Raw genomic sequence first — 111,578 nt, forward strand, 5'->3', positions numbered from 1 at the left:
ATAACACCAAATAAATATATATACTATAAAAATATGTCACGTAAAAGATCTAATAATATTTATTTGACATAATGAATATTATATATATATATATTATTATTAGTCAAACACACTCAAATTCAAGATATTTTTACTTGCCGACTCAATCTTTTGAAGGTGCTCATAAGAATAGAGTTTGCGTATATGTGTTCATAGTGATAAGTGTATGTATATGTTGTGGGCGTCTAAGTTGTACTGTGTAATTCTAAAAAAATGTATTCTTTCATCATAGATAAAGGATAGTATACTCCTATATAAAAGCAAGACTAATAAAGTAATACTGATAGAGCAAGTGTTTGGTTACAAGTCAATTTATAGTCAAACTATACAATAGTTGTCTCTTACTTTATCCATACACATAAAGAAAATTATTTAGGACAACAACAACAACAACACGGTCTCCAAAGCCTAACTTTGACTCCTTGTTTCTATAAAAATATTTATCAAAAAAATGGTATATGTATATTTTTACAAAAGTATTTTTGAAGACAAATCTATTCATATAGTTTTCATATTTTCAAACTTAACAACTTAAAGTTATTCATGATTTATATTCTCAATATTTGACTTAAACCTTGTCCAAAACGACTTTCTTTATGGGTATGAAGAGAGTATTTCTCTAAAAAAACTTTTTTATTATTATTAGTTATACCCACGTTCCACATTCTCTTTTCTAATCCTTCTCACATTCACTTGATGTTTGGGGCCACCACTGTATGGGATCCTTTGGTCAAATTGTTGCTTCCATGAGAGCAAGTACAATAATGGTCTTATATATAGTCAAGTAAATGATGATGTGAGGAGAACTTGACTTCCATACAAGCAACAAGATGCGCATATGTGAGCCTATGCAGTGGTTGGACTAGACATCAAATGAGTGTGAGGAGGCTCAAGAAAGAGAATGTAAGACATGAGTAAAAGTATAGCAATGAAAAAAATTAGACAAATGAAAGACTAATATTGTATAACTTGGCTCTTACAACTTGACTAATAACTAATAAACACTTGGCTCTATTATTGAGCTTGCTCTAAGAGAGTTAAGCTCATCTCTTATCTTTCTTTTCTCCTTCACATCAGTACTAGGATGATGAGTACTTCCTGTGTAAGCTCTCTAGTGCCAGCCGAGTTTTACTAGGATGAAACTCACTCTAACTTTTGTTGTTGCCGGCTCATACTTTTAATGACATATGTCATCATAGTACGAAACATCCACTGGTGGGATGGTTCTAGTTCTGACGCACTCGTCATATAGCCTCACAGTCATGGTGCATAGATGAGGCCTGAGCCCTGAGGAGACGAGCCTGATCACAGCGCTTACGATGACAAGCTACTCATCCAGGCACACAGACTAGACTAGCTGCAACTTCTTGACCTCCTTTCTCCTCCTCTTTTAGGAACAAACCAAGAAGAACCACCACACCTCTCTCTCTCAGCTGGGGCATCCACAGCAAGATCTATCCCAAGATATATCATCACCGATCAACACCATGACCAATAATACCATACCACACGATCATCGTCATCATCACCATCGGCTGCGGCCGCTTCATCAGGAGATGGATCAGCTGCAAGCACTGGCTGTGAAGCCGCAGGCGAAGAGGCAGGCGAGGAGGAGGACGCACACGAGCAGGCCCTACCAGGAGAGGCTGCTCAACATGGCGGAGGCGCGGCGGGAGATCGTCACCGCCCTCAAGATCCACCGGGCCAGCAGCACGAGGCATCAGCAGCAGCAGCAATCCACCTACTACCAGCAGCATCGTCAGGAGGAGCCACCGATTGCGCAGCAGCTCCAGCAACAGCAAGAAGACGAGCAGCAGCAGGCGCAGCAAGTGGCGTTTCAGGATCGTCGAAGCCAAGCGGCGATTGACGAAGAAGCATCATCTCTGGCGCATACGCCGTCGACGACGATGAGCTACGCCGCCGCCTCCTTCGCCAATCCGTTGCGCAACCCTCCACCTGCGCACTGGATTGCTGCCGGTAGTAGCTATAGCTACTGCTCACCGCCACCCATCCTTCGTCTTCCTTGTGATGATCTCACGCCACCTGAACTGCCACTACCCGTACCCGCTGCCGCCATGGGGGGATTATTGGTGGAGCTGGAGCACTACCAAGCCGGCTTGGAGCACTTGGTTCGCAGCCTGCCTGCACAGCCGCTAGGACTGAACCTTAGCTTCCAAGGTTTTGGTGTCTCTGTAGACGACGGTGCCAAAGACGACTGTGAAGATCTCTTTGGCAGCCTTCCATTGACCCAACCATCACCGGCTGCCTCGTACTCGTACTCACCTCCGGCAGTGGAGACGACGGCGACCGCCCAAGCCTATGGTCATGGATCACCAGTAGCAGCGGCGTTGGTCCCGGTGCTTCTGGACGGCGGGGAGATGATGGCGCAGCCATCGACCGGCGGCGGCGAGATGCAGGGCGCGGAGTGGAGCGAGGCGGCGGCCGCGGACGTGGCCGAATGGTGGAGCAAGATCCTCGAGAGCGGGCAACGCGCGCCCCCAAACGCGGAGGACGTGGCGGCGACGGCGGCCGGTTTGCCGGCAGAGTGGCGGTGGTTTTGTTGTGAAGACGGTGTTGGTGTCGCTGCCGCCGAGCAAGGAGCGGTCACGGGGGGAGTCCTGGCGACGAGGATGCACGTCGAAGACGGCGACTACACCTGCTGCTACGAGGGGGGTCGCTGCGACGACGGCGAACACGTTACCTTGCCGTGGTAAGACCTCCGTCCGGAGAGTTCATTCCTACTTCTCCGTTCGAAATTATAAATCATTCTAAGAATCATAGAGAGTTAAAAAATTTCAAATTTAACTAAAATTATAGAAAAATCAAAGATTTATGACATTAAATAGATATAATATAAAAATATAATTAATGAATAAAACCTAATAATACCTAGAATGTTATTATCTTATGATATAATTTTGATCAAACTTGAGGTAGTTTGACTTTTTAAAGTTTTTAGAATAACTTATAATTTAGGATGGAGGGAGCATTATACATGATGATGAATTGCGATATGCATTTCAGCTGCTTGTTATTTGAATTTTTTTTTCAGCATGGATGATGGCATCGGCGACGACGTTCAAGGGTGGGATGGGGAATGGTTCTCAACTTCTCATGCTCTTGATTAACTGCACGATCGCCATGTCTACGTCGACCGTGCATTTCTGTACACCTGACCCAACTCGAGGTGTTCATGTATGTGATTTGATTTCGATATAAAAACGTGATGCTCAAATGAATTAGATTGCTTGTACGTACGAGTAATTATATATTGGCATGAACTAGCGGGGCCAATTCCATCGTGATGCATCCTTTAAGTGACTTGTTCTTCACCTTGTTCATCATTTGTGCAATAAATAGTCTGCATACACATGGCACAGCCCAAATAAGAAAAAACAAGGCCCAGAATTGTTAATTTTCGGCAGCGAGGCAGGAAATCAGGAATCAAATACCAGATTCAACTGGGGTGAAGCTACAACTTTATCAATCTTATTTTACTATTATACTAATTAAAAGTCCAAACATAGCCTCCATGTTATAATTGTCATCAGGCACGCAAGAAAAAAATATAAACAATATAAATTTTTATAATAATCAGAAACATCTAATATTTGATTCGCTATACTCTAATCACCATTGCTGATATGAAAAATTGAATCTATTGTATTTTATAAAAAAAACGAACGTCTACATTATTTTTTTTAATGAACGTCTACATTATGAAAGATATATAAAATAACTCCCTATATTTACATCTAAATTATCCATGCCATTATGGAGATAATTTAAAATAATCCATAAATTTACAAAAATCCACGTTTAATGTTATGAAAGATAATGCAAAATAACTCCATATTTTCTATATAAACTACTTGATATTATATAATTTAAAACAACCAACCCAATTTGCATCTAAATTAAGATAATTTAAAATAACCACCTCAATTTGCATCTACATTACCCACATATACATTATGAAAGATAATGCAAAAATAGTCCTCAATTTAGATATAATTTACGCACATACATCATTATGGAATATAACTTGAAGTAATATCTTCAATTTGTATCTAAATTTTCCATCTACACCGTCATCAAAACAACCTAAAATACTCCTGAAACATACTTATAAAGACTAATACAAGCGCTGTTATGTAAAATATTTCGGTACATGCAACTTAATTTGTATAAAGTAAATTGTCTGCCTTTCCATGTTTGGTTCTGAACCAAGCATACTAGCACAGGCACTCATCTCAGGGGACTGATTTTGAACACCTGGGTCTGTAATTGATGCTTGAAGATGAATCTGTCTGGGAGGCTCTAAACCAAACAGGCCCTTAAATATATGGCTGATGAATTCATCTGTGTATGCCTACACAGAACACCCGAAATAGTCACAGAATGTGGAGTTCCCTCCGTGACACTCAAAATAGTCCTCCTCCTACTCCTACTCACCATACAGTACCTCTTCACTGACACCAATATGATCAGACATTGGAAATGGAGCTTGCTCAAAATTAGAGAAGTTTAACTTGGGACATATAAAGTAACTTAATGATTTGATACGGAATGAACAACTTAGAATGTACTTGATGCCTTGATGGAGATAATACATGGACTGTATGTCGAAGCACAAAAATTACAAGATGTCTTCTCGTCTCTTGCAGTGAACTCCAGTAGAATAGTTATTCAGGCAATACATAGCAGGCAGGAAGAACAGAGTCTTGGAAGCAAAGCACCAAAGGCTATTCAGAAATCAGAACACATTACGGATGATACTACCATTTTGCTGGCACTGTATAATTGCCACCATGCATAGCTGGTGTTACCTCTGATCGACGGCTGACAGTTGTATCGTCGTCGTCCATGGCAATAGTTTCCAAGAACCTTGCAATTGCAACACAGAACCTGCCGGAGCCAAAAAAAAAAAAAAAGGTGATGGGTAACCGCATTCCAGCCACCCCTCGGGCGGGTCAAATTCCTTGCAGTCCCCCTACGAGCTGTGGCGAGGATACTTCAATTCATCTTCATGTAAATTGAGAATTGAGATTCATGGGAGTTATTTTGTTGACTAAATAAGGGCACTCACAATGCAAGACTATATCACAAAGTCCAAGACACTTAATTACATATTATTTATGGTATTTTGCTGATGTAGCAGCATATTTATTAGAGAAAGAGGTAGAAAAAATAAGACTCCAAGTCTTATTTAGACTCCAAGTCCACATTGTTCGAGGTAATAAAAACTTTAGACTCTATGATAGAGTCTGTATTGTGAGTGCCCTAATGCAGTTGGTATATCGGTAGGCGTGTACAATGTACTTTCCGTAATAATAATAAATACGTGTGATTTTTTTTTCGCGACCGTGCTCAACTGAGCCTGTTTTTCATTAAGAGGGTATAAATACGCGCGATATGCTTCTGAATCTTATACTGTATTTGTTTGCAGGCAGAAATATGTAGTCAGTTGAACTGAAGCATGCAGATAAGATGGATCATGCATGCATATTATCCACCATGGAAAGGATGGTAAGAAGCTCCATCAAATCTCGAAAGCATCTTTTCCAGTCCAGTTGTCTTTAAAAAGAAGAGTTCGTCCCTAGTCGCCATCAGCGCCCATGAGCATCTGAAGTGATGGATCATGGGCTCATGGCCTTCATTATCCACCATGGAGAGCCAGGCATGTAGCTCTAAGGATATGCGTTCCAAAAAAAAACCCCCCTCTAAGGATATGCAATCGCTGTTGATAGATCTAGCACTGCAGCTGGTTCTAGACATCATCTATGGCCTTGCGCTTTATGTAATCAAGAGTTTCTCTTAGCCACAACACTGACGCACAAATTCTCCTTATCATGCATGGTTCATGAAAGCAGTTAAGCTCACTGGCATAGCATTATTGAATTGTCTTCAAGTTCCTTTGGAACATTTCATCACATTTTGTTTTGTGCTAAAGTGAATGCGCGTTTTTACGACTTATATTGGATTTTGATCATACATGGTCTTCAGCAACAATAAATTTCATCGATATATTGCCATAGCAACAGTAAATTGGCTGCTTGTACAGTAGTTATGTGAGAGGCATTCCAGCCGTAGCAGCGCTGAAAGCCAACCTTTATAAGCAGCCGAACAGGCTAGCAAAACGTACTATGCGTACTGCCAGAGCAGTAGCCTGATGCCTGGCTTCAGTAAACTCACAATGCGTACTGCCAGGCTAGCTGTCCTTATTTGCTGCTCCCGGGGGCAAGCTCATCCGCTCCTGGTACACACATGAGAGGCCGAACAGCGTGGCCATTTACAAATCTTTAACTCAGTTAGGACCAGCAGAAAAGCAACCAAAGCAAAAACGTCCAGCGATGTTTACAGTGGAACCAGCAATTCATGGCTAACAACATTGTTGACAACATCAATACAACATAAAATCCCATCACCTCCACAGGGAAGAGGATTAGCTACGGGACTACTCCAAATCTACGAAATAGTACTGACAATGGGCAGGTATGGTGATGGCGAAAACACTGGCCCAGGTACGGTAAGTCCTTTGATAGTTACCATATATTTGCAACTTTGTGATATAGATGAAACATGTAGGGGGGCTGATGTTTTGTTCGCTCAAGTGTATGGCATAGTATAACCTCGGTTTGGACCTCCATGTAGTATGTGTGGAACGGAGGAAGTTGCAGAGTCCACTTGTCTTCTATGTGGAGTCCCAGATATATTAAGCCATTTGGACGATGAGGAAGATGGCAGTTCGTCGGTCATGTTCACTTAAAGGGGGCAAATAGAATTGATGAGTTGTGCCCACCAAATCCAAATGAGTTGGATAACGCCACCTTCACTTCACATCTCTCCTTCTGTGATCCTACCAAGACGCCCACATCCTGTATCAAAATCAGCATTAAAACATCATTCAACATATAGATTTTGCTCTTTCATTCATATCTAGCTTATTTAGTAGAAGTAGAAAGAAGGGAAAAATGACATTGAATCATGCATCACAAAAGGAACTTACCACAGTATCCTCTGGATTTTCTAAATTCAAATTTGGATGGACCCAACCAGTTCTTATAGCCTGCAATGAACAACAAAGAAGAACTTCCCAGGATGAGCCGATTTTGCAGTGAAACCGATAGCAAAACACATGCTCTGGTAACAACAAAGAATGAGATAGTTCATGACTACATGAGAATGAAACCCAAATGCCAATGTTCATTGCGAAAGAATAACTGTCTGCAATATCACTGTTGCTTGAAGATAAAGAAATGAAAGCAAGATAAAGATACATGTATCTGTACATAATTTCAGCCAGAGGACCACAACATAATCTAGAAAAAAGGCAGACGTAGGTAAATTTCATTTTAGAATAACTTAGCTCTAGTGCCACTATGTTCAACAAATATTTCAGTGAGACATTAAAGGGTAATACTGTGTGATGTGATTATTTTTCAAAAGAAAAGTAATAGGTTATGTGCCGAAACTTTCACTTACAGAGTTCATGTCCTCCAATAAATTACTAATTGCACTGAAATTCACTATATTGGACATACAGAAAGATACAATGAACATGAAGAATTCAATGCTATAAATGCATAGTTCATATTCAGTGAAGTAAAATTTGTATTATTAATAGAATAATGCCAAGTAAATATGTTCCCTGTAAGGCTTTGTTTGGCTGCACACAAATCCACCCCAATCCACCTGGTTTAGGAGGGATTGAGGTGGAATTTAGTTTAAGTCCCACCTCAATCCCTCCCAAACCATGTGGATTGGGGTGGATTTGTGTGCAGCCAAACAAGCCCTAAGGGTACTAAGAATTCCTTACTTGTACAGAAGCAACTGCTTCTATTCCACCAGCTGCTCCTATAAGATGCCCGGTCATTGATTTGGTCGAGTTCACCCTCAGCTTCATAACAGAAAAAAGGGATTTAGATGGTTCACAATATGATGGTTTGCAATATAAATTTGCTGTAGAATTGCTTCCATCAGGTGGCATACTTGAGGGTTCTGGCGAAAACAGCGCACGATAGCCTCGTACTCCTTCAAGTCACCTGCTTGTGTAGACGTTGCATGGGCATTCACGTAGTTGATTTCTTCCCTTGCTACCCCTGCATCAGCTAGTGCCTTTTCGATGCAGAGAGTAATCCCTCTTCCTGATATTTAATTAGTGAAGACAAGTGAAGAAAAGAACAGAAAATGGCAAGGCAGTGTCAAGATATACACTTCACCTTCAGGATGTGGCTCAGTCATGTGGTAAGCATCACATGTGAAGCTTCCACCAAGAAATTCAGCATATATTGTTGCACCTCTTTCCTGGAGACGGTGCACAGATCTCAGGAGGAAGTAATGTTTGAACATAATCACAGATTCACAGGCCATTAAACTGGAAACAAGCAGCTGAAAGATCTATAAAGAGGGGCAACTGAAATTGCATGTTTAAAACCTTGGCGTGCTCAAGTTCTTCCAATACGAGGACACCAGCCCCTTCCCCCATAACAAAACCATCACGACCCTGTAACGTAAAGATCAAATATCTCACTCTAGCACAACAAATGGGTCAAGCTAGTAAGTTAATTAAACCAACAAGGTGCTGATGTGCTTGTACTAGATGATGATGATGATTACTTATCCAGAAAAATGTTGTTTTGCACAATAAAAGATACTAACCATGTCCCAAGGGCGAGAAGCTTTCGTTGGGTCACTGTTCCTCTGTGAAAGTGCTCTGCAGGCCACAAAACCTCCCAATCCTGCATGTCATGGTCAAGACACTTAGACTGCAAAGACCAAGACAAACTGTGGTAAACTGGAGGCAGAAGAACGAGGAATTGGGGCCACAAACCGATTGGGATAAGAGGTGCATCAGAACCACCACAGAGCATAACGTCCTGAAAGATTATGAATAAGGTCACAAATAAAAAGTTACTTTTCAAAGAGAACATGGAAGGTTGGAGTTACTTACAGCTTCACCTCTTCTGATGTGGTTTGCTGCATTAAGAATACAGAAGTTACTGGTAGCACAAGCTGTGGAAATAGAATAGTTTGGTCCCATCCATCCCTGTAAGTCACAGAAAGTATGAGCTGTGGTAATCACTGTTATCTAAATAGAAAATTATAAAAAAAGAATCAGATCATGTCACACCAGATCCATTGCAAGGATTGCAGAGCCCATATTCGTAGTTGCAAAAGGAACACAAAATGGGTTCATTTTCTTGTAAGAGACCCTCAGTGCTTCAATTGCATCATTAAAAACCTGCTTGACAGTCCATCATAACTTGTATCAGGATAAGGGAAACAGGTTCCATGGATAGTTGTAATTCATCAAGATATACAACTAAATGTTAGTATACTGTGAGAATACAAACCTTCATGCCGCCCATTGCAGAACCAATGAGAACCCCACACCTGGTTTTGTCCAACTCATTCCTCAGTTCCTCGGTGAGTCCACCATTTTCTAATGCCTTCTTTCCAGCAGTTATCAGATATAGCATAAACTTGTCCATCCGCTTTGCAAGTTTAGGTGCAACCCAACCATCAGTTGAAAATGATTTTATCTCTCCTGCAATTCTCTGTATTAAAGTCCAATATCAATCACTGCATGGTAACATTTGACCAAATTGCAAAACCAGCCCAAGCACCACTCCCAAAAAAAATTGAAGGTAAATCATATGCTCTGTATTACCGTGGGGAAGTTGGAACAGTCAAACCTCTCAATCTCACTTATTCCGCTAACACCATCAAGAAGATTGTTGTAAAACACGTCAGGATCATGGCCCAATGGTGTCACTACACCCATGCCAGTGACAACCACCCTCCTTTGTTTGATATCGGGTTTCTTCTTTTCGATGACACTTCTTTCAGCTTGTAAGGCAACAGCCATAGCCATTCCTGCAAACCACAACCAATTTGTTGAGACCCTTGTCAGCTTGAGTGACAAACAAAATGCAGCCTGGAGAGGGTGAACAAACATGCACACTGGACAAAACTAAAGAAATTGTTTGTTTGATGCAAGATGGGCCATGACAAATGTGACCCCTAATTCTTTGATTTATTTTGGGCGTTATGGAGTCTTCCAAAACCACCCTTAATATTTTATATTAGGAATGAGAAAAACCCATTCTATCCGGATTCTCAAGTCAAACTGAAAGAAAATGATGTTGAAGACACCAGTTCAGCAGCAGCCAGAAGCGAATGCATCCCAAGCAGAAGCAGGGGAACCTAAAACCCACGCAGACTAAACTACTACAAGTCACTACACAAGATCCTCAGCACAATCCAGAGAATAGTCCTCGTCCTGCAGACGCATTACGCTTACGCATCGCAAACGCAGAATATGACAGCCGAAAACAGGATAAAAAATCGCACATTTACCCTGGGCGATACTACCGATGCTGAGAAACTACACTAGGATTACACACGTATGTGCATGCAAGGATCTAACAAAGCGAACAAAGGACATGAGACAACCAAATGCTGAGTGTATCTCGTCTCACCAGAGCGCGCCAAGCCGCGGCGCCGCGCGCCGAGGCGGCGGCGCTGGCCGAGCATGACGCCGCCCCCAGCGCCGCTTCCGCCGGGGCAGCAATGCTTCTGCTTGTACTCTTCGGCGTCGCATGCCGCAGATAAGCACGCGGCGACGAGCCACGTGCAGAGTGGGCCTGCCACGGCCGCCATTGCCCGTCCCCCCCGGTTGTGTGGACGCCGCCCCTCCCGCTCACGGCCTGATGGATCTCTCCCACCGTACGGAGCGGCACGAGGGAGTCGGATTCCGCGGAGTGGGCACCGGCGGCGCGCCCCTGTCCAAGAACGGCGGAGGCCAAGGACCTGGGTGGGAGCACGACGAGATGCGGGGGGCGGCCGCGCGATGGCTGGCTCGGGGCCGAAGAAACGAACGAGGAGCGGGAATGGAGCACGAGAGGAGGAGGTGCGTCGATCTCACGAGGAAAGGAGGTGGCTTGCGCGCATCGAAGGGGTGTGGGCGGGAGCCGCCATTGGCAGTGCCAAGTGCTCGACGGGAGGAGTGGAGGGACGGGGACGACTGGAGGAGGAGGGGGGTTGGGGGAGTTTAATATAGGAGGAGGAGAAAATTGGGAGATTTTTGCTGGATTTTTAAATTCAACGGAGTATTTTTGTTGTAAATCCTTTTTCCACTGTTCCTCTCAACATTTTTGTCCCTTTTGAGCCCTAATTGTTTTTTATACCAAAGATGGTGGGCCCCATTTGATTTTGGTTTTGAGATGTTTAGATTTAGAACCGGAGAGACCAGTTACTCAACACTCATCAAGCCAGTGGGGATCTCTCGACTAAATTTTTTATTTCATTGTCTTTTTTGTTTGGGTTTGGTTGGTGAGACTAGGGAGTGAATGTGTAGGGGAGAGAGAGAGAGAGAGATGGGAACCTTTTTGTTTTCTTTTGTTTTTTTTAAGTAGTCATTTTGGAGGGAGGGTGAATGAATGAGGACAGTTATTTTGGAATTTGTTACTATGGCATTTTGGCTAGTCTCACACAAGAGGAGGAGATTTGGGGCGAGAATGAGATTGGAATTCGAGGCAAGGAAAATAGAGGCACCAAATATGCTTGGGTCACCAGGTGGGACCGCAAAAACACTATGTAATAATTATATTTGTTTTGTGGACACCAGTTTATGTGAGCATAAAAAATGGAGGTCCATTTATATATATGTGTGTGCTGTGTGCATGTCCACGTCTGCACCAAATAAAGCTTTTACCTTTATACTAGTATATATACCTTTGCCGATTTGATATGAATAACCGAGTTAACCTTTTCAAACGCCAAAGTGTACTTGAGGTTGGTTTATACACGTGCTGACGTGCACGCATGTTTCCCTTTCGCTTCATCCTACGTACAGTCGTCGGACACGTTAAAAGTACTGTATGGCCTAGGCGGCTGCCTGCTACTGGAAATTATAGACTGCAGGTGTAGCTAGTATTTCTTTAACTTGTAATAGTTTTATCCTTTAAACAACGGCACGTCATTTTGTTTAGTTCACCCAAAAACTAAATTTTTTTTTAAGATTTCCCGTCACATCGAATCTTATGACACATGCACGGAGCATTAAATATAAATGAAAATAAAAATTAATTACACAGTTTGTCTGTAAATCGCGAGACGAATCTTTTAAGCCTAGTTACTCCATAATTAGATAATGTTTGCCAAATAAAAACGAAAGTGCTACAATGTTAAAATAAAAAAATGAAACTAAAAGGCCTGAGTTTCATGAATGAGAAGGGGTCAAACTTATAACAGAAAGTATTGTTGACTGATTTGTTATGAGAGAAAAAACACTAATGAAATGACTGACAGATTCAGGTGAGATCTCAGCGAACAAGCACCAATTGAGAAAAACAAAAAGGTGATAATCTTTTGTGAAATAAATCATACAAGATACAACCAAACGGAATCTATTTCTGTCCACTTGAACTTACGAGCATTCCTTTTAAACTATAAAATAATTTTTTCTCAAAATAAATCAATATCAGCCGAAAAACTAATCATCGAACAGGAGTAGTACCCAGTCATTGTTGCAAACTGGTAAATCATCATTCATACACACGATTGTTTTGCTCCGTTGCAAACAGGTGGTACATTGAGAGTCAGACACGTTCAAAGTCTTGTTTAGTTCAAAAAAAAAATGTAAAATTTTTCACATTCTCCGTCACATCAAATCTTACAGTACGTATATAAAGTATTAAATATAAAAAAAGAAATAATTAATTATACAGTTTACCTATAATTTGTGAGACGAACCTTTTGAGCCTAGTTAATTTATGATTAGATAATATTTATTAAATACAAACGAAAGTGATATAGTGTTTATTTTGCATTTTTTTTAACTAAACAAGGCATGGGCTACGCTACCAGTGGTGGAGCCAGAATTTTAAAATTGGGTATTCCTACTTTCACAAAGTTAATCTATAGGTTGAAAATATAGTCAATTGTACTGCAAGTTAGCAACTTTAAACTAATATTTGCTTTCTAGAATATAGACTTCTAATTGAAATGCTAGTTTTTTACATGTTTTGAGCTTAAATGTGCAAAATACTATATATTATAGCATTATACATTTATATATATAAGTGTATACATATATTTATATAAAAGTATACTAAAATAGTTAGGTATTTCCATGGAAATACCCCTAGATCGCCACTGTACGCTACGTACGGTCTTGTCCGTTTGCTGACGGGCTGGACGCCTGGTGGTGGGCTTGCTAAAGTCGTCTCTGCTCTGTCACTCTGTCATGGTCTTAATAATCTCTCATTATATTTGCACATCGCTGCGCACGGTGCTTGCCAGAACCCAGAACGTGTTGCGGCTGCTCATCAGCTCAGCGCTGTAGTACACGCCTGCTGTGAGGAGAGAAATCAGTGTAGAAAAGCTGACTCTCACAGCGCTGTACTTGCCATCAATGATCAAATCAACCGATTCAGTTTCAGTCCGATACGATAGTGTACGAGCTAGGCCGGCCGCACTCAGACAGGCCCCGGCATTCTCCCCACCGCTCGCGCTCGGCACGGGCCTCGGCTTTCAGCTTGCCGGCCTGTGTTGGCCTGTTGGGCCTGTAAGACTGCTGGTGAGCTGAGCCGTCCGCGGACACGTACGTGTACGTCGCCTCGCCTCTAGTCGGTACAAAGCCGCAACGCGGTTGAGTCGGATCACGTCAGCACCAGCAGCACGGGAGCCAAGGACCTTCGTTGACGATTGTCCAAGGACAATAATATCCTCATTGAATTCCCATGCGCAAGCGCAATATACTATATTTCGTCAGAGTTTAGGCCTTGTAAAGTTTGCAAAAAATTTTACAAAATAACTATGTAATACTTTCGTTTATATTTAACAATATTGTCCAATCATTGACTAAGGCCTTGTTTAGTTGCGAAAAAATTTCGGATTTCGCTACTGTAGCACTTTTGTTTTTATTTGACAAATATTGTCCAATCATGAACTAAATAGGATCAAAAGATTCGTCTCACGATTTACAGACAAACTGTGTAATTAGTTTTTGTTTTCGTCTATATTTAATGCTTGATGCATGTGCCACAAGATTTGATGTGACGGAGAATATTGAAAACTTTTTGGATTTCGGGGTGAACTAAACAAGGCCTAACTAGTCTCAAAAAATTTATCTCGCAAATTATAAACAAATTATGTAATTAGTTATTTTTTTATCTATATTTAATACTTCATGCATGTGTCGTAAAATTTGATGTGATGGAGAATCTTTAAAAGTTTCATAAATTTTTTGGGAACTAAACATCCTCTTAAAGGTGTGGTCACCGTACTTTCTTCCTCTGTCAGTGTATCCGCTTGTCTAAAAAGTCATAGCTATTGCTGATTTATTATGAAAAAAATACTGTTGGGAACTATTTCAGACATCAAAATCTTATATAAATACATTAATAAATGAATCCGAGCCGGGCGCGAGCGCACCCATCACACGCACGCCAGCACACCACAGGTCGCGTAAATAGACTTTGTGTTTGATTTATAGTGAACTGTAAAAGTGATAATATGGCCTTGTTTAGTTCCAAAAAATTTTACAAAATAGGAATAGTAGCACTTTCGTTTGTATTTGATATAAATATTATCCAATTATAGACTAACTAGGCTCAAAAGATTTGTCTCGTCAATTCCGACCAAACTGTGCAATTAGTTTTTATTTTTATATATATTTAATACTCCATGCATACGTCTAAAGATTCGATGTGACGGGGAATCTGAAAAAATTTGCAAATTTTTTTAACTAAACAAGACCTATGTTGTGATGTCGCTAATTAACCTAAGTCGCAGGACTTTGTAGTCTGGCTTGAGCTCGTTGGCCCGTTTCTGGGCAGCTGAACGAAAGAATAAGGCCTTATTCACTTCGCAAAATTTTTTGGATTTCGATATCGTAGTATTTTTGTTTTTATTTGACAAACATTGTTTAATTATGGAGTAATTAGGCTTAAAAGATTCGTTTCGCGATTTACAGATAAACTGTGCAATTAGTTTTTGTTTTATGTACATTTAATGTACCATGCATGCATGTATCGCAAGATTCGATGTGATGGGGAATCTTGAAATTTTTTGGAATTAAACAAAGCCTAAGTCAACAACTAACCATGAAGTAGCCGCTGTGTACGTCAACCATCAATCCCAAATATTATCGATCCCATCCATCAATCCCACTACATAAATGCGAGAAAAGTCATAAACTTGATCATGGGCAGGTTTTCGCCATCCATAGACCTTAGGTTACAGTACCACAATCAAATCGACAGGACCTGAAATGGATCATGCAAGCCAAATAAATCCCACAACCAAATCGACAGGACGGTAAAATGGATCGTGCAAGCCAAATAAATCCCACGGAAGACGGAATTACAGATGCCAAATATAGTTGGCATTTTGTTATGCTACTGGCTACTAGTAAAAGTAGGAGCGTGACTGAGTTTCCCTATCTAGCTAATGCCATCGATCACATTCACAACTCACATGGGGTACGGTGGTGGTCAACAAAGATACCGAATGAATATAGCTGGTATAATTTGCTATTCGTATTGGCAAATGAATCATGGCAGCAGCAGCAGCCAGTACTGTTGATTCTTCCAAAAGAAAGCAGCAATGTGCACTGTGCCCTGCATGTTGTGCCTACCTGGCTAACCTGTATGGACCATATAGATACCTAACAAAGCATTAAGAATCGCTTGTTTGCACAAGCAGCATTGATCGAGAGAGTGTGCGCCCATTTTTTATGGACCAAGCACTACAGTGCTCGAAAGATGGCAACAGCCATACTCCTATACAAGAGGGCTAGCTTTGGGCTTGATTGCGTACTGAGGGCACAAGGCTGTGCCACACAGCCATAGTAATTGCTGCTCATGAATGGCGATCGACATCCTCTCGCTTGCAGCAGACTCCAGCAGGCCACATGCTCCTGCGATGCAACGGTACCATCGCCATTGATGTGCGCCCGCCATATAATTGGGCTGCCCTCGTCAATGCGAGCGCAGAAGTTGTGTCGATCGATATCCACCCATGAGGATGTTTGTGATGCCGATGGGCTGTTTGTAATGCTGTAGGAGTATTTGTATCCATCGTCCATGCATCGATTGGATGTTGGATCGGATCAAACATGCTTAATTTTTTTTTTATCATTTGATGTTAAGCGTTGCGCACATGAGAGAACAATCAAAGAGACCAAGCGGGGAGTTAATACACTGTACTAGAACCCTGATCTGTTTGGTCTATACACCGTGTATGACAGACTTGCTACATTGTCCTTCTTGTTCTTCTTCTCCATTGTTCCTGAGCATAAGCCTAAGAGCGAACTCATCTGATAATTGAGTTGATGCTTACAAGCACGACGATTAAGTGGTAATAACAAAAGGTCAAAAGCTAAGGTTGTCGTAGATACTTGTAGAAGGGTTACAAAAGCTAAGGTTTGAAATGCAATATGAAAAGTAGATATAGATTGATTTTGATTGATCAGATTACCCTTTAAATTTATAGGGTAGGATAGTCTTATCTCGTTAGGAATCGTTTACAACTTGAACTCTACACTGTTACTATTATTATAGACTTAGGACCGGGCAAAACCGGCCTGTCCAATTTCACCAAAAGCCTCACAGCAAGCCCAGAACGGCTCTCAAAATGAAGGAAGCTAGAGCTTGATGAACCATGACGCTGCTGCAAAACATCATCCAATGGCAAGTACTAGCTTCATCAGAATCTTTTCTGGTCATTTCTTAGATCTGTTACATCTGTACAAGTTCAGCTAGAGTGTCTCAACTTCTGAGTTTCCAAGGTAGTTTGGTTTCGTTCGCATGTCAATTTTTCGCTGGACCGCAGATCAATACAGCTGCAGTCCCATAACATGATAATTTGTCAATGATAGGCACGTAGCTGATAGGATCATAGGAGTACAATCTGAATAGGAAAGGACCATGGTGTTTTAAATGCACTGCAGTTTAGTACTAATCCGTCTGTTCAAAGGACACATGTGTCTTAAAGTCCAAAGTAAGGCAGGGATACGAAATAATATGATCAGCTATTAGTTTCACAAGAATTTTGTCAACTAAACACATGATTCAGAGTTAAGACACATGTGTCCTTTGAACCACTCAGAAGTTAAGACCATCAATAATATGATCAGCTCCTTGTGTTGTTTCTTACCTAATGACACATTATAGTTACACACAATCTAGCCAAATGAAAATTGATGGTTGTTCAGCTAAACATGATTCAGAGTTAAAAAAAAAAACAGGCAACTTGGACATAACAAAACCAGTCACGGCACCTAAAAATATGATGACTTTGGATGAACAAGCAGGAGATTTGTTATTTTAATGGCCTGTTAGGGAAGTGGTAGGTGAAGCATTGCTGATCAGGATGTGGCCAGCACTTGCCTTTTGTCCTCTACCTGAGTTTCTGACATCACATCACACTGAGGCTGAGGAGGCAAGTACTAAAACCTCTGAAGCTGCTGCCTTTCACTCATCTTCCAGCCATCCTTGACTGCAGTGCTCCCTCCCTCCCAAGTCCCTAGAGGTATGGCGCTGCGGCTCACTGTTCCTTCTTCAATTCTCATGTAGTCATGTATGAGGATTTTCTCTCAGTTTTGTGTTCCAATCATGTGGCGAAAGCCTGTGTGCATCTTCTTGATTTCCGCCGAACCCTAGGTGGATGGCCATGTTAGATGCTGCTGCAAATCTTGAATGCTCCCCAACTGTAAGCAATAAAAGGGATTGCCATACTAGACGGCCTGCCAATTTTGTACAGTCCGCGTCTGTATCCGGCATTCCCCCAGATATGGGGGTTATCTTGAATTCAGTGGGGCACCCGTTCAGTTGTGTTTCTTCAGAAAAATATCTTTCAGTTGTGTTGGCCTTCTAAATAAGCGCCACTTCACTTCGGACCTGACTACTTTGATAGTTTGATGAGTGCTCAAGTAGGTCAATCTGTTTTTTGAGGCAAAGTAGGACAATCTGTTTTTTGAGGCAAAGTAGGACAATCTGTTGTAATAGGAGCTGCTCTTCTTTTTCGGTGTTAGGTGCTTGGTGCTAGGTGTTGGGTCGGTGGTAATCCTGGGATTACTGTTGGCCGGTTGTGTACTTTAAACTCTACTTCCTCTCAATCTGTTGACACGGTCGCGAAAAAAGTAGGACAATCTGGACTTCCCTGTGCTTTGTAGTCCTGCAGATTCTTAGTATTCTGAATATCTCAGTTTATTTAACCTTTGCAGCAGAAGATAGCAGTATGTTTGGTCCTAACTTAGATATACCCAATCTGAAAGCTTAAGTATTTTTTGAAGAGAAGATGTCTGAAAACTTCAGTGACGACATGGGTTTCAGCTATAGCAGTCTTACACGTCCTTAAAGACAGAGAAGATATTAATTCAATGTTTAGAAAGAATAGGTGCTATGGGCGCATCTTATCATTTATGTGGGGAGGGGAACATATATTGTGAAAATTGGAATATTCCCTTACTAATAAGTCTGTATGATTGTGACATATATGTAGTAGTATATAAATACATCAAAGGGCAGCATGCATTTACATGTATTTAGCATGCCAGCGCACTTCTGAAGAATGAAGTGTGATGAATGCTGAACAGATTGAGTTCTGTTTCAGTTGTGATGAGTAGGACCGAGACTAGATCTGAACAGTGATTTCAGAGTCATTTTAGTTTTCTCGTTTCCCCTTCATGGCCCACTGTTGATCACAGATCAAGAGACGAGTAGAAATCCAGTTTGCTGCCTTTTGTTGTCTGGGCATTGTTGTGTCTCGCTCTAGCCAGAGTCACTATGAAGGTATGATCTGCAGTAGTTATTTTTGCAATAACTACTACACTTAAAACTGCAAATTAGAACGCAATGTCTTCACTGAAAAGTGAAAACATGAGTAGATCAATTAGTCAGTATTTCCTTTAACTTCTAATGGTTGAAATTTTCAGTTGCAATACTAGAATCTGCTGGCTCCATCAAAACTGAATCATAAAGTTTGGGTTTCACTTCAATATGTAGATGCTAGTTTTGTCACATGGTACTTATTGTTGTATTCCGTGTACATCACGTAGTTTGGTTTTATCTTGCATTTGCATTTCTAGTAGGGCTCAATTGTTTTGGTTAAATGAACATGTCCTAGTGTTTCTCTTTCTTAAAAGGGTTGTGAGGGGGTATGGTTGGCAAAGATGAGGCAGCAGGAATTTTACATTTTATATCAAACATAGTAGTTTGGCCACACATGTTTGGTTATCTTAAATCTTCTTCTCATGCCCAGTATGTAGATATTCCTCCTTATCTATTGGGCACTCTTAGAGAAAATTTATATTGTAAAACTTCAGGTCAATCTATTTTGCTTAATTCTAGCATGTACTAGTTTTGGACTAGTTTGAACAATTGAGGAACAATGTAAAGTGGTAATCTTCCATTCCAAATAAAAGGATAGAAGCAAAAAGACTATATCACTCTAATTGTTATTTTCGAAGCATGCAAGTAACCTAAAGTTTTGTATATGTGTCCAAATTGAAATGTTTTAATGCCTGTACTGAAAAAGGCTAGTTTTCTAAAATTTTGAACCTAATGTATGACTGTAATAGATATATTTGCAACATAAGAGTGACCTATTCAACAATTTAATGAAGCAGAATGGAGGATAATCTACCAGTTAATGTCCGGGAATATCAAGAACTCGCCAAGAAAGCACTACCAAAGATGCACTATGATTATATCAACGGGGGAGCAGAGGATGAGTATACACTGAGGGAGAATATTGCAGCATATGGAAGAATTCTGTACTGTTCGCCTCACCAATACTTTTAAACCTCATTAAGCAGCGAGCCCTTACTCTTTGGCAACGATTACACAGGTTACGGCCACGAGTCCTTATAGATGTGAGCAAGATAGACATGTCAACAAGCTTATTAGGATATAATATGCCATCACCAATAATTGTCGCTCCTACAGGGTCACACAAATTTGCGAATCCAGAAGGTACAAAATCAAGTCATCCAAGTTTTAAATGATAAAACCTGCTATGTATCTCCATAACCCTTGGTTAAATGTTCATTTCAGGGGAGGTGGCCACAGCAAGAGCTGCCGCAGCATGTAACACCATAATGGTAACTGCTGAATTTGTTTTTGGGGGTTATCTGGTGATGTACTCGTCTTTAGGCCCTCTGTAGATTGTTACACGTGTTCATATATGTCATACAGGTGCTTTCCTTCTCGTCAAACTGCAGAATCGAGGAGGTTGCCTCCAGTTGCGATGCCATTCGCTTTTATCAGCTATATGTATGATGCATTGGCAGTAATCTTTTATTAGTAAATTCTTCTTTCTGCTGCTGCCTGATTTCTGAATTTTTTCGTTGTGTACCTTAGGTGTACAAGAGAAGGGATGTTTCGGCAACATTGGTACGGCGGGCTGAGAGTTTAGGATTCAGGGCAATTGTTTTGACAGTTGACACGCCTGTGCTTGGCAGGCGTGAAGCTGATATAAGAAATAAGTACAGTGCTTGTATCTTTGTTGAAATCTCCCAAAGTTCAGCGAAATTATGTTCTTTTACAATTCATAATTCCAGTTTCCTAACCCATTGCTACTGAAGGTTAAAATTTTAAGCTACTATCTTCTCATACCATCGTCAATACATTTATGCAGAGCATTGCAATAGCTTCAACATCACAATGTTGCAAAAATTTTCCCTTTTCTTTCATCTTGAGATGTTCTGTAACTGACCGGATTGTTCATGCAGGATGATTGCTCCACAGTTGTCAAACCTTGAAGGTTTAATGTCATTAGACGACTTTGATGGTGGTGTGAGTGAAACATTTGCTCAATAAACCACTTATTTAGAACTACAAAAATTTAGTGGATGAACTCCTTTCCTTTCTGAAAAACTGAAGCGTTATCGTGTTGCAATCTTTATCGTCTTGTTAGGAAGGCGGCTCCAAGCTGGAACGATTCTCACGGGAGACGCTGGATCCATCATTGTCATGGAAGGTACGTCCAGATAACACAGAGCAGCCGGTAGCCGTGCCATAAATTTTCTTGAATTCCATAGCATGTGGTCCGGCATCCACAGACTGGGCAAGCATATGGAACAGTTATGTGGGCATAAGGGCTGTACGCTGGATACTGAAAGACTGTTCTTTGAACAGCCGTATGGCACTTAATATGTATAACGACGGTGGCCTACGTACTGGCCTTGAATTGCATGCGTCGCAGTACGGCTACAGCGGCCTTGGATCATTGTACCGGCGACCATGCCTGGAAAGAAAAATCTGGCTTCATCCTCTTGGAAGAGGAATCAAGCGAGTGCATGGTTGATGATGGCCTGATGGGTGTTTTTTTTTTCCTTTTGCTGAATTTGTGTGTGCAGGACGTGGAGTGGCTCAAGTCCATCACCAGCCTGCCGATCCTGCTCAAGGGCATCGTCACTGCCGAAGACGGTAATGAATAATAACTGGTGTAATACTCTGTCAGCATTGAATTGCTAGCAATGCATGGTACTGAACCGGAGAACTGGTGTCTGTGTCACTGAACTCTGATGACTCTGTGGCGGCGTTGGGCAGCGAGGAAGGCCGTGGAGGTGGGGGTGGCCGGCGTGATCGTGTCCAACCATGGCGCCCGGCAGCTGGACTATGCGCCGCCCACCATCTCGGCGCTCGAAGAGGTAACTGGCCGCCGGCCGGCCGGCCGGCCGGCCACATTATCCTCCTGAGTCCTGACCCACGCCACACATGCAAACGCAACGGATCGGATGGGCTGGACTCGGACCCCGATCGCTAGCTGCATTGCATGTGCGGGACGGTGGGCGTGCTGTTATTGCGACGTGCGGCGGTATAGCGCCGGCCATAAACTGACAAAAGGACCGCCGGGGTCCGGGTGTCGTGTCGTGCGCTGCATTGCAGGTGGTTAAGGCGGTGGCGGGGGCCGTGCCGGTGCTGGTGGACGGCGGCGTCCGGCGGGGCACCGACGTGCTCAAGGCGCTGGCGCTGGGCGCCAAGGCAGTCATGGTACGTTGCGTACGCCGCTCCTCTCTCTCCTCTCGCCGAGACGAGCAAAGGACTTGGTGGGCATGCACGGGCTGTTCCGGAAGTTGCAGGTGACAGTTGGTTGGTTCGTTCTGACGAGGATGATCGCGCGTGCGTTTGCAGGTGGGGAGGCCGGTGTTCTACGGGCTGGCGGCGCGCGGGGAAGCCGGCGCGAGGCACGTGATCGAGATGCTGAACAAAGAGCTGGAGCTGGCCATGGCGCTCTGCGGCTGCCGGAGCGTTGCGGAGGTCACCAGGGCGCACGTCCAGACCGAGGGCGACAGGATCAGGGCCCTGCTGTGATCGAGTCTCTGAGTGAGGCTGCGACCCAGCAGCGACCATCGGGACGGACGAACTGAATCCATATATAACTAGGGGCCTTGTTTACTTTCAAAAAAATTTACAAAATATGAACAGTATTATTTATATTTGTATTTGATAAATATTATTCAATTCTGGACTAACTAGGCTCAAAATATTCATCTCGCAAATAACAGGTAAACTGTATAATTAATTATTTCTTTTATCTATATTTAGTACTACATGCATGTACCGTAAGATTTGATGTGACGAGGAATGTGAAAAATTTTACAAAATATTTTAAATACTGTAATATTTTCGTTTGTATTTGACAATTATTGTCCAACTATGAATTAACTAGGATCAAAAAATTTGACTCGCAAATTACAAATAAACTGTGTAATTAGTTATTTTTTATTTATATTTAATGCTAGTTTTTGGATTTTTGGTCTGAACTAAACAAGATCCTATAAGTTAAAAAAAAACGATTCCCGGGTAGCGAGCTACACAACGGATCCCTGATAAAATACCGCTGCCGCCGTGGCGCATGTCGTTTGGCCCCGCATCTACGCCACCGTTCGCTCACCACTGTAAAGGCCGCCCCAGCTGGACTCGTGCTCGCCGTCGCCGCCGCCACGCGCTCACCGGCCCGCGCGCCCCAGTCAGCCGTACCCGTGCTCGCCAACGCCGGCCGTCTCGCCTTTCCCGCGCTCGCCAGTCGCCACACGGCTGCAAGCTGGTCACCACCGCACGGGCAAGCCACCGCTGGCCGCCTCGCCCGTGCGGTGCCGCTCGGCCCTCGGCGCCTCGCCTCGGCCACGCCACGCACGGCCGGAACACGCCGCAGCGACCCTGGCGGACCAATGGGTTGGGCTGCGCCAGTGGGCTGTGCAGATCAATTTGTTCGCCCAAATCACCACCGTCCCTTCCTGATGCGGTGGGCCCCACGTCTCGTTCCTGATGGGTGGAGGCAGATTCGCAGATGGGTGTCGTTGGACGGCCCCACTACAGAGTCGCGGATGCTTCTGCTCTGCTTCGATTGAGGTTGCGCTATTGGCTGGTGACAAGATTTGGTTAAAATTTGTCCCCATTTTTTAGGCACAGAAGGTGTTTGCGGTTTGATACTAAGTGAGATTTAACGGTGTTCATTTGAGTTTAACGGCAAAGGGACAATAATGGCCCTAAGGGAACCAAAATTACAAACCAACGACAATGAAGGAAGTCTATAATTTTCATTCAATGGCACTAAGGCCTTGTTTAGATGCAAAAAGTTTTGGGATTTTGACACTGTAGCATTTTCGTTTTTATTTGACAAACATTGTCTAATTATGGAGTAACTAGGCTTAAAAGATTCATCTCGTGATTTACAAGTAAACTGTGCAATTAGTTATTATTTTTATCTATATTTAATACTTCATGCATGTGCCGTAAGATTCGATGTGATGGGGAATCTTGTAAAGTTTTGGATTTTTTTTGTGTATCTAAACAAGGCCTAAGAGAGAAGAATCAATGGCATTGAAGGAATTTTCTCGGTTCCTTAGATCTGGACAAGTTCAGCTAGAGTGTCCTAAATTTCCAAGGTAGTTTGGTTTCCTTCCCGTGTCAATGTTTTGCTGGTGCAGTCCCAGAACAGGAAGATAATTTGTCAATGATAGGCACGAGGAAATGACAGGCTTATTGTGTTTATACTTTTATTAGTTTCACAATAATTTTTGTCAACTAAACAAAATGAATTTATACTTTTATACCTTCTTGTGTTGTTTCATATATAATGACACATTATCTACTTAATAATTACACACAATCTAGCCCATTGAAATTGATGGTTCTTCAGCTAAACATGATTCAGAGTTAACAAAAATCAGGCAACTTGGACATAACGAAACCATATTCTTGGAGAGTGATGTTACCACCATCCAAGCACGGTACCTAAAAAAAGAAGAGGTTTTTTTATGAACAAGCAGGAGATTTATTAATCCTTCTGTCCTTAAAAGTTGCACCTTCTAAAGTTGTCCTAAGTCAAACTTTTAAAACTTTGACTGAATTTCTAGAAAAAAACACTAAAATTTATACCATTAGATTTATTATAGAATATATTTTCATAAGATACTCATTTTATGTTATAGATATTGATACTTTTTTCTATATATTAGTCAAACTTAAAAAAAGTTTACCGGCACAGGTTCTAGTAGTTGAAGCTTTCAGAGACAAAAGAAGTATTTTAGTTCACTGTAGCCTGTACGAAAAAGGGTAAGAGTGGTAGGTGGAGCATTATTGCCAATTTTGATTCCAGGATTAGGATGTGGCCAGCACCGGGAAGACAAGCGGGGAAGCAAGCACTAACCTCTGAACCTGCTGCCCTCCACTCATCTTTCTGCTAGCCATCCTTGATTGCAGTCCTTCCTCCCCCAAGGTATGGGGCTGCGGCTCACTGTTCCTTCTTTAATTCACTCATGTAGTCATGTATGGGGTTTTTTCTCTTTGTTTTTGTGTACCAATCATGTGGCAAAAGCCTGTGTGCATCTTCTTGGTTTTTGCCGAACCCTAGGTGGATGACCATGTTAGATGCTGCTGCAAATCTTGAATGCTCCCCAACTGTTAGCAATAAAAGGCATTGCCATACTAGTTACTAGACGACCTGCCAATTTTGTATCTGGCGTTCCCCCAGGTATAGGTTTTATCTTGAATTCAGTGGGACAACCGTTCGGTTGTGTTTCTTAGAAAAAATACTTTCAGTTGTGCTGGCCTTCTAATAAGTGCCACTTGATGTTTACCACTTGGACCTGACTACTTATTACGACGAGTGATCAAGTAGGAAAATCTGGATTTCCCTGTGCTTTGTAGTCCTGCAGATTCTTAGTATCCTAACTATCCCAGTTTTTTTAAACCTCTGCAGCAGAAGATAGCACTATGTTTGGTCCTCGCTTAGATATATGTGTCTGACAACTTTGGTATTTTCTGAAGCGTGGTCTGAATTAGCAGTCTTACTTGTAAAGATAGAGAAGATATTAATTCAAAGTTCAGAAAGAGTAGGTGTTATGGGTGTGTCTTATTATTTATATATGAGGAACATCCCTGGTCAAAATTGGAATATTCCCTTACTAAATCTGTATGATTGAGACATAGGAGTGGTAGACGTCAAAATATCGAAGGGCGGCATGCATTTACATGTATTTAGCATGTCAGCGCACTTCTGAAGAATGAACTGTGATGAATAGCTGAACAGATTGAGTTCTGTTTCAGGACAGGGACTAGATCTGAGCAGCAATTTCAGAGTCATTTTAATGTTCTCGTTTCCCCTTTATTGCCCAATGTTGATTACAGATCAAGAGTAGAAATCCATTTTTCTGTCTCTTGTTGTCTGTGCTTTGTTGTGTCTATCTCTATCCAGAGCTACTACAAAGGTATGATCTACAGTAATTATGTTTGCACTACACAAATATTACGCTTAAAACTGTAAATTGGAATGTAATGTATTCACTGAAAACATATGTGGATCAATTAGTCAGTGTGTCCTTTTACTTCTGATTGTTGAAATTTTCAGTTGAAATACTATAATCTTTTGACTTCATCGAAACTGATTCATAAATTATTTAGTTCACTACAATATGTAGATGCTAGTTTTGTAACTTGGTACTTTTCACTGCAGTGCTACGTATGCATCTGGTAGTTTGGTTTTATCCTACATTCGCATTTCTAGTAGGGTTCAATTGTTTTGGTTAAATGAACATGTCCTACTACTGTTTCTTAAAAGGGCTGTGAGGGGGTACAGTTGGCAAAGACGAGGAATTGGAAATTTTACATTTTATACCGAAAATAGTGTGGCCACACTTGTTTGGTCATCTTAAATCTTCTTCTGATGCCCAATATGTAGTGATTCCTCCTGATCTGTTGTGCTTGTGCACACTTAGAGAAAATTTGTATTTTGAACTTCAGATCAATCTACTTATGCTTAACTCTAGCATCTATTGGTTTTGGACTAGTTTGAAGAGTTGAGGAACAAGGTATTGTGGTAACGTCCAATCCAGATAAAAGACTAGAAGTGGAATGACTATACTAGAGTTTTTATTTTGGAAGCATGCAAGTATCCTAAAGTTTTGTATTGTCCAAATTGAAATGATTTAGTGCCTGCACTGAAAAGGGAACCTCTCGTTGGCTATTTTTCTGAATTTTCTAAACCAATGTATAAGTGTGATAGATATATTTGCAATATAAGAATGTCCTTTTTAACATGTTAATGTAGCCGAATGGAGGACAGTCTACCAGTTAATGTCCGAGAATATCAAAAGCTCGCCAAGAAAGCACTACCAAAGATGCACTATGATTATATCAATGGGGGAGCAGACGATGAATATACACTGAGGGAGAATATTGCAGCATATGGAAGAATTCTGTACGTTTCCACCAATAATTTGCAACCTCATTAAAACGTGGTTCCTTACTTTTCAGCGTGTATTACACAGGTTACGGCCACGGGTCCTTATAGATGTGAGCAAGATAGACATGTCAACAAGCTTGTTAGGATATAATATGCCATCGCCAATAATTGTCGCTCCTACAGGGGCACACAAATTAGCAAATCCAGAAGGTACAAAATCAAGTCATCCAAGTTTTAAATGATAAAACCTTATATTATCTCCACAACCCTTGGTTAAATGTTCATTTCATTTCAGGGGAGGTGGCCACTGCAAGAGCTGCCGCAGCATGTAACACCATAATGGTAACTGCTGAATTTGTTTTTGGGGTCATCTGGTGATGTACTCGTCTTTAGGCCCTATGTACACATGTTCATATATATGCCACACAGGTGCTTTCCTTCTCATCAAGCTGCAGAATCGAGGAGGTTGCCTCCAGCTGCGATGCCATTCGCTTTTATCAGCTATATGTATGACGCGTTGGCATTGATCTTTTTTTAGTAAATCCCCCTTTCTGCTGCTACCTGATTTCTGAAAAAAAAATCGTTGTGTACCTTAGATGTGCAAGAGAAGGGATGTTTCGGCAGCATTGGTACAGCGGGCTGAGAGTTTAGGATTCAAGGCACTTGTTTTGACAGTTGACAGGCCTGTGCTTGGTAGGCGTGAAGCTGATATCAGAAACAAGTACAGTGCTTATTATCTTTGTTGAAATCTCCTAAAGTTCCGTGAAAATATGTTATTTTACAAACCATAATTCCAGTTTCCTAACCCATTGCTACTGAAGGTTAAAATCTTCAACTACTCTGTCCGTTCCAAATTATTAGACGTTTTGGCTTTTCTAGATATACGCACTTAGATATACATTTTGTCTAGATACTTAATAAAAGCAATGTATGTAGAAAAACAAAAATGTCTTATAATTTGGAATCGAGGTAGATCGTCAGTACATTTATGCACAGCATTGCAACAGCTTCAACATCACTATGTTGCAAAATTTTCCCTTTTCTTTTTATTTTGGGATGTTCTGTAACTGAGCTGATTGTTCATGCAGGATGATTTCTCCACGGTTTGTAAACCTCGAAGGTTTAATGTCATTAGACAAGGACATAGACAGTGCTGTGAGTGAAACATTTCTCAATCGATCTCTGATTTAGAGCTACAAAAATTCGTTCGCAGTAGACGAACTCCTTTTGTTTCTGAAAAACTGTATCATTATCATGTTGCAATCTTGATCATGCTGTTAGGAAGGCGGCTCCAAGCTGGAACGATTCTCACGGGAGACGCTGGATCCATCGTTGTCGTGGAAGGTACATACAGATGACACAGAGCAGACCCATAAAATTTTCTTGAATTTTGAGTTCAATAGCATGTGGTCTAGCAACCACAGTACTGGGCACGCATATGGAACAGTTATGAGTGATTGAGTGGGATGTATGGACGCATCAACATCTGGATACTGAAAGCCTGATCCTGTCCAAAGGACACGTACTGCCCTTGAATTGCATGCATCGCCAGTTCGCTTATCTTATAAGCCGTAGTTTTTGTACAAGCTAACAGTGTTTTTCTCTCACAATAAATTAGCAAACAGTATTTTCAGCCATGACTTCTGTACATGCAAGTTGTGACGGGCTTTTTTTGCTGAATTTGTGCGTGCAGGACGTGGAGTGGCTCAAGTCCATCACCAGCCTGCCGATCCTGCTCAAGGGCATCATCACCGCCGAAGACGGTAATGAATAACTAGCATAATATATAATCTATATCAACGTTGGATCACTGGCATGCATGGTCAACCGGAGACCTGGTATGGTCACTGTCTGTGTGTACTGAACTCTGATGACTCTGCGGCGGTGTTGGGCAGCGAGGAAGGCCGTGGAGGCGGGGGTGTCCGGCGTGATCTTGTCCAACCACGGCGGCAGGCAGCTGGACTATGCGCCGGCCACCATCTCGGCGCTCGAAGAGGTAACTGGCCGCCGGCCGGCCGGCCACATTTATCCTCCTGAGCCGCGCGCCACGCATTTATCCGATCACTGTATGTGTTATTGCGACGTGCGGCGGTAGCAGCCGTAGACTGACGCCGGCCGGGGTCGGGTGTCGTGCGCTGCATTGCAGGTGGTTAAGGCGGTGGAGGGATCCGTGCCGGTGCTGGTGGACGGCGGCATCCGGCGGGGCACCGACGTGCTGAAGGCGCTGGCGCTCGGCGCCAAGGCAGTCATGGTACGTATGCCGCTCCTCTCTCCTCCGAGTCCGAGCAAGGATGTGAGCGTGTTTGTTGCAGGTGGGGAGGCCGGTGTTGTACGGGCTGGCGGCGCGCGGGGAGGCCGGCGCGAGGCACGTGATCGAGATGCTGAACAAAGAGCTGGAGCTGGCCATGGCGCTCTGCGGCTGCCGGAGCGTCGCGGAGGTCACCAGGGCGCACGTCCAGACTGAGGGCGACGGGATCAGGGCCCTGCTGTGACCCCGCGACCATCCGGACGGACGGACGGACGGACTACATGAGTACTACAGATCGAGACCGACCATTAATTGTGCTCGCTGTCAGGGTTGCGATGTGAATCTGAGGTTACGTGATTTGGCATTGATTGCTGCCTTCTGAAATAAGCTTTGTGCGTCGCCAATATAAGATCCAACTCACTGTTACCAGAATCTGAGCTGGATTAAGCTTTCGATGATTAACTGCCCAAAGTGCTCAACGTATCTTTTTTCGAAAGATCGTGCTCAACGTATCTTGGGAGCCCTGTCCCGAATAGTACATGAGAACATCGTCGTGGACAGCATACTGGCGTCAGCGCTCGGGGACAGAGAGGGAGTAATGAGAACGATTCGCGCGTTCCTCGAATGTTGACATGAGCACCATGAAATGTTGGGTCCTGTCATCCTGTGTGTCTCGCCCTCTACCTGAGCTTCTGACGGCAATGACTACCTTGTTTAGTCACGACAATAAGGCCTTGTTTAGGCCTTGTTTACTTCCCAGAAAATTTTGCAAAATTTTTCACATTCTCCGTCACATCAAATCTTTAGACGCATGCATGAAGTATTAAATATAGACGAAAATAAAAACTAATTGCACAGTTTGGTCGAAATTGACGAGACGAATCTTTTGAGTCTAGTTAGTCCATGATTGTACAATATTTGTCAAATACAAACAAAATGCTACAGTGTCCATTTCCCAAAATTTTTCGGAACTAAACAAGGCCTTAGTTTCCACCAAAAAGTTTTCAAGATTTCCTGTCACATCGAATCTTACGGGACATACATAAAACATTATATATAGATGGAAACAAAAACTAATTACACAGTTTGCCTGTAAATCACGAGACGAATCTTTTGATCCTAGTTAGTCTAGTTAGTCCATGATTGAATAATGTTTACCATAAACAAACGAAAGTACTACAGTAGCGAAATCCAAAAACATTTCACATCTAAACAAGACCTAAAACTTTCGGTTATTGTGTGTGCAGTCTGATTGACATGCTTGTGGATTGGCCGTAGCTTAGTTTTTTTTTTTTTGAAAGGCGGGATATATGGGATGTCTGAAAACCTTATAGTATTTAACGAACAATACATGCATGTCTGCAAACTTTTGATGTTGACGCTCCGGCAATAAAAAAGACCTTTAGAATTTTTGCATTGCCAGACTGCCACTATCAGTACTGCGCAGGCACAGCAAGCCTTATTAAGGCCTTGTTTAGTTCACTCCGAAATCCAAAAAGTTTTCAAGATTCTCTGTCATATCGAATCTTACGACACATGCATGAAACATTAAATATAGACAAAAACAAAAATTAATCACACAGTTTTACTAGAAATCATGAAATGAATCTTTTGAGCCTAGCTAGTTAGTCCATGATTGGATAATATTTGTCAAATAAAAATGAAAATGCTACAGTGCCGAAATCCGAATTTTTTCGGGAACTAAACAAGGCCTAACTCATCTTATTGTTTATGCATTGATATGTGCATGGTGTGCCAGTGAACTTTTATAAAACATCTCAACCACGCAGCGGAATTTGCAACATCAGAATGGCATCTTGATGGGAATGGAGGATAATCTACCAGTCAATGTCCGAGAATATCAAGAGCTCGCCATAGCCAAGAAAGCACTGCCAAAGATGCACTACGGCCTTGTTTAGTTCACCCAAAAAATAAAAAGTTTTTAAGATTCTCCGTCACATCGAATCTTGCGGCACATGCATTAAGCATTAAATATAGACAAAAACAAAAACTAATTACACAGTTTGACTGTAAATCGCGAGAGGAATCTTTTGACCCTAATTAGTCTATGATTGGACAATATTTGCTACAAACAAACGACAATGCTACAGTAATGAAATCCAAAAAGTTTTCACATCTAAACAAGGCCTATGATTATATCAATGGGGATGTGGAGGATGAGTACACGCTGAGGGACAATATTGCAGAAGTAGGACCTGACCTTTTGGCATGGATTCCACATCACCACCAATTCTGAACCTCATTCAGAAGTAAGACTTGACCTTTTGGCATGGATTCCACAGGTTAAGAGGAGTGTCCAGCCTAAGTTCTTAAATTAAGCCCTTAAACTTTTATTTATAGGCTATGATAAAAAAAGTAAGGGCTCAAATTAAGACCCAACTACAATAGAAAAAAACAGACCAAGTCCTTATTTCACATGGGACCCACAATCCTACATCAACTCCACTGTTTGTAATTCTTGTCTTGATTTATGGGTGGGGAGAGGAAAGTGGGTGGGACCGACTGGATAGGGGGATTCTGGATGTCAGAGGCTAAAACTATAATTTGGGAGGGCATGAAAAATGGGAGCCCAAGTAGGAGGTAGGTTGGAGTTGATTTTTTTAAATTAAATCTCTGGATTTAGAATAGGAACTTGTTTAGGCCAGGGGTCCTTGTGGATGTCAACAAGATAGACATGTCAACAAGCCTACTAGGATTTGATACATCACTAATAATTGCCCCTCCAATAGGGGCACAAAAATTACCAAAATATTATTAAGGAAGTGTTTGGGACTGCTTTGCTCCACGTTTTTCAGCTCCGCTCCATGTTTTTTAGCCAAATGGTTTCAGCTCCACGCACTCAGTTCGAGGAAAAATAGAGTTGTGAGAGCAGCTAAAGAGGTACTCCACAAACTCCATTTTTTTGTGGAGCTGCTCCACAGTGGAGTTTGTGGAGCAGTTCCAAACACCCCCTAAGTGTTCTTCATTAATTATATTCTCATAGTATATCTATTTGATGTCACAAAACTTTGTAATTTTTTTTTTATAATTTTGGTCGAACTTGAGATGCTTTGACTAATCGTGCCAGTGATGCTAATTTTTTCTAAGAGGAAAAACACTGTTCGTGGCTGAAAAGTAATTTGTGATTCTATGTTCCTGAGCTAGCTGGTTGTTCATCCAGGATGATCACTCTAGTGTCCTTAAAGGTCTGACGTCGTTCGACAACGATCTTGACGCTGCGAGTGAAACATTTTGCTCCATATATACAATAATACAAGCGGTTTCATCAGAAGCAGTACAAAAGCTTGTTCAATCATAGTGGCTCGTCTCTGTTTCCTTTCTGAAAGACTAGACCAACCAACCCAGGAGGAAGGCGCGCGCGGCTCCAAGCTGGAACGGCGGGCGCGCGAGACACTGGATCCCACGTCGTCGTGGAAAAGACGCGTAGAGCACAGCGCAGCCGGTGGCCGTGCCATAAATCTCGCCATGAAATGCCCTAGCATGTGCGTGCGGTGCGCCGCCCGCGGCCCGCCATTGGCAAGCATAGGGATCAGTTATGGGCGCCAACGACGCGTCCGCGTCAGGCACCAGGATCGCTACTCGCTACACCGGATACTGAGAGCCTGCTCTGCTCTGCTCTCAGAGACTGAGAGAGCAGCATATCATATGGCTCTTAATAATAACATAATAACATGCCTGCCATAAAAAACGGAGCTGCCACTGCCATTAGGTCAGGACACTGAGCTTGCATTGGCTGCCTGCTGCGGCCTTGAATCGCTGTACCGGTGGCCGGCCATGCGTCCATGCATGGCGTGATGGCCTGATGGGCCGGGTGCAGTAGTCTTGCCGGCCGGGCAATTATGTGGCGAGTATGATGGTGGTTGATGGCGTTTGTTAGTTTGTGTCCCTGAATACTGAATTTGTGTGTGGGTTGGTTGCTCTGGACGTGGCCATCCTGCTCAAGGGCATCCTCGCCGAGGACGGTAATGAATTGCTCACCGACTCACCATAGTATCGATCGGCGTTCAATTGCTGGTGTTCAATCGGAGCACTGGAGTGCCACAGACGCAAACACAACGCCGGAAGCTGACAAAGGTGGGCGTTGCTTTGCAGGTGGTTAAGGCGGTGGCGGGGGCCGTGCCGGTGCTGGTGGACGCCGGCGTCCGGAGGGGGACCGACGTGTTCAAGGCGCTGGCGCTCGGCGCCACCGCAGCATGGTAAAGCAACAACTCCAGGTCACGGCCAGCTCCGGAGATGGAACCGTGGCAAATTCTGAGCAGATTTTTGGAGGTGGGAAGGCCGGTGTTCCTCCGGCTGGCAGCGCACGGGGAGGCCGGCGAGGCACGTGGTCGAGATGCTCGACGAGGCCTTGTTTAGTTGAAACAAAAACCAAAAACTTTTCAAGATTTTTTTGCACATTAAATCTTCTCATACATGTATGAAATATTAAATATAAATGAAAAATAAAAACTAATTACACAGTTTGCCTGTAAATCGCGAGACGAATCTTTTAAGCCTAGTTACTCCATGATTGAATAATATTTGTCAAATAAAAACAAAAGTGCTACAGTATCAAAATTCAAAATCTTTTCGGATCTAAACAAGGCGAGTTGAAAAGCTATGATTGAAAATACTATTCGCTAATTTGTAATACTAGCAAATATGTCCGTGCGTTACAATGGGAGAAAAACATCAAATGAATGCAATGTTCAGCTAGGCGGCGACTAGGCGCGAGTACACGGTAGGCGAGCCCCTTCGCCTGGCCTAGGGGGGTAGTCGGTGCTCTGGGCGCCGGGCGGCGCGTAGGAGATGCTAGGCGGCGAGGAGGCGCGCAAGGCGGCGTGGAGGCGGCGTGTAGGCGCGTGAGTTGGACGCGCGCGCGAGCCCGTGAAATTTTGGCACGGCGGCTCGGAGGCACGAAGCTTTCCCGCGCGGCTCGCGTGGCTAGGCGCGCGCGCGGCGCGGAATCCAGGCCGAAAGGATAAGGCAGAGGGCGCATGCCATTCTTATCCCCTGCTCCTCCCGCCGAACGAGGTCCAGCTGCTGGACGAGCTCCTCCCGCCGGTCCTGCTCCTCCCCTGCTTGTCCCCAACTCGCCCCTACTAGTCCTTCTCGGCGTCGACTCGCCGCCGTCGGTCCTGCTCGTCCTCGACTCACCACCACCGCCTGGAAGTTGCTCATCCCCGCCGGCCACCCCAAGTCCCCTAGGTGACTTCCCTTCCCTCCCTACTCCTATCCCGCTGGTCGTCTCCCCTGCTCTGTTCTTCTCCCCTCCTCTGTTTCTCTCCACTGCGTTGAATCTGAATGAGTTAACTGCATTGATTGGTTTGTTTGTACTTACCAGCTGCTGATATGGTGTGCTCATGGATAGGAATGGGAAGTTGCTGCAATGATTCAGATAAGTGACAAGACAACTTAGTGTTTTCTATTTTTTTTTATGAACAACTTGTTGTCTATTGACTTGTTAGTACTTACCAGCTGTCAAAATGTGTTGTAGGAGCTAGGAACATGGAAGAAATAGCCACCAAGGAATCAGGTATGTCTACTAGACCTCTTTTTATATTTACAGTAACCTATATATTCAGAATTATTGCTATATATATATATATATATATTGCCAAAACGCCTAGGAAAACGTCTAGGAGCGCCTAGGACCGTGTACTCCCGACTAGGCGCTAGGCAATGGGTCAGCGCCTAGATTCCGCCTAGCGCCTAGCTGAACCTTGAATGAATGTTGCATATCTATTTATATTTATCCTTTTTATAAAATTTAAAGTCTGTAATTTATTTTATTGATAACCATGACATCTATGGTATTAGATAGTTAGGCCTTGTTTAGTTCACTCCGAAAACCAAAAAGTTTTCAAGATTTCTCCTCACATCGAATCTTTCAACACATGCATAAAACATTAAATATAGACAAAAATAAAAACTAATTGCACAGTTTACCTGTAAATCGTGAGACGAATCTTTTGATCCTAGTTAGTCTATAATTGAACAATATTTGCCACAAACAAACGAAAGTGCTACAGTACCGAAATCCAAAAACTTTTCGGGACTAAACAAGGCCTTAATATTTACAACTATATGTAGCTCGGAGACATATTTATTTAATAATAATAATAGAAATTAGTAAAAGCTTATCTTACTCTAATATTACCTCTTAATATACCTTAGTATTATATTAAAACATGAGAAGTTTATTGCTAATTTTATTTTTTTATTTAGATTAGGGTTCCTATGAAATATGGTATATTAGTTAAATGTACGTAGATTATAAATACATGGGCTTATGAAGGATTAGGATTCCTATGAAATATGATATATCAGTTAAATGTATGTAGATTATGAACACATGGGCTTATGAAGTGTTCATATGACATAACAACACATATAAATTTAGGTAAATTAGTAAATCAGTGAGATATGCAGAAATGATGCTAAAACTTTTACCACGAATCAAGCATCACATTAAATAGGCTACCATAATTTTTTATAATAATTAGAGCAGATAACTACAATTTCAATTTTACACTAAAAAACATAGGCAAGCATCTCCAACAAAAAATATAGTAAAATTTATGATATTTTTTTGTTTACTATATAGATCTACATATGTGGAGCTGAACAAAATTTGTTTTGTAATTTTTAGATTTTTCTATAAATTATTACGCATTTATCAATTTTCAACCGATCAATTTACACTAAAATGCATATGCAAGCATCTCCAGAAAAAAAAAAAAACTAAAATTTGTGATATTTTTTGTTTACTGCATGGATCTACATATAGAGATGAATAAAATTTGTTTTATAATTTTTAGATTTTTGTATGAATTACTACGTATTTATCAATTTTTGAAGGACAGAATTTGGGGGACTGAAATTTTTATTTTTATGATTAAGTATTAGGGATGACAGATTTTGGGGGATTGAAATTTTATGATTAAGTATTAGGGAAAGATGAGAGAGAAACGGCTGACGTATTAACAGGTCACACGGACAGGCTGTAGAGCTGGCGATGGGGCCGCGAGAGAAAAACGGCTGACGGATTAACAGATAAGGTCGCGATGGGGCCGCGAGAGAAAAAAGGGCTGTCGGATTAACAGATAAGGTCACACGAACAGGCGATGGGGGCGCCGCGGCGTGCCGAAGATCACCAGGCGGCACGTCCAAACTAAGGTCGTCCAGATCAGAGCCCTGTTGAAAGCCTGTGGCTGGAAGTACCGTTGTACCAAAAACTTAACTAGTCAGCTTCATCAGCTTTCAGCTAAGCGATATACAAATCTTGGGTGCGATGTCCCACATTACAACATTGACAACCCAAGAGATTTAGATCCCACAACAAGCAAGAAGGGGTGGCATTTGCTGCAACGAAGAGATATAGTTCACAAAATACGCTTAAAACATAGCTATCCGTTTGAGAAGAAAACAAAAAGGGGGCCCGGTGCACTCGCAGTCTCAGCAGCGTCAATAACACAAAGTTGATTCTCATCTAGTATATAGCACATAAAAGTTCAAAGCTACTACTCAAGCAGTGTCTACCAACAAGTTCTGATGATGACTACTATAAGCCATCAACCATGCTGATTTACACCTTAAGCCCAGTTAGGGGTAGGAGCTGCCACGGGAGCAGCGCTTTCTTCCCATCCGGTGGCTGCTGGAGGAGCGGCAGCGGCATCCCAGACACCATCAGCAGGAGGAGCTGAAATTCACGTGCAGAATTGTAAGATACACAGGTGTAAGAAACTATACGAGCAGATAATAACCAGATAATAAAATTAAAAGAAACAAGCAAATGTGAACAAACATTATTGAGTATTACTATAGTGATCTAAAGCTTCAACACAGTTACCCATAAAATCCTATATGTCAAAAAGCAACTTTTGATACAAAAAAAATGTCCACAGAATTTTAAGCAATTGCTAGAAATCGTATCAAAGTTTCAGCTCAAATCACCTGCCAGCTTCACACACAATATCAAGCTAATTCTAGGCACACAAAAGGTGGAACAGAGCATCAATTATCAATCAATTAAAATTTAAACACTATACCCTAGACAAACCAAGAATGTGTAAACAAAATACTACTACAAAGATTAGAATGTTTCAGTCTTTATGCAAATCATGTATTATGTGAGGAGTATCTGGACCTGGAGCAGAAGCCCAGTCTGCACCAGCAGCTGGAATGCCAGCAGGAGGCGCTGCGGCTTCACCAGTTCCCCAGTCGGCACCACCCCAGTTCTCACCCACTGGAGCAGTATATTCTGCAACTGCGCCATAGTCAGGAGCAACCAGAGCCTCTTCTTCCTCCTGCTCCTTTGCTTCCTCCGGGTCTCTGTAGAAGAACAGATCAACCTGCAGAAGAGAAACAAGCATATCATTCAACAAGCGACAAAAGGTAAATATGTTGTTTATACAGGTCAGAAATTGATAGGAATGAAACTAGTTCAGATTATATCAGTTTACCATGATGTCCCACTTGTGTCCTGGAAGAATTGTACCACGCATCTGGAGGACCATTCTAGCAAGCAGCCAAAACAGACAACCAATGCTCTGTTTCCCCTTGTTATTGGCAGGAATGCCAATATCAACATAGCGCATAGGGGAGTCAGTGTCACAGAAGGCAATGGTGGGAATGTTTCCAAGTGCAGACTCCTTAATGGGCTGTAAAAAGTTTGATAAAGAAGATCTGTAAGTGCTCTGAATCAACAAAGTTTTTCTTTCAACAGATATAAGTCCATTTTACCTGATGATCGGTCCTAGGGTCAGTCAGGATAAGAAGGCGCGGCTCGCTGAATGAGGTTTGCAGCTGGTTGGTGAATGTACCAGGAGTGTGCCTGCCGGCGATGGCATGAGCCCCAGTGTACTGGGCAAACTTGAGTACAGCCCTCTGGCCATAGGGCCTAGCAGACTGTACTATAATATCTTGAGGATTTTCAATTGCAACAATGACCCTCGCAGCCAACTGTAGCTTCTCCCAGGTCTTCCCAAGGTTAATAATGTAGATACCTGAAGGATAACATACAACAGCACTATTGTTAATTCATCCACAGTTCAACGTGGTCAAATGACATATGGGATTGATCAGCATAAGCAACTTGAGACGTTCTTCACATTGATTTCATGAACAAACATAGCAACATAGACATAACATGTTCGATATCAGTCACTTGATCCTTTAATTTTGATAAAATCTAGTATGAACCAATCTGACAGCTCAACAGCTCATATTTATGGTATGACATTGAGACGAATAGCATTTGTAATGTTGCAGCTAGACCTTACACGTATGTTTATCACACCCACTCCAGAAACCACTCCAAATCTTCATGCTAGACCATACTGGAGAAATAATACTAAGAGTAGACGCCGCACATATGTGTATCACAGTGATACCAGAAACTACAACTAGAAATTACATACACATACGTGTATCACACTGATACCAGAAAACCTTAACTAGATATTACAGTATGAATCAATATCTGTCGACTGAAACTACGCGCCAATATTTCTCAATTGAAGGCCAATAATTCTCAATTGAACTACAGCCACAGCCTAATATCTGCATGCGCATAGCAAGATCCCCATAGAACTATAGCTAGATATCCAATACAAGACGCATCCGATGCAAACATTTGGTTACTCCTAAGAGAATTGGACTTATACCATCAGAGCGGCGCTTGTAAACGTAGCGCTCCATCTGGAAGTCGCAGTTCTTGGTGCCAAGGTGGACGTCGGCGGCGAGCATCATCTGGATGTCCTGCTCACGCTGCGACAGCGCCCGCGCGGCGCCGCCTGCCGGTGCCGCCGCCATCGTCGACGCCGAAGTTTAGGGTTTCTGATGGCTGCGCCGTGAGCTAGAGAGCCGGAACAAGTAGGTGGCGGCGCGAGGGAGAGCTCGCGAGGTAGATGGTGCTCTGAGGTTTTATATGGGCTGGCTCGTCACGGATGAAAACCCTAGGTCGTGATGTCCTGCGGTTTTGCTTTACAGGCCTTCTGTCTGGGCCTTTTGTGGGTGGGCGATGGACCTTGTAAAATGTAGGCCCACCATTCTTCTGGTTATAAAGCATGTTTTTCGTCCTTAACTCTCAAACCGAGAAAACCACCTCTGAAATTTTTAAAACCGTTCCAGCAACTCTAAGAGAAGAGCTATCCATATTGTGTATTTTATATTTGGCTATTTTGGGAGAGAAAAGAGAGTCCAACAGCTATTGTATTTGGTTTGCTAAAATAGCAAGTCATCTATCCCGGAGTTCTCGCATGGTAAATATAGCTTGCATGTCCCGCTAGCCATATGATTTGTCGTATAGAAAGACTGTTGGAGATTTTTGTTTTTTTTACATGATTTTCTATTTTAGATGTTGGCTAAATCTTGAATTTAGCCATCTATTTTTATCAACTCTCTTGGAGTTGCTCTTAACCAGTTATAAGCAGTTTTTGCCTTTTTTATTTCAAATTTTAAAAATTATAATAAATCACAGAACAATTATGAAATGAAAAAACTAATTTTACCGAACTCCACATGAATAAATCTATACAGTGAACATATAATAGATATGTTTTAGTATTATTTTTTTGTTGTAGCTTTAGATCTATGATTTTTGGTATGTTCACTATATAGATCTACCCATGTGAAGTCCAACAAAAATGGATTCTCCATTTTGTATGTTTTTCTGTGATACAATGACTTTTTTTCCAAAGATTTAGCTAAAACAAATAAAGAAGTAAAAGATAAAATCGTCTTCGAAAACCGCTTATAACCAATCATAAAGGTAAAGCGAATGGTTTTAAAAGTTCAGAGAGGTAGTTTATTCAATTTTAGAGTTTATAGAGGAAAAAAAGACTTTTATAAAAGTTAAGAGAGATAATATACTAATATGGACTTTTTCCATATGGTAATTACATATGGTCAATGACTGAACTATGACTCTGCAGTGATGGTCTTTGACAGCCAAGAGGCTAGGAAGCCAATGGAGGCAACCAACATGGTTGTGTCCAACCACGGTGCCTCGCAGTTGGACTACGCGTCGACCACCCTCTCGGTGCTCTACGAGGTAACACACAGAACGTACATTTGTACATGTAAAACAACGCATGGAGCGTTCGCAACATGCGGCGATCAGTTGTGTTAAGCGCCTCGAAAACTAACAATGGATTACCATCGCCGAGTGGTGCTGCATTGCAGATGGTCAAGGCGGTGGCGTGGCAGTGTTGGTGGGCAGCGGCATCCGGCAAGGCACAGACATGTTCAAGGCACTGAGCTCGATGCCACCGCAGTCATGGTAAAGCAATACTCTAGAGATTGAAGTGTGGCAAATCCTTATGAGGATGAGTGCGTAAGTGTGCCCTTGCATGGGGGAGGCCTAGGGATAAAAATGATCGGAAACAATCAATAAAAGGCCAAATCACTTTAAGTTTCACATTTTTGTGTCTAAAACAACATTGCTACGATATTGCCAAAACTGAAAGCAGCATCGATATTTTAGTAGTTTCAAAAACGGTTGTAGCCGATAAAAATATACACAATAACGATAAAAAATCATAAAAACAATATCCTAAAAAATAATAAACACGTCAAATAATAAAATATTAGAAGAGCCACGATCCACAACAATATACAACATGATACGTGACGGGACCACAGGCTAGACCACACCAGACATCATACAGTTCACACCTTGCTGCTCCTATTATACATATAAAGTACTTATCGTATACTCTCTCCGTCTCAAAATAGAAGGCGTAACTGTTTTTTTCTAATGTCCTAGCATATAAGGCGCAGATAGGACTGCTTAGATGTGGTTGTGGCCAACTACACCTAAAATTGTAGTCTACAAAAAAATTAGGATCCGTGGACGTTTGAATTGGTAACAAATTACGGAGTAAATATGGCAATCCTAAAAAATGATAAGAAAAGGCTAAAATCATTTTCCCTTTCATTTTTGATTATTTTTACCATTACCATTTTTGTTTTTTTATTACCGCTACCATTCTCGTCTAGGCTTGAAAATCAGAAAAAACACAAAAACAAATTTTCATCCCTAGGGAGGCCGGTGTTCTACGGGCTGGCAAAGCACGGTGAGGGTGGGGCTACGTACGCGATCGACATGCTGAACAAGCTAGAGCAGGCCATGGTAAGAAAGTGGCTCAAATCACCAGGCCGCACGTCCAAAACGAAGGCGACAAAATCAGAGCCCAGTTGTATAAGAGAACTTAAGCTTCATCAGCTTTCAGCGAACCTGAACAACAAATCTTTGGGGGGAGGTGTGCTACATTTACAACACCGACAACTCAGAGATTTAGATCCAACAACACAGAAGCAGGAGAGACAATTGCTGCAACGAAGAGCATACAATTCACATAATGCGCTTAAAACAGAGCTATCCATTAGAAATAGCAAAAAGGGGCCCGGTTCACTCACCGTCTCAGCAGAGTCAACAACACAAAATTGATTCCCATCTCGTAGCACGTAAAACGTAAAAAGTTCAAAGCTACTACTCAAGCAGTGTCTACCAACGAGTTCTGATGATGACTACTATGAACCATCAACCAGGCTGATTTACTCCTTAACCCCAGTTAGGGGTAGGAGCCGCGACAGGAGCAGCGCCTTCTTCCCATCCGGTGGCTGCTGGAGGAGCAGCGGCAGCATCCCAGACACCATCAACAGGAGGAGCTGAAATTCACATGCAGAATTGTAAGAGCCACAGGTGCAAGAAACTAAACGAGAAGATAATAACCAGATATTGAAGTTAAAATAAACAAGCAAATGTGAATAAACATTATTGAGTATATTCTATAGTGATCTAAAGCTTCAACACAGTTAACCCATAAAATCCTATCTCAAAGGGCAACTTGTGATAGAAAAAAAATGTCCACAGAACTTTAAGCAATTGCTAGAAAACATATCAAAGTTTCAGCTCAAATCACCTACCAGCTTCAGACACAATATCAAGCTAATTCTAGGCACACAAAAGGTGGAACAGAGCATCAACTATCAATCAATTAAACATTATACCATAGACAAACCAAGAATGTGTAAACAAAATACTACTACAAAGATTACAATATTTTGTCTTTATGCAAATCATGTATTATGTGAGGAGTATCTGGACCTGGAGCAGCAGCCCAGTCTGCACCAGCAGCTGGAATGCCAGCAGGCGGCGCTGCAGCTTCACCAGTTCCCCAGTCGGCACCACCCCAGTTCTCACCCCCTGGAGCAGTATATTCTGCAACTGCGCCATAGTCAGGAGCAACCAGAGCCTCTTCTTCCTCCTGCTCCTTTGCTTCCTCCGGGTCTCTGTAGAAGAACAGATCAACCTGCAGAAGAGAAACAAGCATATCATTCAACACGCGACAAAAGGTAAATGCTTTGTTTATACAGGTCAGAAATTGGTACGAATGAAACTAGTTCAGATTATATCAGTTTACCATGATGTCCCACTTGTGTCCTGGAAGAATTGTACCACGCATCTGAAGGACCATTCTGGCAAGCAGCCAGAACAGGCAACCAATGCTCTGTTTCCCCTTGTTATTGGCAGGAATGCCAATATCAACATAGCGCATAGGGGAGTCAGTGTCACAGAAGGCAATGGTGGGAATGTTTCCAAGTGCAGACTCCTTAATGGGCTGTAAAAAGTTTGATAAAGAAGATCTGTAGGTGCTCTGAATCAACAATGTTTTTCTTACAACAGATATAAGTTCATTTTACCTGATGATCAGTCCTAGGGTCAGTCAGGATAAGAAGGCGCGGCTCGCTGAATGAGGTTTGCAGCTGGTTGGTGAATGTACCAGGAGTGTGCCTGCCGGCGATGGCATGAGCCCCAGTGTACTGGGCAAACTTGAGTACAGCCCTCTGGCCATAGGGCCTAGCAGACTGTACTATAATATCTTGAGGATTTTCAATTGCAACAATGACCCTCGCAGCCAACTGTAGCTTCTCCCAGGTCTTCCCAAGGTTAATAATGTAGATACCTGAAGGATAGTAATATACAACAGCACTATTGTTAATTCACAGTTCGCCATGGTCGAATGACAATGGGGATTTATTAGCATAAGCAACTTGAGTTAGCAATGGACTACTAGGCGTTCTTCGCATTGATTCCAGTTAACAAACACAGCAACATAGACATAAGATGTTCGATATCAGTCAATTGATCTTTAATTTTGATAGAATATGTCTGAACCAATCCCACAGCTCATATTTATGGAATATTGCAGGTAGACCTTACACGTATGTGGATCACACCCACTTCAGAAACCCTCCAAATCTTCATGCTAGACAAATCCTCTATACTGGAGAAATAATACTAGCAGACAACGCACATATGTGTATCACATTGATAATCAACAACTACAAATTACATATACATGACATGTGGATCACGCTGATACAAGAAATCTTTGACTAGAAATTACATACGAGAATAAGACATGTCGACTGAAACTACGCGCCAATATTTCTCAATTGACCGAATCTGCATGTGCATAGCAAGATCACAATAGAGCTATAGCTATATCAAATACAAGACGTACCATCAGTGCGGCGCTTGTATACGTAACGCTCCATCTGGAAGTCGCAGTTCTTGGTGCCGAGGTGGACGTCGGCGGCGAGCATCATCTGGATGTCCTGCTCCCGCTGCGACAGCGCCCGCGCGCCGCCGCCTGCCGGTGCCGCCGCCATCGTCGCTGCCGAAGCTAGGTTTCTGACGGCTGCGCCGTGCGCTAGAGAGCTGGAGCAGGGAGGTGGCGGCGTAAGAGAGGTCGCGAGGTGGATGGTGCTCTGAGGTTTTATATGGGCTGGCTCGTCACGGATGAAAACCCTAGGTCTTGGGGTCCTGCGGTTTTGCTTTATGGGCCTTTTGTATGGGCCTTTTGGGCTGGGCAATGGACCTTGTAGAATGTAGGGCCACCGCTCTTCTGGCCCATGTACGCGTGACACTCTCATCTCCGGTCTCCGTTCCCCGTCGCCTCAGCCGCCCGTGGCCGTCAGACGCCAAGCCAAGCAATCGCACCGGAGGGAGGAGCTCTCGCCGTCGGCCGTCGGCAGTCACAAGGCGACTCCGGACGCACCGCTTGCCGTGCGATCAGCCCATCCGCCCGCCGTGCGGACTCGCGAGTTGCGACCCTAATAGCTGACTGGTTCTAGGCGTCATTTCAGGCCCACCAACGCCGCCGCCGCCATCATCCAGTTCATCCAGGTCAGGGGATTCACCGCACCTCTCATCCACAACCAACCGCGCCACCTGATTGACCTGACCTCGCTTCTTCTCATAGTCATGGCATCATATGCGTGGACATGCTTGTTCCAGCCAGGAATTGGTGTCTGTAGATCGGGTGTGTCACGGTCGACTAGTTTCGAGCTCCTCGTTGTTCACTTTTTGGAGGAAATTACAAAGGATTGGACCAACACTGTGTTGTGTTGCCTCTGTATGCACCTTCCTTTAAACTGGAATCGTGCCATAGTGATCCTCTTAAGATTGTCGATTTACTGACCTACCTAACCTAGTCATGCACTCAAGTTATGGAAACTGACATGTTGTCAATTCCAGTTACGAACTTACAAATTTGTAGGTGATCAGTGAATGAATACTTGAGGATTATGAAATGAGTTGTTTCTGAAGATGTTGTATCTGACATTTGTTCCTACATCCTAGATCTATCTCTATCTGCAAATGTGCTACTAGTTGCCACAGTATGCTCTGCTGACTGTCCCAAATTTTCTAGGATATTATTAGATTGTAGTAGGATCCAATTTTGAGACGGATGATGTGCCCTTGCTGACTGACATAACCTTTGTGCATACACAGCTTCCAAATGGCTAGTGAGGACTCGAAAGATATGCTGAAGAATGTGGACTGGAAGACTGTGGGCGGTGCAGTGACTACTGAATCTAGCCAACCAGTTGTCAAGAAGCGCCTTCCAAAGAAGATCAGACAAGTCCCTGAGTGTTATTTTCTGCCTCGGCGATCTTTGCCTTCTGCACTGGCAATCTATGGTGCCGTGTGTGCTGCTGGAGTTGGTGCAGGAATGCTTATTGAGGTGTGGATAAACAAAAAGATCAAAGGTACATGGCAGGGAAAATCATCAAATCACACACTCTGTTTTCTTAAGGATTTACCGTACCATCATGTCTACAAAACTTTCATTGCTTCTGTATTTCGCACAAACTCAAATTCTTAATAGTTGTGCTTCATTCGTGCAGAGGATAGTGCTATTATCTGGGAGATGGATAAATGATGTGCAGTCGTGCACCACACTATGATATGGTGGAACCATTTTCGACACTATGATATTTGCTAGCTCTGAAGCTAAGAATTTCATTTATAGGATTCCTTCGTCCATTTGTTTTATTTTGAGTGAGGTATTGCAAGGATGGATTTGAGAATGGTGTTCAGAACGACGCTTGTCTGCCTGCTTGTGAGTCGGTTCTGCCACACTTTGATGGTGAAGCAAAAAAATCTGAGCCCCGACTAATGATGTCATGTAGCAGTTCCTGCTTAAACTATAGAAATAATTCACTTTTCCAATGCAAACTGGTACATCCTTGTCTGTGTATCGCTGGTTTCGTTGTGCACACATACTCCAAGTATGAAATATATGATGTCTGTGCGCTCTACTTGAAGTATGAAATATATGATGCTTCAAGTAGAGCGTCGTTAGGCACATCAAATTTCATTTATCAGAATGACAGTGCAGTCTGATTCTAGAATCTAGAGTGACCATTTTGTAGGAATAGTCACAACAGCACTTGTAAGAATCAATTCAGAGTGTTTGCTTGATGATTGAGGTGCATTCTTGCCATGAAATCTGATTGATGCGTGCAAAAGCATTTGCTGTCTTGATTAGCTACAGCTCTGTTGGATTTCAGCTCCTTATGTGTCCTGCACTGCACTGGACCCCGCTTCAATAGTATCAGGCAGCATACGTATGCTGTCCTTTGTATTTGAGAACATCCGTTGGTGCCATTGCCATCCATCGTGGACTGTTTGTATCACCGGTCCTTCTACCAGACCTTGAGTAAAAGCTTTCCCTACTGGAAATGTAGCTCCACACAGTTCTGTACTTCTGTTCTCGTTCCGAATCAAATACCGTACACTCCAGTCTTCAGAGATGACTCCCTCGGTCCCTCCGAAATCCGAATGGCAAGGGAACTACCCCCCCAACCCCCCCGCCCGGGTTTTTTTTGGGTCTCATAGTCATAGCTCTCGGTGCACTTTTTGATTCGCGCTTTCCACACGTATATAGTCCGTAGCATTTCTTGACACAGGACACAGCCGATGCAAATTGAGTGTTTTTGTGTTACACTTTATATGCAGTGTGTTGCAAAAGGGAGGTACGAGTACGACTTTGCACCTATTTCGTGATGGATATGTGACCGTGCAGTGGTTTTTGTGCAACAGTACATTGGAAAAAAAAAACTTGTTCTCTTAGGTCATCCGCAATGGTTATCAAATAGCTAGCTAGAAGGAATTCTATTGGCTCTCAATAGCACTTTACAAATAGCTATCGAGATGATGTATAAAAATAATAAAAAAGTAGCATTCTCATTGGCTATCGAGGAGAGATCAAATAGCTAGCGACTTACTAATAGCTAGCGACTCATAAATTTCTAATCTAGCACAATCTTCTAGAAATAACTCTCTCACAATACTCTTCACAATAGCTAGTGACTTTCTAATAGCTAGCGACTTCTTAAGCTAGCTATTTGTAAATTACCAATGAGAGCCAATAACATTCTTTCTAGGATCAAATAGCTAGCGATTTAAACACCATTGCGGACGCCCTTATAGGACGTTTAGCTGCCCAAAATCTTCAAATAAATTTTTCCAGAGTGAATGAAAAATGAAAAAAAAAAATACTACTATCGTAGTCGTAGCGGATGTAAAAACATGAACAGTTGTAGGCAGAAGAGAAGAAGCCCAACGAGCACCGAATCGAGCCCAAATAAGGTAACCGCGTATAGTTAGCCCATCGCGGCAGCACGTACTCGCGGCCCATCACGTGCCTGCCACCGCGTCAGCGTCTGAGGTGGGCCCCCACCATAATCGTCAGGGCTGAGGCCGCGCGAGACGCCAGCTCGGACCCTACCCTCCTCGTTCCTCTCACGGTGGGAAAGGAGAGGAAAACCCAAAGCCCCCGATAACTTATCCCCAAATTAACCGGTAGCGGAAAGCCGGTCGATAACATCCTCCGAATCCCATCTTCTGTTTTCTTCTATTCTACTACTATCTTCCCCCGCTGCCGTTGCCGGCGGAAGAAGCCAATCGACGCGATCCCCGCCTCCGACGCCAAGCCCAACCCCGCAGCCCGGAGCCGCGTCCTCTCCTCTCCATCCCCGTACCACGAGGAGACGATCCCATAGGCGACGGCGCGGTCCCTCCGATCCAAGCACGCGGTAAGCCTCGCTGCTCGTCTCTCGCGCTTCTCCGGTGTGAAGGGGCGCTACCTAGCTCCCCTGCCGCTCCGTCCGATCGCTGATTCGCCGTCTCCGCGCTGCGCTAGAATTGATCGCTGTTCTGTTGGTTCGGTTGTTTCGCTTCACCGGGTGATCGGCCCGTCTGCTTGCCTGCCCATCCAATCTAATCTAGGGTTGGGGGAGCCTCAATCGCGCGCTTGTGTGTCGAGGTTAGGGTCCGCTGTCAGCACGTCCGCAATCATATCTTTTTGGGTAGCTATCTGGGTCATAGTTGATGCGGCTCGGTCGTGTCGTGCATCTGGGATTAGTTTCAGCTGGTTGGTGCTTTTGTTTTCCACATGGCATGGCACATAAATGTTGCATTGGTGGTTCATGGGTTGGTTCTGATGCTTAGTTTGGACTTGAAATACTGTTGCACTTGTCAAAAACGATTATTCTTGAATTGTGCACAATATATAATGTGATGGGGTAGAAAAACAAAAGAGATTTGCAGCAGTGCAACTCTTAGGATATGTTCGCTGAAAAAAAGATTAGTTCATGGGTGCACTAATTGATTAAAATACTCTAGAAGCAGGGTCCATGGTTTCAGCAATCCTATACTAACCATTGTGCTTCTGCAAATCTTCTCTCTCCCTATCACATTATATTGTGCATAATTCTAGAATAATCGTTTTTCGATAGCTCATAGGGTTGCACTGCTGCAAATCTTTTTTCTCTTTCCCCACTTTGCATCTCGTTATAACAACGTACCTGCAATTACTTACAGGTTTTGTTCCTACTATAACCTCTAGATGATTCCATGGGAACTCCAAATGAAATGATGGCATACTCTTCCCTGTCCAAAATGGACACCGGCCAGAAGGGAGCTGCTCTGTCCAATGTAGTTGCTGGAAACAACTATCCGGTTCAGGATTATCTTTATGAGCCAGCATATGAACCAGACTTCCCAGAGTATGATTCAAGAGATGACCCGTTTGCTCCAACACAAGCTAGTCCAAAAGTCAATCTGAAGACTGTTCTAGGTGGGCTGGTTTCGATTGTCACGGGTGTAAACAAGAGTGAGGATGACGCATCGCAGCAGGAAGGTTTCAGCACAGACATATCATTCCTTGGATCTGACAAGAATGGTGATGTCAATGTGCACCCTTCCGTCTGTGTTCCAAGTGCCCCACCACTACTTGAAGCGAATGCTTTACAATATAGTGCATACAGGGAGGTGTTGCTAGCAGATCCACCAGAATGGTTGCCAGATAGCTCTGCAAATGCGTGCCTGCATTGCAACTTGCCTTTCACGGCTCTGACTCGTGGTAGGCACCATTGTCGGTTCTGTGGAGGTATATTCTGCAAAAACTGTTCAAAGGGGAGATGTTTGATGCCCATGAAATTCAGGATTCGTGATCCTCAGAGAGTTTGTGATGCTTGCTATGAGAGGCTTGATCCACTTCAGGGCTTATTGATCAACTACAATAGTAACTGCATGCAGCAAGCAAAACACGATGTCATGGACTGGACAAGCACTAGAAGCTGGTTGAACATGCCTGTAGGTGTATCAATGGAGTACGAGATATACAAGGCTACAAACACAATGAAGAAATATTGTCAGGTGTGTATGTCGTTTTACCCATCAAAGATATGTAACCTTATCATCCAGAGCTAAGATTTTTTTTTCTCTTTTGGAATGTGTAGATTGCTAGATTAAACCCTGAGAAGTCCATACCATCATCTATTCTCAAGGGAGCGAAGGGACTTGCAATTCTAACAGTTGCCAAGGCAGGTGCAGTTCTTACATACAAAGTTGGCACTGGTCTTGTGGTTGCTCGCAGATCAGATGGATCATGGTCTGCTCCCTCTGCAATTTTATCTGTTGGCCTGGGATGGGGAGTGCAGGTATTTATCCACTAATCTTGTTATCTTAATATGTACTCAACATCTACAGACACATGGTTTGTTCTTCATGAGAAAATACAATAACTCTTGCGCTACTCAATAAAATATATATGCTTATAAGAAACCTACCTCTGTGGTTATGCAAAAATATTCATATAATTACTATGGGATCTAACTATCCACGTATTTTTCGAAAAAAAACTAGCATACCCATCCTGAACAACTTGTATGAAAAAAATACAATTAAGCATTGTGGCTTGTTATTTGGTTCAGTTGCAAGGTGTAGATGATAGTAGATATTGGGGCAATGTAAAGATGTGGATGCTTAAGTACAAGTCAGTAGGGGTCTTTAATCTCCATTTGATGGTGGCCTTTCTATATTCCAGATTGGAGGAGAGCTGACAGACTTTATCATTGTGCTTCATGACCGTAAAGCTGTCAAGGCTTTCAGCAGTCGCATTCATCTTTCACTTGGGGCAGGATTGAGTGCTGCAGCAGGACCCATTGGCAGAGCCTTTGAGGCAGACGTTCGGGCCAGTGACAAAGGTTCTGGGATATGCTACACTTACAGCTGCAGCAAAGGTAGAAATTTGAACATTGGCTCTTAACAGTGCCCCCCCCCCCCCCTCTAGTTTCCTTTTAAGATAGAAATTAGTAAATAATAATTTGATCATAAAAGGTAATGACGGTGTTCATTTTAGAGCGTGGAGTTAGGTTCCTACTTATCTTCTGGTAATAATTAAAAAAGCAATATGTACGTACATAGTGCATTTACCCATGAAAAAGAAACCCAAACAGACTGAATTGCCAATTCATACTACTCACATTGAGATATCACAAGGTCTTACTAACTTACGCTTGGTACAAGAGTCCTCGCTATACTTAAATGTCATCAAATTTTTATTACAGGTGCCTTTGTTGGGGTTTCACTGGAAGGGAATGTGGTGACAACCAGAATGGAGACCAATCTACGCTTCTACGGAGATGCATACCTGACGGCAACCGATATCCTGTTTGGGAGGGTGGAGCGGCCCCGAGCTGCCCAGCCCTTGTACTCAGCTCTAGATGATCTGTTCTCCAAAATGGTTAGGTAGGCCATTTAGATTGGTGTGGTACTATGCTGCATTGGTGGTATGCAGTCATGTATATAAACATAAAGTAGCAGCAAAAATTCTAACAAAAAAGGAAATATGGCAGGGAAAAAATGTACAGCTTTTGTTTGATGGTTTCAGTACTGATGTCAGTCTACACATGTAAATATTGGCAGAATATTTAGTACGCTGCAGTGTGCCGCTGGTGGACTCATTCATGCAATGGAAGATTGATACATTTATTGGTTACAGTTTGCGGCTAGATTATTTGATATTTTGATGGGGCCATTTGGCTGCAATCACGTGGTATTTCGCTGCAATCGCTTGCCGGCCCCTGCTTATTTACTAGTGAGTGGAAGACTGATAAAATTTGTTTCTAGCCGTACTGTTCTTTCGGAAAAGGAGTTTCTAGCTGTAGTCCTCTATACTATAAAAAACTTTCTAGCTGTAGTCCTCTATACTATACTAGGGGTTTTTAAGATATATCTTTTTATATGGTTTAACATTGTCCAACAATTTAAAAGTTATTTATAATCCATATTTTCAATATTTGATTCAACATTGTCCAACAAGGCTTTAGGGAAAGGAAATGGTTTTTTACTGTACTGTACACCTTAGCAACCTCTGGAGGGATGAGCTCAAAGCGGCGTCGCCCACCATCTTCCTCCACTTGCACGTTCCACCCAACCACCTGTCTGCGGCCTCCAAACACGACTGCATGCAGCGGCCCTGCCGCCCACGAGCGCACCGCGCATCCGTCCCATTCCCTCGTGGGCAGCGGCAGACGGCAGTCGGCAGAAGCATCGCAGCAACCGAAATATTGTCACGTTCAATCTAGCAAAGATTCCTTTGCTTTTCGTGTGGTTAACCGGAGTAAACGATTCCTCGGTCTCACCTTCCAAGGAGCAATTTGGCAGATAAACAAATAAGGTTATTAGTTCTTTCGTCAAGTAGGTTAACAGCTTGGCCTTTGCCTCTGCGCCACTTCCTCGACACAAAAGATTCAAAGTTTTGTATGGTATGGTGCGGTCAGGTATCTGCAAGCACTCAAATTTCACGCCAGGGTTTCCCAAGAACTCCTTTTTGAGAATTGGATCATTGAGACATTCATGTACAAGATGAACAGGTTCAGTTGGATTGAATTTAACCACCAATACTGGTGCTTCCATCAGATCAACAGTAGCAAGATACAACATCACCTGAAACGGTGATCATAGAACAACAATTAATTTGTCGAAAAGAGCATGATAACAGGAAAAAAGCCATAATTACACAGCAGTAAACATGTTTCTATTCTCGCAAATCTATCTTCAGCACCCATCACACTCAGGAACCCCAACAAGGATTACGAAATCATCTTGGAATAGCACCACACTTCCACAGGAATGTCAGTATGTCACTGCAATCATCATCGTCTGAATAAGCTCGGTCCTTCCCTCGCCCCCTGTATGAGTGCAAGAGAACAATAACTCTCAGGAAAAGAGCTCCTCTTGGCAACGACAACCAAAAAAAAAAGATAAAAGGAATAGCTCAATGCTTAATAAGGGCACTTACAACCTGAAACTATGATCCTTGAGCTGTTGCGTCTCAGTAAACACCGTGGTCCATTGGCACGTCGTCGAAACTCCACAGACCTCCAATGTTGACGCCCTCCTGAACGGTGTCGCCGTTGAAAAGCACGTCGATGTTTTCATATGAGTTACCTTCGAGGTAAGGTAACTGCACGAAGTCCGGGAAAGGATCATAATACACAAAATCATCGGCAGGCCTCACTTCGCCATTGCCAAAGACCGTATCTGTCACCCTAGTCTCACCAACAGTTTCTTCAACTTCAAGGTAGCTTAACTCATTGACCTGATTCAGCTCAAACGCATCAAGCCATGCGCTGGACATGGGTGGCGGAGAAGCCGACTCTGGCAACTCAAGCTTGACGGCAGTGGCATCATCAGTGCTGCTGCCTGCTGAGATGACATGATCATCAGAGGCGTCGTTGAGCTTCAGCGTCTCCTGGGATGCAATCTTCTTTCGTGGCCGAGCCACACGCCCCCGGCGGCGTTTCTCGGGATTTGTGATGGCGCTGGGGAAGTTCACCTTGGCTTTCTTGCCACGTATGCGCCAGGCTGCCGTGTCGTAGGCTCTTGCAGCCTCCTCAGCGGTGCTGTAGGTGCCAAGCCAGACTCGGACGCCCTTGCGTGGGTCTCTGATCTCAGCTGCCCATTTGCCCCAAGGGCGCCGCCGGATCCCACGATACTGTGTCCTTCTCTTCCTGCTGGCGACTTTGGCAGTATGAACATTGGACCCCACCACGAGATTCGAACTGTTCGTTTGGAACTCTGCATGAAGAAATAAAACAGGTTAACGAACAGAAATCCCGATTCTATCCCTTCTACTAGATCATAAGGATACATAACTAGAATACAGTAAATAGTCAGATTCTCCAAATATATATGCAGCTCTACTGATGCGTTGACAACTATATGTAAGGATAAGAAAGGATGGTAACCATGATACAGCACAAACATAAAAAATACAAGAGCAACATAATCAACAACTTAAGAGCAGAAAAAAGAACCTTGGCCCTCATGTACAAAATCCACATCTTCCTCGCTATCACCATCCTCAAATCCCTCGAAATCAGCCTCAAAGTCATCTTCACCAAACTCCCAAGAACTCTTCCTTTTCCAGTTCTTCCCACTCTTACTGCTGCCACTCTCTGTCCATAGGTGATTAGCAGTAACCTTCTGCCTTACTGGCGAGTAGAGATCACTGAGAATGGCCCCGCCGCACATGGCAAGAATTCTAGCCAAGAGTCTAACAATGGAGATGGGGGATACAAGGGTGGGTGGTAGCTTCGGCTAATGACTTGATGCAGTTAAGTTTGTGCTTGCATATTTGTACTACAATTGGGTTGTTCTAGGTGAGCTAATTTATTACAATAACAAGTTACTATAGTGCAAGTTGAGTTGGTGAGTGGACAAGTTGGATGCAAATGATGTTCTGCATTGGAATATATGTGGGTGCACGAACCAAATGGAGTACCTGGACAACACAACAATGCATAATAATATTCTGTGGACAAGTTGGCAACTTGTGATGAGTGCAATGTGAAATCCACAAGGTATAAAATATGTTTTCATTTGGCATTGCTTTGGTAATTACACACAAAGAACAGGTCGAGTTTTTGCTTTTCAGCAATTTGCATAATCGTGATTGGTTACTTTGTACTGTGAGCTATTGTATCACATAATAAGTATAATTATTTACTTTTTTAAGTATTAAACATGTAGAGTGTGTTGCTAGAAGGCAACTAATAGGTAAAATAATCTAAACAGTTTTTCCCTTAAAAAAGTAACACTAAGTTTTTATTTGAGTCAAATGCGGTTATTAAATTTGCTATGGACTGTAATCCAGGTCTATAAACTTTGAAACTGCACTTTGGGGTCTTAAAATTTCCAAAGTACCCAAAATGCCTCTAGGGTTTCTAATGTGGCATTGACAAGATGGAGATGTGTTCAGTTAAAATTTCTTATAAAAAGCTCTTTGGATTTGTATTTTGAGTTTTTTCTTGGATAAATTCTTTTCCTACCATTATGATTTTGCACTTGTTTTTGCCACTGCTAGTGACAGAGGTGTGAGACATTGATAGAAATAACAAATGGTAAAAGTTTGCAGCGACAAATAAGACACTTTATTCTTCTTTAGTCTGCTTCATGAGAGTTTGGCGGATACTTTTCCTTTTATTTTCTTCTTCGATTTTGATTTGTCAATAAAAAAATCTCCGCACTTGCATACCACATCAATAACAGTAGGGGTATTTTGGAAGTTTGGACATGGATCATACATTTAACAAGTCAATCCTGAAGTTTCAAAGTTTATGGGCCACAATGATACACCATGATAAGTTGAAGGGCCACTCGTGCATTTCACTCTTTTTTCTTACTTTTCTTCCTTTGGTCATCAGTTCATCACAAATGTCTTATAGTTCTTTGCAGGCCTATCTTTTATTCTTTGCTGTAGTACCTTTTATTAAGTACAAGAATGCACTACCGAATTGTCCTTGAATGCTAAATGTACATGACCCTTCCATGCAAATTGAAAGATTATGTCCTTGAATTGTTGTTCATGAACCTCACGTTGTGAAGTTCTAGAGACTCAAATAGAAAAATTGGACCATCCAAACACAAACAGTATAGATTATGTCGACACGTGATTTAATACCTCAAGACTCGTGCTCAACTAGAGCTGATTGCTTCTGCATCTATGTCCAAGATGTCATACTTGGCAGAGAGGATACAGTCAATTTAACATAACGATTAGGATTGACCTTACAAAACTATAACCAAACATACACCAGAGAAATGTACACGCTAAGCATATCAATTGGGCATAAAACACAAGTCTCCTTGACCAAGCAGATACGAGAGAGTACCTTTTTATTTCCATCAGCAATATCCAGAATAACACCTGGACCTGGTCAGAGTCCGATTCCACGAGCGCTGTAAATCAAATCATAACGGCAGTGGTCTCCGGACTCCTGTCATCGTCGACTATCCTTCTCAGAAGCTGTCAAACAGCAATCCATCACACAAATTTGTAGAACGCACGAATGAGGGAAAACATATGCGAAGAAGTAATCGCCAAATACAAAGTAAAATCACGGGCCCTCTTTTGACGCAACAACAGGGCACCGTGAGCAATTTCAGACATAGCTCGTTGTACTGAAAACAGATGGCAAAACTAATTTTGTAGGGTAGGAGGTACCAATCGTAGAGGAGCATGAGAAATACTAATACACCAACCTGCTGGGCTCGGTCTGCCACCTTCCTGGCTTCCGGCCAAGCTCCGCGCCTCTTCTTCTTCTCTTCGTGACTAAACCCTGGCAGGTGGCCAGGCCAGGTGGGGGCAAGGAGGCAACCACATCGCCACTTCGGGAGTCCTGGCAACGAAGGTGTCTGGCGGCGGCCCATGCGGAAGTGGTTGAATAGGCGTCAGGGTCAGGCCGACCGCCCACGTAGAGGCGGCGGTAGCGGTAGCGGTGGCGGAACACCGGCTTTGGGAAGAGGACCGGCCTCTGGTAACTGGTTGTTAGGAGACGAGTTGGACGGGTATGTCATAATCAGTAGTTCAAGGGCCTTTTATGAATTTTCTTCGAGTACTTTATGCCTTTCTCCGGACACCGGCCCAGAGGCGAGCAGCGCCGCGGCCGCTCACCGTCGATGAGCGTATGGAACTGGTTAGACTTCCAGCGACGAGAGCAAGCGAGCAGCTGCAGGACGAGGTCCCTTTTGGCCCTTTCAGTTTTCACCCGTTGAAGGATGAGCCCGTTGCGTCGTCGTCGTCGTCCTCATTCAGCGCTCCAACTCCAACGGGCGGTGCGGGGTGGCTCGACGGACGAGATACCATTCTCGTCCTCCGCCCGCCGCCCGTGCGTGCTCAGAGCCTGTCAGTCCGTGCTGACATGAACCAGGTACCGTGGTTTCTAGCCCCGTACTCTCGCATTCATGATCATGCGCTTCTGTAGGTTGCCTTCGCTTGGTCCCTGTGCTGCATCTGAGCTGTTTGATGTATTTCCTCGCTGGGTCGTGCCGCGCATTCAGTGACCGACATGGATTGGCAGGCACAAAATGTAGTGAGGTGCTTTGTTGTAGTAGGTTCTATTAGGGGAACGCTGTGTTTTTTTTTCTAGGTTGTACCTGTTGTGCTTGTTGTTCACAAGGATTTCTCTAGCGATAGTACTTATTTTCTTCATGCACTTTCGTTTCAATCTCATGTGCGGGTTGCTTAGATTCACTGCAAATTGGTTACTACGTGGTGGCAGTGATCAACGGATTCTGTTTGAGCTTAAGCTATTGCAGATGTATGTAACCTCATATGCATCTTAGCATGTCTGATGTTGAGAATTGACGTGCTAGAGTTTGAACCAAATCGAGTTGTGTATCTTGAACTGCACCTGAAGTAATGCTGGTTAACAATGCTATGCTCTCATTAGGAACCTCAGGCCCCAGTTAAGTAGACAGCTACAAAAAGCATGGTTGAATGTAGGGTAATTCCATAGGAAAATTACACCTACAATTACTAAAATTGTAAAATAGATAGGAAGGAAGTGAAAGTGACATTTATATTCCAACTATTTGTTTCATATAGCAGCACTGCACACCAGCCAACTAATCTAAGATACATTCTCCTTGTGTAAAAGCCCTAGTACAGATACCAACACACACAGACACAGTACATATCGAAGAACACTATGTAAAAGTATGATGTAGTTGAGGTACTGAGCAATATGAATATACATACAGGTGATGTATGCAAAATATGAACATACAAACAGGTGATGCTGAAGTTAGATTAGTGGCCTGCTCTGGTTGCCTTCTAGCATTGAACGGAGTTGGCTCACGACTTCCTTGAAGGATGGTCTTTTGTCAGGCTCATTTGACCAGCACTGTTCCATCAGTTCTTTCCATTGTGGGTCGCATGATGCTGGCACCGGTGGCCTCAATTTGTTGCTCAAAATTCCTCCTGCAATTTTTCAGTCAGTATTTGGGACCCACAGGTGATGTTATAGTATTAGGATACCGTTTATGATAACTTCATAAAATACCTATAACTCCTCCATGGTGCATGCCAGCATATGGTTCCTGGCCCGTGAGTATTTCCCACATTATGATTCCAAAAGAATACACATCAACCTGTTGCAGTATCAGATATATTGGTATAAGTATAGACAGTACAAATAAGTGAATAGCTAAATGAGAAGCATATATTTCTTCTTCATTTCAGCAACTTGAGTCTTCAGAAATAACTTTTCAACATTATATAGTTTCCATACAAGCTAGAGCCCTCCTTAATAACCATTTGAATAAAAAACCCTCCCGAATAACAGAAATAAGCAACTCGGCTAGTATCAAATCACTTGATTCAATAGTTGCCTTCCAGCTTATTGAGTGACATATGAGAAACACACATAATACTAATACCATAACACCTTTTGAGTCTTGTAATATCACCACTTTCTTAGATCATAAAGAGAGAGTGAGTCCTACCTTGGTTGATACCAAATTGCTGCTCATTTCAAGCATTTCAGGAGCCATCCATGGAAGAGTCCCCCTCATCCCACCTGAGACCATTGTGGTTTGTTTCACCTTGGACAAACCAAAATCAGCTACCTGTAATCGTAATTTACCAGTTGCTCCATTTTAGCTCATTTGGAAAAGAAGAGGTCATTTATACTGTTAGCAGACAGATGTCTTAGAGGCGAAGAGAAGGACGGAAGCAGAGGATAGGGTGGAGGAACTCTGTATGATTAAAGTTCAGGTGTCTCTTTACATATTAGCTACCCTCCACAACCCTCACCACTGTACTTATACTCATTACATCAGTTAAGCACTTTGGGCCACTCACTCGCATATTGGACCAGCAGTCTCTCTTGGGCCTGCTAGCCTCCTCCCTTGACTCTATTTCTTCACCCATGTGTTGGTGGACAACTGCTTGACAGGGAACAGGGCTGACATTCCCCCCATCTTATATACATATACAACTCGCCATGCATTTTAGATCAGCATAAATGATAAAATGATGAAAAGGTGGCACACCTTGCATATGGGACGAGATGGATCATTGAGATTCACCAGTAAGTTATCACATTTCAAATCGAAATGAATTATATCCTTGGAATGCAAGTACTCCATTCCAATAGCCGCATCCATAGCAAGAGTAATCCGTTTGCGCCGATCAAGTAATTTTTGTTTGTGCAAAAGGACTTTTTTGAGAGATCCACTCGCCATGAATTCTGTCACAGTTGCTAATGTCCCCCCAGGTCCATTATTCACAATCCCGTAGAATGCCAGCACATTAGGGTGGTGAAGTTTTGAGAGAATTGCTGCTTCTCTCCAAAACTCCACAATCTGCATGATAAAATTGGTTACTGTTTTCTGATGAGCAAAACCTAGGTGACTATGTCCTGGGAAACTTCTACTAACTACTAAGTCTACGGCGTGATTGTAACTTCAATTCATCATGTGATTTTAAGGAACTGACCAGTTTGTCTGTCTCAGGTGATGAATACATGAAACAGCTGTTCTTTATCCGTTTGATGGCAACATTTGTTCCTCTCCATCTTCCATGGAAGACAGTTCCAAATGCACCAGAGCCCATCTCCTGTAGATCTTCGAGGTCCTTGTTGCTTATTACCTGTTATGTAAGTAAAACTAATGATCAATGGTACATTGCCAGAAATCGTGTAGAGTGATGGTTCCTTGCACAATATTTCTTGTACTAAAGTTTCTTTGTTCTTCATTTCATTTTAGTTCCTTCCATCCATATCTTTTATTTTTCTAAGAGTATTATACATATTCCTTTTTCCTTTAGTAAAACTCTCATATTGTGGATCCCCCACAAAATATTATAACAGATTCTTATAAACATATATATTTGTAGGGACTCAAGATTCTACCTTAATTTACAAACAAACTACACACCTGTACGTTGCTTATAATGTCTCTGTCCAATGTTGCATTTGCAGGAAGGACTTGTTTATTTTCCTTGGTTTCATGTACCTGCCATCAGAGGAAATGCTATGGCTGTCTTAGAAATTGCTTCTGAAGTTAGCTCTCATGAGTACATATGTGGAGGTGATGAGGTGTACCTCAAGCTCTGAGATTGGTGATGCAAAATTTTCTGTAACTTCTTCTGATAAAGATTCAATCTGCATACGGTTGCCTTCACCTCCCAGTGAAGTAGATCTAACAATCTGTATGTCTTGCTGCCTGCTATCGGGAGAAGCTTGCTGTTTTTCTCCAGAAGCATGCACCATCCTATTTTTTTGCAGCTCAGCTGCCTTGTCTGAAGATGTAAAAGGACGTGGGGAACATGCCATTTCACTGTCATGGACCACTAGCGTAGAAAGATTATCTTTCTTGGCCACATCAGTGTGCATGACATCAGGAAGAATTTGCTCTATACACCCTATAGTATTCACTGAAAATACCTGCTCACTGATGTGTGTATCATCCCACAAAATGTGAGCTCCTGCTTCATTTGACCCAGATATCCGGGTAGGAGCAGGCCACTCTGTCTTGTTTTGTAACTCAGTGCTACTAATTTTGTTAAGCTGGTCTGTATCAGAATAAGGGATGGTGTCTTCTTGAGAGCTACATCTCGTGCTTATCATGCTTTCATCAGAACTCGGGCATTTGTACACCGGTTTTTGATAATCTCCTGAAGGAGATGCAAGCATTTCATATACGGATCTTCCAACAGGCTCTGTCACCAGCTTCTGAAAGTCGATTGAATTATTGGACTGGATAGATTGGACGATTGTCTCAGTCTGTTCTCTCAGCAACTTGTTGACAGGACTTGTATGTTGTGTCAAGCTGCTGAAGTTTGTACTAAGTGATGGCATCCTCAAGTTGTTCTCATCTGATGGTATCATCAATTCCATCCTTGATGATACACTTTCCTTATCTCTTCCTGCATTATGACCTATCTTGGATATGTTGCTTGTTGTCCTTTGCAGTTCAGGAATCTGCCTTGAGGTGCTATTACTACCATTTCTCTCCCACTTAGACGGATATGTGAATTCCAATGGCATTGATGAAGCAAGGTTAACATTTCTTGACTTTCTGGTAGGATAGGAGCTTGCCTCACCTTTGTTACTCTGTATGGCACAATCTTGATTGGTCATTTGTTCCATGATAATGGGAGGAAACTTGTGTAGAGGGATCCTGGATTCTTTTGATGTTTCTGTAACAATATTTTGTGAACGCTTGCTTCTAAGGCATGCTCCGCCTGTCTGTGATCCCGCATCGTCAATATCAAACATCAGCTGATCCAGATCACTGGCTGATGCACTCCCTGGACCTTGTGCACTTAATTTCTCACCTGGTCCAGTATATCTGTATCCATTTATTAGAGCAATATATTGTGCTTCAGTATCTTCATCTGATGAGCGTCCTACCACAAAATGTACATGATGTTCATCATCTTCATCAGTAAATAGGTATATAGTTGGCCATTCTTTGCTTTCTTCTAGGACAATGCACTCATCAATCATATGGTGAACATCATCATCGGAGGCAACAGAGATGAGCACATTCACTTGCTCTCCTGGCAAATGGTACTTGACTATGTGAGCTTGCCTGATGAGCTTTGTTGTCTTGCTGATCAGTCCTTGCCATGACAATCTTTGACTTATCTGAATCAGATGCTTTTCACCACCAACATACCGGAGCTTGCCATCTACTGGCCTTGGTAGGAATCTGCCTCCAAAGTTGCAAAGGAACTTCATTCTAGTTGATCCAGAGTTATAGATCTCTTGTGGGTACGTCTTATTTGTTCCCTGATTACTTGTTTCACTAATTGAAGCAAATGTCAGAAGCTTCTTTGATAGTTTGTCTCCAGAAATATTGGCTTCTTGCCCCCAAAGAGTGTAGCTGGTTTGGATGTTCCTGTCATCAGAGGTGATTGAAACCAAAGGCTTTCTTGTGTTTGCCCTGTCTTGCATGAATTCAAGAGCAAACTCTTCTCCAGTTCGGAATGAGTAATTCAATAACTGTGTCTTCCCAGATGTAACAAAAAACACTGGCTTAGGGCTGATATTAGGGACACCTGGTGGCAAAGCTTCTGAGGGGCTGATATGTCCAGCGTCAGGACCTCTAGTTCCAATTGTTTGTAAATTCCATGGAGAATACACAGCGTTCTTTGACATTACCTCTCGGGTCAGCGTTTGATCTGAGCTGTATTTCTCATTCCATTTTCAGTATCCAAGTGAACTATGATATTGGTTGACATGAACATTATCACATAGCATCACTTATTCATCCTTATTCAGATAGTTGTAGTTTTGTTCACCCACGGGCTGAGAGTTATGGACTGGAGATATACAATTATAGGGTTAAAATAATAATATATAGCCTGTATCTCACAAGTTCTTTTTTGAAACTGCAAGACCATAAGAGAAGGCAGAAAGTCAAAACTTGCTGGCGTAGCCATGATTCTTACTACAAGAAGGTGAAGTGTTCAACTCATCTAAAACTCCCATAATTGTTTGCAGTGTTGGGTACCAGTGATTATGCAGAGTTTGTCAATATTTACAAAATCAAATAATAATTTCAATCATGTATAAACTTTACTTGAACAGGTTGATTTTTAAGGATATTAGTAATCACTTCTACCAAACGTAACAGTGAATCATACATGGACATAGTTTGTAAAAATTCTTGTTCTTTTGAAGGTACAAAATCGCACAAATTGTTGCAAAAGAAAATAGAAGGGCAAAGAAGATAGCTGCTACCTTCGTGATCACCAGCTGAATTCTGAGTAGCTGACCCTACCCTTCTAAGCTTGTGAGCTGGTATGTATCGTCTACCTTACATTTGTGATGCTAGAGAGATTTGTATATGTAGATGGGTGAGCTCAATTAGAATAATATAATAGTAGACTTCAAGATAGCTGGATTGGAGTTGGGGCAATGGAGTGTAAACTATGTTATCTATGAAGCAGTTAATTGGCTCTGTCCAGACTTCTAATTGGATGACAGCAATGGGCTATATTATTAGAAGCAGGGATGGGACTGGTTGAACATTTTTTTTTCTTGGTATTATTACATTATACACCTCATAGGCAGCCTAGTAGGTCAATTATTCATACAGAACTGGAGTTAAGTGAACTGTATTGTGATATATTGATCAACTTTGAACATATGCCATCAATATGTATTAGGCAGTTCTCTATTCGTCAAATGAAATGGCATAATTGTAATTGTATATCTAATGAAGAAAGAAACTGAGTTGCCCGATATTGTATATCAATTATGTAATTGTTAGTGAAACGTTTATATGAAGTAGGGTTGTAACATTTGTCATGCAATGTTATATAAACCCCACTTGAGATATTGCATTACTTGGGGCAAGGGGCTGCGCCTTTTCAACTCTTATTTGTCACTATCAGATACCATCTTAAACATAGATACTGTGGCTCATTACTGCCACCATATATGATGCAACACTATTTATGCATCGTATTGAGTTCTATAATGCCATTTGTAAGTCCAACTGGACTATTTTTCTTGAAATATATAGTTTTTGGCCGTCAGAAGCGAGTGGCTTTCATAGCTTCATACACAAAATGGACTCTATAGGTCAAGCTTGAATAAGTTTACTTAAACATTGGTCCCACCATTTGTTCTTTTAAGTTGACATGTGACTTCTTGGCATCAGATATTTTGAGTCATCTGCAGACAGATCATACAGAATCTTCCTGCAAATGAGAACCTTATTTTTGCATTGATTGACAAAGGCAAGGTTTGCTTATTCTTTTATTCTAAAGAAAGGTCTTTGGATTTTACTTTATCGGCGCAATCATGACCAAAGTCACATTTTTTTTGTTAAGGGTACATGGTTCAATCGCTTGGCACATCAATTGATAGGTAAAATGTGGAAGCTTCTGTCAAGTGTCAAATGATCAACTTGCACTGAAGTGCTGTTCTGATTTACAGCTTATGTCGATTGTTTCCACAATGAATCTGAATGGAACATGGAAGGGATTCAGTGTCCAGTAATTCAGCTTGCTTTCTCTAAGAAGACATCGTTCAACATGCAGATGTGAGGTTGGCAGTTGACACTGGTATGTGAATACTATCCCTTTGATATTACCTAAGAGGAGAAAGCATGCTTAATATGGCAAAATTGGGAATTGGTAGTTATTCTGCACTGAAAGCTTACAAGACTACAAGAGCTGGGTGAAACCAGAATCTGGTTCTGAAGCTATACTGACGAACATTACCACAAGTCGTCACTGCATAGGAACATCTAGAACATTACGGCTAGATGCAGCGGATTGATGATATGCATACGGTGCTAAGATTAGCACACTGCTATATGATCGACTCAATGGATAAATTAAAACTGGTACCCTACCACCTGCTACCGGAGTCATGGTGATGCATGTAGCAAGAAATTAAAAAAACATTGTCCCAGGGGAACTGAGGAAGCAAACGCAAAGCCCCCAAAATTTGTTCAGAACATTGTGTCGATGTTGCCACCGCCGTGGAGGCGTCTCGACTTGTGCCTGATCATCCGGAGCTTCATCGCCTTCCCGTTGTCACTGTCGCCACCAGCTTGGCCGAGACAGGGCACCACCTCCACGCCGGTCAGCACAGCAAAATCCTCTCCAGTTTCTCCATCATCTGAAGAAGAAGAAGAGCCATGGAAGAACCTTGCGATGCAGAACCTGCCAGAACCCAGGTTGACGACCTGGGGATCCCTGCGTTCCCTCCATTCCTTTGGCGTGTCAAGCTCCTCCCAGGTTGACGAACTGGCGGCTCTTCCCGTCGCTGTTCTTCGCCTCCGGCTCGGGAAACCTCTCCATGACGAAAAGGTTTGAAAAGCACAAGCGGGGGCCTTTTTGGGTCCGAATTTGGACTTTCGAAAAGTTGGGGAGGGAGAAGGGCATCCGCTTGCGCCAGCGACATGGTGGTGCCGACGACGCGCGTCTCGGCGTTGAAGGCAAAGGCGAGCCCCGACTGGTCCGCGCAGACCACCTTGCGGTCACCGAGCGGGAAGCAGTGCATCCCCCATTCGTCGTTCGCGTCGGAGTCCCCGGGTCGGAAGGTGTAGCTGGGCCTGGGAAGGCAGAGCGTCCCCATCGTCTCTGGCGCCGGCGCCGGCGGCCGAGAGGTGGCGACGTCTCGACTCTCGAGCTCTATTTTTTTTTAGTATTTTAATGATCTCAAATTGAAAAAACTCAAAAATATAAATTTGTAGATTCTATTGGATCTACACTTTTTATATAGAAGTTATCTTTATTTGGCACAACACAAGAAAGATATGATTTTTTTTCCCGGGCAAGCGCTTGTAACATCTAACGATCTCAAATGAAAAAACTTAAAACTACAAAGTGGTAGATCTCGTCAAACACTATAATTTTTATATAAAAATTATCTTCATCCGAAATCATTTGAAAAAAATATAATTTTTCTATGTTACACCACGTTATCGAGTTAGCACTCGGTTGACTGCCACGTGACAGTCTTGTCGTGTCGCCGTAGTTTTGACGCGTCGGCATGTATGGCGGGTTAGTTAAAAAATTAGTAGTGTTAGATTTAAAAATAGTGTTAAAAATATTAAAAATAAAAAAATTCCCTATGGCCAACGGCACTTTATTTTCGTGGCTTGGGGCTCACCTGTGTTAAAAAATAGTAGTGTTAGATTTAAAAGTAGTAATGTTAGATTTAAATTGGCCGCCACGCTGTCCAAGTTTGACAGGGCTTGCGAAAACACAATCCAACACACGGTCCAGATCTCCTGAGTCCTGACCGCCAAGTCTCTTGGTCTCAGTGTCCTAGGGCGGTGGCTGATGGCCAAGGATTGATCATTGAACTGATTCTCAACCCAACGACATTACCTGGATCAGTAACGAGCGAATGACCAACCATCGACTTTTCTCTTTTGGAACAATTTGTTTGTCACAATTTTCTATTTCTACAAAGTTACAGAGTTTGACTCATTTGTGTATAACATTTTACGGGGCGAAATTTTTCACCATATCTTTTTATCATAACTATAACAATAGTGTTTGGCAGTGAGAAACATTTTAGATTCCTAGGAGAACCGTTGCCAAACAACTATGAAGTGACTCTAATTCATTAGAGAAACAATTTCTAAAAGAAATATCGATCTAAAACGTTTCTACACAAAAAGGAACCTTACCAGACGCATCCATAGCTTTTACACACTTTTAGACAATTTAAAATTATCATGACTTTTCTACATAACATTTGCAACCCAATTTTTGTTCATAACTATCAGCGGCAACGGCAATTTCTCAACATAAATTTTCTAACACAATTTATATAATAAGTTTAGTGAATAACGTAACTTATACACACGCAAAAGAAATATTATTCAACGTCTTTCAAAATTTTATACACAATTTATATAGCACAATTTGTAATTTATTTATTAAGGAAAAATTTATAAACCTATTTTTCATCATATATAAAATAATATATAGGTTAATATTAATATATAAAGAATGAAAATGCAGAGGGGGGGGGGGGGGGGGGGGGAAGAGATGCATCTGGGCATTGCGTTGAGGGGCATCAGGCTGGTCTCGCGGCCGGGCACAGACACGTTGGGCCCCTCTTGACCCTCCTACACCCACTTGCAGCCCATTAAACTGCTTCCTTCAACAATGTACTGGAGGTCCATTCAAAGCGGCCCACGGATACAAACCATCCTTTATGCTACTGCCTACTATAAATTCCCAATTTTAACTACGGCTACGGGCTACCTTCACCTTTTTCTTTTTTGCAAATTGCCTACTCTTCACCTTTATGGTCGAAAGCCATTCCTTTTTATTTTGCTTATTACATTTGTTCTTAGCAATTTTCCAAATGGTTAGGCTCCTATGATGCTATCTCGGCATTGATATTGATGCTAGAGAGTAGAGAGGAAGATTGAAATGTCCAGGATCAAGAAAAAAAAAAAGGCCCTATTTTCAGTGTCAAATAGAAAATTTTCTGGCTTAAAACCCACACGCTAAGTTCCCTTCCCTACGTGCCTACATGTCATATAAATACAGATTTAAACGTGCACATTATTCTACCATCGCCTCCTGCTTGCGAATGCACCTTTCCATAATCCTCCTTTATTTGGTCACTTAGGCCTTGTTTAGTTCCGAAAAGTGAAAAGATTTCGGTACTGTAGCACTTTCGTTTGTTTGTGACAAATATTATCCAATTATGTACTAACTAGGATCAAAAGATTCGTCTCGTGATTTACAGCTAAACTGTGTAATTAGTTTTTGTTTTCGTCTATATTTAATGTTTCATGCATGTGCCATAAGATTCAATGTGACGGGGAATCTTAAAAACTTTTTAGTTTTCTGGGTGAACTAAACAAGGCCCTATTCTCATGTCTGTCATGATACTTCATTAGAACTTGTCGTGCCCAAGCAAGAACATTAGAAATTGCTTGATCATATTGTAGTTTTCTACACATGGCAATTATCATTTAAAAACATGTACACTGACTATAGATGGCCATCGGGTCATTTAAAAACTTGTCGTGTCTTGTCGTGCCATGCCTGCCCCGGGCCGCGCCGGGTCGGGCCATGCCATCACCGTGCCTCGTGCCGGGGGTACGGCTCAAGGCACAGCGGGCCACCAGGCCAAGGTCGTGTCAAGCCAGCAGCAGGACTATATTTCTTTTTTAAAAAAAATAGCATGCTACATTTCTTACCAGACCACTCAAGATAGATGGATGGGCCATAAGGCTTACATTTTCTTTTTTTTTTAGAATTAACAGGCTATATTTTTTACTAGGCCATTAAGCACCGGGCCATCGAGCCGTGCCTGAGCCATGCCTCAGTCGTGCCACGGGCCACGGTGGCGGCCCAGGCACGGTCTGGTGCCTCGGGCCGTGCCGGCCTGGGCCCGGTAGCTACCGGGCCGGGCCATGCCCGGGCCGGACCAAAATGCCGGGCCACAAGCCGGGCCAACGGGCCACGGCTGCATGGCCACATATAGTAGCCCCAAGTTGCAATAAGAATAATAGTACCACTATTCAACAAAGACGTAGCCAAGCCTTCCAAGTTTGTGGGGGATCATGCACTGCACACCTCATGTATACCTCTAAACAACGATTCATTCTTTTAGTGAGTGCACACCTCATGTATAGTTCTAAACAATGTCTTCATCCTAGATATGCTAAGCGCATGCCAAAATTTTAACTCTCAACACTTCCATCATCAAATACATATAACAAACATGAACTCAAAGATTTCCACTTTATCACAAATTATAGGAATTCCATGATGTTTTACATGGTAAAAGGTGACACATTCTCTCTTTCTCTCATTTATTTATTTATTTTCTAAGTTTTGTTTTTCTGATTTAAAGTATTTAACATTTATACCCATTGGAAAAATATCAGAGGGGGTAACAAAAGGAACAAGTAAAAAATGTTGTCCTAGATTGAAGAGATTGATAAAAATGGAACTCACACAAAGGATTGACCATGACTTGAGATAAAAAATGCCTAGATTAGAGGAAAGCCTAGAAAAACTACAAGAGACTGAAGAGTGAAGAGGTGTACTGACAACAAATGGTACCTCAAAAGTGGGTGCTGAAATAGGATTCTAATAATATTTTTTATACTTGTGAGAAAATGGTAAGCACAGAAAGAAAACAAATCCAAATCTAAAGATAAGGGTGTGGAGAGTTGACCCTGTACAAATCCAAAGAATTATTTATGACTATTACAAACACCTTTTTGGATCTTAGAACAAACAATGAGTTATAGTGAGGGCAAAAGCCTAGAATGAAAGTGAAAAGTTATTAGAGCAAGATAACTTCATTTTGAGCCTTCATTTCACTAATGAGGAGGTCAAGAGGGTCAATTTTTACATGGAGGACTCTACTCTTGGCCCTCATGGTTTCAACGTTTCTTTAACAAATACTATAGTGATGGTATTTATAGGGGTATACTCAATCAACATGGATACTAAAAAAATATTGTGTAGCTCTGAATGGATGTCAAAGCCCAAGATCAACTATCACAAAAGTGAAATGGTGACATTTGGCATGGAGGAGGAGGAACAAGATTTAGTGGCCAACATGTTAAACTGCAAAAGTGGGATGATGCCAATCACATACCTAGGGTTCCTATTAGTGATAGATACATTGGGATCCAAGCCATAAGCCACAACCATGAAAGGGGAGAACATGTCATTAGTCAACTAACTTATCTCATGGGTATCTTCTACTTTAAAAGAAGGAATACATAATGAAATGGGTAACATAACATCTTACTTTTTTTCAAGGGGTGATATAAGCAAATTTTAAGTACCATATGATGGAATGGAAAACCCATGCATCCCCAAGGACTATGGGGCTAGGGATCCTTGATACCAGGAAGATAAACACAACTCTTTTGTTAAAGTGGATCTAGAGGCCATAAACAAAGGGAGAGGAGGATTTGGTCTATTCTATCTTAAAGAAAAAGTAACTTAGACACAAACCCATAGTGTTATGTTTACCTGCAGGGGGTCTCAGTTTTGGTATGGGATGAAAAAAAGTTCAACATGACTTGAAATGGAGAGCAACCTTCAAAGCCAATGATGGCAAGAATATTATCTTCTGGGAAGATGTGTTGTTGAGACAGGTACCACTAAAGCTTATCTTCCCTGAGCTATCATGAATAATATCTTCTCGGAAGATGTAGGCTCTTAGATGTACCACTTAAGCATATCTTCCCTGAGCTAGAACAAATATTATCTTCTGGAAAATTGTGTGGCTCAGAGAGGTACAGTTGAAGCTTATCCTGACAGAGCCATATAGTATTTGTGGGGCACATTTGATTATGATTGAATGTTGGGATGGAGAGAGGAATGGAACATCAACTTTAGGAGAGCCTTGAATAAAAGGCAAGAACTATTACTCATTTTCTAAGAGGTGCAATTAAATGATCAACAAGATGACAAATACTCATCGAGATTCATGTATATGATGCTAAAATTTAGAGGAGTTAAGAGTAAGAGGATGAATAAGCTTTGGAAAAATGAATGCCTTTGAAAGTGAATGTTTTTTATTTGGTTAGCCTTGAACAACAAAATTCAAATAGGTGTAGCTCTAAAGCAGAACAACAGAAAATATAACATTAATTGCTAACTTTGTGAAGTTCTTGAAACAGTTGATCAAGGCTTATTCAATGGAAAATGGCAAGTTTTTGTTGGATAACATATAAGGAGGTTTTGGGATGGGACAAAAACCCCTCCACATCAAATGAGTTAAGGGTCACTGACTGCCTTTAAATTCAACAAACTATAATATCAACCCTTTTTTACTTTTGTTGTTATGTATGGGGTTGTGGAATATTAAAAATAGAATGTCTATTAAGAAAAGTATTCCCAAAAGATCCAATTGACATGTTGTACCAAATTTCTACTCTGAAGCCGAAATAAGGTGCAACAAGAAGGTGAAATAAGGTGCAACAAGCACAACATATATAGTTTTGTATGGTAGGAGGCTAGAGTCCTTAGTAGATGGAAATGTGGAACTTGACCACGTTCCTTATTCTAGGAACATCGTTCTAGCAACATTCATGTTCTTAATTCAGGAACATCTATGATCCCTCGTTACAAAGTACCATTTGAAGTTCCCGTTCCTTTTTTAGATCATGGCTGCTAAGGGTAAACTCTAGTCGTTGCTTTCCCGCATTGGCATTCTACAGTACTCATTTTCAAGCTGGTAACCCATCTTTTTTTTAACAAACCTTTATGCTTTGCTTTTTATAAAAGCCGAGAAAACTTTTCTCTAAAAAAAACGTCGATACTCAATAAAAAGAATACGTTCTCCGTATAATTGGATGTCGCTTGTAGAGTAAAACAGGCCGAGCCCATGACCTGTGACTGTGACTTGGACACTTTACAGCTACACTGCCCTCGCGCAGCCCAGATATCTTTATAGAGAATCATGAGGCCCATCTGAGAGCATATGAGGCGCACAACGAACAAAGAAGAGAAGGCCGAGCAGCCATCATCAGCCCAAATCAACCCATGACTGCTGCTTAACAAAAAAATTCACTGATTAGAGTAGGATCCCGTTCAAAGTAACTCAAGTTTGGTTCAAATTTGAACTAATTCCTCGATAACTTGAACCTAACCCACAATAGGCTTTCAATTAAGGCTCTGTCTTCGCCAAATTATATGTTCGAGTCTCCTTGGAGAAACCACTGCCGATTCCATCGCTTTGGTTGAAGAAGTAGTGCCAGTGTTCGGCTTTAACAGTTAACACTGGGCAGGTCAAAACTCCCACGACCATGCAAGTATTGCCTTGCCTCTAGGATGCTGGCAAAAGCAAGCTGCAAAAGAACCCGAGGCCAGGCAGGCGCCCAGGCCAGCTATCCCATGCATGACCATGGTCCATCGATCCAGTGGAGTAGTGGACAGTGGACAAGGACAATCTAATCTGTGCGTGCAAGGCTGACCGGAACAGGCGGCCCACCGGCCTCGGGGAAGGAGAAAGGCAAAAGCGACGAGCTCTGCTCTGTTCGGCCGGCAGTGTCCGTGTGTGTGTATCAGCAAAAGTCGCCGCCCCTCCGGGAGTCCGGACACCGCCGCTGGCCCCTGCTTCTTCTCCTTCCGTCCTTTCACACTCGCATCTACTACGACAATGGCACTGGCAGCAGGGAGCAGCATCGCTCTCGTTCCGTCGCCGCCACCGGCCGGCCGGCAGCAGCGACCCGTCCACTCCACTCCACTATACTACTACTCCTAGCTGCTGGTCTGGAACCCCGGCCGGCCGCCGTACTCGCCTCATGCACTCGACGATGTCGCGCGGAGCGAGCTTTCTCGCCAGGGGGTCTCGTACGACGCTGCTCGCCTTGCCGGCGACAAGAGTGTTGTGTGGTGTGGTGTGGTGTGATACACGCAACGCAACCTATTCCTGCGCTTTTTCTAGCCGGTGCTTTGTGTTCTTGTAGACGCCATGATTATGGTTTCTCTCTGTAGTCTGTACATGACAAAACTGCATAATCATAGTTAGCGTAAATGACAAAAGTGTAGCCTACTATGTACTGGTCGTCTCTGGTTCGCTCCTAAATCCTAATTATGCAGTGGAAACCTCACTAACTTTATCAAAGGCACTAGCTAGGTATTAGAGACTAGTAGCTAGCTAGAGAGTGTGTTCGTCAGGCCTGAGAACAAAGTTTGGAAAGATACGTACGACATACATATATACAACAAAATGCGCGTGGTTAGGGTTATAATTGCGCTCGCTCAGCCGGCCTCAAAGGCTTAACCGTCCTCCATGTGTGCGCATGAGCATGTCTGCGTGTCACTGCATGCTGTTGTTGGCTCATGCATGCAGGCTCCTAGCTAGCTAGCTCCCGGGTGCGTATAGTATAGTACTGCATCGCTGCAGCCGTAACACCAGCTTCGTCTCTCAAAAGGCGCATGTTTTTGCGTTGTTGTTCGTAATAGAGGAGCTGCTGTGGAGCAGTGCTGAAGCTGTTCAAAGAGAGTGATGTGTGTGATGAGTGAGCCCAGTTGGGGATATATGTTTGCAGTAACTAGAGCAGCACGGCCGGGCTAATAAGGCTGTGTCGTCGTCACTCTCAACTCTTCTCATCTTTACCTGTATCCAAGGCGAACAAACACCGAGCAGCACTTGTTCAGCGGCGGTTTAGCGCCTCAGCTTGCATTGCTTTGTTTGGCTTTTGCAAGTACCTAGGAGAGGAGAAGCCGGATTCCGTCTTTGTCTCACGTGTGACGCCAGCTATGCATCGCGTGCGCCCCATCTCGGCACAAACATAAATTACATTTTCTTACCACATGCAGGGCATGCACCTAGCTCAAGATCTAGCGGCACGTAGTACTGCACGCTCGTGCATTTCCTAAGTTTTACATTTTCCTTTCTCGGGAACTATAAGCTCAGAATGAAAATTGTTCGAGAAAAAGTTAAACCAACAGACCACAAATATGCTGTCGGCGCTTTTTTTTCGTACTCTTTCCACTTCAAATTGTACTAGATCGGTTTAGCATTGGTTCAAGTTAGATTTATCTAAATATGATTAAGTTTATAAGAAACAGATTAACATCTACGGTATCAAATATATACACTATGAAAAATATTTTATTCGGGTATCAAATGAAATTAATTTGATGTTATAAATGTTTGATACATTCGTCTACAAACTTGATCAAAATTAAGAGAAGTTTAGCTTAAACAAAGATAAAATTATGAACAATTTGGAACATCATAAACATGTTTCAGCATCCATTGCTATTAACAATAAACAAAGATATTCACTCATAAGTCACATGGCTCTGTTTTGCTTACAAGCACACATGCATATGGTTAACCATATGTTAAATAGACTATAGTGGACTAATTAATAGTTCAAAAAAATCATTGTTGTATAAAAATTCATTCCAAATATATAGTCTCTCCGGATCGTGTGAGCCTGCGAGATGAGCACACGCTATCCAGTCCCATAACAAGTAACCCCCAACTCCATGTACCAATAAGCCTCACTTCTTTTATTGAGAAAAAACTAGCGGGGGAATTCACTAGCATGTACTCCCTCGGTCTGACATATATGAGATCTGCATTTGTGCTAAGTCAAACCATATTGACTAAACTAAGCCTATATTAGCATCTACCACATCAAAGAGACAAATTATAAAAGATACATGGGAAGATTACTTAGGGCCTGTTTAGATTGGAGATGAAAAATTTTTGGTGTCACATCGGATATGTCGGAAGGATGTCGGGAGGGATTTTTAAAAACTAATAAAAAAATAAATTACATAGTTCGCTAGGAAACTGCGAGACAAATCTATTAAGCATAATTAATCTGGCATTAGCACATGTGGGTTACTGTAGCACTTAAGGCTAATCATGGACTAACTAAGCTTAAAAGATTCGTCTCGCAAATTTCAACCAAACTGTGTAATTAGTTTATTTTTTTATCTACATTTAATGTTCCATGTGTCCAAAGATTCGATGGTATGGATAAAAAATTTTTGGATGGAGAGCTAAACAGGGCCTTAGCACAACTGAATTTATATTTCAAGCCCAGGGGAGCACAGAGACAAGTCTTTTTGTCCTATGATGCACACATGAAATCTCTACAACTAAAAATTATGAAGAAGACTCATCTACAACACTCATGGTGAAGTCACAACTCTCGTCTCTTTTACTGTGCCATGATAAACTATCCCATCAACCCAGACCCACTCACCCATACATGCAAAATTGTTTTACCAAATTAAAAAAGTCATAACTCTTAAATCGAAGATATAAATTAAATTCTGATTGCACCATTAAATTTCTTATAACAAATCCTTCAAAACAAGATCACACATGAATATATTTAGATAAAAATTTATTAATGAATATTTATCTCTACAACTAAAAATTATGGAGAGGACCCATCCACAACTCTCATCCCTTTGATGGTCTTTTTTTACTGCGCGATAACACGCTATTCCATCAACCTAGGCCTCACTCACCTATTCATGCAAAATTGTTTTAGCGAATTAAAAAAAGTCATAACTTTTAAACCAGAGATATAAATTAAATTCCGATTGCACCATTAAATTTCTTATAACAAATCCTTCAAAACAAGATCACACATGGATATATATTTAGATAAAATTTTATTAATGAATATTTATCTTATAAAGATAAAATATTTTCTTTTATTAAGTAGAGACAATATTCTAGGTTCCACGGACAATGTCCTGTCTTTGTAAAAAAATGTTATCGATTTAGAAGAATAGTATTTTGGTTTTAGGTTTATGAAACTGATATTACAATATACATAAAAATACATAAATACATGACATGGATAAAAATAATAATAAAATCTAGAGCAAAAGACATAAGAAAAAAGTAAAACACAAAATGGAGAAAAATTTCAAATAATGTCAAAGGGTTACTTTTCAAATATCGTAAATGTATTTATAGAACATTAACACCACTAAATATTTCATAAAACATCATTAAATATACTATAGAACATCACATCTATTATAGATTACATGTATACTAAGTGAACACCATAAGAAACATCATAGAACATCACATGTATACTACGTAAACATGACATAACACAACATAAAACTCTATATATATACTACATAAACAACATATATAGAAAATAAAAATAAAAAATAAAATTACTAAGAAGAAAAATATAAAAACAAACATGATTAACAAATGAAAAAAGTGCATAGATCAAATAAAATAAATGAATAATTTAAATAAGGATAAAAAGAATATTAAAATAAAATATACTATAAAATAAGAATGAATGAAGAAACATAGAAAACCTGAAAAGAAAAAAAAGAAAACTAAACAGAAGCAAGGAAGAACAATAAAAATAAAACCAAAAGAAAATGAAAATAAAAAGTAAAATTAAAATAAGAAAAGAATAAGGAAAGGACAGGAAATAAAATAAAATTGAAAAACAAAAACTAAAAAATAAAGAATATAGACAGAAAAAATAAAATAAAAATGAAGAAACGTAGAGTATTTGGATTTTAAAACCCGTAACAACGTCGGGTATTAACCCTAGTACTCAAAACGTCACTAGCCCGAGGAAATGTATCCATGTCACTCTCCTCTTCTCGCCAATCTCATATTCTCATGTCCTCATCTAAGAATTGTTGTACTCAGGAGGTTGATTCCAGTGATCCTACGGCTGCCCACTGTCGTGTATCACAGCGGATGCAAGGCAAAATACTAGCGGCGGTGCTCCCATGCTTCCGGTGTCTATGGCCTTGTTTACTTCCCAGAAAATTTTGCAAAATTTTTCACATTCCTCGTCATATCGAATCTTTAGACGCATGTATGGAGTATTAAATATAGACGAAAATAAAAACTAATTGTACAGTTTGGTCGAAATTGACGAGACGAATCTTTTGAGTCTAGTTAGTCCATGATTGGACAATATTTGTCAAATACAAACGAAATTGCTACAGTGTCCATTTTTCAAAATTTTTCGGAACTAAAAAAGGCCTATATCTCTCCCTTCGCCTTCTGCCCCCTTATCCAAAACACCAACAAAAAACCTACAGATCAATTGCAAACATACCCGAATACTACTATAGTTGCTGATTGCAGTGGGAAAATGACCGGTCCAATTGCACGCGTGCGTGATGCTGAGATACAACATACAAGACCTCTAGTTCGAGTTGATTAGGTAGTTCTATTAGCATTTCTCGGGTCCTACAATAGTAGTTGTTTTTTTTAAGTCAAAGCGGTCAGCAATTAAACCTGTTGCATGCGAGTATGCCTACATGTAATCGTCTATGTAACACCGTGTAATTTAAAAAAAAAACAGACAATAGCTGTTGTGAGACCCTCAATTTTTTTTCTTGATGACCTTAGGTCGAAGAACATGGTTTAAAAAAATCCCTTCTAATTTTCATAGGTTGTCTTTTTTTTTTAGGTCCAAGCGTTCACAACAATTAAACCAATAGGCAGTAACTATTGTGACACCCTCCACTTCTCTCTTCAACATCCCAAGTAGCGCGGCCTGTTTGGTTCCTTTTGGTAAATTTTAGCTAGCTAAAATTATTTTAGCTACTCTTAGATGACTAATGGAACTAAACTATTTTAGCTTTTTTAGTTAATGTGTTTAGAACTTTAGCTACTAAGAGCATCTCCAAGAGATTAGCCAAAAATACTAGCCAAATTTACTGATTTAGCTACTCTCTAAAATAGATTTGACAAAAAGATATTAGAGTATTCCAACAGACTCTGCAAAAGGATGGCTAGTGAGGTAGACTATCCAAAAGTAGAGAGCAAATATGGTGGGATGAAGAGCTACTAAATTTGAAGAGTCATTTACAGAGTTTGTTGGAGACGTTTTTCCTTCAATAATAGCCAAATATATCTTTAGAAAATGATTTGGCTAGTCTCTTGGAGATGCTCTAAAGTAAGTAAAGTTTAGCTACCTAAAATTTAGGCCTTGTTTAGATGCGAAAAGATTTTGGATTTCGCTATGGTAGCACTTTCGTTTGTTTGTGGCAAATATTGTCCAATAATGGACTAATTAGGATCAAAAGATTCGTCTCGCGATTTACAGTTAAACTGTGCAATTTTATTTTCGTCTATATTTAATATTTCATGCATGTGACGAAAGATTCGATGTCACATGGAATCTTGAAAACTTTTTGGTTTTTGGGTGAACTAAATAAGACCTTAGCAAGAGCAACCAAACAGGGCCCAAATCTGTTGTGAAGTCCTACATTTTTCTGATGGAAGCCGAGCTGGAGAACACTTAACACGGTCACTGCCGTTCTAATGCATGGCGTTGCATTATCCTCTGGCTCTTCCTATGCCCGGAGCTAACAAGATTTTCGTTATCTTTTTTGGGCCGGGGAGAGGGGTTGTTGTAGTACTGGATAATGGCGTGGCGGCTATTGACGATGGATGAAGAACGACAGGATACGGACAACGTCGTCTCGTGCAGTCACGTCGGCTTTGTCTTTAACTGTAGGTGTATCTCCCTCCGCCAACGCCGAGGCACGGCCAACACACATAACACAGATGGGCAGAGCTGCGCTGCACGGGCACCGCCGACGCCGCAGAGGGGGGCGCTCGCTGGACGCAGGGGGGAGATGGGCAGAGGGGGGCGGTCGTTGGACGCCGGGTGATCTGATGGAGGATCGATAGCAAATCTACGAGTCCGTCGAGCACGAGCACGGAGCACCTGTGGACTGTTAAGGTTGCTTTCGTCAGTGACGCTGTGCGGTGCATGTCTGATGTCTCTGTGAAGTCTGAAACCTGAATGCATGGGTCGGGTCGTGTCAGGGGCTCACCTCTTTATCTTTAGTCCGAGCTGACGTGTAGGAGTACGAGCTGATGTGTACGATTGCACAGTGCTCGCCCATGCGTTTGTATATGTCGTACGGACGCAGCATCTTTCTTGGTTCCCGGCAAGTTTTGGAACGATCCTGCTGGCTGCGGCATGCACATGACCCCTGCCTCATTATCATTCGCGCTCACATGCACGGGTTTTCTCCTACTAGGAGGACATGTTGGTAGTTAGCGGTAGGCTTAACAACAAAGGTCTTGTTTAGTTGGCAAAAATTTTTATTTTTGGATACTGTAGCATTTCGTTTTTATTTGACAAACATTGTCTAATCACGGAGTAACTAGGCTCAAAAGATTCATCTCACAAATTATAGATAAACTGTGTAGTTAGTTTTTATTTTTATCTAATATTTAATGCTTTATGCATGCGAGCAAAGATTCGATGTGACAGGAAATCTTAAAAATTTTTACCAACTAAACAAGGCCAAAGTCTGTCGGTATTAGGCCCTGTTTAGTTTCCCACCCAAAATTTTTTCATCCATCCATCGAATCTTTGGACACATGTATGAAACATTAAATGTATATAAAAAAAATAAACTAATTACACAGTTTAGTTGAAAATCGTGATACGAATCTTTTAAGCCTAGTTACTCCAAGATTAGCCTTAAGTGCTACAGTAACCCACATGTGCTAATGACGGATTAATTATGCTTAATAGATTTGTCTTCCAGTTTCCTGACGAGCTATGTAATTTGTTTTTTTATTAGTTTGTAAAAATCCCTTTCGACATCCTTCCGACACATCTAATGTGACACCCAAAAAATTTTCAACTTCAATCCAAACAAGCCCTTAGGCACAAGGAAGGAAAACCATTGGAGCGGCACCCCACCATTTATCTTCATTTTGAAGGCCGCAGTAGAGCATTAGGGGAGTTTCATAACTCAATTTTCTAAGACTGTCTCCGGCATGCTACCCATAAGGTGACTCATATCCAAATTAGGTGATGCACAATAGTTTAAGAGCAAAAACTCACTCTCCAATGGAGCAGCCAAACATAGTATGCATTTTGTGTTGCCTCCGACGAGCAAGGCAAATATGCGTCTTCTTCTCTCCTCTTTGCATCTCCACGGCTAGAGCCCACCACCACCGGAGCCGCCTAGCCATGGCGGGCGCGGGGCTGCTCCGCCTCGCCGCCCTAGATCCACAACGCGGCGCCACCCGCCCCTGCTTGCTAGTCCGCGCCCGCCCCGTGCTCACCGGTCCGCGCCCGCCCGTTGCTCGCCAGTCCGCGCTACCGAGGCTAGCCTGGATCTCGCCGATTCGTGCCCCGAGGTTGGCCTGGACTTGCCGAGATGGAGAGAACAGAGAGGTCTGGAGCGCGCGGTGGTGGTGGAGCATAGGCCGCCGGGAGTCAGAGTTAAAGCAGAGGGAGGGAGGGAGACGCGTCGGTGGTTCCGAGCGTGTGTGTGCGGGGCAGGGCCGAAGCTCGTGGTGAGATGGAAGGCTCGGCGCTCGGTGCTCCCCTGCTCGGTGCTCCTTTAGGAGAGAGGAAGCAGTGGTGTTTGGGGCAGCTGCTCGTGCTCTGTTGGAGAAGCTAAGATTTGGATCCTTGACCCTTTCACTGTAGGCGACCTATTCTATGGAATTGGTCTCATATTTGGGTTGTATTTGTTAGAGATAGTCTAATATACCTATATTTTAGAAAGAGTAAAGTCCACCACCGGTCCCTAAACTTGTATTAGTGTGTCATCCCGGTCCCTAAACTCACAAATCGACCGTTTAGGTCCTCGAACTTGTTCGTCTGTATCATCTCAGTCCCTAAACTTGTTAAGTTATGTCATTCCGGTCCCTAAACATAGAAATCACCCGTTGAAGTCCTCAAATTTGTTTAGTTGTGTCATCCCGGTCCCTAAACTTGATTTTGAGTCTCATCTGGGTCAAAACAAAGCGATCTAAAAACTCTATATAAAAAATAATTCATAACTTTTTCATATGAACTCGAATGAAGACAAACTTTATATCAAAGTTGTAGCCCTTAATGCGTTCTACAACTTTGTAGTTGAAATGTTTTTTTATTTAAAGTCATTTAATATCACAAAATTTAATTTTAAATTTTAAATTTCTAGATCTAAAAACTTTCAAAAAATATGTTGGGACCTCAAAAGATTTCAATTTAAAAACTTTTCAACTACAAAGTTGTAGACCGCATTGTTTACTACAAATTTGATATAAAGTTTATCTTCATTTGAATTCATATGAAAAAGTTATAAATTATTTTCCTATATAGAGTTTTTAGATTCACCCTGCTTTGATCCAGATGAGACTTAAAAACAAGTTTAGCGACCAGGATGACACAATTGAACAAGTTTGAGGACCTATATGGGAGATTTCTAAGTTTAGGGACTAGGTTGACACAACGGAACAAGTTTAGGTACCTAGACGATTGTTTTGTAAGTTTAGGGACCGGGATGACACACGCAAACAAGTTTAGGGACCGGTGATGGACTTTACTCTTTTAGAAATAATATATAAGAGTTTCATCTCATAAAACTCACTAGCTATTTGATCTCTAGAGCCGAGCAGCGCTACAGAGCAACTGGTTTCGGTGCACTAGATAGTGTATAAAATAAAAAGGATCTTGGAGGTCCTATGGTGTGAAACAAACACCGGAGGCCATATTGGAGTAACAAAAGAATCAAATAAAGATGATTAAGGTAAGAAAGATACTGCCAGTGGATTACCAGGGGAAAATTTTTGGATTTAGCTACTTACAGTACTTTCGTTTGTATTTAGTAACTATTGTTTAATTATAAATTAATTGGACTCAAAAGATTTATCTCGAAAATTATATATAAATTGTATAATTAATTAGTTTTTTTATTTATATTTAATACGTTTATGAAAAATGAGGGGAAATTTTGCAAAATTTTTACCTGAGGTGGGTGGCACTGCTACTGCTGTGGTGGAAACAGTACGCAGTTGTACTGCTGCGGCAGCGCCCTGAGGCAGGGCAGGTGAGGTCCGTCCAAGCGTAGCATGATTATGGCGTTGAAAACTTTAGCCTGGGCGGGTATCAGAATCTGAGACGTGCCGTCGTCTGCCTGCCCTGCCCTGACTGACTGACTGACTGAGTCGCTGAGACGGGCGGTGGGCACAGTCAAAGTGGCAGTCACACACGCTGGTATTGGCATTGGCAGCGCTGCGCCTCCCTCGCCGCCTGCCCGGTCCGAACCATACGGACGCATCGGATGCTGCGGGCCCGCCAGGTCCCCTGCTCACAGAAGGCAGGCGGCGGCAGGGCTGAGCTTGCTTGACCGGCTCGCGTCGCACTGCTGCTGCATTGCATGCAACGGACAACGGTACCATCAGCCCGGCTGCTTGCTTCAGGGTGAGTTCTCAATTTTTTTTGTTTGGAATATTGTAGAGTAGCATTTTCATTTATATTTTATAAGTATTATCTCAATCATAGAATATCTAAGTTTAAAAGATTTATCTCGTGATTTACACATAAATTATACGACTACCTAAACTTAAAAGATTTTATCTCGTAATTTACAAATAAACTGTATAATTACTTTCTCCATACTCAAAAACTTGATGTCCTAAGCAGGATGGACGTTTTCATAAAACCAGACGTTCCGGGCTCACAGCTATGGAGTTGGGCCTTGTTTAGTTGCGAAAAAATTTTGGATTTCGCTACTGTAGCATTTTTTTTCCCTTTATTTGACAAATATTATCCAATTATGAATTAACTAAGATCAAAAGATTCGTCTCGTGATTTACAGACAAACTGTATAATTAGTTTTTGTTTCGTCTATATTTAATGCTTCATGCATGTGCCGCAAGATTCGATGTGACGAGGAATCTTGAAAACTTTTTGAATTTCGGGGTGAACTAAACAAGGCCTTGGATGTGTTTCCCTTCGGTTCGCTTCGACTCCTAGGCCGTTTCACTCTCCGTGGCCGCCATCACTCGGTAGCTGTCCTTCTCCAACAGAACGCGCGCGTTGTTCATCTCCAGCCGAATGCACAAGTAGTTGTTCATCTTCTTGTCGCCGCTTCAAGGTTTTAAGGCCCATGGCTTCGACGATGGACTCACAACCGTCAGATGGCGCTGCTGCACGCACAAATGGAGCTCGACTCCGAGAGAGCACTGGACTCTGAGATGGCATCGGAGTCCGTCGAGGTGCTACCGTACTCCGACAAGGCGATGCAGTGTGCTTAGGCCTCGTTTATTCGGTACCGTGGCAATTTTCGTTTGTTTGTGACAAATATTATCCAATTATGGACTAACTAGGATCAAAAGATTCGTCTCGTGATTTACAGCTAAAGTGTGTAATTAGTTTTTGTTTTCGTTTATATTTAATGCTTCATGCATATGCCGCAAAATTCGATATGACGGGGAATCTTGAAAACTTTTTGCTTTTTGAGGTGAACTGAACAAGGCCTTACTAAATCTAAAGGTGCCATGCAAAATTAAGAGAGGACAAAAAAAAAAAAAGTCTGTTGCCACCGGGAGTCAAACCTACATCACACCACTCAAACCTAAACTCACAAGCCGGTTGATATTGTTTACTTTAGAGCGCCCGCAGCTCTATTTATTAGGAGTAAATATAAAAAACTAATACCTAGTTAATGACTATTTGGTAACCACAGCCTATCATAAAACGTTAGGTTTTGTTAAGTATAGAGAGAGTAGTTTTTTTGTTTATATTTAATATAATATGCATGTATAGTAAGAATCGACGTCACAAAAAATTTTAGAAAGTTCTAAGTTTTTGGCTGAACAAGGCCTCACTGGGGGTGAGCGAGTGATGTGTTGACGTGCTGTAATGTTTCTGAGACACTTCTACACTGTACAGTACTCCTACACCAGTGTGTACAGTAGTTTGCTCGGACCCGTAGAGTGTGGAGCAAACAAGGAGGCCCCCACCTCGTATTCGGTTGGGCAGGCCCCGCCCATCCATTTGACTTGCGCAAAAGCAAAAGCTCACCGATCCATGTCGAGACCACACACACACATGCATGCAGACCGCCCGGGCCCGCCCCGGCCGGCCCACACACGAGACGAGGATATATAGGCTTTGTTTAGTTCCTAAAAATTTTGTAAAATTTTTTTAAATTCTCCGTTAAATCGAATCTTTAGATGTATGTATGAAGTATTACATATAGATGAAAATAAAAACTAATTGCACAGTTTGGTCGGAATTGACGAAACGAATCTTTCGAACCTAGTTAGTCTATAATTGGACAATATTTGTTAAATACAAACTAAAGTGTTACTATTACTATTTTGTAAAAAAAATTAGAAGTAAACAAGGCTATAGAAAGAGGAGATTCCCGCTGCCGCTGCCCCTACGACTACGAGGAGGTGCACGCAGGACAAGACGAGACGTGCAGCAGCCGAGCCGTGCCTCTTGTCGCGTCGCGTCGCGTCGCGTCGCAGTCGTGCCTGCACCTGCACTTCTGCCGTGCCGAGGACAAGGAGGAGGACGGGACCTTGCCCGCCTGCCGCCGTACGTCCGTCCGTGGTGTACGCGCCCAAGTAGCATGGATGACGAGAACGTGTACAGGAAGTCTGCTTCCGATTCGGTGCACCGACGTGTTTCCTCTCCGTTGCGTTTGTGCGCACCTTCCGGCCCGTCGTGCATTGCGTTCTTGCCCGGGCGCTCCTCCTCGCCTCGGTAGTGTCCCGAGCGCCTGTTGGTGTTGCCGAATCAGAAATTGTGGATGGACAATGGCATATGTGGCGATGCCCAGGAGGCATTTTAGCCTCGTGATGAATCTTCTTGATCGCCTTAAGACTTTGACACTTAAAAGACTTTTTTATTGGCTTGTTCAAGACAGAGTCCAATCTGGGTCTGAACCTTAAGGAGAAGAAATAGAAAGGGGGTCACAAATGCATTCTTTGTAGCATAGAGGAAGAAACAGTAAGGGAGCCGCAATTGCATTCTTTGGAACACAACATGATCCCGTGTCCTTTCAATGTAAATCAAGTCATCTGGTCTTGCATGAATGAAGGTTTGGTGTGGGTTTTTGAAACTTTAATCCCATTGCATTACACACATTATTATGACAAAAAAATCTTTATTTTAGCTACTGTCTTATGGGATTTGTGGAACTAGGTGAATTCTCCGCGCGTTGCTGCGGGAATTTTTTTTAAAAATAAATCATTATATACATAGCACTACTATGCGGTATTTAGTCTATTATGTATGTACACATATTAATTTGACTTGCATGTATTTTATTGTATTAGATCTAGTAAAAAATTGCTAAGCTAATAAAACAAAAACTAATATTTAGTTACATTATAGAGGAATTAATTGGTGATGAAACAAATAATGTATGTACATGACTTGTATGTGAATATATTAAAGATTTAAAGTATTTCACATGATATAGATGACATGGTTATTTTTTATAATTAATATGAAATGACATGGACTTAGTGGAGAATGATGTGGACATATTGCATGAAGAGATAAAATATTTAGTGAATTACTTAGTGAGGAATGATGTGAACATCTTGCATGAAGAGAGAATTTATCTAGTGGGATTTAGCTTTATAAGAGTTATAGATGTACGAAATAAAATAGAGTGAGAAAATTTTCCAAAAACATCACTACAAAAGTCTTTTCTCATTTGCAGACATAGAGAATCATCTTGAAGAAGGCGGACTCAAACTAGATGCTTACTACGTAGTCCCCATCCAAAATAAGTGTCGTTTTCGCTTTTCAAGAAATAACTTTAATTAAATATATAGTAAAAATATTAATATTTATAGTCAGTGGCGAAGGTGCGTTCAGCTTGGCCGGTGCCAATGCACCACGGTAAGAGAAAATTTTCCACTAGCTAGACAAAATTTCACCATGTATTTCTACTAAACTATATATGTTTCCTTAGTTGTGCACCACCATGGATTTAGACCTGGCTTCGCCACTATTTATAGTATATAATTAGTATCATTGGAAAGATCTTTAAGTCTAGTTTTTTAACAAATTTATTTAGAGATATAAATATTATATATATATTCTACAAATCGAGTCAAACTTTTAACATAAAAACCTAAACACAACGATTTTTTTAGGAAGAAGGGAGTACATCACTATAAAAGTCTTTTCTCATTGACGGTTGATGACTTTTTGGAGGCAGTCAAGAGATATCGAGGTGGAGGGGCAAATCTGAAGTTGGGCCTTGTTTCATGAAGAGAGCCCCCCCTCTCTCTCTCTTGCTCAAACCGACAAGTTAAAAATCTTTCAAAAAATTTAGACCTTGTTTACTTCCACCTAAAAATCCAAAAATTTTCAAGATTTTTCATCACATAGAATCTTTAGACGCATGCATGGAGTATTAAATATAAATAAAAATAAAAATTAATTACACAGTTTAGCCAAAATTTACGAGACGAATCTTTTGAGTCTAGTTAGTCTATGGTTGGATAATAATTAGCACAAACAAACGAAAGTGCTATAATGTCGTGAAATTTTTACTATGGCCTTGTTTAGTTCACCCCAAAAATAAAAAACTTTTCAAGATTCCCTGTCATATCGAATCTTGCGGCACATGCATGAAGCATTAATATATTTGAAAACAAAAACTAATTGCACAGTTTACCTGTAAATCGCAAGACGAATCTTTTAAACCTAGTTACTTTATGATTGGACAATGTTTGTCAAATAAAAATGAAAGTGCTACGGTGTCAAAATCTAAAAATATTTCGGATCTAAACAAGGCCTATACCAACTAAACACGGCCTTAGATGGAATTATGGCATCGAGGTTGTCATTTTCTTGCACACAGGCGTGTGCTTCGGCCCTCGGCAGGGCTGGCCTCAACTGCAGACAGAGACAGGGAACAAACGACCGGCAGCCTACTACGCTACACGCTCGCTGGTGACGCGACGAGTCCACGGCCGCCTCGCCCCACCACCACCACCACCACCACCTCACGCCGGCCCAAAGCCGCGGCGCCTTTCTCTTTCCTTCCACCCGTGCTCCGCATGTCAACGCGACGCGAACAAAAAGAGCCCCCCCCCCCCCCCCCCTCCCTCTCCCTCCACCACCGGTCCACCGCTGCCCTGCCACACAACGAAGGTTCGTTCCCTTCCCACCACCACCGTTCCTCTCCTCCGCTCCCGCTCCCGCTCGTATAAATCCAGCGCCCCTCGCCGCAGTCGCACCACTACTCCCACTCCACCTCCACTAGTGTGTAGTGGCTCTTGCTTGGATTCCCTCCGGTCTCCGCTCCGGCTCTGCTGCCAAGCTCTTCTTGTGCCTCCTCCTACGCTATTGACCAGTGCGTCCACTCGCCCGCCTCCTGCGCCGGGCATGGCGGCCACGCTGGACGGAGCTGCCGGAGGCAAGAAGCGCAAGCGCGCGGCGCCCGGCCTCGCCGACCTCCACGACGACATGCTCGAGCGCGTGCTCGCGCGCCTCCCGCCGGCCAGCTACTTCCGCCTGCGTGGCGTCTCCCGCCGGTGGCGCGCAGCCGCGGAGTCCCGCACCTTCCGCGCCGCCTGCGCGCGCGTCACGGCAAGGGACCCATGGTTCCTCATGCTCGAGGACCCCGACCACCAGTACCAGGACCAGGACGAGCGGCGGCCGCGCCCCGCCGCCGTCTTCGACTCCGCCGAGCGCGCCTGGGCGCGGTGGCGTGGCGCGCCGGGTCCCCTGCAGCCGGTGGCCGCCGCGGGCGGGCTCCTGCTGTACCGCGACCCGGGCACGGGTGACCTCACCGTGGTCAACCCGCTCACGGGCGCGTCCCGCGCGCTCCCGCCGCCGCCGCCGACGCCGACGCGCGCGCTGCAGGCTGTCGCCATGTACGGCTCGCCGTACCGCGTGGTGCTCATCTTAGGCGAGCTCCCGGACCTGTCCACGGTGGTGTACGACTCGTCGACGAACGCGTGGGGCGACGAGGCGGCGCTGTCCCGGAAACCGGCCGAGGACGCCGCCTCGTCCCGGGAGGAGCGCGTCGCGGAGGCGGACGGCGACGACACGGTCTACTTCCTGAGCAAGTCCGGCGACGTCGTGGCCACCACCATGCAGCGGAGCGCGTCGCGGCAGTACTCGTCCGCCGTGGCGTGCCGCGAAGGAGGAGGCGGCGACGCCGTGGCCTACTTCCTGAGCCGCTCGGGCACGGTGGTGGCCTGCGACCTGTCGCGCCGCGCGTTCGCGGAGCTGCCCCGGATCCTTCCCGCGTACCACGAGTACTCCATCGACGTGGTGGCGTGCGGCGGCGCCGCCTACGCGGTGGTGCTCTCGGAGTTCCTCGACGCGGCCAGCCTCCGCGTGTGGGAGTTCGCGGGCGGCGCGTGGCGGCAGGTGGCCGCGATGCCGCCCGCCATGGCGCACGCCTTCCGCGGCGCCAAGGCGGACGTGAACTGCGTCGGCCACGGGGGCCGCGTCATGGTCTGCGTCAGCTCCAGCACCGCCGCCGGCGCCAGCGGCTGCTTCATGTGCGACGTCAGGACCAACCGGTGGGAGGAGCTCGCCGGCGGGGACGGGGACGCCGCCACCGGCTTCGTGGCCGCACTGTCGTTCGAGCCGAGAATGGAGGCCGCCGTCTGAGTCTCATCTCGTGGACCTGGAGCCTCCAGCAGCATTGCCGGTTTCTTTCCTGCTGAGCGTGTAGTAGATTGTTTGGCGGCATCCCTTGTGCCTAGTGAGCGTGTAGTGTGATCCCCATGATTGTTCGCGTGTGATTTGAGATGGTTTCGTCGTGTGAATCAAATCACCGGGCCTGTCCGTCGCTTCCATCGTTCGATGCGTGTTGTGGCATTGTGCTGCCGGATTCTGTCTGACCTCACCTCAGCCTGCTGTCGTTTCTTGAGCGTCGTGCCACTGGCACAACCGAAACCGAGCTCTCAATCAGTCAATTGAGAGCTCACTTTTCCTTCCGAAATTAGCAGATGCCAGATGCCAGTTGTGTGAGACAGATCCGGTTGATGATCATATAGTATACTCCTAAGCATCACGAATCAGCCTACAATCACCAATGACAACGTATAGTGGCCCTGCGAAGTTTGCAGAATCAGGAAGAGCAACGAGAGCAAGAACAAGACAGGCAGACGCACCAGCAGGCCCTGGCCTTCATTTCAACGTCTCCTCAGATCAGGTCATGAGGCACGCAGAGGAGAGGTTCTTCAAAAGCTTGGCCACCCGCGGCCCTGTAACTGCAAGGAGAAGCGGAGCACCAAGCAGCAAACCAGCGGCGGTGCTCGGTGCCTTTTCCTTTTTGCGCGCGAGTGCAAGTGCAAGTGCAAGGCCACCATGATGCGGAACGGATGCGGTGCTCGCCCATGCAACAGCGAAAGCGCCCTTCGCTTTGCTTTGGAAGCGGTCTGCTCCTCCCACTGACGCCGCCCGCCCGCCCGGCACCGGCACCGGCACCGGCACTCCGGCACCAGCCGGCCCCGGTCTCCTCTCCCCGAGAGACACGGCGGCCGGGCCGGTAAAAGTCGTCAGTCACGGGCATGACACAACACAATCCTTGTGGGGATATCGCCGTCTCATCTTGCTGTTCGTTCGTGCTGGCTTGGCCAGTGGCCACTGCCGGCCCGGCCTCCCTCCCTCTTCCTCTCTTTTTTCATGCTCCATGTGCTCTGTTTGGCCACAAGCCAAGCTCGCGTCTGCTTTTGCGTGGGATCACTGTGAATGAATCTGTGGCCGTGCAATGCGAGGGAGGAGTGCCTAGTGTGCGTGTGCGTGGCTGCGTGCTTTTCTTGTGGGATTTTTTTTTTTTTTTGGCTGCTTTGCTTGCTTTGAGGCGTAGTGGTGACTGGTGTGGTGTGGGTGTGGATGAGCTAGGGGCTGCCTGCTCGTCCAAAGCGTGCTTACGCCTTTAGTAGTTGCAGCCTCTCGCGGAGGCCTAGCTTTTTATGATCCTGCCCCGTTTCCGTTTGGATTTCTTTTAGCCAAGAATTAGTTACTGCAGTGACCGGTAATCCTATGCTAGGGGTCTCCCCTGTTACACTTACACTGACGGACTTACCAACAGCTTCTTTTACACTGCCTGCTTGCTGCCATGGTGAGCTCTGAATTGTTCCGGGTCACTGAATTCACCATGCATGCGTGGTGCCTGAACTTGAGACTGACAGAGCTTTGCTTGCTGCTTTGTGTTTGTGGGCAAAAACTTGAAGGGGACAGGGAATCATGAGCTTGTGGATGCAATGCAATGGGAAATATGATGGAATGGTTGACAATGCGGCGAAGGATTATATTTACTATCATTGCGCTTACATCTGGCAGCCACCGATGCGTGGGGAGGGACAGCGAGCAACGCAAAAGCCACAATCCTCTCCTCTTTTAGATTGCTACAAAGTCTAGAGCTAGCTTATATAGATCAGTTGGTTGAGGGTATAGATGTATGCCCAGACTATCCACAGGTTCAACTCATCGTCGAGTTAAATTTTGGTGCCTAGTTTCTTAGGCCTTGTTTAGTTTATCCAAAAAATCAAAAACTTTTCAAAATTTTCCGTCACAATAAATTTTGCGGCACATGCATAAAGCATTAAATATAAATAAAAACAAAAAAACTAATTATACAGTTTGCTTATAAATCGCGAGATGAATCTTTTACTCCATGATTAGACAATGTTTGTCAAATAAAAACGAAAACGCTACAGTGTCAAAATCCAAAAACCTTTGGATCTAAACAAGACCTTAATATATATCAATATTAATATTAATATTAACAAATTGTCACCTAGCTGTTTCAGCTTTTTACATATAACGTCAACGAGGGGATGGCTACGTGTTGTGGCCCATTGTTTCCTGCGGGGTGTGCTGCGAATTTTCCTGAGTTGCTACGGTTTGTCAATTAAGCAAGTGGTCAACGAAAATATAGGAATTGTAATGATGTGCGGCTAATCGTGATGAATTTTCAGAAGCTAGATGCTTGCTAAGCAGCACGACTGCACTACTGAAGCAGGCAGAGCTGATCCAGGCTGGGCTGAGGCGCTTTTGGGCCCATCAGTGCAGGTGTCCGAAGGACCACCTACACAGGCATCTACTTAACCCTGGAATTGGAGCATATCCTGGCTGATGAAGCTGAACATTTGCTCAACTCAAAGAGTGTTGTTTTGAACAAAATCTAACAAAATCTCCACTCCATGCAATAGTCATATCTGGGAGAACAGTAGGAGTAGATGCAAGTTCGAACCTTACAGGCTGACGCTCCTAATGGTGTCTATACCTGTAGCAATGTCAAATGGGCAGAAGCAGAACAGACAGCCAGTCACCAAACAGATCACCTGGACAGTAAAGATTCTCCGCCTCGACACAAGGCAGAATTTCAGGATGCGCCGAGACATTTCAACTTCTCAAAATTCGGGTATGTTTGTACACATCAGGGCTCAGAACCTAGCAGCCTAAATATACTTCTCACAAGGCAAACAGAAGCATGATATGCAGTGCCCGAGATTCTGTAAGGTTTCATAGGATCTGCCTGTAACAGAAGTTAGGATGGTGTTTGGTTGTAGCATCCATAGGACGATGAGTGGGGGACACCAATTGACAACCTTATTATTTCAACAGAAAAATTACAGGATGCCTTCTGGCAGGAAACTGATGGTATGCCAAGAGTGAGATGGACGCAGGTGATGGATACTCAATCACGGAATTCATCCATGAACTTCTCGTGAAACTCCTTGAACCTAGATATTATTGCTGGTATTTTGTCCTCCTGCGGCAGTATCGTGCATCTGAAGTGCCATGTTCCAGGGACCTTCACAGTATCACATCACAAAGTTAAATCCACAAAACAATGTGTCAGTGCAAGTTTAATGATGCTTTTAAACAATTTTCATAAGCATTGAGATCACCAACCTGTCCAAAACCAGAGCCAGGGACAACAACAATCCCAGTGGCTTCTAGTAGGCGTTTAGCATAGTATGCATCTGGGGCAGTGCCAGCTGCTTGGGCAGCTCCAATTGCCTTCTGGGGTAAATGAAGGCGTGGGAACAGATACATTGCACCTTCGGCTTTATTGCATGTAATACCTTCTAAACTATTGAATGCTTCTTCCAAAGCCTGTGATAAATACGAATATGTAACAATAAGCAGGTTCTTAAAATATTCAGGGAAAAAATATTTATGTTGTTTTGCATATATTAATGGACTACTCAACCAGGGGTAGCTTATTATTATTGACATTTTCGTATTAGGTCTCTAAAGATGGAAGGGAAAAAGTAATACATTTAGACTTGCACTTTCAGCCTGGTACAATCAACCAATCTTAGAAGGGGCAGGAGTAGCACAAACCTTTGCACGCCGAGCCAATGATGAAAGGATACCATCCCTCTCTAACATGAAGGATTCAAAGGATTCATCCCCAGCCTGTGGAGGTACAAAATATCTTAGTTACTGCCATCATTGTAGTACTTAAGAGTGTCCTAAGCATCCTACACTGACCTTTGGTGGGTTCATTACAAGGCTAGCAAGAATTTGCCCTGAAACATTGGAGCATAGATTTACTGATGCCACCTTGTAAATTTGTTCCCGTACTTCAGGACTGAATCCAGTTATCTCCATATAACCACCTCGTTTTCCACATTCTCCGTAGAAGCCTAGCAGTGGTGCAGCACAAAGAGTAAGTTTTAAAAAGAAAAAAAAACTAGGAGAGGCAAACAGAATCGGACTATAGAGCATAGAACCACCCGAGTTTGATTTTGATTACCTTTAGAAACCGACTGGAATGATACCAAAGGAAGATCATCATCAGTGTATCCCAGTGACCGTGCAATTTTTTTGAATGAGTGGAATTTCTTATCTTCAACATATACATTTTCTTGGTAAACCTAGAGGGGAAATGGATAAATAAATGGTGTTAGTACACATACCATGTTTAAGTGTGTGAAACAGCTCATGGGCATCGTTATGGTGAAAACGTCAAACACAAGTTCTGACTCACCTCATCCGCAAGAAGAACAAGTCCTTCATTCTTGCAGAATTCGACAATTTTCTTTTGGTTTTCCTCAGCAAGAACCTACCAAGATCATAATTCTTGTAAAAAATGGAATAGGATGCCATTATTTGTCTTATAGGTAATTATTTTATCCCACCTAATATTACAACATGTTAAAATTGTAATCTGCAATGCCTTATGAGGTATATTTTTCCTAATGAGAATCATGCAAGATCTGCCATTTTTGCATGTAACAAATAGACAAATAATTACCTGTCCTGTTGGATTCCCTGGATTTATGACAACAAGCGCCCTCACAGTGATGCCCTTAGATCGAGCCTCCTCCAGTTGTTTCTTCAGTTCATCAACCTCGAGTCCCCACCCTGTCTCTTCATCAAGGTAATAAGGAACCTGAAAGAAAATTTGTTCACAAATTAAATTGTCAGGCATACAGATCATATTACTGCAGGCTCGCTATGTTAGTAGCATATAACAGCAGCCATGCATACAAACCAATTTTGACTGGTGATGATCGATTCACTAATCATTATGAAATGACTTTACTGAACTCAGTGAATTATATGAAGGATTTAACTCAAATTATTGCCTAAAACTGCAAGTTGAGATGACATTGATCTGATTCAACAAGCAATAACAAACAGCACAGAAGCATTGTCACAGAACATACAAGGGAACCACCGTGAAGAGCAATCGATGCAGAGTACAGTGGGTACTGTGGAATAGGGCAGAGAATGCCATCCTTCTCAGAACTTATCAGCAACTGCATCATCATGTGCACCTAGTTGAAAAAGAAATTACACTATATCAGTAACAAGGGCAAGCTTTGTCCATATGTACAGTCAGCTGATTACAGCTAGTCAGATGAATAAGTTCTTATTCCACATAAATTGGACTACCACTGATCAAAAGAAGATATGTAGTACATACTGCTGGGCTTGCTCCATCTGTTAGGAAGATGTTATCTCCGCTTGCGTGAAACCCATCACGTGCAGCAATTCCAGCAGCAATTTCATCACGTAAACCTTTTACACCCTGAAATAGAGAGAAACATGAGTGACCAAGCTCATCCAATCATAGCAGCATTCATCAAGTGCATTATATATGTACCTGACTATGGCTATATGCTCCTGTCGCTCTACCTGGTATCTTCTCTAGAATTTGCCATGCTCTCTCTATAGCATCTGAACTGTATGAAAACATAAATATAAATCAACATTCTAGGCCCGCAAACAAATTGTGTAGTTAGCCACCTACCTAATAAATGATTAGCTTAGTGACTAGGAAAGGTGTTTAAAAATAAACATGTCAATATGCAAATGTTCCTACATATTCAAAGGGTTCAAGAGAAAGCTCAAGTGCTTATGACAAAACACTGGATGACAGTTTCTACAGATTCAAAGGGCTTGGAAATTTCAGAACTAACTTATACCATCTACATAAATTGAGTTCTCATTTCTCATGAGCCACAACATCATGTGTTCACCACAACAAAAAAAGGTTTCTAAAAGATTAAGTACTTTTGTCCCCAAAACATGAGCAGGCACATAAATGGTTATGCTGAGCAGTTACTAAACTTCTTATACTTGTCTCTTACATGCTGACATAGCTCTAAAACAGAAAGTTGGTTCTTGTCATTTTAGATTATTACTAGGCGTGTGGCCTAGCATATAGTATTAAAGTCAACTAACCAATTTAGCATTGATTTACTTGTGCTTATCTAATATTAAATTCTTGCATGTACCTGTACAAAGCATGAGTTTCGCTTTTATCCAGCAGAGCTGGATGATCACATAAAGAGAGAACCTGAAAAGCCAGCATAAGCTAGTAAGCAACCATGAACATTCCATCGGTAGTTACATCGAATAAACAAAATTCAAGGAACAGAAACTCACTTCTCTGAAATAGGTAACTGGTTGTTGTCCAAGTGATTGGGGATTTCCAATATTACAGTAGAGTATCTGCCATTAAAATAAATAGATGTAACAAACTCCATTGACCATCGGAAACAATAAGTGTAGAGATGCAGTTCATGGGATCCAAATACAAACCTCGTCGAAAGGAAGTGATTCTGGATTTTTCTGCAATTCTTGTTGTAAGTTCTGCAGAAGGAAAACAAGATCATAAACCGAGTCCAGCAGAGCTGAGTCATATTTAAAACTATTATAGATAGTGCATTCCTTTCATATAATAAATATAAGGTCATATCACCTAACCCAGGACTATTCCTTGTTTCTCCCGACTTGAAGTAACATGGAGTAGAAGTTGATTTACTTTTGAATTAAGAACGTGGGGTAGCAATAAACATCTCAAAGTTACTCGAGACAGCAAATTTACTATCGGTTATCGTTTCTTTTTAGTTTCATAATTGACGTACCTGAGCATGTGTAACAATCTCTCCCCGAACTGCATATTCACACTTCAAGACCTGAACAAACATAACAAATAACATCAATTCAGGGTGATTTGCAGGTTAAAGCAACGATGCATTGTAGAATTCGCATTACTACTAACCCCTCCCAATAGTGCTCACAAGTAAGCCGTTTACTTCGATCTCTTACCCATGGACTGATGGACGGACACTGAACTCCCAACAGTTTTTTTTTTTTTATCAAAACTCCCAGCAGTTACAGTACGAACAGAACAGAGCAACCCAACTAAAAGCAGCAACACGCTTTCAACACACACTAACAGAGATCGAAACTTTCCATCGCCCCACTAGTCGATCAGAGCAATCCAAACAAACTAAACACAGGAATCAGAGAAGGGGCACAAAAGCGGCACCTTGGGGTTGATGGTGTTGAGTGACACTGGCGGCGCGCCGACGGCCGCCGTGGACATGGCCCTCGCCATGGCGGCCGCCATCGCCGCCGCCCCCACCGGGGCGGCTGGATGACGCGGCGCCGGAGCGTGAGGCGACGGCGCTGCTGATCTGGACGCCGCGCCGCGCAGGGACGTGGCCACCGCACGGCGCGCCCTGTCGGCTGCGAAGCGGCGCATGGCGGCAGCGGCGATGCAGGGATGGCGACCGAAGACGGCGCTCAGGCGGGGGCGCGATGGCGTGATGCTGATAAGTGGGATTAGGGAGGAAGGCCAAGTGTGAATTTTCTATCTCACCGCGGCTTCCTTTTTCCCTATTTGTTCTAGCGGGTTTTGCGTTCTCGGCAAGAAAGAAACGAGGCGTTCCCGGTTGAATTTTGCTTGGCCAAAAAGACAAGGCGCGATCTACATTTGTTTTAGTCAGGCTCGAAAAGATTTATTTCTTGGAAAGAAGTACTGTACTAAAGATTCATTTGTTAGAAGAAGTACATTTTTGATAATAAATCTATATGGAGACATAATAAATTAAAGGATTTCTTAAAAAATAGACCATCTACTGAACATCACAAGTTCCGTTTATCATATTTAATCAGAAAACTAGATTTTTAGACTCTTGAGACTTTTGAAACCATTCAGTTTAAATAGTTTTGAAACATATCTGGCACCACGGCAATCACGAGGGAGGTAAATCGGATTTTGAAATAGTTCAGAAATCAACTAGACTTTATAGAAAGTACAAATATCTTTTCAACAAATTATCCAATTATTTTCTAAAATAAATATGAATTTTAAAATACAAAAAATCTGATCCAATATTAGAAAATACATTAATTTTTTTGAACTCAGAAAAAATATAAAACCAAATTCATATTTTCTCTAAAATTACAGTCTTTTTTTTTCTGAACTAGGTACCATAATATAGAGCATGATTTTATGAAACTTATAAAGTTTGGTATTAATTAAGACCGTCCAAATTTCCTTTCTACTTTATCTCATATCATCTTTGATCGTGTGTAGACCAAAGGTAGTAGAAGGACGTCCAATGGTTACTGTCAACGTTACCGGCTGACTGTATTTAACAGGGTAAATTATCGTAAAACCACGGTTTTCATCGCTCCTCTCTTATATTGACTGTCAGCATACAACAGGGATATAGCGTGCTCGTGTTTAAAGCTTGGAGCTAGCGGCGACAGACCAGTAGTTTTCTTAATCAGTTTTTTTTTATCCACGTCACTCTGAGCTAGGGAGTAGATTTTTGTTGGAGAGGCCCGAATAGCAATCAACGAAGGACAAATTAAATAAAAGCTCGATTTCAAAATGACCAAAGGTAGACCGATAGTGGAAAGGGAACATTGAGACTATTATGAGATAACACGCACCCAATGATGTATGTAAATGCTACAGATTATATCAAAGTACACAGTTCATTCTGCTGCAAAGAGTATTTTACATGTATGTCATCAGTTAATCACTTTCTAGCAAACCAGTTGCGATTGAATGTTGAGAGACACTGGTGAACCTAGAGATTCGTAAAAGAGGGGACTTGAGCCATCTTCAATATCTAGAACCCATCCTTCTCCTCTTCAATGTACTCTCTCCGTCCCATAAATAAATATATCTTTAATTTTTATGGTTCATGTTTGACTGTTCGTCTTATTCAAAAACTTTAATAAATAGAAATATTATTTATTTTGTATGACTTATTTTATTGTTAGATATATTTTTATAATATTTTATTTATTTTACTATTTACATAAAAAATTTTAATAAGACGAATGGTCAAATATAAATCGTATCAATCAAAGAAATATATTTATTTGTTGGACGAAAGAAGTATATAAAAATATAGGAGGGGTCAAAGGAGGAGCTCTATGTGAGCGGTAGTGGGGGATTGAGCCCCGCCTCTTTACTAAGGTCTTGTTTAGTTTACCCTAAAAACCAAAAAAAATTCAAGATTCTCTGTCACATCGAATCTTTCGCGGCACATGCATGAAGCATTAAATATAGACGAAAATAAAAACTAATTGCACAGTTTACCTGTAAATCGTTAGACGAATCTTTTGATCCTAGTTAGTTCATGATTGGATAATATTTGTCACAAACAAACGAAAAATGCTACATTCGCATCTAAACAAGGCCTAATATATCTATCCCTGCTGAGAGGGAGAAAGTGAGCAACATTCTACAATCGTGTGGTACCATACGATCACATCTCAGCTTAAGACTTTGATTGGTACCATAACGATGTCAAAAGGGTGCTAATCTCCAAAGCCCTATAAGGGCATCCCCATATACCATGCTGGCCATAAGCACCAGCTTCCATGTCGGCTTGAGTCCTACTATACAGTCAGTGGCTTTGCAGATCAACAAGTGACTTAGGCCTTGTTTAGTTCATCTCAAAAACCAAAAAGTTTTTAAAATTCTCCGTCACATCGATTCATGCGGCATATTTATGAAGCATTAAATATAGACAAAAATAAAAACTAACTACACAGTTTAGCTGTAAATTGCGAGACGAATCTTTTGATCCTAGTTAGTCTATGATTGGATAATATTTGTCACAAACAAACGAAAATACTACAGTAGCGAAATCTAAAAGGTTTTCGCATCTAAACAAGGCCTTACTACTGAAAAACCGATACCTAGTGTGGAAAAAAAGTTGAAATCACTAAATGTGTTGCAGCATACTCTTTCTGTTTCATTAAAAATATCATTTTGACTTTTGCGTATCAAGTTAGATCATTGTCTTGTTCATTTTTTTTGCAAATTATAAAATAAATAAATTACTATTAAAGTATTTTAATAAATAATAAAATAAGTTATAGCAAAATAATTATATTTATATAAAATTTTTAAATAAGACAAATAGTCAAATAAGATGACATAAAGTCTAAAATACTCCCTCCATATCATGAAGGTAGACGTTTAGGACATGATTGTGGTAACCAAAGAGTGATTAATTAGAGGTTAATTTTCCATCTTTACCCTTATTAAATAGCAGTGTGCGTGCTATCTAAACAACAAACTATCCTAGCTCAGTTGGCTTGCATTGCGTAGCTCGAGGCTGGTGTCCCTGGTTCGAACCCCTTGGGCAACATAATTTTTTGCATGCATTATGCATGGCACTGTAGCTCGTGCACTCGGCCGTTCACATGCGCTGTTGCTGTTGGTTTTTGCTTCGCGTGCTGCTGCTTTCACTTTCGCGCGCGGCGCTGCTGCTCTTTGCTTTGCCGCCGGCGCATGCATTATGCATGGCACTGTAGCTCGTGCACTCGGCCGTTCACAGGCGCTGTTGCTGCTGGTTTTTGCTTCGCGCGCTGCTGCTTTCACTTTCGCGCGCGGCGCTGCTGCTCTTTGCTTTGCCGCCGGCGCTCGCCATTTTCAATTTAGAATTTCGGCTTTGAGTAGCGTGCGGCGAGCGGCCATCGCGCGGCGAGCAGCCAGCACGCGGCGAGCAGCCAGCACGCGGCGAGCGCGATCACAGGCGAGGGAGCCATCAGTGGACCACCAAGAATAGCAGAGGAAGATGGAGAGCGCGCGCGAACAACCAGTGTGCGGCGAGCGGCGTGCTTAGCTTTGAATGCTGGGCAAGAACCGATGAGTGCATGCATGTATTAATGCTGCGTCGAAGCTGAACAGCCGGGGGCAAACAAGTCCGGTTTTGATCTCCCACACTCAGAACGTCAACTAACGTGAAATTAGCACCAAAGCCTAAAACGTCTACCTTCATGATATGGAGGGAGTATTAATTTTAATGGGACCGAGGAAGTACGTGAGTGTGTATTCTCATCACAAGTTCCAAGGAAAGACCACCCAAAGATACGCCAAAAGCTGAACGCTTTGGTTTATTTATTGTGAGAGAAAAATACTACTAAATGACTGCTTGATTTGGCTGATAATTTTTTTCCTTTATGAAGCTATCTATGCTAACGAGCATTTTTTTTTCTCTAGGGATATGCTAACGAACATTTCAAGCACACTGTGTGAGCACTGAGCAGCAGTAATAAATAAGAAATGACCAAAAAACAGCAGAAAAAGGCAGGAGAGCCAACGAATCGTGTGTACTGCTGTACTTTACAAAATTTGAAAAAGGAGCCCACGGGCCAAATAGGTTGGTCACAGGTTCACAAAGCGCTGCTCACGTGCGTCTCACTGAGCGGTGGCCCAGCCTCAACTGCGCCACCTTCCTGCGAGCTGACAGGTGGGACCTCCGGTCTTGGAAGCGGGTCTGTTTCAGTGCTGCAAGCCTGCACCTGCTTCTCTCACCTCCCTCCCTCTCTCTTCCATACATCTCCTTTCCACCCCCGCCGCTTCTCAGTCCCGACCGTTTGCGCCGCTGGAAGGTTCTGGAACCTTCTGAGATGAGGAGGAGCAGACGCCAACGCAATGGACGAGGAGGAGGGAGTGGCCAGCGCGGTGTAAGGGTGGCCTTTGCCTTCGCCGTGCTGCTGGGCTGTGTCATGCCCCTCGTCGGCGGCGCCGCCGCGCAGGGCCCCCGGCTCCCCTCCGACTACAAAACCCTCAGCGGTACGGACACGCACACGCACCCCAGCTTTCCAGCTCTACAGCTTTCTTGATGCGTGTCGTCGTCTACTCCTCTGCTTCCCTTCGTGCGTTTGTTCGTATACGACGGACAGAGGGCGGTGCGTGCTTTCCGCAGGGTCGGTAGCCGGTGGCAAACCCAACTGGGGCTTTGAGGATACTTGTTCTTGAGTGTTCGTTCAGGCCACCTCTCTTTCGCTGACGACTTTAGGTGCTTTGTTTTCTAAGGCCTTGGTAGCAATTTGGTTATTGCTTCTGCAAATTCCAGAATTCAGCTTCGGTTCTCTTCTGTCATGTGGGTTAAGGTTCAGATTTGTCTCTGTCATTCATGAGTTGAAATGAACCTGGTTATCTGAGCTGATATTATTCTCTATTGGGAAACCACGGCAACAATCATGAGCATCTGTTCTTTCTCCAGGCGCCGCTCCACTTGTGGTCGCCAAAGGTGGATTTTCGGGAGTGTTTCCAGATTCCAGCCAAGGTGCCTATTCTTTTGCGATGATCGCCAGCGCACCGGACACAGCCATGTGGTGTGACGTTCAACTAACAAAGGATGGTGTTGGAGTTTGCCTTCGGGATATAAATATGAAAAATTGCACCACTGTCGACCAAGCGTACCCTGCGAGAACGCGGACCTATGTCATCGATGGTGTGCAGAAATCTGGATGGTTTGTTTCAGACTTCACCATTGCTGAGCTTCAGTCTGTTTCTCGTGAGTACAACGATACCACTGTTTACAGCGATTCAATCATTGCGCAGTCTCTGTACATTTCAGATGTCTAGTAAGCACACACTAATTAATAGCTTGGAAAACACCAAGTAGATCCATAGTACATGCCACTAGACGCATTGCCAAATTTATGAGTCTTGAAAATCATAACAGAATACCATGTTCTGCTTTGTTTTTTTGTTCTATATGACAAGTTTTACATTATGGACATCTTGAGTTGTTTGCGTTGACATTATTACTACTATTATTTTTGTGCTTGTTTGCTCAAATCATTTCTATGATTATGTGCTTTTTAATGGCCTACAAATTTATTTTAATGATGTAAGCTGTATGGTTCTTATTGTAACTGATTATCTACTTCATTGAGCAGTAACACAAGCAATTTGGTCTCGCACTGAGAGATTCGATGGTATCTATCCTATCGTCAGTGTTACTGACTTTCGGTCCCTTGTCATGCCATCTCCTGTTTGGTTGAATGTCCAGGTTGAATTATTGTTCTTGGAACTTAACCAGAATTTACTGTTGCTACTGTTATACTACCTTCAAAAGCTAATTTCGCTTTCATATGTATAGCATGACATCTTCTACAAACAACATGGTTTGGACATGAGGAACTACATATTTTCAATCAAAAAGCGTGTATCCATGGATTATATCTCATCACCTGAACTGGGCTTCCTCAAAAATATATCTGGAAGAGTTGGTCGCAAAACAAAGCTTGTGTTTAGATTTCTTGATAAAGCCCTCTTAGATCATTCTATAAACCAAACATATGGTTCACTGTCGAGTAACCTAACGTTTATTAAGTCTATTGCATCTGGCATAATAGTCCCTAAGAGTTACATTTGGCCGGTGACAAAGGATAACTATCTACTGCCATCCACATCAATTGTCACAGAAGCCCACAATGCAGGGCTGGAAATATATGCCTCTGATTTTGCCAATGATAGAATTATTCCCTATAACTACAGCTATGATCCGTTGGCAGAATACCTCAACTTTGTCAATGATGGTGGCTTCTCTGTTGATGGTGTATTGTCAGAGCACCCAATTACTGCATCAGAGGCAATTGGTAAGCTACTAAGTTTTGCATTAGTACATTTTAAAGATCCAGCTACACTATTGTTATCTATTCTGAACTTTTCAGCCTATGAACTACTTCCTCTGTTCTCCTATGAACAATATTTTGGACTTTCACGTTTACTAAGTAAAAGGCATACTATTACAACCCTTCCATTGGAACTTGTCTTCTAACACCTCATGTTGATATTAGATTGTTTTGTCCCCTAATCCCCCATTTAGTCTTATAGTGTTCACTGTCTAGTGATGAAATATTTTATTATTGTAGGGTTTAAAATGACCTTATCGCATTTTAAGATATGTCCGTGCCCATCGCGGAAACATAGTGTGATGTATAGTTGTTTTTATGAACAAATAAGTGACATATTTTTAATGCATTTCAATCTCCTTTGTGCAGGTTGTTTTACTAAACTGAATTCAAATAAGACTGATCATGGTATGTTTTGTGTGGGAGTAATGCCTACTTAATAATTGTACCGTGATGGTTGGATGTCTTCTATTTATATTCATTTTAATTATTTGTAGTTCTTCTTAGCAGGAGAACCCTTAGTTATCTCACATAATGGTGCTAGTGGAGACTACCCGGACTGTACAGACCTGGCCTACCATAGTGCAATTGATAATGGTGCAGATATCATTGATTGTCCTGTTCAAGTGACAAGTGATGGAGTTCTTATGTGCATGAGTTCCGGTAACCTGCTTGACACCACGAATGTTCAGACAACAACTTACAGCTCTCTGGTTTCTGTTGTTCCAAAAATTCAGCCTCAACCAGGAATCTTCACATTCAACCTCACTTGGGCCGACATGAACAGCAATGCTTTAAAACGTGAGTTTGTTTTGTATTAGTAGCATTATAACATTACAAATACATGAATAGCTCACAAAAGGCACAAACTTATAAGTATCCTTTTGACTGGCCCTTTATATACAGCCAAAATATCTTCTCCAGCAAGTGGTTATTCTCTTGTAAGGAACCCAAGGTACACAAATCAAGGGAAGTTTTTGAAGTTATCTGACTTTCTAGCAATCGCAATGGATAAGGACTTGTCGGGTGTCATGATCATCATTGAGGTGATACTTTCGCTCGAAGTTTTGCTTATTTTATTATGATCTCAGAGAATTGAACTTTCCACCTGATTTTTGTCTCCCTATTATGACTTTGTGATACCTGCCCGTTTTGTTCAACAAAAGTATGATTATGTTACGAGCAAAACTTCACCAGATAGTTAACCTCTCAATATGTTGATGCATAATCTACATAATCTGTTTTACGAAAGAGCCCATCATCTGTTTTATATCGACAAATGATATAATTTGCTAACCGAAGTCGTCATCTCGATGAGTTCTGCTACAGTTACTATTATAGACATTGCTGGTATAAACCTCTGCAAAGATTGTATTCTCCCTTGTGCCTTTCCAAATATTCTACTATGTCTTTCCAGAAGTCAAATGTTATCTTAATAAATGGAATTCTTCCTTCATTGATCAATCTATCTTTTGTACTACAGAATGCTGCATTTTTAATAAATTCATTGGGAATCGACATTGTTGATTCTGTAACCACTGCCTTAAGTGCTGCTGGCTTCAATAATCATCCTACCAAGGAAGTTCTGATCCAGTCAAAAGATAGTGCTGTTCTTGTCAAATTGAAGCAAAAGAAAACAAAATCCAAGCTTGTTTACACTCTACCCTCAGGCATCGGGGATGCTTCTAATTCCTCACTGAAAGACATTAAGAAGTTTGCTGAAGCTGTGGTTGTGGACAGCAAATCTGTTTTTACTCTAAGTTCTGACTTTATCATAAGACAGAACAGTCTTGTGCAAGATCTGCAGTCAGCAGGGCTAGCTTTGTATGCAGAGGTGTTCCGGAATGAGTTTGTAGCACAACCGTTGGATTTCTTCGGAGATGAAACTGTAGAAATCAATTACTATGTTCAATCATTTAATTTATCAGGCATCATAACTGATTTCCCGAAGACAGTCAGAAGATACAAAAGTAAGTCTTATTCGCCATGTCATGTGCATGTGCATATAGTTCACTATCTTGCAGTGTTCTATTTTCTTCCCGGGTGTCTTCAGTAGTGAAGGTACAAGTTTCGACGGGTATGAGTTGAGGATTGCTTCCAGGCCTCGTGTTGTAATAATACTAAAATTCGTTATTATATTTCTTCTTATGCACAGCTCTCCTGTGTATTCTCAGGAAAAGAAAAACATCTAACATATAGTGGGACATCATTTTGCTGCATTAATAGGGTATGATGGAAAATAGCATGGGAACATGGGTAATGTTGTTTAGGTCATTTTCAAGTTTTCACAATGATGGCGTCATATCTCAACTGCACAGTTTCATGTAACTGTATTTAATTAGTAGCTGCAGTATTTATGCTCAATTTTCTGACAGCTGCATCTGCATACTCTTGTATTGGCAGAAAACACTTGTACAGTTCTGGGAAATGATATGCCCAACTACATGCAGCCTCCTCAGGCTGGCTCCCTTGCACAGTTTCTCCAAACCTTCAAAACCCAGCCACCATCTCTGCCACCTATGCCGACACTGAGTTCTTCAAGCGTGGAGGAGCCACCTCTTCCTACTGTTGCCTCAAGAAGTGTATCTGATGGTAGTTCATCAGGGGGCACCAGAACTCCTGGCACACCTTCTGATGCTCACACGGCTACTATGAGTGCTGGCATGCTACTTGTGATGGTTTTCACAGCTCTGCTGATCTGACAAGACACATGAGACTGTATAGTAGACGACTGAAGCTAATCTATCACCCTTCGATTCGGGCAAGCTTTGACTGGTGATCTGGTACTAGTACTAGCACACTCTTGTTTTCTTGTTGGACTTGGTTGTAGTACTTCGAAATAAGTGTGAGTCTCAATTCATAGGTGGAATCGTCGAAAGGTTATGATCATTGTTGCCCAATTCGCTTAAACTTATCGGCCATACTTTTCTAGTAATGAAATAATATGTTTCTCTCATAACAAAACAAATTTGCAACTGCTTCTCCTCTTCCTCCTCCTTCCCCTGCAGTAGCAGCAGAAGCGGCACTGGGGAGTGAGAGACTAAGGAAGCTTGGGGATCTGGAGAGGGAAGGGCCGGCGGGGTGAGGCAGCTTCTCAAAATAGTCCCACAGCCCCACCAACAGCAGCAGGCCCAGCAACACTAAGAAATAGTATATGCCTATACCTGCTTGCGGTTTGTGGCTTTATGTTATATTTGTTGTTATATATGTATGAGACATGATACATTTTGGACACTTGATCAAATTCTGAATCGAACTCTATATCATCATTAGCCGCAAGTCTAATGGACCAACCTCGCTCGTGTAATTTTAATTCATTTCTCTAGCTATACTTATTGATCGACTGTTTTTTTCTTTCAAGGAATATGAAAGACCCCTGAGGGATAACTGAATGAGTTATAAAAGCCAAAAGGTCCACACAGCAAAAAGATCCAAGAAAATGGAAACAAAGAAGATAAGGTTAATTTGGCCGTTGCTATAAATAGTTCAGGATTTTCCGTTCCACGGCTCGCCCGCTCGAGATTGCTATAAATAGTTCAGGATTTTCTGTTCCATGCTCGCCCGCTCGGGAAGAGACATACATGGAACTGTCTTTCTCGGTCCTTACGGTAAAAAGATCGCCCGAAATAGAAACTTCTGATTCAAGAATACCACTATAAAATATTAAGCAAAACATGTCTCTCCCCATCTAAAACAACACATGCAAGTACGCATGTCCATCCAATACAAAGAATCTTACAATAATACCTGTATGCAAGTGTGCCCTATTATCAAAATACTCTTACACTTTTTTTGTACTCCTGTGTAGGGAAAAAAATAGTAGTATTTAGAGTTTATGTTTTATGTATTGATTGGCGCTAGCGACTTGTTCGGACGTTGAGCCCCCCACCCGTACCACATGGAGAAAAGAAAAAAAATGGAAATGTAAGCCTTAAAAAAGTTTCTTTGAATTCTAGGTGGAACTAAACGATGCCTTAGGAAGATTGAGCAGAGGTAGTGTAAAAAAAAGGAAGCTTGAGAGAGGGAGGGTCGGGCGACTGTATTACCCTGCAACATAGCCCACGTTCGGCCTCAGCCGCGTCACACCCACACGCTAAGCCCTGTTTAGATTGCTGATAAAAAAAATTTTAGATGTCACATCGGATATGTCGAAAGGATGTTGGGAGAGGTTTTTAGAAACTAATAAAAAACAAATTACATAGCTCGTCAGGAAACTGAAGACAAATCTATTAAGCATAATTAATCTGTCATTAGCACATGTGGGTTACTGTAGCACTTAAGGCTAATCGTAGAGTAACTAGGCTTAAAAGATTCGTCTCGTGATTTTCAACCAAACTGTGTAATTAGTTTATTTTTTATGTACATTTAATATTCTATGTATGTGTCCAAAGTTTTGATGGGATGGATGAAAAAATTTTGGACGGGAGGGCCTAATCCCCCGCACTCGCCACGACGTGCCCACCTCCTTTTCTAGTCGCTGCCGACCTGGCGGCCCTGCGGCAGTGCGGCGGCGCCTATCTCCGACACGGCCACACGCCATGCCCATGCCCATGCTCCATGCTCGCCAACACGAGTGGTGGCTGCGCGTCGCGGTCGCCGTCGCCGGTGCCACCTGTATCAGGACGGATTCGAGCGTCCCACTTCCCGCCCGCCTCGCACCTGGCGCGACGTTGGTTGCTCCGTGTCCGTGTGTGCACGCTTCGGTGCCTCGCTGTGCATCTGCATGCCGACCACGAACCCGTCCGTCCACGTGGACGGCTCTAATTTTTCCCCCTTTTCTCCTTCGCATCGCACATGCAGAAAAAAAAAAAGGATCCCGCCGGCAGACGCCAGCTCTGTGTGTGAGTGTGACACAGTGATGAGAGGAAGCTTCCATAGCGCAGCCAGAAGCTGTCCGAATTCTCAATTCAGAAGAGCTGCCCCAGCCGATGGCCAGGGCCAGCCCCCATCTGATGCAACAATAGTGGCTGGACGAGTCCTAGGTTTCTCCTACCGGAACACTTCTTCGCCATCGTTGGGACGGTGCGACAGTTCTCTAGTATTCTACAAGACCGCAAGTATATATACGGAGCTACGTACTTTATTCTCCCAAGCTGCAAACAGATTCCAAGACTAATGCAGGCAGGCGCTGTGTGTCCCCTTGACCCATTATAATGCGCCTAGTGCACTATCTAATCTAATGGTGATGTCAAAGACAAAGCAGCCCTAATCAACAGGCTTTGGGTCTTTGACTCCCATCATTTTAATGGCGGCATTCGATAAAAGAAAAATAAAGGCTGCCGCCGGCGCCGAAGGCATCCCTGTAATCAGTGTGCCTGATGACGGTCATGTGTTGTCCGTCGTACTCTTTCAGAGAATTCAGAGCCGCAAGCCTGCTGGCTGCTGCCCTGTGCCCGTGCGTTTGTTTCTTGTTTTCCGGTCCTGCTGCACGTGCCTGCAACTGCGTCCTGCTTTCAAGGGATCGAGAGCAAACAAAGGCAGCCCCGCGTGCGCTGCACACACCAGAGCGTAAAAAACGGCTACCCTCCGCCTGGATTCGCTCGGAATATCCAAGACGAGATGCAGAACGTGTCATGACTCATGAATCATGAAGGTGAAAGCATAAACAAGCAGTATAATCAAACTGCTGTAATAGATCCTCACGTTTATGAATTTTGTGTACCCTATATTCATACAAACACGTCAGGAAGTTCATGACTAACAAACTGAAATCAAATAAAGAGGTCAATATGCATACGCCGTTGTAAAGTTCATGAGGAAAAAAATTCAAAAAAAGTTCATGAGGAAATCCATAGGAACTTGACCCGGTACAACAGTTTGACACTTTGACCACTACTATTTCAAAGTCATCTTTGTCAGACTCAAACAATGTTTCAACTGCTGCAGCGTTCCCGCGTGTAAGCATGTCCAACTTGGAAAGCGACGCAATCGTAGATAAGGATAATCGCAATTGTCAATTCTTTCTGGGGAGATAGATAGATATTATATGCCTGACACGCCCGGAATCTCAAAGCTTATTCTGCCCCCCCGGCCCTGCCACATCTTCAGAATCCTTTTATCTTCCAAAGGACAGCATCAGATTATACTACTACCACACAACGAGAAATCATGGGGCAAAAGGAAAGGGATATCTGCAGGCTGTAGCTGAGGTCCAGTAGCTAGGCGTCGATGTACCTTGAAGAAAGCCGCGAGCCTTCACTTGATTGGGTTTAAGCCTGATGAAGGAGCTCATCAAGCAAGGTGTTAACAATATCGGTAAGCAATGGCAACACCACATCATTCAAGGGTTGCAAGTATTGCAGTATGATGATGACGCAGAGTAGTAGGTCGAAGACTGCAGCGAGCAGGATGATAGGTTTATAGGATTTATATATTGACATATCTGCAAGCGAATCCATCATGAGATGAACAAATAAAACGGAGAAAAAGATGGAAACGCAAGAAAACGCAGCGGATGATGCGACTGTATATGGACACGGAAGCTTTAGTATCGGTGCTGATGCGTGCGCATTTGTCCTCGCGTGTGCTCTGCTCTGACGGCGAAATCGCTCGCTCCGGAAGGCGGGAAAAAAAAAGAAGAAGAATTGCCCTGACGGCGAGCTATGGTATAGCTATGGCCCCTCTATCTGTGGCCCATGAGCACGACGCATTGGTGCGTGCCTATCCGTTGTGGCGGTTTCGGTTGAGCAAACCCAAGTTTCCTTCCTGCTGCATAAATCGACATCGATCGTGTGGCGTCACGCACGCACACACATATCGTCTCATTTGTTTTTCCAGACCAGGAGCAGAGTTTGGTATGATAATGCAGGCAGGCGACTGGCGTATTGGGCGATCGGCTGGCTCATCGACCGTCTCCAATTCGCTGGTGCTGCCGTTGCTGTTGCTTGTTCGGCCACCTGCCCGGCCCGGCCATGCTTGCTGCTAACTCAACTATCTTCCCCTTTCGGGTCAACTCGCTTCGTTCCTTTGGGCATACAATTACAATACAACTGATGCAGCCAAGCCACAATGCATGACGCAATTACTCGGCAGAACATATATGATCTGAAATAAAGAAGCAAAGCATGCAATTATGCAGGATTATGCCATTGGCTGCGTTGGACTCTTGCGGATGGTGGTTCAGACTGATTAGTCGCTTGGGAGACAAGGGCAGAGAATGTTTTCAATGGAACTGGTGTTTCTGTAGTGCATCAGGTGGCTGCGGTGGTTGGTAATGGCAACATTGGCTCATTGGCCAATGGCCAGGGCGTGGCGGGCACAACGCAAGTACACAACCCAACCTACCTGTGGGATAGGAGTTCGAGGAGCGGAACTGAACAGGGCGCGGTCAGACACACATGTTCTTCTCAGCTTATCTGCCGTCAAATCTGCAGTTTTGGCGGGTACGGGGCGAGGTCCCCGGCCTCCTGAACAAATGCGGCCACAGGCCTTGTTTAGTTCCGAAAACTGAAAAGTTTTCGGAAATGTAGCACTTTCGTTTGTTTGTGGTAAATATTGTTCAATCATATACTAACTAGAGTCAAAAGATTCGTCTCGTGATTTACAGTCAAACTGTGTAATTAGTTTTGTTTTTGTCTATATTTAATGCTTCATGTATGTGCCGCAAAATTCGATGTGACAGGGAATCTTGAAAACTTTTTGGATTTCGGGGTGAACTAAAGGCCACAATGTGACTTGTTGGCGAGAGATGGGCGACAGGTTTGTTTGACAGCGGCAGCTTGTGGTCAAAACAACATCGACACGCATGAGGTGAATGGATATTCTACTGCTGCCGTAGCTTGCATTGCATTGCAGCTGCTGCAGCAGATGATGAAACTGAAAGTAACTGACTGCTGAATTCACTGCATGCAAGAACAACTGCAGACAACAACAGCAGACGAGGAATTCCAAGCTTTGATTTTTTTTTTTTCGATTCCTGTCCCCAGTTCATGCTCTATCCACACGAGGAATTTACATCAGACGGCTATAAGAATCTGTACATTTTTTTTTCTCTTTCACTTTTTTTGGGTTGATCATTCTCTCCCTATCGGAAAACACGTACGCACGCGACGCGAAGAAGGGAAGCAAAACTTGTGATGTCACACACAAGGAAACGGCAAGCAGCCTCACGAACCGGGCTGTGGCGGCTTCATCGGCCGCGACGACGCGCTGCTCTCGCCGCCGGCGGCGACGGCGAGGCCCATCTCGATGTCCCCGCGCGCGTCCTCCTCCTGATAGTGATGATGATCGCAACGATGCGGCGGCTGCGTGGGCGGCGTCGCGCCGCCACAACCAATCAGCCTCCGTAGCCCGACGCACGCCTGCGAGGCGTCGACGGCGGCGACGTGCTCCTGCGTCGGCGCCGGCAGAGGAGGTGCCGCCGCAGAGCGCTGCTGCGACTGCGAGCGGCCGGTGCTGACCTCGTCCTGGGAGCCGAAGAAGAGGACGTTGGTGGGGAAGTTGGGGGACTCCGGGTCGGCCTCGGGCGTGGGCACGGCGGGCGGGACGGGCGGGTCGTCGACGGCGGGGCACCGGCAGAGCGGGCAGGTGGAGTGGGAGCGGAGCCACATGTCGACGCAGTCGACGTGGAACGCGTGGCCGCACCGCGGCAACACGCGCGCCGTCTCCCCGGGCGCCAGCTCCGTGATGCACACGGCGCAGTCCAGCGCCTCGCCCTTAGCCACCTCCCGCCGGGGCAGCTTCGCCATGGACTTCTCGTCGAGACCGCCGTCGTAGCACCACTCCGTGGCGCCGCCGTCCGCGCGTGTCCCGCCGCCGCCGAACACGGTGCGCAGCCACGCCCTGACGCCTCCGGCTCCCGCGTGCGCCGGCGGCGGCGGTGGCGCCCCGCCGCGGTACCGCTTGGCGCAGAGGAAGATGTAGAAGCAGAGCACCAGGGTGAGGAAGACCGCCGCCACGGCCGCCAGCATCGTGGTCGCCGCCGCGACCGTCGTCGCGGTCACCGCCATCGGTCGATGAGCCGATCAGCCTCAACCGCGCTCTCTGCAGCTCGGTCGTTCCCTTGCCTTTGCTTTCCTTTCCTTACGCTCCTCGCCTACGCAAGCAGGAGCCTTTGCTTTGCTGGTGTACCCTTCTGCTGCCGGAAGCTCCTCGACGTTCGCGCCGCGAAGCTCTTCAAGGCAATAAATGTTTTAGTGGTCGTGTCGTGCCGTGCCGGGGCGTTGGGAATTCGAATGATTAGCGCGGCTACTTATACGAGGGCGGCGCGGGAGTGCAAAGGATAAGACTCGCTCAAGGTCGGACCACACCAGGGGGCGCTGGGGCCGGGAGAGAAGAAGGCTTGGGCTTGGCTTGGGTTTGGAGGGGAAGGTGAGCGAACCGTGGAGGCTTGGACTGGACCTGGTGGAGGAGGGAAAGCGAGGTCGAGGGGGGGACGGCGACGGTTTCGAAAGCGTTGACGCGAGCGCGAGGCGGCTGTGGAACCAGCAGACCATTGGCGCAAGCGCCGTTGGACCTCCCTGCCACGGCTGTCGCCGTCTAATCCCCCCGTGATGGCGTCGCCGGCGTACGTCCTGGCTCGCGCCGCTGCACGGTTGCACCAGATGCAACCAGACGGGCCGGTGAGCCGCGACACCGACCGCCCGCGCAGGCTCCGCCGATGATTGCTGCGCACGCCCACTGGCAGGCGGGCCACTCTAAGTTGACGTCCGCACCCCGCATGTACCATGCGTACATGTGCTAGTGCCATTTGACAAGTGCACCATGTACTAGTGCCATTTGACAAGTGCGCGCTGTGAATTACCATAGCGTGACACAGTAATACTGCTGCTTGTCAGCTCAGAATGTCTTAAAGAAGGATGACGTGGCATGATGCAATCCAACCTGCTTTGCCTCCGTGGTTTGTGCAGAGTAGTACGCTGACAGTCTGACACAGAATTTGGGGAAACACTCCCAGCGAACTCCAGGAAACGTGGACCGTATGCCGTGAGCGTGTCGCGGGGCCTCCGGTCCGGCCCCAGCTGATGGAAGGAATGAGCATGAGCTGCAGCCTGCAGGCAAAGGCAACGAGGTGTGGGCCGGAGCGCCGGGTGGACCACCGTGGCTGGCCTGCCGTGGCTGGGGAGGTTCGGTATAGCGGTTTGTGCTCCACTGCATCCTGTCCCTTTCCCCTTCCGGTTATGCGTTTTTGGGAGGAAGCAACTGCCCAAACCCAACGCCAACTTGTGGACGCCTCTCCGATCCCGTGTCTGCCTCGGATTTTTTTTTTAAGATAGAGTTGGCTGGATTTTCTGGGAAGCAACTGGAGGAGAGGAGAGACGAATTGTAAGTAAGCGGCCTTATCTAACTTGATTGAGTCCAAAGTCTTGGAAGGTTGACCAAACCTTGCTAAGCTAGCCCAACCCAACTTCATCTAACTCGATCGACTACTTAGTCGTACCAAATCAAAGGAAGACTACTTGTTTAGAGCACGAGTGACGTGAATTTGCATCGACCTGTAAGGTGTAGTTTTAGCCTTACAGTAACTAGCTGCTAGGTGCCGTTCCGCCTGGGCGACCACAACCTGAACCATCATGGCGATAACCGATAGTACTGTATGTAGTACGAGGATGGACTGGACGACAACCTCGATCGGCCGAGTTCTCTGCGGAAGTTGAAGCCGAGCAGATGAACATGCCAGGTCCACGTACGGCTGCTGTCCTTGCAGTTGCTGTTCCACTCCCGGTCATCCAGATAAACCCAAGGCAAGTCCTCGTTGCCGCCTCCAGCCAGAGACGCTTTCAACAACAGACAGGTGGATGGAAATGGAAGCGCCAGGCAGGTGCTCTGAACCGAGACCGCACGGCCTCCCTCCGTCCGCTCCTTCGCCGAATCAGCGGCTGACTCGATGACGGCCGCACCGGACGTGGCGTGGGCGCGTGGCTGGCTCGCTGGCCGCTCTCCCCCGGGGGTCTCGGCATCGGCAGCGACGGGGGCGCGTTGGTGGCCCATGGGATCCACCGGCAGCGCGCACGGACGGGGACAGCGACGGGAGCCGTCCGCGCCCGGGCCCGTGCGCGACCGCTGACCGCTGCGCCGCCGCGCCCATGACTCCGTTGTTTCTGGCAGTTTGGAGGGGCGTGGGATACCCATGCAGGTCGGCTAAAAGGCGGGCAGGGAAGCGCGGCACGCCTGGGAATTGGCCTGGTGCGCCGTGCGCGCCATCATGCCGGGAGCCCCGGTTGCCGTCTTGCCGACCCACCCAGACTCCCAGACCAAGGCAGATCGCCGCCGCGGCCCCGGCCCCGGCCCCGGCCTCGGCCTGGCATGGCTCTGCTCGTGCTCGATCCATCATCGATGCCACGGCGGCCGGACCTTTTTGACCGCAAAAACGGAGCGGCCTTTGTGGCCGAGGCGCACTTTTCGTACTCGACAAGAGCGGGTCCGCGGCGGGGCGGCCCAGTACCGTACTACGTGCTGGCGCTGGCCGGCGGCGGTAGGGCCCGGCGACCTCGGCTTGCTTGGATTGGATCATACGTGGCGTGCAGCTTGGATATACTATACGTACACAACGTAACGTGGCCCGATCGCGTGTGACGCACAGTACAGTAGAGCACACGCGCGCGCGCTCTGCTTCGCTCTGTAAACTTTTGCCGCCTACGTTCCAGCGTATTGGGACATCTATTTATCCATCGTCACGTCTTGCCTGTGATGCACATGTACTACTCCCTCACTCAGTTCCGAATAAATTAATTTATAGAGTTATTTTAAGTCAATAGTTAACGTTTACCAAAATTATTTAATATATGTAGTATATTTGTTATTGTG

The 111,578-nt window shown here is 43.4% G+C and overlaps 13 protein-coding genes and 1 pseudogene across 21 annotated transcripts; 7 read left to right on the plus strand and 7 right to left on the minus strand.

Annotated features, from left to right (window-relative positions):
• LOC8079187 lies at positions 1,342-3,320 on the plus strand. The gene is made up of 2 exons (XM_002460970.2): positions 1,342-2,749; positions 3,092-3,320. Exons 1-2 carry the CDS (start codon positions 1,527-1,529, stop codon positions 3,165-3,167), a joined length of 1,299 nt encoding a protein of 432 aa, XP_002461015.1. The 5' UTR covers positions 1,342-1,526; the 3' UTR covers positions 3,168-3,320.
• On the minus strand, positions 6,331-11,081 carry LOC8079188 (3-oxoacyl-[acyl-carrier-protein] synthase II, chloroplastic). The gene is made up of 13 exons (XM_002463136.2): positions 10,524-11,081; positions 9,713-9,918; positions 9,396-9,599; positions 9,173-9,283; positions 8,993-9,088; positions 8,873-8,918; positions 8,701-8,780; positions 8,477-8,545; positions 8,262-8,346; positions 8,032-8,186; positions 7,859-7,939; positions 7,049-7,108; positions 6,331-6,917 (listed from the first exon to the last, which is right to left on the minus strand). Exons 1-13 carry the CDS (start codon positions 10,702-10,704, stop codon positions 6,801-6,803), a joined length of 1,491 nt encoding a protein of 496 aa, XP_002463181.1. The 5' UTR covers positions 10,705-11,081; the 3' UTR covers positions 6,331-6,800.
• Positions 17,424-29,486, plus strand: LOC8060683 (peroxisomal (S)-2-hydroxy-acid oxidase GLO4). 4 transcript variants are annotated; one of them, XM_021454225.1, is made up of 13 exons: positions 24,527-24,777; positions 25,608-25,768; positions 26,608-26,757; positions 26,828-26,952; positions 27,038-27,084; positions 27,172-27,249; positions 27,339-27,463; positions 27,831-27,897; positions 28,024-28,086; positions 28,436-28,505; positions 28,638-28,738; positions 28,889-28,993; positions 29,055-29,486. In XM_021454225.1, the coding sequence occupies exons 3-13, from the start codon at positions 26,612-26,614 to the stop codon at positions 29,232-29,234; spliced, it is 1,107 nt and encodes a 368-aa protein (XP_021309900.1). In that variant the 5' UTR covers positions 24,527-24,777; positions 25,608-25,768; positions 26,608-26,611; the 3' UTR covers positions 29,235-29,486. The 4 variants fall into 4 exon arrangements, with proteins under 4 accessions (XP_021309899.1, XP_002461016.1, XP_021309900.1 ...); XM_021454224.1 differs by lacking the exons at positions 24,527-24,777; positions 25,608-25,768; positions 26,608-26,757 and adding exons at positions 17,424-17,580; positions 19,679-19,825; XM_002460971.2 differs by lacking the exons at positions 24,527-24,777; positions 25,608-25,768; positions 26,608-26,757; ... (8 more) ...; positions 28,889-28,993; positions 29,055-29,486 and adding exons at positions 17,427-17,580; positions 19,679-19,825; positions 19,900-20,024; ... (7 more) ...; positions 21,942-22,046; positions 22,188-22,555.
• Positions 32,547-41,209, plus strand: LOC110432793 (annotated as a pseudogene).
• Positions 36,319-38,928, minus strand: LOC110432983 (40S ribosomal protein Sa-2-like). Its single transcript, XM_021454392.1, has 5 exons — positions 38,659-38,928; positions 37,736-37,998; positions 37,456-37,653; positions 37,140-37,344; positions 36,319-36,692 (listed from the first exon to the last, which is right to left on the minus strand). The coding sequence occupies exons 1-5, from the start codon at positions 38,804-38,806 to the stop codon at positions 36,586-36,588; spliced, it is 921 nt and encodes a 306-aa protein (XP_021310067.1). The 5' UTR covers positions 38,807-38,928; the 3' UTR covers positions 36,319-36,585.
• On the minus strand, positions 41,309-43,808 carry LOC8079191 (40S ribosomal protein Sa-2). Its single transcript, XM_002463137.2, has 5 exons — positions 43,525-43,808; positions 42,701-42,963; positions 42,421-42,618; positions 42,105-42,309; positions 41,309-41,665 (listed from the first exon to the last, which is right to left on the minus strand). The coding sequence occupies exons 1-5, from the start codon at positions 43,670-43,672 to the stop codon at positions 41,559-41,561; spliced, it is 921 nt and encodes a 306-aa protein (XP_002463182.1). The 5' UTR covers positions 43,673-43,808; the 3' UTR covers positions 41,309-41,558.
• On the plus strand, positions 43,948-45,770 carry LOC8060684. The gene is made up of 3 exons (XM_002460974.2): positions 43,948-44,189; positions 44,799-45,055; positions 45,194-45,770. The coding sequence occupies exons 2-3, from the start codon at positions 44,806-44,808 to the stop codon at positions 45,226-45,228; spliced, it is 285 nt and encodes a 94-aa protein (XP_002461019.1). The 5' UTR covers positions 43,948-44,189; positions 44,799-44,805; the 3' UTR covers positions 45,229-45,770.
• LOC8079192 lies at positions 47,155-50,636 on the plus strand. 2 transcript variants are annotated; one of them, XM_021452577.1, is made up of 5 exons: positions 47,155-47,386; positions 48,199-49,010; positions 49,094-49,294; positions 49,681-49,876; positions 50,204-50,636. In XM_021452577.1, the coding sequence occupies exons 2-5, from the start codon at positions 48,207-48,209 to the stop codon at positions 50,386-50,388; spliced, it is 1,386 nt and encodes a 461-aa protein (XP_021308252.1). In that variant the 5' UTR covers positions 47,155-47,386; positions 48,199-48,206; the 3' UTR covers positions 50,389-50,636. The 2 variants fall into 2 exon arrangements, with proteins under 2 accessions (XP_021308252.1, XP_002461020.2); XM_002460975.2 differs by having other exon boundaries at positions 47,156-47,386; positions 48,174-49,010.
• Positions 51,498-55,491, minus strand: LOC8079193 (ethylene-responsive transcription factor ERF073). Of its 2 annotated transcripts, none has more exons than XM_002463138.2 (4): positions 55,185-55,491; positions 52,958-54,948; positions 51,943-52,718; positions 51,498-51,829 (listed from the first exon to the last, which is right to left on the minus strand). In XM_002463138.2, the coding sequence occupies exons 2-3, from the start codon at positions 53,172-53,174 to the stop codon at positions 51,973-51,975; spliced, it is 963 nt and encodes a 320-aa protein (XP_002463183.1). In that variant the 5' UTR covers positions 53,175-54,948; positions 55,185-55,491; the 3' UTR covers positions 51,498-51,829; positions 51,943-51,972. The 2 variants fall into 2 exon arrangements, with proteins under 2 accessions (XP_002463183.1, XP_021308253.1); XM_021452578.1 differs by having other exon boundaries at positions 51,940-52,718.
• On the minus strand, positions 56,284-61,966 carry LOC8060685 (probable serine/threonine-protein kinase roco5). Its single transcript, XM_002463139.2, has 7 exons — positions 59,030-61,966; positions 58,863-58,940; positions 58,423-58,575; positions 57,978-58,289; positions 57,429-57,551; positions 56,987-57,074; positions 56,284-56,904 (listed from the first exon to the last, which is right to left on the minus strand). The coding sequence occupies exons 1-7, from the start codon at positions 61,088-61,090 to the stop codon at positions 56,729-56,731; spliced, it is 2,991 nt and encodes a 996-aa protein (XP_002463184.2). The 5' UTR covers positions 61,091-61,966; the 3' UTR covers positions 56,284-56,728.
• Positions 84,779-86,517, plus strand: LOC8060688 (F-box only protein 13). The gene has a single exon (XM_021454023.1). It carries the CDS (start codon positions 85,041-85,043, stop codon positions 86,277-86,279), a length of 1,239 nt encoding a protein of 412 aa, XP_021309698.1. The 5' UTR covers positions 84,779-85,040; the 3' UTR covers positions 86,280-86,517.
• On the minus strand, positions 88,965-93,785 carry LOC8079194 (alanine aminotransferase 2). The gene is made up of 15 exons (XM_002463142.2): positions 93,418-93,785; positions 93,011-93,061; positions 92,685-92,735; positions 92,529-92,594; positions 92,378-92,439; positions 91,744-91,822; positions 91,564-91,668; positions 91,304-91,414; positions 90,889-91,026; positions 90,622-90,696; positions 90,388-90,508; positions 90,123-90,277; positions 89,973-90,047; positions 89,538-89,741; positions 88,965-89,436 (listed from the first exon to the last, which is right to left on the minus strand). The coding sequence occupies exons 1-15, from the start codon at positions 93,631-93,633 to the stop codon at positions 89,320-89,322; spliced, it is 1,626 nt and encodes a 541-aa protein (XP_002463187.1). The 5' UTR covers positions 93,634-93,785; the 3' UTR covers positions 88,965-89,319.
• LOC8060689 (glycerophosphodiester phosphodiesterase GDPDL1) lies at positions 97,692-103,150 on the plus strand. 4 transcript variants are annotated; one of them, XR_002449600.1, is made up of 10 exons: positions 97,695-97,980; positions 98,414-98,707; positions 99,096-99,208; positions 99,299-99,797; positions 100,203-100,241; positions 100,341-100,634; positions 100,740-100,879; positions 101,317-101,803; positions 102,237-102,616; positions 102,842-103,150. XR_002449600.1 is itself a non-coding variant. In XM_021452147.1 (9 exons), the coding sequence occupies exons 1-9, from the start codon at positions 97,815-97,817 to the stop codon at positions 102,262-102,264; spliced, it is 2,064 nt and encodes a 687-aa protein (XP_021307822.1). In that variant the 5' UTR covers positions 97,692-97,814; the 3' UTR covers positions 102,265-102,394. The 4 variants fall into 4 exon arrangements, 3 of the variants coding, with proteins under 3 accessions (XP_021307822.1, XP_021307820.1, XP_021307821.1); XM_021452147.1 differs by lacking the exon at positions 102,842-103,150 and having other exon boundaries at positions 97,692-97,980; positions 101,317-101,807; positions 102,237-102,394; XM_021452145.1 differs by having other exon boundaries at positions 102,237-103,126.
• Positions 107,650-109,264, minus strand: LOC8079195 (E3 ubiquitin-protein ligase EL5). The gene has a single exon (XM_021452566.1). It carries the CDS (start codon positions 108,779-108,781, stop codon positions 107,939-107,941), a length of 843 nt encoding a protein of 280 aa, XP_021308241.1. The 5' UTR covers positions 108,782-109,264; the 3' UTR covers positions 107,650-107,938.

This window comes from Sorghum bicolor, chromosome 2, assembly GCF_000003195.3.
Source record: "Sorghum bicolor cultivar BTx623 chromosome 2, Sorghum_bicolor_NCBIv3, whole genome shotgun sequence".
Classification (NCBI taxonomy): domain Eukaryota; kingdom Viridiplantae; phylum Streptophyta; class Magnoliopsida; order Poales; family Poaceae; genus Sorghum; species Sorghum bicolor.

Bases quoted from the DNA above. Each gene is read 5' to 3' on its own strand.
- LOC8060684 (XM_002460974.2), top strand. From the start codon at position 44,806: ATGGCTAGTGAGGACTCGAAAGATATGCTGAAGAATGTGGACTGGAAG. The intron at 45,056-45,193 runs GTACATGGCAGG...TCATTCGTGCAG, and splicing joins GATAAACAAAAAGATCAAAG to AGGATAGTGCTATTATCTGG.
- LOC8079191 (XM_002463137.2), bottom strand. From the start codon at position 43,672: ATGGCGGCGGCACCGGCAGGCGGCGGCGCGCGGGCGCTGTCGCAGCGG. The intron at 42,619-42,700 runs GTAAAATGAACT...AACTTTTTACAG, and splicing joins ACCCTAGGACTGATCATCAG to CCCATTAAGGAGTCTGCACT. The intron at 42,310-42,420 runs GTAAACTGATAT...TCTCTTCTGCAG, and splicing joins GACACAAGTGGGACATCATG to GTTGATCTGTTCTTCTACAG.
- LOC8079187 (XM_002460970.2), top strand. From the start codon at position 1,527: ATGACCAATAATACCATACCACACGATCATCGTCATCATCACCATCGG. The intron at 2,750-3,091 runs GTAAGACCTCCG...TTTTTTTTTCAG, and splicing joins GAACACGTTACCTTGCCGTG to CATGGATGATGGCATCGGCG.
- LOC8060689 (XM_021452145.1), top strand. From the start codon at position 97,815: ATGAGGAGGAGCAGACGCCAACGCAATGGACGAGGAGGAGGGAGTGGC. The intron at 99,798-100,202 runs GTAAGCTACTAA...TCCTTTGTGCAG, and splicing joins TACTGCATCAGAGGCAATTG to GTTGTTTTACTAAACTGAAT. The intron at 100,880-101,316 runs GTGATACTTTCG...TTTGTACTACAG, and splicing joins GTGTCATGATCATCATTGAG to AATGCTGCATTTTTAATAAA.
- LOC8079192 (XM_021452577.1), top strand. From the start codon at position 48,207: ATGGGAACTCCAAATGAAATGATGGCATACTCTTCCCTGTCCAAAATG. The intron at 49,295-49,680 runs GTATTTATCCAC...TCTATATTCCAG, and splicing joins GCCTGGGATGGGGAGTGCAG to ATTGGAGGAGAGCTGACAGA. The intron at 49,877-50,203 runs GTAGAAATTTGA...TTTTTATTACAG, and splicing joins CACTTACAGCTGCAGCAAAG to GTGCCTTTGTTGGGGTTTCA.
- LOC8079193 (XM_002463138.2), bottom strand. From the start codon at position 53,174: ATGTGCGGCGGGGCCATTCTCAGTGATCTCTACTCGCCAGTAAGGCAG. The intron at 52,719-52,957 runs GTTCTTTTTTCT...TTCTTCATGCAG, and splicing joins TTTTGTACATGAGGGCCAAG to AGTTCCAAACGAACAGTTCG.
- LOC8079195 (XM_021452566.1), bottom strand. From the start codon at position 108,781: ATGGCGGTGACCGCGACGACGGTCGCGGCGGCGACCACGATGCTGGCG.
- LOC8079188 (XM_002463136.2), bottom strand. From the start codon at position 10,704: ATGGCGGCCGTGGCAGGCCCACTCTGCACGTGGCTCGTCGCCGCGTGC. The intron at 9,919-10,523 runs GTGAGACGAGAT...TGTGGTTTGCAG, and splicing joins CCGCGGCTTGGCGCGCTCTG to GAATGGCTATGGCTGTTGCC. The intron at 7,940-8,031 runs GTATGCCACCTG...TCTGTTATGAAG, and splicing joins GTTTTCGCCAGAACCCTCAA to CTGAGGGTGAACTCGACCAA.
- LOC8060685 (XM_002463139.2), bottom strand. From the start codon at position 61,090: ATGTCAAAGAACGCTGTGTATTCTCCATGGAATTTACAAACAATTGGA. The intron at 58,941-59,029 runs GTACACCTCATC...CTCTGATGGCAG, and splicing joins CACCAATCTCAGAGCTTGAG to GTACATGAAACCAAGGAAAA. The intron at 56,905-56,986 runs GTATTTTATGAA...GAAAAATTGCAG, and splicing joins GCACCATGGAGGAGTTATAG to GAGGAATTTTGAGCAACAAA.
- LOC8060688 (XM_021454023.1), top strand. From the start codon at position 85,041: ATGGCGGCCACGCTGGACGGAGCTGCCGGAGGCAAGAAGCGCAAGCGC.
- LOC8060683 (XM_021454224.1), top strand. From the start codon at position 19,680: ATGGAGGATAATCTACCAGTTAATGTCCGGGAATATCAAGAACTCGCC. The intron at 27,250-27,338 runs GTATGACGCGTT...TGTGTACCTTAG, and splicing joins TTCGCTTTTATCAGCTATAT to ATGTGCAAGAGAAGGGATGT. The intron at 28,994-29,054 runs GTACGTATGCCG...TGTTTGTTGCAG, and splicing joins TCGGCGCCAAGGCAGTCATG to GTGGGGAGGCCGGTGTTGTA.
- LOC8079194 (XM_002463142.2), bottom strand. From the start codon at position 93,633: ATGCGCCGCTTCGCAGCCGACAGGGCGCGCCGTGCGGTGGCCACGTCC. The intron at 91,823-92,377 runs GTACATGCAAGA...GTTTTCATACAG, and splicing joins GAAACTCATGCTTTGTACAG to TTCAGATGCTATAGAGAGAG. The intron at 91,415-91,563 runs GTATGTACTACA...TTTTTCAACTAG, and splicing joins CAGATGGAGCAAGCCCAGCA to GTGCACATGATGATGCAGTT.
- LOC110432983 (XM_021454392.1), bottom strand. From the start codon at position 38,806: ATGGCGGCGGCACCGGCAGGCGGCGCCGCGCGGGCGCTGTCGCAGCGT. The intron at 37,999-38,658 runs GTATAAGTCCAA...GTTATCCTTCAG, and splicing joins TTACAAGCGCCGCTCTGATG to GTATCTACATTATTAACCTT. The intron at 36,693-37,139 runs GTCCAGATACTC...CGTGAATTTCAG, and splicing joins AGACTGGGCTTCTGCTCCAG to CTCCTCCTGCTGATGGTGTC.